Here is a 118,748-nt window from a genome sequence, read left to right on the forward strand (position 1 = left end):
TTAACTAAACAATAGCCAAGCCATCCGGGGTAGTTTTCAAAGGAAAAAAGAATTCCTCACATATGTTAAGCATTTATTATTTTCAAAATGCATTGCTCTGTATTATTTTGCTAAATTGGATAACGTATACGAAAGCACTGTGTAAATTACATCACATAACAAAAAAGTGAAATGTTATAACAATGATCAATTTGATTTCCATGTGGGAAACTGAGGCTTCACGGGGGTAAGTTACAATCCCAAATCACAGCAGTTAAGCAGAGCCCAGACAGTGGTCTGTCTTCTACCTCCGGATGTGCTCTCTCCTCTGCAGAGGATGCTTCACCTCTTGGGGCCTTCCCCAGCAGAGGCCCAGGATCACCTGCAAAATGCTTTCCCAAGGGTGGGGCCGGAAGCAGGGCTGCAGATATGTGTCCTGAACCTCCCATGGACCCTGCTGGCTCCCTTCAAAGGCTTCGGGCATAGCAACTTGCCTTTCCGTCTTGTTCAGTCTTCACCAGTCAGCCGTCTGCAGACTTCTCTCCCTCACGTTGTGGCAGAGGAGTTGTATATTCTCTAGATTTTAAAAATATGTAAGTTACTTTTTCTTTAAAAAAAATTGTCTCTGAAATAAGCTCCCAATACATTTGCATATTTTTAAAACGTGTTAGCAAATTCTCATAATAGGATTTGCGTTTGTTAGAAGAGGACTGGGGCAGAAATCACAGAGGGATGAAGCACCTGCCACTCCCCCACCCCTCAGTGGGTGCAGGCCACCCAGGGAGGCAGCAGGATGCAAGGTGGAGGAGTACCCCCAATACCCAAGAACCCCATGCAAAGGGCAGAGCAGCCTGAGAGCAGGGGCAGGATACCAGAGGGAAGGGCTCAGGAGGGTTTCAAATGCATCAAAGGACACAATCAACAGAGTGAAGGGGCAACCCAAGGAGAATCAAAGAAAATATTTGCAAATCATACATCTGATAAGGGATTGATATCCAGAATATATAAAGAACTCCTGGCCAAGCACAGTGGCTCATGCTTGTAATTCCAACACTTTGGAAGGCAGAGATGAGAGAATTGCTTGAAGCAAGGAGTTCAAGACCAGCCTGGGAAACAAAGTAGGACTCCATCTCTACAAAAAGAAAAAAAAAATTAGCTGGATGTGGTAGTGCACACCTGTAGTCCCCGCTACTTGGGAGGCTGAGGCAGGAGGATTGCTTGAGACCAGGAGTTTGGAGGCTGCGGTGAGCTCTGATCTCACCACTGCACTCCAGCTGAGCTGATACAGTGAGACCTCCTGTCTTTAAAAAAAAAAATTAAACATTTAAAAATAAGAACTCCTGTAACTCAACAACAACAAAGTCAGTCCAAATAAAAAATGGGCAAAGGACTTGAATAGACATTTATCCAAAGATGGTATGTATACAAATGGTCAATAAGCATATGAAAAGATGCTCAGCATCACTAATCAATCATTAGGAAAATGCAAATCAAAACCACAATGAGATACCACTTCACACTTATTAGGAAGGCTATTAATGAAAAAAAAAAAATAGAAAATAGCAAGTGTTGGATATTGAGAAACTGGAAGCTGGATGCATTGGGAATGGGCCGGAATGTAAAATGGTGCAGCCACTATGGAAAACAGTATGGTGGTGCCTCAACAAATTGAACATAGAATTACCATATGTTTCAGCAATTCCAAAGAAATATCATTCTCTGGGGTAAATACCTGAGGTTTGCTGTCTCATGCCAAGGATATCAAGTATGCAGACACACAGGAAGTGGGTTTAGGAGCAGAGGTTTAATAGGCAAAAGAAAGAGAAAAGAAAACAGCTCTCTCTTCTGCGAGAGAGAGGGGCACCTAAGTGGGAGTTCCAGCCGGTCTTGGAGTGCACAGGGTTTTATAGAAAGGCTTGAGGAGGCGGTGTCTGATTTACATAGGGCCCAAAGATTGGTTGGACCTAGTGTGATGTTTACATAGCTTGAGGGAAGCTGGCTGCCCCACCCTAATCTTATGCAAATGGGCTGTTTGCCTGACTGGCTCCATGTTGTCTGCCCCCTGCTGCACATGTGGTTGGCAAGGAAAAGGGAAGATGAAGCTGCCATTTTGAACATGGCTATTTCCCAGGTAACCCCTTTCCTATTGGCACAACTGCCAGCATTCACCTGTGCAAACTTCTAGCCTGCCTTTCTATGTCTGCAGCTTGATTTTACTGGCTGCTCTTTGTTAGAAAAGAAAATGATTTGGGGGCTGCTTTTCATTAAAAGGAAAACCTTACTGAGGACTTCCTTACCCTCACTATCTGCCTAAATAATGTCTTTTTAACTCCTATATCATGTCCACTTCTGGGTATATACCCAGAAAAGTGAAAGCAATGACTCAGACAGATAGTTGTACACCCATGTTCATAGCAACATTACTCACAGTAGTCAAAGGGTGGAAGCAACCCAAGTGTCCATTAGCAGATAAATAGATAAGTAAAATGGGGTCCATATAATGGAAAATACTCAGCCTTAAAAAGGAAGGAAGTTCTGACACATGCTATCACATGGATTAACCTTGAAGACATTATTCTAAGTGAAATAAGCCAGACACAAAGGAACAAATATTGTATTGTAGACCAAAAATAAAATTATAAGGCCCCCCCTGTCATCTGAAAGAACCCCTCCCCTCAGCCAAGGGCACTCCAAAGTTAACCTGAAGAACTTGTTCAGGTCATCACGGGAAGGTGGGGTGGGACATGCCTCATTATACCCTCCTCCCTTTTGGAATTCAGAAACAGCCAGCCAGCATTAACATCAACACAGACCTTAAGTCTGATAAGAAACATTTACAACCTATTCTCTATGGAGCCTGCTACTTGGAGGCTTCATCTGTATGATAAAACCCTGGTCTCCACAAGGACATTTACCCAGACATTCCTTTTTTTTTTTTTGGTGATGAAGTCTTGCTCTATCACCCAGGCTGGAGTGCAGTGGCATTATCTTGGCCCACTGCAGCTTCTGCCTCCTGTGTTCAAGTGATCCTCCCACTTCAGCCTCCCAGGTAGCTGGGATTACAAGCATACGCCACCATGCCTGGCTAATTTTTGAATTTTTAGTAGAGATGGGGTTTTACCATTTGTCCAGGCTGGTCTCAAACTCCTGGTCTCAAGTGATCCACCCCCCTCTGCTTCCCAAAGTGCTGGGTTTACAGGCGCGAGCCACCGCACCCCACCAGACATTCCTTTTTATGATAATAACTCTTTCAACCAATTGCCAATCGAAAAATCTTTAAATCTACCCATGACTTAGAAGCTCCCCCACCCCCTCAACCTTCCACCCCCACCTTGCTGCGACTTGTCCTGCCCTTCTAGATGGAACCAAAGTGAATTTTACATATACTGATTGATGTATTATGTCTCCCAAAAATGTATAAAAACAAGCTGTATCTCGACCACCTAGGGTGCAAGCCATCAGGACCTCCTGAGGCTGTGTCATGGGCATGTCTTCAAATACTTTTTTTTTTTTTTTTTTTTTTGAGACAGAGTCTTGCTTGCTCTGTCACTCAGGCTGGATGCAGTGATGTGATCTCGGCTCACTGCAACCTCCACCTCCCGGGTTCAAGCGATTCTTCTGCCTCAGCTTCCTGAGTAGCTGGAATTACAGGCACGCATGACCACACTTGGCTAGTTTTTTGTATTTTTTGTAGAGATGGGGTTTCACCATGTTGGCCAGGCTGGTCTTGAACTCCTGGTCTCAGGTGATCTGCCCACCTCGGCCTTCCAAACTGCTGGGATTACAGGCATGAGAGAACTTCCCAGAAAAATGTGAAGGTCTGAGGAGAGAGGGAGGCATTGAAGTCCATTGAAGCCCTCTCCAGGGAGGACACCTTCTGGAGGCTGCTCCACTGAGGCCGATGCTACTTAGAAGAGGAACCCACACCCCTCCTCACCTCTGCAGTGGGTGATGATCCCTCAAAGGCCCTTTCCCAGTGGGTACATGGCCTGGGAAGGATGAAGGATGAGGTGTCCAGCTCCTCCCCTAGGGTCATCTATCTGAGAGTTCATCTCTCCTGTCCCGTCCAGGTGGCAGAGAGGACAGACTGTGCCCATCAGGGACCATAAAGGAAACTCCCCTGATTCATTTGGCTCCTCCAGAGGATAAGAGAAGAAACACTCTGTGTATATAGAATTAATACAGAGGGTGATACAAGACAGAAGTTTGACCTCATCCTTTTCTCCATTGGTTTTTAAGCTTTTATTTAAGCCAAAACAAGTGGTTCCAAATCGTCACACTCACACACACACACATATATGTTTTATACTCAATAGTTATTAAGACCAACTATAAATTTTGCTAATTTCTTTGCTTCTTCCTGGACTACACCTTCCAGCAATTCTTTCAGGATAATTGATGGGTGGGACACTTTCTCAGGTCTTACGTGTCCGAAAACATCAAATTTTACCCCTCACACTTGAATGATAATTTGATTGGGTAGAGAATTCTATAACGAGGTCACTTTTCTTCAGCATTTCACAAAGTGACTACTCCACTGTCTTCTTCCACTGGGTGCTGCTAGTGAAGTGTGATGTTAGACTGATTCACATGCCATAGTGGGTGACCTGCTTTTTCTGTCTCAAAGATTTTAGTTTTTCTTTATCCTTGATATTCTGACAGCTTACTCTAATCTATAGGGGGTGGTTTGTTTCATTTAAAAAAAAATGTATCTTGCTTTGTCCTCCAGGGAACTTTCAATTTGAGGACTACAGTTTTAGGAAATTCTTCTCCGTAATTACTTTGTTAGCTCTGCTCCCTCTTCTCAATTTTTTTCCTACTGGAACCCTTAAAAGAGGGCTTTTTAACCTACTGTGTCTGGAGTCCATATTTCTTACTTTTCGTTCTTCCATTCTATTTCTTTATCCCTGCATCCTGTTGGGAGATTCCCTCATGCACTTGGACTTATTTGGATATTTGGCCATCCTGCTTAGGTGTCTTTCTTTCTTTCTTTGAGACAGAGACTTGCTCTTGTCACCCAGGCTGGAGCACAGTGGCACAATCTTGGCTCACGCAACCTCTGCCTCCCGGATTCAAGGGATTCTCCTGCCTCAGCCTCCCAAATAGCTGGGATTATAGGTGCTCATCACCACACTCAGCTAATTTTTTTGGATTTTTAGTAGAGGCGGGGTTTCACCATGTTGGCCAGGCTGGTCTTGAACTCCTGATCTCAGGTGATCCACCTGCCTCAGCCTCCCATAGTGCTGGGATTACAGGCATGAGCCACCACGCCCAGCCAGGTTTCTTTATTAACAGTGACATAGACTAATTGAATTTGCACTGACTGCTGATAGGAGAGGTGAATGCAGCCGCCTCCTGTGCTCCACTCGATTCACAGTGACACCAGGGGGAATGAGTCCACCAGGGTAGCTCTGTTCTTCCCTTCCCAAATAAGCACCCTGCCTCTTGTACCTCAGCCACCCAGCTCCTCGATTCCAGCCACCAGGTGGGACAAATGTTTGGTGGCACCTGTCCCTTCTGCAGCAGGACTCTCTTGCACACACCTTAGGCTATTTTTTTTTCCTTCCTCTGATCCTTTTGGTCTTTTAGGGATTTTCAGTTTCTGAAAACCCCCTTCCCTAAAAATCTCCCTTCTAGTTTTCTGAGTATTGTTACTTTTTAAAATTTCTTCTTCTTATTATTATTTTTTGACTCACTCTGTTGCCCAGGCTGGAGTACAGTGCTGCAGTCTCGGCTCACAGCAACCTCTGTCTCCTGGGTTCAGCAATTCTCCTGTCTCAGCCTCTCCAGTAGCTGGGATTACAAATGAGTGCCAACATGCCTGGCTAACTTTTGTATTTTCAGTAGTGATGGGGTTTCACCATGTTAGCCAGGCTGGTCTCCAACTCCTAACCTCAAATGATCCCCCCATCTCGACCACCCAAAGTGCTTGGATTACAGGCATGAGCCACCACGCCCAGCCTGTTACGTATTTTTTCTATTGTGTCTGAAAACCTAGTGCTGAAGGGAAGGCAGCAGTATGTGTTTGGGCCACCATTTTGAAAATGGAAATTTTCAAATAAAATCTTAGAAGTTCGAGATGTAAGAGATACAGTGCAGCACTTTAGTTGAAGCAGAGGTGGAGGCCCTAGAGGTCTGCTTCCCTTCTCCCTCGCAATAGCCCGTGAGGAGGCTGCAAGGAACACCCAAGGCTCTGTGGAGCCTGGCGTGAAAACCACCCACCCATGTTATTATCGTGGCTTCATGTCAGCATCACAATGGATTTGATAGTTGGCACCAGGATCCTGGTTGTCTGATCCCTCCAATAGTGACAGACTACTTTTTTAAATTTAGAAACTTGGGACCCTTTTAGGACTTTCCTTGAAATTTCCATTTTTTGGTCTGACAGTTCACTTGCAAAGAACTGTAATAATTAGGAGGCCATTGGCTTGAGGCTGTGCAGGTACTCTGAGTTCCTACACAATGAACTGCAACTTAACTTGGTATATAAACAAACGAGAACCTAACTTAGGAGTGTATTTTTTTGTAATAGCCAGTGTCAGCCAATCACAAGCAGCCAAGCTTCAGCCATTCACAGGTAGTCAGCTAATCAGACCATGTCCAAATAAGGCAAATTCCTAGCTGTAACCAGTCAAGTTATGTCTGCACTTTACCTCTGCATTCAGCCTGTAAAAGCCACAGCTCATGCTGCTAACTTGGAGCTCTATGAACCTCTTGCGGTTCTGAGTGCTGCCTGATTCATGAATCATGTTTTGTTCAAGTCAATTCTGTTGAATTTACTTTCTATAAAGTTTTTCTTTTAACAGAACTACATTCTTTGAACTCCATAAATTATCAAGCCATTGCTGTCTCTACTTCCTCAAGTGTTCTCTGATGACTTAGTAAGGTGGATCTTCATACCACCCCAAACCATAATCTTTCAATATGTAGTGAATATACTGGCTATGAGTTCCACCTATGTAAGAGGTGTTTTTAAATTACTTATATGGAACTCTCTAGCTGTGGATATGAGGTGACAAACCCATTTATCTCATGCATACAGTGGGGGATGTTTGAGTGCAAAGATTGTTGATGTTTTGCTGTGTGTTCCTCTGTGTAAGGCCTTCCTCGGGGCCATTGAGATAACTTCAGTGATTTATATCACCTCAAAACTTTTAAGGATTTAGACTTTCTTCTGTCTTGGTTGTATTCCTGTCTAAGGCTGGCCTATGTATGACCCAACATTATTCAGGTAACTTATTCAGAGGTAGAAGACATTTTATTTATTTAGAGAAATAAGAAATCATCATACCAGTCTAGTGATTTGAGTAAGAGATTTAAACAGAAATTTTTTTTTCATTCTTGAAAATATCTGTTATTGGACAGGCAAAATTTTAATGTGTCAAAAATTTATTTAAATGATGTGGTCATTATCTGGAGTAGAATAGTGAATTATGTCAATTATTTTGTTAATTATCTTACTTTTCAGAGTCCTGTTTATATATATAATTTCCATATACACCATAGAAAGTCTACTCAAGCCTCCATTTTTTCCAAATATTTAGTTGTTCTTAGTTACCTGTGATCATAAAATGGATTTTAGGCAGTATTATTTGGTTGACTTTTGCTGCAACTCCAGCAAATCAAGCAGTTTGTTGGTTTGTCACATATTCATCATCTATTGTCTTATCTGTGTTCTTTTCTAAGCAGCCCACCACCTTCCACTGGGGGGGATCCATGAGATTCCAGGGAAGCTGACTTTATCAATGGGAGTGAGGCATGAGGTCTAAGCTAAGCCAATCCGTGCCTTCCATTTCTTGGAGCACAGATATTGGCTGCAGAGGGGGCATGTGTCTTAAGGGGGTCCAATCAGAATGAATTTTCAGATTTTCCTTGGAAACATTATGCAGGAATGCTCTCCTGCTTCCCTTCTGGATTAGAATGAGGAAGTAACAGCCCTGAGAGCTCCTGGAAGCCATAGGGGATCTCAAAGAGAGTCAGCCTTAGAATTTGGCCCCAAAAAGGGCAATATGAAGAGCTAGGAACAAATAAGGTTCTTGGTGACATTGTTGAGCTCCTGGATCAAGCCTTATCTGGAGCCAATATTACCTCTGGCATTTTCAGTTGCTTGAGCCAACAAATTCCCTTAATTGTTTAAGCTATTTTGAATGAAGCTGTTTGTTGGTTGCATTCTAAATTGTATACTTTGTAGATGACATATTAGTATACAACTTCACAGTTTAGAAATTGTATTATCTTACTTCATTGTCACAACATCTCCATAGAGGTATTTAGAAAAGCTGTTACTCCTCTTGTTTTATATGAAGAAAGGGACTGTGAAAGCATTGCCCTAGGTTAAACAGATGGTTAAGTAGAAGAGGAAAGTTATATGAGGACAGGAAGAATGTATTTATTTTAAAGTTGTATTCTCAGCATCTTTTATGGTGTTTGCCAATTCAATGTAATAAAAATTTGTTGAACAAATAAATAAATCAAATAATAGAGCTGTAATAGTAAAAAGAATAATGGGCTTAGCTGTAATTGATCATTCATTTTTTCCAACAAATATTTACCTAATGCCTATGTAGAGGTATGAGGCTCAGTTGTGCCAGTATGTCTAGTGAAAAAGACAAAGAAAATTGATATTTCTAATGTTCTGATACTCTTTTTAAAGTTTCACAGAGTTAAACGATTATAGTATTTACATATCAAGTCCTGCCATGACTTGTTAGGGAGGATCCTTGTATTTCAAATCTCTCTCTCTCTCTCTTTTTTTTTTTTTTTTTTTGAGATGGAGTCTCACTCTTGTCATCCAGGCTGGAGAGCAGTGGCGCAATCTTGGCTCACTGCAACCTCCGCCTCCCAGGTTCAAGCAATTCTCCTGCCTCAGCCTCCCAAGTAGCTGGGATTACAGGCGCCCACCACCACACCTGGCTAATTTTTGTATTTTTAGTAGAGACGGGGTTTCACCATGTTGGCCAGGCTGGTCTCGAACTCCTGGACCTCAGGTGATCCACTTGCCTCAGCCTCCCAAAGTGCTGGGATTACAGGCGTGAGCCACTGCACCTAGCTGTTTCAAATCCCTTTTCTATTGTATATATCCACAGTTTCCACCATATTTACCTTGAGAATGGGGACCTCTGAGGTAGAAAGTCATGCCAATTGTTTCATGTTGTGATAAGTACTCAGTACCATCTGAATACCTCACAAATATTGAATTATATTCTTCGCAATGTCTAAGTCTCTCTCTGGCAGTATGTTAGAATGTCCTTTCATTCAAATCTTTTGGGGACCAGTAAGAGTTGAATTTTACTATTTACCATGTATTATAGTAGATCAAAAATCCACACTTCATGAGTGAGGCAATATATAGATTGGAGATTCTATGAGATTGCAAAGTAACAAGAAAGTAGAAGGAGGATCACCCTGTGCGAATGAGGCACCAGCTAACCAAGCAGTCAGAGAAATAGCCTGAATTGTAGTTCCCCAGGGATGGAATGAAAGAAGACACAACCAAGAAATTTAGCTCTTTAGATCTAATAGAAACCTCAAAGAATTAGATTCCAAGAATTGATAGATGAAAATTGTTCCAGGATTTTAAAAACTCAGCAAGGTTCCATTTCCTCTTTTCAGCCCTGAGTATTGGAAAGAGCAAAAGCTTTTGAGTGAGACAGAGCAGGGTCCAAATCCTAACTCCAACAATTTAGGCAAGTAACCTGCTCTCTCTGAGAGTCATTTTTCTTATCTAGAAAATGGATAGTATTTACCTTAATAGGGCCAGGCATATAGGAAATGATAGCTGTTATTCTGTACTTTTTATATAAGTAGGACAAACTTAGAGTCATGAAAAAAGTGTTGTCACACTTATTTTTTGCTTTTCTTAGAAGAAAAAAAGGCTATATCTTCAAAGTGTTCAATAGCACAGAAAGAAAAAAGAAAATGAAGGGCACATTTTGTAGAATCAAGATTTTTTCCTCAAATTCAATCACAGCCCCATAATGAGCTAATGCGGGTGGGACATTGCTCTCTTGTATCTATCATTGCTACATTTACTAGCTTTCATCTGAGAGAATGAGGGAAGCTTTAGTTCACATACTTGAATACTGTTCCAAATGTCTCACGTTTCTGATAATGTCCTTCAGGACCCTGAGCAAACTAACTATAAAAGAGATGAATGACTGTGGATTATTCAGCAGATTCTTGGTATCCTTTCAGAAACGTTAAGAACAGCTCCTTAACTCTTCACTCATAAACTTGGTGGTGTTTCCCCTTGGGTAATTTCTCTCATCTTTGAAGTTGAGTCCCATCAGGTGTCAATGGCATGATTTATTCACGTCCAGGGCCAATGGCAGAAGCACAAGGGTGGGAGGCTGTTAGCTCTCGCCAGCGCCCCCTCTGGCCACTCCGGCAAAGGCCGCCAAGTGACAGCACGCTGAATTCCCGTGCAAGGCTCTGGTGTGGGTGGAGGCGGCTCTGAGCAGAGCCCAGAATGTTGGAATAAGAGTGGGGTGGCCTGGCTTGCTGCTTCTGAACCTATCTCATCTTCACTACTCCGATAAGAGAAAAAAAAATGGGAGAAGGCTTGCAAATACTGTGCAATAGAGGTGGTAGTTTTACATAAATCTAAAAAATTTGGCATGAGGTTTATGGAGACTCAAAACAACTTAAGGAATGCATTTTTTTCATATAAAATACCTGATAATTAACCTCTTCTTACTTTTTAAGTTATTAAACTTGAATCTTGGTGGGTCTTTTTTTTGACAGTATTAAGTCAAATCTGTGATATGTATAAAGTATCACTGACATGCTCAGAAAATACCTTTATCCTACACCAACCCCAATGGCTCCCAAGTGTGTGACTTAGTGAGTTCATCAGTTCAAATCAAGGAAACTTATTGCCGAGTATTCTCCCTTCTTGGGAGAACTCAAATGTTGCACTCCTGTGTCTCACTTCTTTCTCATCCTGAAGTTGAATTTAGTCATAATTGTTATACTGCTATAGCATTTGACACTTTTCGAAACATGTTTATTCACAATATTACAAGCAGAGGAGATTTCACTGTTTTTGCTTTTTAGAGGAGAACATTGGTATTCAAAGAAATAGACAAATTTTGGGGGCTGGGCGTGGTGGCTCACGCCTGTAATCCCAGCACTTTGGGAGGCCAAGACAGGCAGATCACGAGGTCAGGAGATCGAGACCATTGTGGCTAACACAGTGAAACCCCGTCTCTACTAAAAATACAAAAAATTAGCTGGGCCTGGTGGCAGGTGCCTGTAATCCCAGCTACTTGGGAGGCTGAGGCAGGAGAATGACCTGAACCCAGTAGGCGGAGTTTACATTGAGCTGAGATCGCACCACTGCACTCTAGCCTGGGCAACAGAGCAAGACTCTGTCTCAAAAAAACAACAAAAAAAAGAAATAGACAAATTTTTTTAATCTATCTATTACAGTCTTGGATACTGATCAATTTATAGAATCACTGAGTCTAGAGAAGAAACCACACATATCAGCTTTTAGTTGCAAGTTAAGTTTGAGGTAAGCTCAATTTTAAAAAATCAAATTATAAATGCATTGGAAGAAAATTTTTAAAAATATTGTTATGATTTGGGGGAAAGTAGAGAAAAACTTTATAACTGGGGATCCCAGGACAAAAGTCATAGTGAAAAATATTGCTAGACTTAAGGGCTTAAAACACACACACACATACACATTCAAAATTTCTGAATGGTAAAAAATATATTCTGATATATTTTGGAATTTATCAAGCAAAAAGACAAATGATAAAAATTTTAAAAGGTAACATGTTTGATATATAAAGAGTTCTTGCAAACAAATAAGGAAAAGATGTCTCCGTATGCTAACAATGGATCTAAGTTGCAAATTCACAGTAGAAAAAATAAAAATGGCCGATAAACATAAAAAGTTTTAACTTTCCTTGTAACAAATTTAAAAAATTAAAACAATAAAATTCTCCAACATGGTGGGGAAAAATAAAATAGAATAATAATACACAGTTTTGGCTAGGACTTTGGGAAATAGGTAACTTCATGCTATGGTTTTGGGAATTTCAGTTTGGAGAGCAGTTTGACATTATGTATCAAAATCCTTGAAAAAGAGCATAATATCTGATCCAGATTAGGGATGAATTATCAGCCAGTAATTGGACAAGTTGCCAAAGATACGAGTGCAAAAATGCAAATGGCAGTATTTTTATTTTAATCATGAAAAATGAGAAATAAATTATTGGTAATATGGGATCATAGATGTCATAATTAAGCCATAAAAAGAAAGGCTACTAAATACAGTACCATGAATAGTTTGATGTAATTTTATTTAGGAAAAATGCACACGTATTAATAAATACACACATATATAAATATATGTCATAGTGTACATACAAATTATATATATTTCTATGTGTGTATGCATATGTGTGTGTATATATGGAGAGAGAGAGACAGTGCCAGTCCTGGTTCTCAGTGCTTTACATATAACAATTCGTTTAATCCTCCCCACAACCCCAAGAAGTGAGTGCTGTAATAAACTCCATTTCACAAATGAGGAAACTGAGGCAGAAAGAGGGAAGCATTTGCCTAAAGTCACACAGCTAATGAATGGCAAAGCCAGGATTCAAATCCAGATATTGAGGCTCCTAAGTCTTCTGTCCTAAGCACCAACCCAGCTGCCCTGAGTGATATAGGGAGCTCTATGCCCTCTGCTCTAAACAGATAGACAAAGGCTTGGGGGACGCACAGTAACTGGCATTCAGTGCTTACCTCTGGGTGGTGGGATGATAGAGGGGACTTCTGTTTATTATTTGAAAAAATTAAATCAATACTTTCTGATTTTTCTGCACTTACAAATCACTTAGTGGTGAAGCAAAACAAGTGTTTTTGTTTTGTTTACTTTTTGAACTACAAAGTTTAGAAAACATGGATTTCTGCCCTTGTCCCAGTAACTTACAGGCCAAAATAGGATTAAGAGAGGGCTGGCCTAGCTTTCCCCACTCCATCTCTCTGCTAAGCCCTTGATTGTGAAGCCTCACAAAGACACAAAATGTGTGTGGGGGGTTTGCTTTTTTGTTTTCATTTTATTTCTTTCTGAACATTCTATGCCAGTCAATTTTTTTTGGTAAAGGAACTATTGCATTAGGCCCAGCATTCCAAAGACCTGACATGCAGGCCAGGAGTTCAGGCTGCTCGTGTGAGGGGGCCTCTCCCTCTGGCTGTTGTCAGCCAGGCATTGCCAGGTTTCTTGTTATTTCTGCTCAGTGTTTTTTTTTTTTTTTTTTTCAAAATCACAGAGGATTTTAATGTGAGGAAAATTCTCTCTATTTTTTTTGTGTGTGACTCAAAAAGTTTTGGCTTTTATGATTGTGACAAATACCCAGGGGACTAGAAATAGTACAGTGTTTCCTGGTATTAAATAAATAGAAGTTTTTAAAAGAGAACACAGATTTCTGAAATCTGTGTCACCTTAATCGACTCTGAGGTGGATGTGTTTAGACTCTTCAGGACAATGGTGGTGGTGACGGTCGTAATGACGGTCACAATTTTCTGGGGGCTGGCCCTGTGCTCTGCCTTGTGCAAAGTGCTTTCCGCACATTGTTTTTATTGACTGCTCCTAGCATACATGGGAAGGAGTTAAGGGTATCCCCACTTTTTGCAGGGCCCAGTGGTTTCCTGGCTGCCATGGAGTCACAGAGCTCCGAAGTGGAAGTGCTGGGATCTTAACTCAGGTCTGTCGAAGTTCGAAGTGTGTGCCTGACCATGCAGTTCAGGTCTAAGACCAGAGGTGACTACTGACTTTGTAGAGAGTGAGTGCCCACTTCCCATTCCCTCATCCACCCTGGAAAGCACCGGGGCAAAGGGGCTCAATCAATGTTTATGGAATGAATGAATGACTGGGTGAATGAATGCATGAACACAGCCCACACCAACATGCCAAAGGATGTGAACAATAGAAAAAAGGCCATTGTGTAAAGTTCCTTTTAAAGATTTAAGACAAGGACTTGAGGGATGAGGAGTCTGGGTTTTGGGTGGCTTTATTCTCTTTTGGTCTGGATTCTTTTAAATGTGGAGGGGGAATACTCTAAGTTCTGGAGACAGAGAAGGGTGCTGAGGGTTGCCTAAAGAAGACAGAATAACTTACTCTAAATTCCAGTTTGGTCTCTAGAGCAGGGAGTGGCAAACTTTCTTTGGAAAAGGGTAAGCAGTAAACATTTTAGGCTTTAAGGACCAGAGAGTCTCTGTTGCAACTGTTTAGCTCTGCTTTTGTAGCATGGAAGCAGCCATATGTAAACAAATGGATGTGGCTGTGTTTCAATAAAACTTTATTTAAAGACTTTGAAATGTGAGCTTACTTTGTATTATTTTTGCATGTCACAAAATTATTACTCTTCTTTTGTTTTTTTTTCAACTATTTAACAATACTACCCAAAATGATCTACAGATTCAGTGCATTCTCTATACAAATGAAAAAACATTCTTAATCATGGTCATACAAAAATAGGCAGCAGGCTGGACTTGGCTGGTGGACCATACTTTTCCCACCCCTGTTCTATAGTCCAGACAGATGTGAAGAGTGAAGCTTTTCATCTTTTCCATCTTGTCAGCTCAGCTGCCTTGGGTAGGAAGGGGTTTATAAAAAGTGCTTCTTCACTGCGTCAGCTGTATGGCTGGGCAAGTTACAAGTTACTGGCACTCTGTGTGCCTCTATTTCCCCTTCTATAAAATGGGAATATAAATAGTTCATAGTTCGGAGGAGTAGATAAAATCATCCATTGAAGGTACTTAGAACAGTGTCTGACATGGGGAAATCTTCACTAAATATCAGCCATTCTCATTATGGTTGTTGTGGTTGATGCTGTTTGTCAATGGGGTGGAGAAAGACATGAAATCCCAGGAACAGTTTGGCCCTTTGTTCCAGGAGCAGCAATAATTTTGACAATATTATGGGATTCCCTGGGTTCATCCCTTGACTTTCCCAATCTGCCCATTTTAGGGTACAAATCTTTAGAGTTGGAAGGGTCTTCTAGTGAAACACCCTTTCTAAAGCCAATCTTATCTGTAGACACCATTACTAAGAGCCATCCCTCTGTTTTTGATTCTTTTATAAGATAGCCAGGTGCAACCACAGGAGGAGATGCAGGAGAGGCTCAGGAAAAAACGAAGCTGATTATACTCACAGGTCCTAGGGACAAGGGGCACACACGTCATGTTGGTCCATATGAGAAAGACAACAGTGTGGAGCACGCAGAAGATAGGATGAGGGGAAGATTTAAGCCATAACCTTTGTTGGGTTTTCCGGGGAAAGGCAAGGCAGGGCAGGGTGAATGGTTTTGGATGGGCTAGACTGAATAATTCTGGCAGGCTTTGGGCTACAAAGAGGGGCCTCTGTTGCTGGCACCTTGTCCTGGGATGATGTAGGCAGAGGAATACTGCCTCCTGGGATGCACTGGCCAGATACAGGAAGTCTGGCACTGCACTGGTTAGTTTGCATATCAAAGGCATACTTCAGTCTGAGTCCTCTCTCTAAGAATTAGCCAGATCCAGGAGGGGCTGTCTCTACCCAACCAGAAAGGTTTTTTAAGATGCCAAAACATCACAGTATACAGAAAATTTTAAAGTCTTTGCAACATACCCTCTCAAATGTGATTTCAACTGCATCCAACCCCATTAAAAGTTCTAGATGAGCCCTCAGTTGTGTCCTGTACCTAACCAACACTCCTGTTCTTAGGCTTAGAGACCCTCCATCCTGACTTTCTCCTACATAACTGGCTGTGCTCATGTCCCCCTCCTAGGTCCTCCGTCTCCTCCTCCAACAGTTATTGGCCACTAGTAGCTGGCTTGACTTGAGGCCTCTGGAGACAGGGAACAGGTCTTAGGCATCTTGGAGTCCCACATTCCTAGATGGGACTCCAAGGAATGACAGCATTCCATCAGTGTTTGTAGAATTGAGTGGTACCCTGGTTCCCACGCGTAGTTCACATCAACAGACTCACTCTTCTCCAAAGTCACTTTCGCCTCCTCCAGATGCTCCACGTACTGGATGGTCCCAGCTACTGCAATGTCCTAACCTACATTTGCCCCAGTGCCCCAGAGCACTGAGCACCCCACCAGCAATTAAAGAGGTTTAACCAAAGTGCCAAAGCACATACATAACCAGGATCAACTGACTGGCCTGGGAAAGCTTCTGTGTGAACTCTGCCACCAGAAGTGAGTGTCTGTTTGGGCAGACAGGAAGCAGTGAACTCAGAGAATAACACAGGCAGAGCCCAATGAGGTAAGCAGAGGGGAGGAAGTAAAATTTTCCATTCTAGTTTAGCTATGACTAAAGTTGTCAGGAATCAATGCAATAACTTCGAATTTGAACGTATTTGCATGAGTGGATCTCTGCAAATCTGGGCTTTTATTTTCCCATATGTTCCTACTTTAGCTTTCACAAGACTTTTTACAGTTACAATTGCAGAAGAAATGATCTGAAACATGTTCAGATATATTTTGTTCATGTATTTAACAAACACTCAATAGTGCTTATTTATGCCAGGCACTGTTCTCAGAACTTTATATATAACCATGACTCAATGCTGCTTTCATTCATTTATTCATTCATTCAATAAAAATAAATCTGATATCTTCTGTGAAACCACATTGTACCAGGAATAAAAAGGCATAAGATGCTGTTTTCTTTTCTCTTGGGCTTAGAGGGTGAGACAGACAAGTAAATCAATAACACAACGCTTATAGTACAGGATGTGGTAAGGGGACACACAACATGTATCATTTGTCCTGTGGGACAAGGAGGAAGGACACCAAAATTAGCCTTGAGTAGGTGATGTTGAAACTGGGTCTTAAAAGATGAGTGAGGGGCTGTGAAGACAGTAGGAAGCTGTGTGGCCGGAACAGCTTGTCCACAGCATTAAGGGAAAGCCAGCTGCACCCTCAGGGAGCCGCAAGCCGTCTTCCACAGCCTTAAGCAAAGTCTGTGTATCTGAGCATGAGGAAGGGGATTAGACAGCTTGGGCGGCCATCACAAAGTGCCACCAACTTTGTGTCTTAGTCTGTTTATGCTGCGATAACAGAATACCACCAACTGGGTAACTTATAAAGAACAGAAATGTATTTGCCTCACAATTCCAGAGGCTGCGGAAGTCCAAGATCAAGGTGCCAGCATCTGGGAGAGGCTTCTTGCTGTGTCCTCCCATGGCAAAAGGTGAAATGATCAGAGACAACCAGACTCACTTTTATAACAAACCCACTCTCTGTAACAAACCGGCTCCTGAGATAACGACATTAATCCATGCATGAAGCAGTGCCCTCAGGACCTAATCACCTCTTATTAAACCTCACCTCCCAACACTGTTGCCTTGGGGATTAAGTCTCCAATCCATGGACTTTGCTTTGAATTGGTTTGACACATTCAAACCAGGGCAAGATGCAAGTTCAGTTTCTGATGAGGGCTCTCTCCCTGGTTTGTAGATGGCTACCGCCTGCTGTATCCTCATGTGGTCTTTCCTCTGTACGCCCACAAACTCTGGAGCCGTTCTCTTCTTATATGGACGCCAGTCCTATGGGATTAGAGTCCCACCCTTATGACCTCATTTGACCTGAATGACTTCTCTAAACTATCTCCAAATACAGTCACATCCTATGGTGCTGGGTGTTAGGACTTCACTATATGAATTACTAGGGGGACGTGGGGAGGAGGGATTCGGAGACAGGAGACTGGTATGAAGGCTACTGAGATAGTCCTGAGAAAAAGTGGCAGAAGGCTAAGCAAAATCAATGGCAGTGGTGGGGGGAAAGAACCAAGAGATTCCTGAGATTTGTAGAAGGCAGAGTCAGTGGGTGGAGGCACCCAGTTGGCTAGGAAGACTGGGGTGGAGGAACAGCAGAAGAGCGTAGGGGTGGAGGGAGGAAGTGAGAGGGTGCAGTCTAGGATGCCGTCACAGAGCTGGATGGAGGGATGGTGATGCCTCCCTGGGATGAGAAACATAGGAGAAACAGCACATCGGGCAGAAGGAAGACGATGAGTTGCAGGTGCCAGGGGGAAATCACGTGGAGAGGTTAGCAGGAAGTTGTGTAGATTGGTCAGAGAGCCTGACAAGAAATCTGGCCTGGAGCTAGAGATTCAGACATCATCAGCTTGTAAGTGGTCATCAGAGCCAAAGATTTGGACAAAGTCATCCAGGAAAGGTGGACAAGGACAAAACTCTGCAGTTCAGGAAAATGAGTGACCTAAAATGAGGGACAAAGAGTAGGAGAAGACAGGGAGCTGACACTATTACTCGAGAACTAGGCACTGAGCTAGATGTTGTGCATAGGCGGTCACCTCACTGTACTCTTACAGAAGTCCCCTGATGTAGGCATCAAGCAAACACTTACATTGCACTTACTATTTGCCAGACAATTCTTTGCCATAACACATCAAATCCTTACAAACCTCACTCTTCACATATGAGGAAACTGAAGCACATAGGAGTAATGTGTTCAAGACTGCAGGCTAGACTCGATTCCAACCCAGGTGACAAGGTACCAAAGTCAGAGCTCTTAACTGTGTTGCTATCCTGCCTCACCCTCTATTACCCTAATTGTAGAGATGAGAAAATGAAGGACAAGAGAGTTTAGGAAACTTGCTCAAGATGACATGGCTAGCAAATGTTAGAGTTAGATTTTTCAACTCTAAACCCTTTGCACCTTTCACTACATTGTGCAAGTTCTTCACAAGCTAAGGGAAGAGAGAACTGCAGGGACAAGTGTAGTCTAGTGAGATCAAAACAGAAAGTGTTTATGAGGTTTAGTAACAAGGAGGTCATTGGACACTTGGTCAGTTTCAGGAGGTGTGATGGGCAGAAGTCAAGGTATAAAGTCTTGAGGAGTAAATGTCAGGCCAGGAATTTAGAGGATTTTTTTCAGAGAGTTTGACCATAGAGAGAAGAAGAGAAATGGAAATGTACTAAAAGGGAAAGTGAGACGTTGAAATGTTTAAAAAGTTATTTTTTTTAAGACAAAAGAAACCTGTAGATGTTTGTGTGCTGACAGAAAATCCAAAAATGGTGGTAGTGGTGGTGCCTAATTGGTTTTTAATCTTTTGTGAATTTGGTAAGGTTGAATCAAAGTTTCTGAACATGAACTTTGGACCTCCAAAGTTGAGAAACTGAGCCTGCAAGCTGCTGATGTCACCAAAGCACAGTTACCTTAATGGGGACACATAAGGATGGCAAAATCTTTATCTTGTCTTTTACCTGTGAGCATAGCCACAGACTCACCAATGGGTGATTGCCTTGCTATAAAGTCTCTAAATTTGAGTGGTAACACTATAGCTAAACTGTTAATGTCACTTGTAGCGTAAACAGCTATAAGATACCCTACCCCAACTGCAAAGATTTAAAACCATGAGAAATCACTGCTGGTGAGAAGACAAATTGGTGCAAGCCTTTAGAAGAATAATGACACACGTTTCCAGAGCAATACACATTCTCATATCATTTGTCCTAGTAATTCCATCTCTGAGAGCTTGGATACAGAAAAACAAAATCTAAGTCTGAAGATGTTTATAAGGAAAAACAAGAAACAATCTGAGTGTTCAAGAGTAAAGAAATGTCCAGACAAACAATAGAATATACACTTGATGGAAAATAGCATATTGATTTAAAATACTATTCACAAAGAAAATGCAATTTTCACAACATAATATACATATAATGTTAAATGTGCAAAGCCAAATAAAAATTCTACGATAGGAACACAACTACGTAAGCAAACCGAAAAAAGACTGAAAAGGTCTTCACCAGGAGTGATTGTTTGCCTGGCTGGTACTTGGGTAATGAAAAAGACATTAAACATGAAAAGATCTCTCTAGCTCTCTACTGATTAGCAATGGCTTACATTACATTGAATACTAATTTTTTTCTGTTCACTTTTTCATATCTTTCTCTGGCATTTTGGTAATGCATAAATTACCCATAAAGAAATGCAGGTGTTTTGCTGAAAATGCATCAAATGAAACCTCTAAACAACATACCAAGAAAGCATCTTTAACATATTTTTATTATGCTCAACATCATTTTTCTGTGTAAAACAATACACATTTATTTGGAAAATACAGGAAAAAATTGTAAAATCACATAACTGTGGTGAGGTAAAGAAAAATTTCGTTTAATTCTACTCAGATCTAAGTGTTGATATCTTACTATGAAGGAAACTGTTTTTTTTTGTTTTTGTTTTTGTTTTTTTGAGATGGAGTTTGACTTTTGTCATCCAGGCTGGAGTGCAATGGCGCGATCTCGGCTCATTGCAACCTCTGCCTCCCAGATTCAAGCGATTCTCCTGCCTCAGCCTCCCAAGTAGCTAGGACTACAGGCATTCAACACCATATCCAGCTAATTTCTGTGTTTTTAGTAGAGATGGGATTTCACCATGTTGGCCAGGCTGGCCTGGAACTCCTGACCTCAGGCAATCCACATGCCTCGGCCTCCCAAAATACTGGAATTATAGGTGTGAGCCACCGCGCCTGGCCAGAAAATGGTTTTTGATGGGAGGGACTGGTATGTCTATCGTAAACAAATGCATATAATTCTGGTATAAAACTCCGATGTAACATTTTGCCCTTCAAGAAAGCCAAATCATTCATAGACAGTGTGGTGTAGGTTTAAGGGCAATCAAGAGTTGTTGAGCTTGATCTATGTGAAGCTCATAGGGTGAGTTGTTGAGTTTGATCTATGTGGAACGGGGACGGTAGGGGCTGGTGAGGGCTCTGTAGTGGACCTGCCCTCATTGACTTACTAACTGAAAGCAACTTTTGCAGCTGTTATTGTTGTTGAGGTTGTATTCCACCAGCAGGTTGGAGACACAGGCAAAATATAACTAGATTTCAGCCACATGTTTGGACATGGTGCCAGAAGACTAGTTCATGCTGATTCCTGCATTTCTCCCTGTTATTTGAGGACAGGGGCCATCCTCTATTCAACTCTGTATCTCCAGCAAAGCACTGAACATAGCAGATGTTCAATTAACATAAGTTGAAGTAAACTAAAGGCCTGGGTTCAAATTCCTACCCTATCACGTATTAGCTAGATGCTCCCATCCACTTCTTTGGCTTCAACCCCATCTTTGATCTAGAGACTTTCAAATCTCAATCATTGACCTTGTCTCTCCAAAACGCCAGACCCAACTAACTCCTTGCCTCCTGGACTTTTCTACCTTGATGTTCCATAAGTAGCTCAAAATCAGTATGTCCCCCTTGAACTCATCACTATCTCTCCTCAAACTCCTACTCTTCCTCCTGTGAACCCTAGCTTCATTAATGGTGTCACCATCTCTCTGGGTACCCAAGCAAGAGACTAAGTGTGTCTCTCTGCTCTTTTTCATTTATTTACTCATGAGATCCTTCCTGCTGACTCTGACTCAAAGATGTTGAAACCTCATCTCCATTCCCACAGCTGCTTTTGTTCAGACCCTCATCATATGTTATCTGGACTATTACATCAATCTCCTAACTAGTTTCTCTGCCTCTGATCTTCCTGTTTCAAAACGTCTTCTACATGGTCATAACCAAAGGTGTCTATCTGAACTCAGGCATAATTATATCACTTCCTTTCTTTAAAACATCCCAAAGTTCCTCATTGCCTTAAGAATCCAAATTCCTAGACAACTCAGAGGGTCTGTCACAATCTGGCTCCAACAGCCCTTTCTGGTCTCATCTCATATAAAACTGACCCCTCTTATCCCAAATAGGATGGTCTGCTCTAGCTGTTTAAAAATTTCCCCCCTGCCCCAGATGGAACCATAGCATCTCTCTTTGCACAGAATTGTACAGAATCTTCTCTCCCATCTCCTTATTGCTGCTGCTCCTTCCCCTGGGAGCTTCCCCTCTCTATTGGAAGTCTAGCCATGTGTCACCTCCTTTGAGCACCCTTCTTGGGGCAGAACCACTTATTTCTCATAGTGTTTAGTCTATACATCTATGGTAGCACTTATTGGATCCTTGTGTGTGTGTGTGTGACCTCAGAGCTTAAGATGGTCCCTGGTGCATAGTGATGACTCTGTCAATGTTTGGGACAAGAGTGAAGCTCTAAATAGGGCACAATGGATTTAACTGCTGGCACCAAATCCCTCCCCTGTGAAAAGAGCCCCAGCCTCTGAGTCTTGTCTACAGTCTCAGCCCACTCCAGACCCATTCTCTATGCAGGGATCCTCAAAACTCCCTTTGCAAGAAGATCTGGATGCTTTTTTCACAGGTAGAGCATCCTTCCTGAACTACAAAAGATTGAGTCAGTAGTGATCAATTCATGCTCAGTGAATTAGTTTTGTTCAGAGAGGCCCAGAGATGGGATAATGATCCCATGGGTAAAAGATCCACGTCTGGAAAAAGGATAGATGTGCACCTAGAAGAGAAGAGAGTGGGGCTCATTTATATTCTGAGATTTAAATGAGATATGGCGGGAGGACTCTTCATCCCATCTGATTAAACCTACACAGGAGTTCATGTGGGGGCACACAAAGACTAACTAAGGATATTTTCTAAGTTCTACTCAACTTTTGGGATGTAGCTTAGAATCCTAAATCACTGCTACAGAAAGCCTCGAAACTAGGCTAGATTCTCCTCACATCCCATCCAGGCTTCTCCGCAGCAGAAATAGGTGTTTAATTAAATGGAATAATATAGTTCTCCTTTCATACCTCAGGACATCAATGAGCCCATAGCACTCACATATTTATAGACTGAACAAATGAACATATTCTGGGGCTCAAGGAGATCACCACCTACTGGGGAGGCAGGGGAGAAGGGAGGATGCTAGGACCCTGCTATCCCCACTACACGGCACACTGCAGTCTAGGGTTCACCGTGCAGTAGAAAGGAGAAGCAAAGCGATGAAACCCTTGTGGGATTCGTGAAGGCTTTATGGAAAAGGGATGTGATGATCAGTGGGATTTCTAGGGGGAAGGGATCCAGGGCCAGAAACCAGCTGAAGGGAAGGCTGAAAGGAGGGAAATGCAGGGTACGATCTGGATGGAGTTAAAATGGCAGAAAACTGAGGCTGAGTGAGAGGTCTGGTACTGAGGTGGGGATCGGAGTTCCAGCACTGGCCTTTGACAGCCTCTGGGTCCCAGGTGGAATGGGTGGGGCGAGAGCCCTTGCCTTCTTCTCCAATCAACACCAGGGGTGTGGTGTCTTAGGCAAGGGTGGGTGCTGTGCGCCCTGCCGCCCACCATAGGCAGGGCCTGGGAACCCGGGGAGAGGACTCTCCCCACCTCCAGCCTCCGGCAGTGTCCGCCAGGCAGGGCGGGGGCCAGCCCTGGTGTTGAGTAGCGGACCCCAGGGGGATGACTAAGCCTTGGCTGCGAGCAGACTCGAGCATGCCAAGTTATAAGACGATGATAACTCGGCCCGAGCCTCTGGGGTCGTGGCCGTGGGCAGGCAGGGGCGAGGCGGGCGTCCGGAGGGCGGATAAAAGGGGCCGCGCTGCGCCGGGGCCGCTTTCTCCGCGCGGTGCCTGCAGGGCTCCCAGAGAGTGGCAGCTCGGGAGGGGCCGACCGGGCGGTCAGACTGGCACCAGAGCGGCCACCGCGTCCAGGCCAGGCGGGCAGACCGACCCCCTCCGCACCTCGCGCGCGGCTGACGCAGGCAGGGCGCCCGGCCCCTCCTGGGGACCATCCACCATCAGGTGCCGGCTGGGGGCTGTAGGGACTGGACGGAAGCAGGCGGTGAGGACCGACGACGCGGGCATGGCGGGGGCGGCCTGCGAGCCGGTGGCCAGGCCAAGCCTGACCTCCATCTCGTCTGGGGAGCTGCGCAGCCTGTGGACCTGCGACTGCGAGCTGGCCCTGCTGCCGCTGGCGCAGCTGCTGCGCCTGCAGCCCGGTGCCTTCCAGCTACGCGGCGACCAGTTCGTGGTGGCCGGGCCCGGGGAGCCGGCGGCGGCGCGGCGGGGCTTCAACGTCTTCGGTGACGGCCTCGTGCGCCTCGACGGGCAGCTCTACCGCCTCAGCAGCTACATCAAGAGGTGAGTGGCCTAGCCGTGCGCCCCGGCCCGTCGCCTGGTACCCGCAGACGCCTCCACCCGGCTGCGGTCTCTGGGAGCCTGGGCTGTCCTGGCTGCCTGCGACACCGCGTGGCCCTTTGCTCCGTGCGCTTCTAGACTTTCCTTCTGCTTCTATCACCAGGAGCCTGCTCGCTCGCCCTGGTTCTTCTGCCTCTTGCACTGACATTTTGCAGCTGCTGCTTGAAGCCGCCCAGAAGGGCATCAGGACTGGGCGCGAGGGGGAGGGCAGGGGCCCCCAGCCAGAGCTCATGACTGGCGGATGCTTCTCCCATTCTGGCTCCTTAACTGGGTCAGATGAGCTCAAATTGGGAGCACACCCTTTAGAGGCTGTCTGCAGCTCTGCAAGACTCACATCCTGGCTTTGGAGCATGGTTGGCCAGTGCGGAGCGGGGGGCATGCACCATTCTGAGCACTGCCAGCCCTCTCCAGTGAGGAGACCGAGTGGAGAAGCATGCAGAAGCTCAAAGTTTCCCATCTCCGGCCTCCCTTCGTGTTTCAAAAGTAAACAAATAAACCGCAGCTGAGAAGGAAACAAAGCCCCTGGAAGTCCAGCCCGGGGCCATGTGGGCTGTGGAAGGCACAGATAAGTTCTGGGGAAATAAGTGTGAAACCTGAGGGCCTTAATGGGAAGGAGGCCCCCAGGATTCTTGACTGTTGTGGCCAAAGTGCCCCCAAGTTCTTCTTGGCAGACCGGCAGGATGTGGCCCATCCATCTGAAGCAGGCTTTGGTGCCACAGGGTAAACGAGGGCACTTCAGGCCTGATTCCACATGACCTCAGGCCTCCAGAGGTCACTCTTGGCAAGGGCCTGGAGTGCAAAGCCCTGTTACATTTGTGCTGAGAGGGCCAAGTGCCTGAAGAGGCAAGCATGGTCTAGAGTTTGACTCAGAAATGAATAAGATAGCCGGCTTTTGAGACACAGCTCCTTTGCTACTGGGAAAGACAGAGTGCTGTGGCACCCTGTGGGTAGGAGGGAGCCGAGAGGCAAGCAAACAAAATGAGATATTGAATGTGCAGTCTTCAAAACCCCTGGAGAAAAAACCTTGCTTTTCCAAAGACAGTGAGGGCTCTGAATGCCTGAAGAACCATTCCCCAGCAAGAATTTCTCCCTTTCTTAGTGAAATGAAAATTCCAATTCCAAACCATAAGCGGAGGACTGTGGGAGGAACTGAGTCAGAAATCAGATGTGCGCAGATTTAAAAAGAAGATACCCATTGTGTTTGAGAACAGGGTATGAAAAATAAAAATGTCCAAAATGAACTGAAGCCATAAGTTAGGCTTTTGACAGAACCAGTTCTCCTAATTGTAGCAAACAGTGCTGCAGAATCTGAAATGATTTTGAGGTCTGTCATCTAACTCTTGCTTTGAACACCTCCTACACAAAAGAAAATTAAACAACAGTGATTCCCTTGACAGCTTTGAATGTAGTATAAACAACTGGGCCACAATGACCAGGTAACACAGACCAGGGTGCAAATACAAACCAACAAATAATAGGCTATCATCGTATAGGCAATACTGTGAGGGCTTTTGTACCTGGGAAATAGCAAGGAGCCTCCGAAAATAATTTGGGTGATGGAAGGAGCTATCTATTGTCCTCAGGCAGGGAAGGAGGCTTTTATAACTGAGTGTGCAGTCCTGAAGGATGGCCAGGAGGGAATCTGGTCTAAATGGAGACAGCCTTCCAGGCAGAGGGGGAGGACTGGATTGTGGGCAGCAGTGAGGTTCTGCCCTCGTGAATCAGGAGGTGGGAGGCATGCCAAAGCCAGAACTCAGATATCTAAAGCTTCGCTCCTCTGAGCTGCCAAATTTGCCCAGTTGTTTTTGGCTTTAGAGATAGCATACAACCTCCCTCCCTCCCCACTTCCATCCCTCTCTCCCTCCCTCCCTCCCTCCCTCCCTCTCTCCCTCCCTTCCTTCCTTCTTTTTGAAAAATAAGCTCTGGCCAGTTTTATTAAAGATTTGCATGATTTTCTTTCACCAGTCTGTTCTGGCATGCTTCCAAAGATCTCAGGGCTAGGTGCAGTGCCTCATGCCTATAATCCCAGCACTTTGGGAGGCTAAGGTGGGCAGATTGCTTGAGTCCAGGACTTCGAGTCCAGCTTGGGCAACATAGTGAGACCTCGTCTCTACAAAAATTAGCTGGGCATAGTGACATGCACCTGTGGTCCCAGCTGCTCAGGAGGCCGAGGTGGGAGGTGGATGGCTTGAATCTCGGAGGTGGACCTCGCAGTGAGCCAAGATGGTGCCACTGCACTCCAGCCTAGGCAGCAGAGTGAGACCCTGTCTCAAAAAAAAAAAAAAAAAAAAAATCTCAGAATCCCCTGGATCAGTGATACCAGGGTGCACTTCCTATGGTATTTTCCACATGCTGTGCCCAATTTAATGTTATTACTGCTGGAGAGGTAGATGGCAGTTTTGAGAGTATGTGGCTTAGTTCTGTATTTCAGATTTCCTCGAGGCCAGGCAGTTGGTGGGGATGACCAGTTTCACTTTGCCTTGTCTATCATCCTCAGAGCCGACTTGCCCCAGCTTGTATTTTCCACCCTTCTTAATGGGTTGGAGCCTAGAGTGGATGGACTCCAGTGACTTTTCATCTTCTTTGTGGCCACCATATTCCGGCCCTGGATGTGGGATGGCCTCTAACCAAAAGCAGCCACTAAGATGGCCAGGGAAACCAAAAGGCAAAATGGTTCTTAATCATTTTGGACCATAGAACTTTTGAGAATTGTATGTAGATTCCCCAGAAATGTAGATATATGCCCAATTTTTGCTGACCATCCAGGATGTTCATGAGATACTTGGACCCAGGTTAAGAATCCTTGCTCTATTAATTAATTCTTTTTAACTCAACAAATATTTTTGGCATATGGGATAAGCCCCTGGTGTAATTAGAATTTCTTTCTGGGACCTCATAAGTATGTACTGTGGCTTTCATGAGGTCCTTTTCCAAGGAACCCTGAAAGGCTAAGAGCCACCGACCTTGACTTTCAGGTTATTCACTCGTTAAGAGAGCAAGAGGATGATTTTAGCAGCCCTACTTAGGTTCATTTTCTAATACTTTAACATTTTTTCTAAGTACATACCTACTAAGTAAACTAAGGAAATCTAGCGTAGTGGGAAGACTTAGTGATGACCACCAACCCTAAAGCTCCTTCAAAAACCTACTTTAAAAATATTTGTCCTGTTTTGTAGGATTTATGGCAAGATCTTTATTTTTATTTTTTTCTTTCAAGATCAGGATTTTCGCCCATGTTGTAAACACAATGTTCTCAGGACACAAGATGTGGGTAATGGTCATTCAGGGAGCCATTCATTCAATACTTAAAAGTCAAAATTACCATTAACTATGACACACACACACACCCCCACACCTTTTTTCTTATAAAGCAGCCTCTTGGTAAAGTATAATGGCAAACGTTTGGCAAAGAAGACCTGGAGTCCCTTCTTTTTGGTGCTCCCCTAGCATGAAAGAGGCTGCTTGGGGAATAAAAATAAATACAATAGTAATGGTGGCTACTAACATTTACTCGAATGGTGCAAAGTATTTCACAGCTATTATCTCATAAAAGTTTACAAAGTTTGCATTACTGCTGTTCCTCCTTTTTACAGATGTAAGCATTAGGACTCAGAGCTTAAGTAATTTACCTAGGTAAGATGCTGCTAAGTGGGAGAACCAGTAGAACCAGGAGAACCTATGCTTTCAGCAAATTACTTCGAACCTGAAATAATCTTGCTTTCTCCCTCATTTCCTGAATCTACAAATAAATAACTGGAATTATGTCAGCTAGTGCACATCTTGTACAATCAGCCTACAAAAGGAAGTAAGTGCAGTGATTTTAAGGAAGCCACTAAAAGCAGAGCTGTGACCTGCTCCTGGATGGGTGACAGTCACACCTACTCAGGGCAGAGAATGCAGGTGAGGTGGAGCAGCACTCATGGGGGTAAAATGAGGACAGTCGGGCTGGAACACACTTGGAAGTTTACTGGGGGAAGCCTCACCTCCATCCCACAGTGGGAAGTGCTGGGCTCTGTCTGCTGGCGCAGGCCCAGTTCTCAGAAGAGATCCAACTTGAGGCTGGGAGGTTGGAAGATGTGGTCTTAGATGTAGCAACCTGCTTAGGACAGCAGCCCCTTAGCAGGACACATAGTGTGATGTTGGTGGAATAATAACCATCCATGCACTGAGCTGTGAGATTTTTAAGAGAGTCAGTCTAGAGGAAGGGCTCTGCTCTTTGCGAGCTGAATGACCTTGGGAAATTTACTCACTGTCCATGGGACTCCATTTCCTCAACTATAAAGTGGGAATAGTAATAATACCATTAAGCAGCACCAGAAGCCGAGAGCTTTACACACATTATTTAATCTCTTAGCCACTCATGGGGTACCTTTTTTTAGCCAGATTCTACAGGTGAGGAAAATGAATGTTTGCGAGGTGAAAACACTAGCTGAGGTCACATAGACAGAAATCACACTCAGATCTGATGAGTCTACAGCAATGTGCCACCTGGCCATCTTTCCTGCCTGCCTTCTTCAGAGCCAGGCTCTGGACTTGCAGCCACACTTGGGTCTCCTTTCTACTCTCAGCCCCCCTGGTCCTTGCCACCTACCTGCCTGCCTGCCTGCGTGCAGCCACCCCATAGTCCCCATGGATGGGCTAGGCTGTGACTCTTCCTGGGGTGCCCCCTGCCCCTGCTCTTGTCCAACCCTTGTGGGCTGTTTGGCTTGACAGGACAATCTCTCTCCTACTACCCATCTCGCCCCAATACATGGCTCTAACCCCAGGCCCCTCCTGACTTGCTCCCTTTGACTTAACTGACTAGGAGAGAACCCAGTGGAGCCTGGACACATGAATACAGAGAACTATGCATTTCTCTGGCATTAGTATGTTTGAATGATTTACCAGTTTGCAAGCCTGTGAATAGCAGGGACCATGTCTTAGACCAGTGCTTCTCAAACTTTAAATAAGCATGCAAGTCTCCTGGAGACCTTGTTAAAACACAGATTCTGATTTATTATGGGGGGGAGCCCCGGATTTTTCATCATGCCAGGTGATTCCAGTGCTGTTAGTCCAAGGATCACACTTTGAGCAAGAAGGTTATACACTCATCATTTCATACCAAAATGGTGTATTTTCTCATCTGTCTCCCTAAGAGACTGTATGCTCCTTAGAAGCAACGCTGTTTCCTTTCTCATCTCTGTGTCCCCAGTGCCCAGCACACAGTAGGTACTCAGTAATCATTCCTCGCATGCATAAATGAATGAATCATTCTCTGCCCCATCAGAGTTTCACACACACTAAGTGTCAATAATTCCTTAAGGAATGAATGCATGAACATGCGTACCCTTGAATAATGTCTATGTAAGCCACACACATTAGAGTGAGAAGTCTAAAAATTTTGCTTTATTTCAGTAGAACTAGGGCAGAAGGCAGAGGGAAGAAGGGAAAAGAGATTAGGGCGAGACTCTTTGTAGGGTGATCAAGCTAACACTGGAAAGTCATGGCAGGCGTAGACTGCTTCCCCCAAGAGTAAAATGGCTCTGCAAGCTTTTGCTTAGTGTCACAGCAAAGAATTATGATGGAGGCAAGCAGTTCATGGGCCTCCTACACAGACCATTGCAGTGTGTGTTCCTCTTTTTCTCTGCTCAACTGTCCATATTTTTTTTCATGAACACACACACACACACATACACACACACACACACACCCCACCCTTTGATGGAGGCCATGGAGGATTTGAATTCCTATTTGTCATTGAGCAGAAATTGTTAGAGCCAAGGGAAATTTGGGGCAGCTTTGAAAGTTGGGTGTCTTAGAGGTGGGCCATCTTTCAGTGGCTCCTGATTTGCTAGAAGCAAAACACAATGCTCTTTTTTGGTCCTCCTTTTCAGATGTTGCTGTCATTAAGCTGTTCCCTTTAGCCTCCTAAACTGAAAAAATGAGGAAAGAAATTGGAACAAGGAAGGGGCAACTATTGCTCATTTATCAGATGCCAATATTTTCCTCATTTCCTGGGAACTCAAATGAACACAGCCCTGGTTGGGAGTCAGAAGTTTACAGAACTTCATCCTATGGGTTTGTCAAGTTGGCCAGGATTAGAGATACTCATGATGTTTATCAAGCATCTACTATGGGTTCAAATTCATATGTCTACATTGCATGTACTGCATTTACTCATCATGAGGGAAAAAATACTGTTATGCCCTTTCCACAGATGAGTGAACAGGTGCAGACAGGTTAAAGACGTCCCTCAAGGTCACAGTGAGTTGTGGCTCTGGAATTGAGTTCACATAGCCAGCAAATCAGGACATGAATTAGATCTTATTTTGAAATACTGTGCTTCCCATTACATTGTCCTGCTGGGGTTTTTTTGTTTGGTTGGTTGCTTTGGGTTGTTTGCTTGTTTGTTTGTTGAGATAGGGTCTTGCTCTGTAACCCAGGCTGGAGTGCAGCGGTGCAGTCATAGCTCACTGCAGCCTGGAATTCCTGGACTCCAGCAATCCTCCCGCCTCAGCCTCCTGAGTTGCTAGGAGTATAGGCATGCGCCACCACACCTGGCTAATTTTAAAAATTTATTGTAGAGGCAAGGTTTTCCTAGGCTGGTCTAGAACTGTGTTGCCCAGGCTGGTCTATAACTCCTTGCCTCAAGCAGTTCTCCTGTCTTGACCTCCCAAAGTGCTGGGATTACAGATGTGAGCCACCATGCCCGGCCTTGTCCTGCCTTTTAATCTTTGGATTGAAGCCAAGCTTAGACACTTTCACCCCAGAAGCGTTTTGGGGCCAGGGTAAAGCAATGAAGAAATGAGAGTTTAAAGAAACTGTCTATCTTAAAGTGTTTGCTTTTCATTCCTAATGATAATAATTTCAGCTACTATGATAAATATTCAATATGTATAAGCAATATTTGCATTAGTAATTCTGAAATATCTATGATTAAAGGACGGGTGTGATGGCTCACACCTGTAATCCCAGCACTTTGGGAGGCTGAGGCAGGCAGATCATTTGAGGTCAGGATTTCGAGACCAGCCTGGCCAATGTGGTGAAACCCTGTCTCTACTGAAAATACAAAAATTAGCTGGGCATGGTGGTGCACGCCTGTAATCCCAGCTACTTGGGAGGCTGAGGCAGGAGAATTGCTTGAACATGGGAGACAGAGGTTGCAGTGAGCCAAGACTGTGCCAGTGCACTACAGCCTGGATGAAAGAGTGAGACTCCATCTCAAAAAACAAACAAATGAACACACAAACAAAGAAGATCAAATAACTAGTCCCTAATATAATCTAGTAAGGTTAGTCTTAAACTAAAACCAGTGATTACATGTCAGAAACTTAAATATCTGTGCACCTTAACAACTAAATTCTCCGATCGTATCGTGTTTTAGTGAATGCTCACATTTATTTATTTCAATGGAATTTCAAGGTGTTTAACAATTGGACCATAACTGAGAGGCTGGGGATGGAGGAATTAATGAGGTATTTCTTATCTGTGGCCTGGTTAGAGATAGGGAGCTTATTAAGTAGGGATCTTGCCACAATCTCTTGTCTGTAAGTTCTGGCATCAGAGGTCTTCTATAAGCAGTGTTTTTACACATCTGTGGTACAGTGATAACTGGCATCCACTGTGATGAGGTTTACAGCCTATTAAGGAGCTGAAATTCAAGTATCCCTGAATCATCCAAGGCAGATTAAATTACGTTGCATGTAGTTTTATTATCCAAGGTGTTTTGTGAAATTCAGGCTCGAAAATGGATAGCTCATGTGTAGGTCATACATTACACTCAACACGTGGCTATCCAGCAGGCTTCCTTCTGTGACCATGCCAAATACCTGCTCTTTGAGCCCAGTAGCATTCGAAAAAGCCTTCCACCAAATTCCAGGGAAAACTGATTATTCTCTGAACCAGAGATCATTTGTAAGTTGAGATTTTTATCTGTGGGATCACTGACCCATCGGATGTCAATCAATTTTGTACGCAGAGGGAAATACTGCACTAGCATTTGTGTCATCAGAAAAGGCATCAAAACTGCAGATTTCTGGGTACATTGTACACAAATGCCATGCGCTTTCCATTAAGAATGACAATCAGACTCCAGATATTGAAAGAATAGAGGAATCTCCCTGAGGAATATAGTAAAGGAGCTGAAATGACCATGACTGAACTCCCTGTAAACAGGGTGGTAGGATAACGGGAAACCTGCCTCGAATGGGTCATAGGTGGAGCCTGCACCCCCGCTCCCCCCACATCACCCATCTATTTTTTTACGTTTATGTCAACTAGACTTGCCCTTTCCTTCCTCTTTTGCTACAGGGGTTTTCTTTCTCTTTTCTCCGTCTGTATGCTCACACCCCATGTAACCACAGACTTCACTTTCTCTTCACCCCCTTCCCAAGCCACTCTTGCCTGTCTGCCTAATGATGATTTCAGCAACTATGATAAATATTCAATATGTAGAAGCAATATTTGCATAGTAATTCTGAAATATCTATGATACTTGTGCTGGGTGTTTGGCCGCTGAATAGATGGATGGCAAGAGGGATGGGCAAGCACAGGGGCACCCTGCACTGCCTCCGTCCACTGTCACCTTTCTAGGCTCTGAGCCCCTCCAGCACAAGAAGGCAATGAGACACATGTAAATGCTCACCTGGTGCCCGGCTCATCAGCAGGACTCAATGAAGTTACTGAGTGAATGAATGAATGAGCCCAGCAAATGGTGGTTTTCTTTTTCCTGCCATCTCCTTTGCTTTCTTTCTCTAGTAATTTTTGGCAGTTGGTCAACTGGGATAAAAAAGGGCAGGAAAATTCTCTCCCAGCTGATGTGCAACACCAGCACCACTCCCCTCAGTCTCCTGAGGTTCCCCCATCTCACCCCCTTTCTCCTATTCTGCCCAGATGAGGATGAGGGCAGGGGAGGGGTGAAGGAAGAACCATACCAAAGCCCCTTGTGGGTCTGCATTCTCTTACCTGGCCTTCCATTCCCTTGTAACACCCCAGTGCCCCACCCCAGCTCCCCTCCTCCATTCCCATCGTCCTCTCTTCTATTCCTGCCATCCTCACCCACTCCGTGAGCATCAACATCCACACCCACCTTTTTCTTCTCTGGAACACTGCAGCCCCATGTTCCCCTCCCTACCCCAGGAACAGCTCCCAAGCAGCCACCATTACAGCTGCGGTGGGAGGTGGAGACTGCTTTAAAAGCTTGGTGAAATAGAAGGCAGGAAGCATTTTAGAGGCTCCATCAGGGGTCAGGTTTTAAATGCTCTCAAAATCAGGTCTGACAATCCCAGCAGAAAGATAATGACATAGATTTCTAAGAAACCAAGCTGGGAAACAGCCGAGCGGAAGCCGTGTTTTCATGCCTCAGGGTAGATATTCTCTCACACGCTCTTGCCACATGCCCCGGTCACTGTCGTGTGTGCTGGTCCCTCCGAGGGGTGGTGGGAAGTGGACGCAGGGGAGGGATACCGAGAGTACTGTGGCCACCACTCCCTGCAGCGGCTGTTTTCTCGCCAAGGCTGTGATTCTCATGTCAGGCACTGGAAGGACAACCAGCCAGAAAAAATTGCTTGGAGCTGTCTCTGCGGATGACTAGATATAAGAAACAAGCATGCTGTGGTGTAGCAAAAGGCAGCCCGTACGCTCAGCCCAGCCAGCCCTTCACTCCGTGCAGATGCTCACAGCTGTGTCAATGGGGAACCAGCTCCATGTTTCAGAGAGACTGCGGCAGACGCATCCTTCAGCCTGCTGGGGGGCCATTCAGCCTCCCTACATCCACATGGCATCTGAGCTTGGGTTTAGCTAGAAAATTAACTAGCTTCTTGAAGGAAGCTAATCTGCACTTGGACCTTTTTATGAACAATGCGGACAGGGACATAGCTAGGCTGCTTGGAAGATGTGAAGGGTAGGGAAGAAAGCTAACATGCTGGATGACAGAGTCAGGATTCAGAAAGATCTTCCTAAATGAGAATAATGAAAACCAAAAAGGCTAAATTTAACAAGGATGTAGCGAAAAGTCCAACATCAGTTGTTTTAGTTTTTTAATTACACAAGCTCAGCGTAGGGGAGATATGAACTAGTAATAGTTCATATGAATATTGGTTGATTCTGTAATCTATAGAGGGGACTGGTTTATCTAGGGATTAGTGGGGAAGTGGGGAGAAGGAAAGGAAAATTCCAGACCCACAAGTTAAACAGGATGACTCCACTGGAGAAAATTCAGCTAATTCTACTTATTATGTCGAATTCATTATCAATTCAGAGAGACTTAGAGCTCTTATAGCTTCAAATGAATGCTTTTAGCCTAAATGACAGATGATACTGATGATCTTCTGGTAAAGTCTGAGAGCCAAGCGTTGATGCCAGGACACCCCCAGGACCATGGCTGCCTGTGGGCTGCACACTGATCCTTCAGCCAATCAGCCATGACCAGAAAGATTCATTTATATGGTGACCTCTGTAAGGATGCATTTCAAGGAACTTCCCTGCAAGGTCTGTGGCTGTGGCGGATACCTCTCCAGTACATCCCCTTCCTAATTTAGATGAAAGGGTACGTTACATTTGCAATGATCTCTGCTTTTTCATAGGTATGTGGAACTGACCAACTACTGTGATTATAAGGACTACAGGGAAACTATATTGAGCAGACCAATGTTGTTCTTCATTAATGTACAGACCAAAAAAGACACCTCAAAAGGTAAGTATCTATATTAGTCCATTCTCACACTGCTATAAAGAAATACCTAAAACTGGGTAATTTATAAAGAAAAGAGGTTTAATTGGCTCACGTTTCTGCAGGCTATACAGGCTTCTGCTTCTGGGGAGGCCTCAGGAAACTTACAATCATGGTGGAAGGCGAAGGGAAAGCAGGCACGTCTTACATGGAGCACGAGGAAGAGAGCGGAAGGGGAGGTGCTACACACTCTTAAACAACCAGATCTAGCAAGAACTCACCCACTATCATGAGAACAGCAAGGGGAAAATTCACCCCCATGACCCAGTCATCTCTCACCAGGCCCCTCCTCCAACATTAGGAATTACAGTTTGACATGAGATTTGGGCAGGGACACAAATCCAAACCATATCAGTATCTAAATAGTTTTGGTTTGGTCCTTGCTGGGACCAAACTGGGCTGGGGTGTGGACTGATGAGCAGGGCAGAAATCAGCTTGTGACGAGGTAGACAGCAAGGAGCCTGGTGTGTGAGGCCACCTGAAGCACAGCACAGGCCTGCAGAACAAAACCCTCAATGATCCTAGGGCAGAAGCCACCTGTCTGGGAGCTTCTTTTCTACTTCCTGCCTAGGCAGGAAGTGATCTGACATTCTGAGCCTTTGGAGGTTGCAGAAATGACTAGAGTGATGAGGATGATATATGACATGCTCTACCATGTATCAAACACCTACTATGTCTAAGAAGTGCTCTAATGTAATGGATCACCACAACAACTTTGTAGGGCTTATCAATTGAGGACGTTATGAACATGAACATCATTACTATCAATAATTATTCTGGGATAAAGGTATAAACTGACCCGGGCAAACTAGGATGCGTAATTATCCCACTTAGGAGGTGCTTACACTATTCCCATTTTATAGATGAGGAAACTAAGAAAATAAATAGCCATTGTGGATGCTTTTCTGTTTCATGCCATGATGTTGGAATGTCATGTTTAGACACATCTCTTTATCGTTTCTTCCAAGAAATCAGATTAGCTGGTAGCGACTATTAAACCAAATTTCAGTATGAAAATGTCTCCATTTTGCCTTCCTCATCCTGCTCAGAATGATATGTGGGGGAAGTCATGGGCATAACGTTCTGTAATAGAAGTAGAATTTCTTAAACTTGCTTCTAACTAACATTCTTAAAATGAGTCCAAGGAAATAAGAAATGAGCTACAAATTTCAAATAGATTTCCCCAAACATTCACTCTCATTCAGATTTGTGGAGCTCTCTCTGCTCATTTGACAATAAAAAGTCACGATGTTCTTTCTGCAGGAGAGGCCAGGAACAGAATGCCCAGTAACAAGAAGTGCTCGTTAGAACATCTGAAGCCCACGTGTTCTTTGGCTTGATTATAACCAGAAAGCCAGATAGTTCTTTAGGAATGTAATTCACAGCTGTATCAAGTACACCTCCTGCATCGATCACTCAGGAGGAATCTAAAAAAAGAGTAAGAGCCCTCTTCATTTTAACTTTTTAATGAAAGTATAGGTAGTGGTACAAGGAGGAATTTGTAGGTAGCCTACAGAATGTACGAAGTTGTCGAACAACTATTATGGAAAGAGGCACGTGTCTGAGGCATACTATAATGTGATAAATCGCCACAACAGAAATCCGGAAACCCAGTACTAGTTAATTGTGATAAAAGCCATAAAATGAAGAGGCTCTATGACACAAAGCTTAAGATGGTCAATTTTAAATTGCAAAATTATGATTAAGGCAATGTGTCTAGTCTTGCTGTTATTCTAAACCGCACTTTTGTGCAAATCAGAAAAAGCCACCATTTCCTCAAGACGATTACTAATGCTTCCCACAAGTTTGTCATAATATAAAAATAATGTCTGTAAATGTGAATGACAGCCTCTAGAGTTAGGCAGTGTACAACCTGCCCCATCAGCACAATTGTGGAGTGTGGTGGCCATGAGTATATAATGAGCCCAGAGGTGTTGGTTTGGTTTACGTGAGATTTAATTGAAGGTATCAAGGAGTTTGCTTGCTTTGTTTGTTTATCTATTGTCTTAAAGAGGATATAAGGCAGCTTATATCTAAAGTGCCCAAAAAATAATTTTGGAGAAAGAAAAACATGGGTAAGAAAAACAAGATGAATAAGGTTAGTTTAAAATGCCTTCCTCGAGGACATAAACACTTGCTGTTCGTGGACCGAAGGTTTGTCTCTGAGATATCTCAAAGTCAGTGTAAAACACTGAGTTCTAAAAATCACACAGTGTCTGGTCCCTGGCTGTTAAATGGAGGAGAACACAGGTATCTATGTGTCTCCTTAGACCAACGACTGAGTAATTAAGGCCATGGAGCTTGATGCTGGGGACTGGAAAAGTTAAGAGGTTGCTGGTTAATACCATTTTATATTTCCTAATGAGTGAACAACCTTCTTTTGGCTTAAATCATGCAGAATTGGACATGAGGGGTTACCAAACCAAACTAATCAATCAACAACAAAAAAATCTGTCTGCCAGGACAGACACGTGGTATTATTTAAACAATGAGAGAGAGATGTTTTCCCACTTGGGATTGTGTTAGAGGTAGCGGCAGGGAGAAGAATCAACCTCTGGTTGCCTTGGTCCATAGAACCCTAGACTAGCCATTTGTCAGAAGCATGTCTGGTCCCTGGAGAAGCTGGGGAGAGCTGGGCGTGGGGTGGGGGTAGGGGTGGAGGTGGAAAGCATGGAGCAGCCCTGTTTCCTGACCTTTGCAGATTTTCTTTTGCAAATAAGAAAGTTTCTGTAAGAGCCAAGTTGTGATTTGAATACCCAGCAAGTCATGGTGGCTTATGCCTATAATCCCAGCACTTTGGGAGGCCATGCCTGGCAGATTGCGTGAGTTCAGGAGTTCAAGACCACCCTGGGCAACATGATGAAACCCTGTCTCTGCAAAAAAATACAAAAATTAGCCAGGCATGGTGGCAAATGCCTGTGGTCCCAGCAACTTGGAAGGCTGAGGTAGGAGGATCACTTGAGCCCAGGAGGTTGAGGCTGCAGTGAGCCTTGATTATACCACTGTACTCCAGCCTGGGTGACAGAAACTCTGTCTTAAAAAAATAAAAAAAAAAAAAGAAGAAGAAAAAATCCAGCACGGCAGGAACATGAAAACCGGCTATCTCGATCTTCCACTTTCCTTCCCCACACTGGATACATGCTGTGGAGGCACAGTTCTCATCTGTGATAATTATAGAGCGGAATTTTTGATTTCTGAGACTCCAGTTACAAACTGCAGCCTTGTGGGAGCTGATTGTCTAGCCTGCCTTTACAGCGGCCCAGAACCTCCTTCATATCTGCAACATTCTCAGAAACACTTCTAGAAATCTGGCGAGGCTTTGTAGTAAGGGTGTGAGGGAGCAGAGCGGAAGGTTATAAATGAATAAAATCTCCAAAGGAGGTGGGAACCACTGCTATAGCAAATTATAAGAAGCATGCTTATGTCACATGGACACACTTGTTTCTGAATTCTGCTTGCTAATTTCTAGAAAGGACATACGCGTTTCTTGTAAACACAAGGCACCCCAAGATAAGAAGACAGATAGAGCAAGGGATGGACATGGTCATCTCCTCAGTGATTGGAGAAAGTTACCGGCTTCAGGTAAGCCTAGCCTGTCTGAATCCAGGGCTGTCAACCACATGGAAGGAGCTTGTGCATTTCATGCAGGAACTGAGGCCGTATTGCCCTGGCTTAAGCCAAGAGAATGGCCCTTAGAAAACAAAGTGCATTCAGACACTTTGTTCTCAAAGGTGGCATTATTGCTACCAATAAAATGAGTTTAGTTCTTAGCAACCTATTAGAAATGGGTAAGAATAAATGTAATTTTGGCCAAGCAGTTCAGAATTTTTAGATGGAATATGATGCAAATGCAAAGTTTTGTTAGAAAAAATAAAGACAACAGTTTAAAAATATCTGTGAGAGTGAAAGGGGAATAAGAGGTGTGATGTTTTGGATATTTGGGTGGTTGTTAGTTCTACAATGTCAACAGGATACTTATGTCCAGGAAGTCAATGCAATGTTCCTCTCTCTTTCAGTTTAATTTTCAAGAGGCAGTGAAGAATTTCTTCCCCCCAGGAAATGAAATGGTTAATGGAGAAAATTTAAGCTTTGCATATGAATTCAAAGCTGACGCATTATTTGATTTCTTCTATTGGTTTGGGCTCAGTAATTCCGTTGTAAAAGTAAATGGAAAAGTTCTGAATTTGTCAAGTACAAGTCCAGAAAAGAAGGAGACGATTAAGTTATTTCTGGAAAAAATGAGTGAGCCTTTAATCCGAAGGAGCAGTTTCTCTGACCGAAAGTTCAGTGTAACTTCCAGAGGTATGTTAAAAATTCCCAAGGATATGTGGAAGGTAGTTAAATAAAAGGGTAGAATAAAATAATGGAAGATAGTCAATTGATTCGAAAGGCAAGACCTATTAATGAAAGGGAAATAGATCACAAAATTCAGAAAGTAAGAAGTGGGGCTTGTTTATTACCAAAAACAAATGTAGTGACTTTTCCTTTTGGGCCCCTTTAAGTTTTCTGACAACACGATTACATTATGCAGTATACCCCAAAATAACTTTAAAGATTATTATTAATTTAAATGAGTATTAATGATCATTTAAATATTTTTGGCAATCATTTAAATATTAGGAAAGAATGCTGCCTTCCAAATATTCATATTCTGTACAACAGAATGTGAACAAAAATGATCAGTTGGGAGAAGTCTCTATATGGTCAAGATATCAATCTTTTTTTTTTTGAAACAGAGTTTCACTCTTGTTGCCCAGGCTGGAGTTCAGTGGTGTGATCTTGGCTCACTGCAACCTCAGCCTTCCGGGTTCAAGCGATTCTCTTGCCTCAGCCTCTCGAGTAGCTGGAATTCCAGGCGCCCGCCACCACACCTGGCTAATTTTTGTATTTTTAGTAGAGATGGGGTTTCGCCATGTTGGCCAGGCTGGTCTGGAACTCCTGACCCTGTGATCTGCCCACCTCAGCTTCCCAAAGTGCTGGGATTACAGGTGTGAGCCACCAGGCCCGGCCAAGATATCAATCTTTATAGTACTTGGAAGGGTTCTCCAGATTTGGACAGAGCACAAAAGAATAACTCGAGAAGGTTTCATTTAACACACTCTTGATGACATATGGCAGGTTCTTGGTATTGACACCCATGTGGCTGCAGGTGGCATGAATCATGCATGGCTTGTCTGGATCTGTCTTCTGCAGAGCCCATTCTCTCTGTCTTTTGCTAGTCTGGACTGGAGAGCAACTTCCCTGAGTCAAGACTCTTGCTGCTAATTGCAGAAAACCAGCAGTCTCTGTGAAGTTGTGGTGTTCTCAGAGTTCAGCTGTAAAATATAGAGTCCTCATTAATTGTATTTACAGCCTGTGTTTTTTGCTTTGTTTTTTGTGTTTTTCATTTTTTGAGATGGACTCTCGCTCTGTCACTCAGGCTGGAGTGCATTGGCACCATCTTGGCTCACTGCAACCTCCTCCTCCTGGGCATAAACAATTCTCGTGTCTCAGCCTCCCAAGTAGCTGGGACTACAGGTGTGTGCCACCATACCCAGCTAATTTTTGTGTTTTTAGAAGAGATGGGTTTTCACCCTTTTGGCCAGACTGGTCTCGAACTCCTGACCTCAAGTGATCCAACTGCCTCAGCCTCCCAAAGTGCTAGAATTACAGGTGTGAGCCACCACTCCTAGCCACAGCCTGTGTTTCTTTCTTCAAATGTTTACAACAAAAATGCTTGCTACTAGCTATTTCTTATCCTAGAAGTGGTCTCTCTCTTTCTCTTTTCCTCTTTCCTTCCCTCCTTCCTCCTCTCTCTCTCCATCTCTTTCTCTTTCTCTCTGTGTGTTTTTCTCTCCTGCTCTTTCTTCATCTCTGTCTTCATTTCAGTCTCCATCTCTTCCATCTCCATTTCTGTCTTTGTTTCTCTCTCTTTCCCCTCTCTTTCTCTGTCTCTCTGTCTTTCTATTTATCTCTTCCCGTATTGTTTCAGCTTTCTCTGCCTGGGAGTTCCTCACAAAGATGCATTTGTGCTCTGCTCTGTTGCAATCACGTGGAGGATTATACTTTGATCCTTTTGGAGGGGATGATTAACTGGCCCCTTTGCTGCAGTGCCATATGTGCCTGGGCCTTTCTCAGACACCCCTGAGTTCACCTATCTGCCTCAGCAGCCTGGGCAGGATTTTCCGGTTTCACCATGGCTCACCCTCTGTCCTGTGGGCTGCCCAGAATGTCCACCCCATCTTTGGGACACTGAGGAACATTTGAAGTTAGGCAGTGCTTCCTTGAAAGTTTACTCTAAGCCGGCTCGGGGGCCACTTCAACTTCAGAGGAGTGTGGCAGGGTCCTTCCTGGAAGCTGTCATCATGCACTGCAGGACAGCACAGCCAAGATGCACCTCCTTCTTGTCATGCAGTCCAAACCTGGCACCCACGACAGGCAGAGCACAGGGCCACTAGGGTGCTAACCTGGCCCCATTCCCTGCAAAAACTGTTCTCTGTCCTCAGTAACTATTCCCAAAATGTAAGCCTTTTGCCCTCAAGTGTGAAAGAGTATATTAAGCTCATTGCAAGTTTACTCCAGCCCGCAAAAAAGCAAGTGACAATCTTGTCCCACTAATAAAGAAAAAGCAACACGTTTCTGTTTAGCCTTTTGAATTTTTCTGAGGAAGCCAGGATTCTCTATTAATTATTAAAATAGTTATGTTGCATGAATTTGAAAGGCACTGTTGGTTTTTTTCTTTCTTTCAGTGATGGTAATAACGCATGCTTTGTTTACTGTTTTTTAGGTTCAATAGATGACGTTTTTAACTGCAATCTGTCACCCAGATCATCTCTGACAGAGCCTCTTTTGGCAGAATTACCATTTCCAAGTGTTCTGGAATCTGAAGAGACACCCAACCAATTTATCTGATTGGACTGAACATTCTAGCAGTTGCTCCCAAACTCCAGGCCTGTGCTAGACTATAGGCTGGGGGGAGGGTAGGAGGTGGGAGGCAGATACTTTCACCTGCGTGTCAATCTCCGGCTCCTCCATGGCTTCTATGGAGGACTCCTCTCTTCTGCTTCTGTGGATGTGATGCCCTGGCAGGCCCAGGGCAGCTGATTCCCCTAAAGGTTATGATTACCAGGATGGAAAGGCCTTGGTGCCATGGCACTGGGTGGGGCTGGGGGATATTCTCTACTTTGAACACTTCTCCAAAGAGGCAGAAGGGCCACAGAGTTCTGCCACCCTGAACATTTTTCTCAGTTCCCTGGGAGTTTTCGTGGCAGCCTTTGTGGGAGTGGTCTGACTGGCTGTTGACCCGGCATGCTTCATAAATCAGGGTTTGGACCTCTGCTTGGAGCATCCAACCCCTTGAACTCAAACCTATCGAGCAAGGGGTTAGGAGTTCTGTTCTCTTGCCAACCTGGCTGGGCAAAAGCCTGTGCCATCTTTCACTGGAAGGCAAATATGTTTTTCATCCTGCCACATGACACCTATGAGAAATGTTCACGGTGAGGTTCACTGGAGGAGTAGCCAGGTTGCTAGGACAGTAACCCTGCCACACACTGCCTGAAATTGGAACTCCATTGGCCTCCCTCTTAACTAAGTGACCCATGTAGAAGGAAGCCAGGAGATACGCTACCGAACAATGACAGGGGAAGGATATTGGACATGGCAGCGTCCTCCTTATTGAAAACACATTATGTCACTTGGGAATTTTAAATAAGCTTTTAGCAATCCTAACACAAAAAGCAAAATAGAAGAAAGCTATACCATTACCATAACACATTTTTCATCTCATAGCTACAATGGAATTCTTGAAAAGGAAAAAAAAATCCTATCTACATATAAAAACCTGCATGAATGAATCACTACATATGCTTATAATGAGGAAGAGTTATGGGTCCTGAGTGTAATTTTTTATCTTTTCTTAAAAAGTTTCTGTATTATGCATTTTGATAACACTACTGATGATCCTTCCACTTATATTTGAAATGTTATGTACCACATTTGCACAATTAAAACTTTTCATAGCATTCAACCTAGAATTGATTAAATTTATGACTGAGGCTTCATGTGAGCTTTCCATTGTGGTTTGTGGGTGGTGTATTTGCCTTGTAACTTACTGAATTACAATAAGAATTGTGGGTTTTCATAGCCACTTTCTCAAGAAGAGCCTTTTGAAGAACAAATACTATGAAGTATTTGAAGAAAGGAAATAAAATTTGATATTGATCTTTCAGAAAAGAGAAGGGGAATGCTACTTAATAACAGAAGATGTTAAACATTTATTATTACACTCAGTAAAAAATGAAGAGTATTAACAATAAACTAAGTTTTACACCAGTGCAAACAAACCTTAGGTGGATATCAAATATGAAATGCTTCCCAAAGGAAACAGAAACTCTATTCACAAAACTGACAAAGAAGATTTTTTTTTAAGTAGCGGAATTGAGAAAAACCATCAGTATCACCCCAGGAATGGACTGAAGATCTGGAAGGGTTCTTTCACCATTGAAACTTCTTTTCAGTCAACTCTGAATCAAACGCATTCACCCATTCCATATTTACTCAGCAAAGTTTTATTGATTGCCTATTAGAAATATACACTGTGCTAGTGTATTTTATTAGTAAATATCACAAAGAAGTTATATTGGACAATCTTTAAAATTGATGAAAAGCCTAGGAACAGATCTTCCTGGGTAAAAGAGGCCTCACACCGAGTATAAATGTGGCCCAATGCTGATATTTTAACAGTTTAAGATCAATACAATCTGTAGGACAACAATGACCTAAGCAAGTCATTCATTTATTCATTCATTCAGTTTGTCTTCATTCATTCAACACACATGCTTGAGTGCCTACTAGTTGCCATAGGCACATACCAGGTAGATGCTGGCATAGAAAGGTGCCTAAACATGGCCCTTGCCTTCAAGGAGCTTCCACTCTTGTAAAAGAAGACCCTTGTATAAGCTAACAAGACTAATAAAACAAGTGCTCTGAGAGAAATTCAAAAAGGAAAACATCTAAGATGCTTGTAATCCAGTTCTGGAGATAAAAACCAATGACGTAATGTAAAATTTAGTTTTTATTTTATTTTATTTTATTTTTGAGACAGAGTTTTGCTTTTGTTGCCCAGGTTGGAGTGCAGTGGCATGATCTCAGCTCACTGCAACCTCCGCCTCCTGGGTTCAAGCGACTCTCCTGCCTCAGCCTCCCAAGAAGCTGGGATTACAGGCGTGTACCACTACGCTCAGCTAATTTTTGTATTTTTAGTAGAAACGGGGTTTCACTATGTTGGCCAGGCTGGTCTCAAACTCCTGACCTCAGGTGATTCACCCACCTTGGCCTCCCAAAGTGCTGGGATTACAGGTGTGAGCCACTATGCCTGGCAAAATTTAGTTTTAAAACAAATATTTAAGGATTGATTGATCCAAGTGATTGATTTACCCAAGCTCTCAGTGATCTTGGAGGCTAGTCACTTATTCCAACAAGAATGCAAGTCCAGAAATGATTTACAGAATGAGGGAGTTTTTTTGTTTGTTTGTTTTTGTTTTTTGTTTTTCTCATTACCTGATGGTACTAGCTTGATTTTTGGCTAAAAGATAACATTGCTCAACTTGATCACCTACCTTAATTATCAGCTTGAATGCCATTTTACTGTTTCAAATATCCAATATATCCTCAAAAAGCAAAATTATGCCCTCATTGAAGAAATTCAAAAGAATGTGTGTGTCAGTTTTCAAAGGGAGTTTCTAAAGAATTTCAAAAATGCTTCAAGTGATAGCAGCAGTAATATGGTTTGGCTATGTCCCCACCCAAATCTCATCTTGAATTGTAGTTCCAATAATCTCCACCTATCATGGGAAGGACCAGGTGGAGATAACTGAATCATGAGGGTGGTTCCCTCATCCTGTTCTCGTGATTGAGTCAGTTCTCACGAGATCTGATGGTTTTATAAGGGGCTTCCCCATTCACTGGGCACTCACTCTCTCTCCTGCTGCCCTGTGGAAAAGGTGCTTTTCTCCATGATTGTAAGTTTCCTGAGGCCTCCCCAGCCATGCAGAACTGAGTCAATTAAACCTCTTTTCTTTATAAATTACCCAGTCTCGGGTATTTCTTCATAGCAGTGTGAGAACAAACTAATACAAGCAGCATTCAAATAAGTGATTACTTTGAAAAAGAGAACATTCATTTGGATGGATAAGTGCTGGTATAACAGATTTAAAATGACTGTTCACTTTTGCTGTTTGCTATTTGCATAAACCTGAGAGAAGAACTAACAATGGAAGGCATTGATAATTACCCAATGGCCGCCACAGCCTGTGTGTTTCTTAAGTGTTCTGAGAAGAGGCTGGGCGCGGTGACTCACACCTATAATCCCAACACTTTGGTAGGCTGAGGTGGGTGGATTGATTGAGCCCAGAAGTTTGCGACAAGCCTGGGCAAAATGGTGAAACCCCATCTCTACAAAAAATACAAAAAAAAAAAAAAAAAGAGTTTAGAGAAGAATTAGGGAGAGAAGGGCTGGCCGAAGAGGGAGGCCACATATAAAAGGGATTGATGAGGTTTTGATAGAATCAGTAGTCTAAACTTGCTGTTATGGTTTTATTTAGATGAAATGTAAGTAAATTTGGTTAAGTAGCAAGTTAGAAGCAGAGCTTAGAATTTACCCCATTAAATTAGACTATCCTAATAGAAAGTAACTATATAATTTTTTTCTGGAATTTCCAATAAAAGGACCAAAATCATTCTTGGACTACTCACCTACAACCCCTCTTAGTGGCAACTATGACCTAGATGACTCAACAAGATCTGAGTCTGTGATGGCTAATTTTACGTGTCAACTTGACTGGCCCACAGTGCCCAGATCTTTGGTCAACAGTCATTCTGAATATTTCTGTGAGGGTGCTTTTGGATGGGGTTAACATTTAGATCATGGACTTTGAATAAAGCAGATTGCCCTGTCTGATGTGGGTGGGCCTCATGTAATCAGTTGAAGGATGAACTAGAACAACACATTGGCTCCCCCCAGCAAGAGTGAATTCTGCCAACAGTCAGTCTTCAGACTCAAGCTGCAACATCAACTCTTCCCTGTGTCTCCAGCCTGCTGTCCTACCCCACAGATTTTGGACTTGTCACAACTGTGTGAGACAATTCCTTAAAAGAAATCTCTATTTTATTTTTTAAATAAGGATGCTCGAATCAAAGCATTGCATACTGCATAGTAATAGAAAGTCTTTTGTCCAAATATAAGAGCGAAGGCAGAGAAGCTTCACTTCGTTATCTTTGTATCCAAAGTAATTGGCAAGGTGGCAGATTGTCTGTGACCTCTTCTGGGCTTTTGGCAGTGGCCACCTGTCAATTCTTTTACTGCTCCAAGAATGATTTTGGTCCTTTTATTGGAAATTCCAGAAAAAAATTATATAGTTACTTTCTATTAGGATAGTCTAATTTAAAGCTAATTCTTCATTAGCTTGCTCTTTGAATTTTTGCCTTCAACTCTTTCCTCTCTCCCTCTCATTCGGGAGATGACCTTGCCTCTCGTATGACCTGGAGCAGTGCTTCTCAAACTGGAATGTTCCTAGGAATCCTCCGGAGATCTTGTTAGAGTGCAGATCCTGATTTAGCAGCTTTGGGCGGGGCCTGAACTTCTGCATTTCTAACAAGGTGCTGCTGAGGTTACCGGAGCACAGCAAGGTTCTAGAGCTGTCCATCTCAAACTCTGTGAATCACCTGAGCTCTTGTTAGAAATGCAGCAGCTCAGGCTCCGCCTGACTTCCGGAATCTGAATCCATGTGCTCACACATGCCCAGGGGCAGATATGCACACTCAGATTGGGGAGTGGCTCTCCAGCACACCCATCTTCTCCAGGCTTGGGGCGCATCTGCTCTCTCCTGTAGCTTCAAGCTCTATCTTTCTGCTCCTGACCCTTGGCCTATGAATTTGGTTACTCCTCCCCTGTTTTAAGTAATAACTCTCTCTACCTGAGCCTCTCCTCCTCCCCTGGCTAGAGATTTTCTTCTCTGTTATAGTTCAAACTTGAGTGTTCTATATTTGCTGTCTCTTCACCCTTACCACCCATCCCAGTCTTTACTACTTCACATCATGTTCTGTGTGTGTTTGTGTGTGTGTGCGCGCAGGTGCACGTGTGCATGCAGAGAGAAATTGTCACAAATGTTTTTGTTTTTTTGTTTTTGGAGATGGGGTTTTTGTCTTGTCACCCAGGCTTGAGTGCAGTGCCACCACTACAGCTCACTGCAGCCTCAAACTCATGGGCTTAATCGATCCTCCCACCTCAGCTTCCCAAGTAGCTGGGACTACACGTATGCATCACCATGCCTGGCTAATTTTTTCATTTTTTGTAGAAACGGGGTCTCCCTATATTGTCCAGGCTTGTCTCGAACTTCTAGGCTCAAAGGATCCTCTTGCCTTGGACTCCCAAAGTATTGGGATTACAAGCATGAGCCACCACGCCCCACTGTAATCACTTCAACTGAAAACCAATTAACATTTAACCCATTCAATACAACTATTCTCAATTGTTTTGGATCAATTTGAACCTCTGCTAAAGACATATCAGTAAGCTAAATTAGTAACCTAGATGCTTTAATTTCTGAATGATTAACTTACTCTGGCAGAATGATGTGGAATTTTGCCTCTCCTCCTTCTGGAATGAGAGGCCAGGATTTACTTAAACTTCCAACCTGGGCCCTTCACTGCATTGTTTAACCCAAGCATGCTCAGGTGAAGTCCAAGCTTCTCAGGATGGCCTGCAGGGCCTTCCACCTCAGCCGGCTCTCAGTTTCCCCTGACACACTTTACAATATGGCAATATTAAACTACTAAAGGTCTTGGGACTGCACACACTGTTCCATGCCTCTGGGCCCTTGTGCTACTTTGTGTCACCTGTCACCTCCCCCTGTTCACCTGGCTGACTCCAAGCATCCTTGAGGACCCAGCTCAGGCACCTCCTCTTCTAGGAAGTTGTTCACTATAATAATCATGGTGTTGCCCCGATGCCATCATACAGCTCATATTCAGTGCATGGTCAGTATTTGTAGAGGGAGAGAAGAAAGAAGGGGAGAAATACTCTACTTAATCATTTAGAAGGGTTGCCTCAGGCAACCAGAATTCAAAGGCAGGAATAGTGCTACACCGCCCTCCATAAAATGGACCCACGCAAAAATACACTTTGAACACGCAAAAATACACTTTGAAGTAGAAAGACTATAAAAGGAATGAAGATCAGAATAGCAACAAGAGCAATACCTTAGATTTGTGTGATTTTACAATTTGTAAATTATTGTTGGAACTCATCATGTTTACAGCACAGTGAGGTGGGTGCTGGTATTCTCATTTACAGATAAGGAGACCAGGGATCAGGGAAGGATTTGCTTACCCTAAGGGCCTGCAGTGACAGAGAGATCCTTTGGCTCTCTATTTGGTTCCTACTGCACCATTTCACAGCTTGCCTAAAATGAGACAAATTGTAAGATATTAATAAGAATTCACTTTCAAAATTCTATATACTTGCTGCTCTATTTTAAAAATATATTTCTCTTAAATTATGCTATGCTAATTAGCTCTACCATTTCCAGACAGTAATCTGTTATTGGGTGCTACTTTTTAAATTTAGATGCCACTACTAAATCCTAATTTAGACTCATTCCTTTTAATAACATCTATGCCTCCTAATGTGTTCCACCCTCCATTGCTTCAAAACATGAGCGTTTATAATGTGTTATATTCATTCCATTATATGGATAGAACTCTACCTTCAGAAAATTCTAGTTTAGCTCTTCATTTTAAAGACATTCCTTGCACATATATTTGGGATCCTTACCTTGATGCTTTTTCTGTCTCCTTTGATAAATTCCTCCTTTGTCACACTGCACTGTTTCTCTGAGGTCTTACATTAGAATAACCCCTTAAGAATAAGGAACTGTTGTAAATTGCTTTGTAAACAGGTTGCCAGCCGACTCCAATATTTATTTCCTGTCTTCTCTTTTCACCCAAGTGGGTAATAATTGTGTTGCAACCTGGAGGCAGTCAGTAGTTACTAACCACCTGGTATGTCAAATTACCAGGTAGTGTTATGCAGCAAAAGGGGCTCACTGCACTAGAAGCCAACACTATGACACCAGGTTTTTGAGAAAAGAAAAGCTTCACATTGCAAGTTAACTTCTGAGGAAACAGGAGTCCAGTTCAAACCTGTCTTCTTGTACTGGCTTTAAGGCAGTAATTTTATTACAGAAGGTTTAGGGTTGGATCCTGGGGTTAGCAGGTAATTGGTGGAAGCAAAGGGAACATCTGGGAAGTCTTCTGGCATGGATGGCTCTCTCTTCATGCTTCCTCATAGGTCCTATGCGCAAATTTGGAGGGAGTTCATACGAAACATGCGGTAGAAATTCAGGCTGTGACATCAGCAAGCTTGCTGTGTGCAAACTGCATTTGGCCATATTGATTCCAGCTGATTTCAGTCAGTTTTGTTATAAGCAGAGGGAGTTTCAGCAAATTGTTTCTTTTCTTATCTGCCCCTGAAAACAAGAATTTCTGTTAGTTATTGGTGTCTTTGACTCTTTGAAACAGTTTCAGTAGTTCCCAAGATATGAAGATAAAAGACCACCTTCATCAGTGAAAACTCTTACAAGGGGATGAAAGACACAGCTTCCTCTATGAGAGTACAAGAACAATTAAATTGACACAAACACTATGGTTGGTGCCAGGAACGTGGCCTGGTGAGGAGGACAGTGTCACATCCTCCCTGCCCAGTCCTGTTTCCACGCGTGCATTTCCCCTTCTGCCCCTCTCCTAAGCCAGGATGACCCTTCTGACAGCGTGGAACCATAACAGAAACTGCTTCCATTTATACCAGATGACTTGGGATTCAGTCTTCTTGCTTGGTTTTTATTGACCGCAAAGATCCATGACAACTTTGCGCACATTTGCTTAAGCTGAAAGCTAATGGATGAAAGTTTGTAGCTGAAAATCTACTTTCTCTTCAATCTCTTCCCTTTTTGCTTTTCTTAGGAAACATACAAGACAGTGGTCCGGAAATCTCACTGCAAGAACTGTACAAATAATGTAAAAGTAAGGCATTCATAAGATCAAAGCCACATTTCTTTGCTCTCTGCACCCCATTCCCGCGCCGGCCAGGTTAAGCCTTCTGCGTGGCCAGCACCCCTTGGAAGGGGCAGAACTCCCCGGAACCCGACCCTTGTCTCCATGGCGACGCGTCACAAAGCAGCCCGCCGCTCCCGCAAGCGCTGAGATAGCTGGAGCCGGGGCCCCGCGGCCGCCTCCTCGGGCAGAATGGAACAGCCTGGGCCCAGGGCTCCGGATCCCTCTCTCTGCCACCACAACCTCCAGCCAAGTAAGACAGCAGACTCTGCCGGTCTGCGGGGCGGGGCTGGGGTCTTTCCCGGGGAAAGGGTCCTGTTGAGGAAAAGGGGCCTTAGTCTTTAAGGGTGTGGCATCGCTCTTAGGAGTATGCTCAACTGAGGAAAAGACAGGGAGTCAGGGAGAATGACAGGGAATTCATAACGCTGCTCCTTTTCAGTCCTTCGCATACCCTTTGCCAAGTCCCCCGCTCCCTAAAACGCGCAGGGTTAAGTTTTAAACACTCAAGGAAATGCCTGGCTAAGAGGGCACAGGAAAAAAGGAAGAACTGGTGATTTTCCAAGGAAAACAGGGCCAAAGGCAAAGAAGAAGGAGAAGTCTGGGAAGCTCTGAAGAGAACAGGTCCTGCATGAGTCCCGATCCCCATACAGGGTCTTGGAAACAGCAAGGAAAGTGGGGGAGGGGTGGGCTGCTGAATGCAGTCCCAGCGGTGTCTGCAGAGGCAGGGGCCCTTCCTGGGCTGTCGCACAGGCTGGGAGCCATGGCCTTCAGCTGCCGCCTCTAACCCGAATTGATTTTTCTTCCACAGAGATTTTGTATTTCACAGAGGTAGTGCTTTTCATCCTAATTCTGCCCACAGATGCAGCAGGTTCACCAGTTCAGCCTTTTGGGTCTGTGGAGGGAGAGCCACTCTAGCTGTGATGCTAGTGGCATGATTACAGTGTAGTCAGCTCCATCATGGTCTCTTGTGGCAATAATTGCCCATTGCTGCTGTAGAGCTGGGTAATTGTGATTCCACAGTGGCTATGGAGCAGTGAAGGATTGTTCAGGTACAAATTCCCTAGAATTGTGCTCCCAAAAGAGTGAATGAAATGCATATTTTCATTCCAATTCATTCTGTTGTAAATTAAGAATGGAAAATGAAAATACTTAATTAGTGCAGAAAATATCTAATATACTCAGTTTCTATATGATGGCAAGGCAAACAGGAGAGACAGAGGAGGGAGGATCCCCTCCTAGCATCCCGACAGCACCCCTTTGGATGCTTCTCTTCGCTTTCCAACCACACTGTTTTCCCACTGTCTCCCCATTTCATCCCCTTCTTGTCTGGGAACTGTTGGAGTCCCCCAAGATTGATCCTTCTAGGCTTACCTTCTCTTTGTGACCATATCCTGCCACAGGGCTTCAGGTGCTGCATAAAGGTGCCAACAACTCTCTAACCTTTATCTCTGACTTGGACTTTCTTCCTACTTTTTCAGACCAGAATATCTAACTGTCTACCAGACAGTTCCATGTGGGTGTCACAGCAGGGCCTCCAAATTGATATGTGCAAAATCACACTCCTTGTCCTCCTCAAACCTTCCAGACTTTGAGAGTTCAGTTAAGAGGGTCCTAGCTGCTCAATTTAGAAGGGAAGGCAGCTTCCTTGAGACTGCAGTTTGATCACCAGGTCTCTTTGATTCTGCCTCCAAAGCTCTTTTTCGCCTGGGTGAATTCACCCCTTTACCTCCAGGCTTGGGCCTCTAATGGCTACTCTGTGCCACTTCATCCCCCACTGCTGGGAGAGTCACCCTCCAAAAGGTAGGCTTGATATGTCACCACTGCCCAGCTTTCATCCGAAATAGGATGAGGTTGATGGTGACTGATGACTAACTGCTATTGAATAATTACTACAGATGGGGCTTTCAGGTGCTGTATTAGCTTCTTGTGGCTGCTATATGTTCCCACAGACTGGTGGATTCAAACAACAAAAATTTATTTGCTCACAGCTCTGAAGGTCGAGAGCCTGAAATCAAGGTCTGGACAAGTCTGCACTCCCTCTACAGGCCCTAGGGGAGAAGTGGTCCTTGCGTCTTCCAGCTTCAGGTAGCCATCGGCACTGCTAGTGATGGCAGTGGCTGCTGCCATCATGCTGGCTGCAGCAGGGAAGCACAGCTGGGGCTACAACACTCCATGGAGCCCGTGGAAGCTGCCCCTTCTGAGTTGGGATGTGAGCTCCCTGTGCCGGTACAGCCACCCAAACCACAGCTGCAGACCCAGGCCTCCTGCTCTGTGGAGCAGGCAGGAGCCCTGCAGTCCTGGACGAGGCTACAGCCACCCAAACTGCGGCTGTGGGTCTGAGCCTCCCTGTGCCTCTGAGCCTCCCTGTGGAACCCACGGCTGCAGACCTGGGCCTTTCACTCCATGAAGCAGGCAGGAGCCAGGGAAAAGAGGGAGCTTTGCCTCTTCCAAGTTGGTGGGGCGGGAGCTCCCTGGTGCAGCTGCAGCTGCCCTCCCAGGCACAGGACCTGGGCATCTCTGCAGCCTGCACCCTTGGACCCCCCAGGAAGGACACCCTTCACCCATCCATTCCTGCAGGCTCAAGGGTATCTGCTCCCACTGCCTGGCCTCTCTCCACTGGCTCTGATCTCAGAGTGGGGTTGGGACCAAGCCCCAGGTCTGTGAATGGCAGCAGGAGGCAGACAGAGTCCTGGGTGGAAGGGGCTGGGGTCCCCAGTAAGGCCCCACCCTCCGACCAGGGAGGGCCTGAAGTCTGGAGACCAGGCTGCCAGTCAGGAACCTGAGTGGGGACTCATGCTGCCTCCTCCAGCCTGCCCATGGCCACCCATGGACCAATCAGCATGCACTTCCTTCCCTCTGAAGTCCATAAAAACCCTGGGCTCAGCCAGAGCAGGGAAGAGGACAGCCAGAGAATGAAGAGGGCAGGGAGAGACAAGGGAACCCCCAGCTGTAGAGGAGTATGCTGTCTGCTGATAGCTGGAGATGATGGGGCAACTAGCTGCAGAAAGGAAGGAGTACCCTCTCGACTGCCGACAGACAGGAGCTACGTTCTCTGCTGAGAGCTTCAGAGACCTGCAGAGATCTCTGAATGACTTGCCTATGGAGAGGAGCTATGCTCTCTAGGGCCTCCTCTCTACTGACAGCTGAACACTTGACCGGATGACCTGCCTACAGAGAGAAGCTACCCACTCCTCCGAGCTGTTCTAACACTAAAACTCTTCTTCACTCTTCACTTGTCTGTGTGCCTCAACGCGGGACAAAAACTCTGGCAAAGGCACTGCAGGCACAGAGCTTTCCAGCCAGAAAAATCAGCACCCCAGAGATCCTGTAACACTAGCTTGTGGCCTCATTACTCCAGGTCTCTGTCTCTGTCTTATAAGCACACTTGTAATTGCATTTAGGGTACACGAGGATAATCCAGGATGATTTCCTAATCTCGAGATCTTTAATTGCATGCGCAAAGACCCCTTTTCCCAATAAGGTAAGATTCACAGGTTTTGGGGATTAGGACATGGACATATCTTTTTTGTAGTGTCACCATATGACACACTACAAGCAACTTATATTTATCAATACCTTGAATCCTCAAAACAAAGTGAGGGAATAAAATAATATGTGTGAAAATATTTTGTAAAGTATAATAGAATATACATGTTACTATTTTATAATATTTTTAAAGCTTTATATTTTCCTAATGGTGAACACATCCAGTGGGTGGTCAAGGTTAGCAGAATGAGGCTGTAGGATGCTTTGCTGACCTGTCATTAGCCACCTTTCCCTTTGCTCCATTCACATAGGGCTATTTGTTGTGTCTCATCTCAGACTCTCATACCTCCTGCTACTTCCTCTGTAAATTGTTTTACTTCATGTTCTGTGTTTCTCTTTCAAACATCTACTAAATTAAATCGCAGCTCAGATGCCACCTATGTTATGATGACCCCTGGGCCTGCCCTTGCTGCCCCATCTTCTCATCCAAGCAAAAAGAATTGCGCCCTCTTCATGTTCCCTGTGACACATAGGACATCAGCACCACATTAAACTTGTGCTCGTAGGATACATAGCTCATCTCTTGGCCTGTGAGTTCTCCAAGGCCAGGTCAAGACTCTGTGTCCCAGTGCTCCACAGGGCTTGGTCCACGGGGAGGGCTTGGGGACTTGTTTGAAGGAGGAACAGAAAATGAGAGAAGAAAGAATTAGGAAGACATAATCACAGGAAAGATGGATATGAGCTACAGAAAAGGACATTGAGACACTGAGAAGAAAGTAGTGACATGCAGAGAACATACTAGGAACAGATTTTCAGAATATTGTGATTACAGATTTCTCAATGAACATTTCTGTTAATGAAGAAAATTAATTCCAATAGCATACTGTACTTTCAGAACCTTTGTCAATGGAGGTAAAAAGCATGGAAATACAGCCCTTACAAAAAGAGTTGTAGTAAGGGAAATCATTAACATGAAATTAAAAGAAGATATACCAAAGATCAAGTGTGCATCCAAGCAGGTTAGGATTAGGGAGTGGAGGGAGTGCTTGATCTGTACAAAGGTAACAATGGAAGAGGGAGGCTCTCATGGCCTCGGTTCCTGGAAGCAGTAAGGCATGCTACTCTTGTCCATCAGACTCCTGATCTAGGCACCTGGCAATTGGTGACCCCAGCTGCCAAACTATCTTTAGAAGGGATAGGACCCTAGATGGGTGGGAACACAGAGGGGCGTGTCGTGCTTGCCCACATGATTGATTGGGAGGTGCTGCCTGAAGTGCTGTTTTGCCAGGCTTTTTGAGGCATATCTGAGCCTAATAGAAATGTGATCTGGACTGTTAGAGTTGTTTGCCTTAGAAAAAAGAGGGAAAAGTCATGTGTGGCTTTTGTGCAGAATATCCTTCCTGACCCTTCCAAAAGTCCAATGCTGAAGTTCAAATCAGGTTAGAGAAGGCTTCTTTTATGAGTGGCATGCCTCACAATTTCTTCCCTTTTACTTGTTCATACTTGTAATTCTTTTAACAAAGAACATTGAATTCTGCTATTGGGATAAAATGCTTTCAAGCGTAAAGTGATGCCCACTAAAGAAGGAGTATTGGAGAATGATGTCATTTTTTGTAGAGCAGGATTAGAGAGCAGACACTAGGAGTGCATAGAAGCACAGTTACAGAGTGGGGAATACAAGGGGCTGAGGCTTCAATTATCTGACTAAGGGGCTTTTAAGTGGAGGTAGAACTTCAGCCAGGGTTAAGGGCACAGGTAATAGTTGCAGATGATCAGATCCTGATTGGAAATGAGAGTCTGTTAAATTATAAACAAGACTTGATTGGGATAGATGAGGAGATGAACATTAAAAGGTTCAAAGATAACAGGAACCATAAATATTTGGCCAGAGCTCCCTATGCTAAGAAGTAGCATATAGCTTTTTAAAATATTGGGAAATTGAAGAAAAATACTTAATAGCAATTGTAATAGGACACATGAAGGGGAACAAATACAGGCAATGAGGTGGCTACAGTATTCTAGGGAGGAAGGGATACATCCTAGAGAACATTTGTATTCAAAAAGTAGAGATGTTCAACCCAGGTTCTCATGACATATATAAAGCAGCAGGTAACCACCCAGGTATGAAGAGTGAGAGAATGACTGAATTTTAAATTTAAAATGTATATTCCTGAGAAATTTGGTGGTACTTTGTTGACAATGGGAGGTTGGGGCAAATAAACAGTGTTGTTGCTGGTATCTACCTGTCTTAGTCCATTTTCTGTTGCTGTAACAGAATACTACATACTGGGTAATTCATAAGGAAAAGAAAACTACTTTAGCTAATGGTTCTAGAGGATGGAAAGTCCAAGAGCATGGCACTGGCATCGGGTGAGGGCCTATTAGCTGCATTGTAACATGGTGGAGGGCATTGCATGGTGATAGGGCAAGAATGTGCTAGCCCAGGTCTCTCATCCTCTTTTTATAAAGCCACCAGTCCCATCATGGGGACCCCTCTCTGATTACCTTATCTAATCTTAATTACCTCTCAAAGGCCCCACCTGCAAATGCTATCAACATACACATTTGGGGATTAAGTTCCCAATACACAACATTTGGGGGACACATTCAAACAATAGCACTACCAATGGTAAATGCTCAGCTGGCATCCTCCTGGAACCATCAGCAGTATTTGACTCCCTTCTCTGGGACACTTTTTTTGACTTTCAGGATGCCACTGGCTCCTGGTTTCTTCATCACCTCTCTAACAGTTCTTTTCAGCCCCTTCACTGGCTCCTCCTTCTCTCTCCAAATTCTTGACATTGGAGTGTTCCAGGTCTCAGCCTTGGAACTTCTGCTCCAAGTCTACTCCCTCCTTCATTGATCTCCCCACTCTCATAGCTTTAAATAGCATCTACACCATAGAATTTTGCACAACTTTACAAGACATGAATTAGAACTACGCCAGATGACTTGGAGGAGTTTTCTATCAGACACTGTTAGTGACAGATATAAGAAAAAGACACTTTGTGTCATATGAGCCCACTTTTGTGAAACAAAATGTTGATAACTGAAACCCAATATGTCTATGTATAAATCAGTATGTGATTACCTCCACATGTGTGCAAAGAAACAGGCAAAATTGTTAACATGTGCTGCCTGGGAGGAGGGATAGGAAGGAGAGTGGCAATGGCAGGGAAACGAAGAAGTAAGGAGGTGTCCATTATAAAACTTGATGTGTGTGATATGATCCCATGTGTGTAAAGTCATTCCTTGTGTCTATAGGTACATCTAATATGATGCATGTAAAGTTGGTGACTAAAACATAATAGTAGGTCTCTTAAAATGATAGAATTTCAGATGAATTACTTTCCTCTTTATATTTTTATGTCTGTCTTTAATTCTTTAAAATAGCATGCATGAATGCTCAGGAGAAACAATAGAACTATCTTTTATTTTGGGGTGAAACACAGATAAGTTGAACTTTCCTCATTCCTATTAAAGGCTGTACTTTGGCCTTTATTCCTTAGACTCTAAAGATAAATTATCCAAAATGTTTTTTTCTCTTGCAAAATTATCTTAATTGTTAAAACAACATTTCATCAAAATATTCTGGTTTGCCATATTTAAAACTGCTTTATTGTACTTTTAGCAGGTGACCCCAACTGGGATTCCTATGCTACCACTATGAGGACTGCATTCACGCCTAAAACAGGAGCAGTGCCTGCCTTAATTCGGTAGATCATTATTTGAGTTGGATTGATATACATGTTTTAATTTGTTGACTTGTCTTTTATGACTCAGAATCCAAACACATAGACAGTAATTAGAGAAGCTTCGTAAAAACGCCCTTGGGTACAGGCTACTGTGTGCATCCCTCTGCTCCAAGCATCCGTGATACCCCTTCCCCTCAAACAGTATCCAAACCTCCTATAGGGAAACCGAGAAAATGGCTACCAATTTTTCATAAAGTTCCTATGTGTTGTGGTTTACAGCAGACCCAATATATAGGTTAATAAGGTTGTGCTACCTAAACATTCACGTGACTTGAATCCATTCCCTAATATAGAGTAGGCAGGCAATGACAATTGAGTGAATAGATGAATGGATGAATAAATACTTGTTATCACAGCATCACCAAGACTAGTCTTGGAAGCTGGAAGAAGGCCACTGTCTCCCTCTTCTTACCTCCACTCCTCCAGATACTGCAATATTCAGCTTCTCCTCCAATTCAACCTGAGCTGAGGGTAGTGGGAGTTTCCAAACATCAGCTGCCTTTTCTTTCTTTCTTTTTTTTTTTTTGAGAGAGAGTCTCGCTCTGTCACCCAGGCTGGAGTGCAGTGGTGCGATCTCGGCTCACTGCAAGCTCCGCCCCCTGGGTTCACGCCATTCTCCTGCCTCAGCCTCCCGAGTAGCTGGGACTACAGGCGCCCGCCACCACGCCTGGCTAATTTTTTGTGTATTTAGTAGAGACAGAGTTTCACCGTGTTAGCCAGGATGGTCTCGATCTCCTGACCTCGTGATCCACCCACCTCGGCTCCCCAAAGTGCTGGGATTACAGGCGTCAGCTGCCTTTCTAAGCTTCTAAGCTCATCAGTAGGTGCGTGAGAGCAGGATTAGGGGAGCTCCATCATCTTTTTTTTTTTGAGACGGAGTCTTGCTCTGTCACCCAGGCTGGAGTGCAGTGGCGCCATCTCGGCTCATTGCAAGCCCTGCCTTCTGGGTTCACGCCGTTCTCTTGCCTCTGCCTCCCGAGTAGCTGGGACTACAGGCGCCCGCCACCATGCCTGGCTAATTTTTTGTATTTTTAGTAGAGAGGGGGTTTCACTGTGTTAGCCAGGATGGTCTTGATCTCCTGACCTCGTGATCCACCTGCCTCGGCCTCCCCAAGTGTTGGGATTACAGGCGTGAGCCAACTCGCCGGGCTGCCCCATCATCTTTTACTGTGTCACTGGTAGGTATGAAATCAGCATAGAGAGCCTTCAATTATCATCTTCATTCTGTGAATTGTGTCCAGTGAGAATCTTTTCACCTTAAGCCTGGCCAATATGGTGAAACCCCGTCTCTATCTAAAATACAAACATTAGCCAGGTGTGGTGGCAGGCACTTGTAATCCCAGCTACTCGGGAGGCGGAGGCACGAGAACTGCTTGAACTCCGGAGGTGGAGGTTGCAGTGAGCCGAGATCACACCACTGCACTCCAGCCTGTGTGACACAGCGAGACTCTGTCTCAAAAAAAAAAAAAAAAAAAAGTCACCTTAAAAGTTCAAGATATTGAAAAGTGGAGTGGAGTATTGGTAAGACCATGGCTATGGAGTTAGGCAGAAATAGAAGAAATAGAATAATAGGCTTCTATTCTTAGCCCCCTGCTCTTACCCGTATTATCTCTGCTACCTTGCACAAGTAACAAGCCCCATCTGGGGCTCAGTTTTGTCATTAGTGAAATGGGGAAAATGATACCTGCCTAAAGTGGCTGTTCTGAGGACACAAAGCACTAGGACAGTGACTAACACAATGAAGTTAGTCATTTTCCTTCATTTTTCCTACCATAGTATGTAACGGATTTCCAAAAAGTACAAGGCTACAAGATTCCAGATTTCTGAGTTACTAGCTATCCCAGTGAGTCCCATAACTGGGAAATTTTATCATCTGACTGTAATGAAAGTGCCAGCTGTATAACTGTAACAGTAGCCTGAAGAAGAAATGTTTAGTATGAAAGCCAAAAAAACAAACAGATAACTTAGGGAGTCTAGGTCAGTGATGTTTGAATTTATATATTTATAAACTTCTCACAAAAGTTTTCAGTATAAAAATTTTAACTTTTTTATTTCAATAGCTTTTGCGGTACAAGTGGTTTTTGGTTACATAGACGCATTGCGTAATGGTGAGGTCTGAGATTTTAGGGTACTCATAACTAAAGTAGTGTACATTGTACCCAATATGTAATTTTTTATTCCTCACCCACTGCCACCTCCCTCTCTGCTTCTGAGTCTCCATAGTCCATTATGTCATTCTGTATGCCTTTGGGTACCCATAGCTTAGTTCCCACTTATCAGTGAGAATGTATGGTATTTGGTTTTCCATTCCTGAGTTACTTCATTTAGAATAATGGCCTCCAGCTCCATCCAAGTTGCGCAAAAGACATTATTTCATTATTTTTTATGGCTGTGTAATATTCCATGGTGTGTGTATGTGTATATATATATATATATATATACCAATTTTTTTAATCCACTCGCTAATCAATGGGCACTTAGGTTGGTTTTATATCTTTAAAATTGTGAATTGTGCTGTGATAAACATACACGTACAGTTGTCTTTTTAATAAAATGACTCCTTTTCCTTTGGGTAGATACCTAGTAGTGGCATTGCTGGATCAAACGATAGATCTACTGTTAGTTCCTTAAGAAATATTCATACTGTTTTCTATAGAGGTTGTACTAATTTACATTCCCACCATCAGTGTATAAGTGTTCTCTTTTCACCACATCGTTGCCAGCATCTATTGGTTTTTTGACTTTTTAATAATTAAATTCAATAATACTTTTTGCAGGAGTAGGGTGGTATCTCATTGCAGTTTTCATTTGTATTTCCTTGATGATTAGCAATGTTGAGAATTGTTTTTCGTATGTTTTTGGCCATTTGTATACCTTCTTTTGAGACATGGCTGTTCATGTCATTTACCAACATTTTGACAGGATTTTTTTCTTGGTGATTTCTTTGAGCTCCTTGTAGATTTGGGATGTTAGTCCTTTGTTAGCTGCACAGTTTGCAAATATTTTTCTCCCATTCTGTGGGTTGTCTGGTTATTCTAATTACTCTTTTTGCTGTACAAAAGCATTTTAGTTAAATTAGTCCCATTTATTTATTTATTTTTGTTGCATTTGCTTTTGGGGTCTTAATCATGAATTATTTGCCTAGGCCAATGTCCAGAAGAGTTTTTCCTAGGTTATCTCCCAGAATTTTTATAGTTTCCAGTCTTATATTTAAGTCTTTTATCTGTCTTGAGTTGATTTTTATACGGTGAGAGACGCTAGCCAATTTTCCCAGCACCATTTATTAAATATGGTGTCCTTTCCCAAATTTATGTTTTTGTATGCTTTGTCAAAGATCACTTCATTGTAAGTATTTGGCTTTATTTCTGGGTTCTCTATTCTGTTCCATTGGTCAATATGCCTACTTTATTTTTTAAACCAGTACCATGCTCTTTTGGTAACTATAGCCTTGTAGTATAATTTGAAGTCTAGTAATGTGATGCCTTCAGATTTATTCTTTTTACTTAGGATTGTTTTGGCTATTTGGGCTCTCTTTTTGTTCCGTATGAATTTTAGAATTGTTTTTTCTAATTCTGTGAAAAATGATGGTATTTTGATAAGAACTGCATTGACTCTGTAGATTGCTTTGAGCAGTATAGTCATTTTCATGATATTGAGTCTTCTGATCCATGAAACACATCCATGGGATGTGTTTCCATTTGTTTGTGTCACCTATGATTTCCTTCAGTAGTGTTTTGTAGTTCTCCTTGTAGAGATATTTCACCTCCTCCTTGGTTAAGTATATTCCTGGGTATTTTATTTTTTGCAGCTGTTGTACAACGGATTGAGTTATTGATTTGATTCTCAGCTTGGTCATTGTTGTATATAGCAGTGCTACTGATTTGTGTACATTGATTTTGTAACTTGAGACTTTACAGAATTCATTTATCCAAACTCTAGGTATATGATCATATCATCAGCAAACAGCAATATTTTGACTTTCTCTTTTCAAATGTGGATACACTTTATTTCTTTCTCTTGCTTGATTGGTCTGGCTAGGACTTCCAGTACTATGTTGAATAGAAGTGGTGAAAGTGGGCATCCTTTTCTTGTTCCAGGCCTCAGAGGAAATGCTTTCAACTTTTCCCCATTTGGTGTAATGAAAACTGTGGTTTTGTCATAGATGGCTCTAATTTTTTTAAGGTATATTCCTTAGATGCCTAGTTTGTTGAAGGTTTTTATCATAATGGGATGCTGGATTTTATTGAATGCTTTTTCTGCATCTATTGAAATGATCATATGATTTTTGTTTTTTGATTCTGTTTATGTGATATATCATATTTATTGACATGCATATGTTAAAGCATTCCTGCGTCCCTGGGATGAAACCCACTTGATTATTGCATATTATCTTTTTGATGTGCTATTGAATTCAGTTAGTATTTTGTTGAGGATTTTTGCATCAATGTTCATCAGGGATATTGGTCTGTAGTTTTCTACAGACCAGTATTCCTGGTTTTGGGTATCAAAGTGATACTGGCTTCATAAAATGAGTCGGAGAGGATTCCCTCTTTCTCAATCTTTTGGAATAGTTTCAGTAGAATTGGCACCAATTCTTCTTTGAATGTCTGGTAGAATTCAGCTGTGAATCCATCTGGCCCTGGCTTTTTTTGAAGTCGACAGTTTTTTTTATTACTGACTCAATCTTACTGCGTGTTATTGGTCTGCTCAGGGTTTCTATTTCTTCCTGATTTAATCTAGGAGGCTTGTATGTTTCCAAGAATGTATTCATTTCCTCTGGATTTTCTAGTTTGAGTGCATTGAGGTGCTCATAGTAGTCTTGAATGATCTTTCATAATTCTGTGGTGTCAGTTGAAATGTGTCTAGTTCCATTTCAAATTGAGTTTATTTGAATATTCTCTCTCCTTTTCTTGGCTAATCTAGTTTATGGTCTATCAATTTTACCTTTTCAAAGAACAAGCTTTTTGTTTCATTGATTTTTTTTTGCTGTTTAATTTCATTGTGTTCTGCTGTGATCTTATTTCTTTTCTTGTACTAGCTTTGGGTTTAGTTTGCTTTTGTTTCTCTAGTTCCTTGAAGTATGAAATTAGGTTGTCAATTTGTGATCTTTCAGACTTTTTGCTGTAGGAATTTAGTGCTATAAACTTTCCTCTTAGCACTGCTTTTACTGTATCCCAGAAGTTTTGATAACCTGTGTCACTATTATCATTTATTTCAAAGGGTTTTTTAATTTCCATCTTGATTTCACTGTTAACCCAAAAATCATGCAGGAGCAGATTGTTTAATTTTCATGTATTTGGATAGTTTTGAGAGCTCCTTTTGGAGTTGCTTTTTAGTTTCATTCCACTGTGATCTGAGAAGATACCTGATATGACTTTGATTGTCTAAAATTTATTGAGACTTGTTTTGTGGCCTATTGTATGGTCTATATTGAAAAATGTCCCCTGTGCTGATGAGAAAAGGGTATATTTTGCAATTCTTGGGTAGAACTTTTTGTAAATATTTGTTAGGTCCATTTGTTCTAGAGTGTAGTTTAAGTCCATTGTTTCTTTGTTGACTTTCTGTTTCAATGATCTGTCTAGTGCTGTCAATGGAGTGTTGGAGTCCCCCACTGTTATTGTGTTGCTGTCTATCTCATTTCTTGGGTCTAGTAGTAAATATTTTATGAATCTGGGAGCTCCAGTGTTAGATGCATACCAACTTAGGACTGTAATATCTTCTTGTTGGATTAATCCTTTTATCATTATATAACGACTTTCTTTGTCTTTTTTTTTGCTGTTGTTGCTTTAAAGTCTGTTTTATCTGATATAAGAATAGCTACTCCAGCTTGCTTTTGGTTTCCATTTGCATGGAATATCTTTTTCCACCCTTTTTCCTTGGGTTTATGTGAATCCTTATGTTTTAGGTCAGTCTCTTGAAGACAGCAGATATTTTGTGGTTTGTGGATTTTTTTTTAATCCATTCTGCCAATATATTAAGCGGAGTATTTAGGCCATTTATGTTCAATGTTCGTAGTGAGATGTGAGGTACTGTTCTAATCATCATGTTAATTGCTACTTAGATACTTTGTTTTTTTCATTGTGTTATTGTTTTATAGGCCCTTTCAAGAGGTTCTATTCTAGAGTATATTGACCTTTTGTTTCAGGATTTAGAACTCGTTTTAGCATTTCTTGTAGGGCTGGTCTGGTAGTGACAAATTCCCTCAGCATTTGTTTGTCTGAAAACGACTTTATTTCTTCTTTGTTTATAAAACTTAGTTTTTCTGGATAAAAAATTCTAGGTTGAGAGTTATTCTCTTTAAGGAGGCTAAAGATAGGACCCTAATCCCTTCTGGTTTGTAAGGTTTCTGCTGAAAAGTCTGCTGTTAGTCTGATAGGTTTTTTTGTTTTGTTTTTTAATAGGTTACCTGATGCTTTTGTCTCACTTCTCTCAGAATCATTTCCTTCACATTGACTTTAGATAGCCTGATGACTATAGGTGTTGGTGAAGTCCTTTTTGTGATGAATCTCCCAGGAGTTCTTTGAGCTTCTTGTATTTGGATATCTAAATTTCTAGCAAGCTCAGGAAAGTTATCCTCAATTATTCCCTCAAATAATTTTTCCAAACTTTTTACTTACTCTTCTCACTCAGAACACCAATTATTCTTAGATTTGGCCATTCTACATAATCCCATATTTCTTGGAGACTTTACTCATTTCTTTTTATTCTTTTTTTCTTTATTTTTGTCTGGGTTAATTCAAAAGCCTTGTCTTCCAGCTCTAAAATTCTTTCTTCTACTTGTTCTAGTCTGTTAAAACTTTCCACGGCATTTCATCATTCCCTAAATGTGTCTTTCATTTCTAGAAGTTCTGATTTTTTTTTTAAATCTATTTCTTCAGAAAATTTTTTATTCATATCCTGAGTTGTTTCTTAATTTCTTTATGTTGGTTTTCACCGTCTTCCGGTATCTCTGAGTAGCTTAATAATCAACCTTTTGAATTCTTTATCTGATACTTCAAAGATTTCATTTTAGTTTAGATCCATTGCTGGAGAGCTACTGTGATCTTTTGGGGATGTTATAGAACCTTGTTTTGTCATATTGCCAGAATTATTTTTCTGGTTCCTTCTCATTAGGGTAGACTTTTTATTCTAATTATTCTTGAATTTATTTTTTATTTGATTTTTTAAAATTTCTTTTTTCCCCCTTAAGGATGTGACCTTAATGTTTACAGTTTATTACAGCCTAATTTGGCTCTTGGTGCTTTCAGGGGTGAAAACTGTATAAGTTCCTTGGTTATAGAGAGTCTTTGTATGGTGGCTTTGTCAAATGTCAGCATAAATTTAAATAGCTGCAAAAGATTAAACTTCCTCCCCATCCTGCATATTGACATTTTAAAATAAAACTTTTCAATAAAACCAATGAATACTCTGAATGCTTTAGCAAATTAATACCTGCCATGATCTTTTAAATAAACACACAAATAAGCTCTTCTTTGATCTTTTATTTCATTTCTTTCTCTTCTTGAACTCTCATTCCCACTCCACTACCTCCATAGAATTTTTCCCTGCTGTAATATATTTTATGTTTGGAAGCAATTTATTGATCACGCTATTATACTTCTTTGCAACTGTTTTAGTATATTAATTGAAATTAATTTTTAAACATGTTATATGACTCTAAGTATTGAGTTATCACAATTATTTTAGTACACAATCGCTCAAAGCAATAAATACATTACAAATGTTCATAATTATGAAATACAAAAAGAAAATTTTTTTGCAACTGCATCTTAATGAGATAAATGTGGCTGTTTAGTTTTCAATTAGTTCATATGTTTAGTTTTGAGTGTTGTTATTTTTAGAATGAAACTGCAGTCAGCATCAATTTTTTCTGCTTCTCTCTTTTTTCAATTTATAGATTCTAATGTTAAGAAACTTTGTTCATATATATGTATAAATAAGTAGGTGCAAATGAAAGGAGTTTTAGTATAGCAGTGTCACTCAGTACTCTGAACTCTTTCTGAATCATGTCCCAGAAATCACAATGTGATTTTTAATGACTGATCAGCTGACAACTTGGTTCGGTATTCCTTAAATTTTATTGAAAGCTATTAATAAGATGATTTGTCATCCAGTCATTGAGTTATTCCCTGTTTCAGTTTCTGAGAAGATACTGAAAAGGCATGTCTTAACAAACGACTGTTAAATTGCACCTGGTACTCTTTCACTTGGAAGCAACTTGTTTAATTTTCTATATTCGAAAAGGATTTGGAAAATGGAAACACTAATTTTAATAAATTTCTATAATACAAACTTTTTTTATTATTATACTTTAAGTTTTAGGGTACATGTGCACAACATGCAGGTTTGCTACATATGTATGCATGTGCCATGTTGGTGTGCTGCACCCATTAAGTCGTCATTTAGCATTAGGTATATCTCCTAACGCTATCCCTCCCCTCTCCCCCCACCCCACAACAGTCCCCGGTGTGTGATGTTCCTCTTCCTGTGTCCATGTGTTCTCATTGTTCAATTCCCACCTATGAGTGAGAACATGCAGTGTTTGGTTTTTTGTCCCTGTGATAGTTTGCTGAGAATGATGGTTTCCAGCTTCATCCATGTCCCTACAAATGACATGAACTCATCATCTTTTATGGCTGCATAGTATTCCACGGTGTATATGTGCCACATTTTCTTAATCCAGTCTATCATTGTGGGACATTTGGGTTGGTTCCTAGTCTTTGCTATTGTGAATAGTGCCGCAATAAACATACATGTGCATGTGTCTTTATAGCAGCATGATTTATAATCCTTTTTATATAGCAGCATGGTATATACCCAGTAATGGGATGGCTGGGTCAAATGGTATTTCTAGTTCTAAATCCCTGAGGAATCGCCACACCGACTTCCACAATGGTTGAACTAGTTTATAGTCCCACCAACAGTGTAAAAGTGTTCCTATTTCTCCACATCCTCTCCAGAACCTGTTGTTTCCTGACTTTTTAATGATTGCCATTCTAACTGGTGTCAGATGGTATCTCATTGTGGTTTTGATCTGCATTTCTCTGATGGCCAGTGATGATGAGCATTTTTTCATGTGTTTTTTGGCTGCATAAATGTCTTCTTTTGAGAAGAGTCTGTTCATATCCTTTGCCCACTTTTTGATGGGGTTGTTTGTTTTTTTCTTGTAAATTTGTTTGAGTTCATTGTAGATTCTTGATATTAGCCCTTTGTCAGATGAGTAGGTTGCAAAAATTTTCTCCCATTCTGTAGGTTGCCTGTTCACTCTGATGGTGGTTTCTTTTGCTGTACAGAAGCTCTTTAGTTTAATTAGATCCCATTTGTCAATTTTGGCTTTTGTTGCCATTGCTTTTGGTGTTTTAGACATGAAGTCCTTGCCCATGCCTATGTCCTGAATGGTATTGCCTAGGTTTTCTTCTAGGGTTTTTATGGTTTTAGGTCTAACATGTAAGTCTTTAATCCATCTTGAATTAATTTTTGTGTAAGGTGTAAGGAATGGATCGTTTCAGCTTTCTCCATATGGCTAGCCAGTTTTCCCAGCACCATTTATTAAATAGGGAATCCTTTCCCCATTGCTTGTTTTTGTCAGGTTTGTCAAAGATCAGATAGCTGTAGATATGCAGCATTATTTCTGATGGCTCTGTTCTGTTCCATTGGTCTATATCTCTGTTTTGGTACCAGTACCATGCTGTTTTGGTTACTGTAGCCTTGTAATATAGTTTGAAGTCAGGTAGCATGATGCCTCCAGCTTTGACTTTCTTCACAGAATTGGAAAAAACTACTTTAAAGTTCATATGGAACCAAAAAAGAGCCCACATTGCCAAGTCAATCCTAAGCCAAAATATAAACTTTTTTGATAAAAGGCTTTTATCATATTTTGAATATATTTTTATCAAAATCTTGGAGCTGAACATTTAGCTTATATGGTTTATACCATCTTTACCTAGTTGGTAAAATCAGTCCTTGTTGTTCAAATCAATAAGTAAAATCAGGTTTATTTCATGTTAAAGTAAAATCTAGCTATACTTTCAATTCAAATAAATGTAAATATGTATTTTGAGAATATTATAAAAACCACTGAAAAATAAATTATGGAATGCATATTGCAGAGAAGACTATTAAAAGTAGACAAGGAAGTGTTAAAAGATTTGGGTCTGATATGATTAATTATATCCAAGTAACTTACACATTTAGCTACACATTTTATTGCATTATATCCAAAAATAATGCAATAAAATGCGTAGCTAAATGTATAAGTTGTTTGTGAAGTGAAGAGTATAATAAAAAGCATGATGTTTCCTAAATATATTCTTATGTATATAGAATTCTGCTGCTTTCGTTTTGGGAATGATTAAATACCAATCATGTATAAAAACAGAAACAATTTTATTAATTTCATCAGACATCAAATCAAATATTTACTAGTATTCAATGAAAGAAAGTTACATATAGTGAAAATTAATATTGATCTGGCAGGTCAGCATATTCATTTATTGTTAAATATTTTTCAACATAAAATAAAATGAAAATTGGCTGTATTGGAGTAAATATTTTGTAACACGATTGGATTCAGAATAAAATTTAAATACTTTATTGAATGATTAATACAAAACCTGAAAAAAATACAAGATTCCTATTTATCAGTTTTATCCAGTGAATCTTTAAAAATTTGCTGTCTCGGAAAAGATTCTGGGCATGTTGGCTCATGCCTGTAATCCCAACACTTTGGGAGGCCAAGGCGGGTGGGTCACCTGAGGTCAGGAGTTCAAGACCAGCCTGACCAATATGGTGAAACCCTGTCTCTACTAAAAATACAAAAATTAGACCAGTGTGGTGGCAGGCGCCTGTTGTCCCAGCTACCTGGGAGGCTGAGACAGGAGAGTTGCTTGAACCTGGGAAGTGGAGGTTGCTCCACCCTGGGTGACAGAGTGAGACTCTGACAAAAAAAAAAAAAAAAAAAAAAAGCAAGATTCTGGTTATATTTAAAGTAGTCAGCATGACCAATCTGTGCTGCTTCACCACCTCAGAGCTGCTTTTCTTTCCAGCTAATGGTATGTCCTAAAGATGATAAATGCCTATCTGTAAATGTGGGAGGAAAGGAGTCACTTTAAGCATTCTACATCCTCTCTTCTCTCAGAGGCCTCTCCCTAAAAAGAGGTGAACATTTTGTAATTGTTAGGAGATAGAAAACCAGACATTACTCTCAGCCATGCTCTATGACTTACCTAAATTCAGAGCCTCCCCACACAGACCTAGTACCCTGGGTATAGCACAACCCTTCACTCTACAGAAATACACATGACATTGAGAACCACAAGCCTAGGCAAGTGGTTCCAAGTGGAACTTGGATTACAAGGAGGTGTCTCTGAAATCACTCCGACCATGTTTCCCTTCACTGGGGGCCCCCCTCAGGGTTGGAGGCTTATTCCTCGAGGCAATGCACCATAGAAAAAGCCTGTGGTGAAATGGGGAAGGGAGAATCAGGCAAGAGGTATAGGAAGAAAGAACCCACATACATTTGCAGGTTTGTTCTCAGGCGGATATGTTCTAGGAAAGAGAATATTGAGAAATTGAGATCTGAAAATTGATTCTTTTAAAGCTTTTTGTGGCTAAGTGTGGTGGCTCACGGCTGTAATCCCAGCCTGTAGCATGTGCCTGTAGTCCCAGCTACTTGGGAGGTTGAGGTGGGAGGATCGCTTGAGGCTAGAGGTTCAAGACCAGCCTGGGCAACATAGTGAGACCTCATCTCAAAAAATAAAAATAAAAAATAAATCAGCTGGGCATGGTGGTACATGCCTGTAAGTCCTAACTACTTGGGAGGCTGAGGTGGGAGGATAGATTGAGCCCAGCAGTTTGAGGCTGCAGTGAGCTATGATGGTACCACTGCACTCCAGGCTAGGCAACAGAGCAAGACTCTGTCTCAAAAAAAAAAAAAAAAAAAAAAAAAAAAAAGCTATTTGTGCTGTGCTGTGTCCTTTCCCTTTGGAAACTCTCCAGTTTATATCTGAATGACAATAGAATGATCATCTGGATGTTTGTTTCTAACTTCCTAGATATTTGCTTCTTACAGAGATAATCTGAATTTATTCAGCCCTTCTTAAAAAAATAAGTCAAAATGAAATATTTTAAACATACACAAAGGAACATACAACAAATCCCCCACTATGACCCAGCAACAGCAATCATCACTCGTTAGATACTGTTATCTGTACCCTCCACTAATCCTTCCCACTGGAGTATGTGGAAGCAAATCTCAGGCATTGTACCATTTCAATTCTAAAGATTTTGTTTGTATCTCTAAAAGATAAGGATGTTTTAAAAATATGTAACAATTCTATTATCTCACCTTTAAGAAAACCAATTCCTTAATATCAAATAGCCAATCAGCAATCAAATCTCTCCAATTGTCTCATAACTTTTTTTTTAAAAGGCAGTGGTTTGAAATTGAATCTAAAGAAGGTCCACACATTTCATTTGGTTATTGTCTCTTATCTCATTTAATCTTTAAAAAAAAAGAGAGAAAGAGAACCTTTTTTTTTTTTTTCTGACAAATTCTTTGTTGAAGAAACAGAATCTCTGTTCTGGGATTTTTCTTTTTTTTTTTTTTTTTTGTCTCCATGATGCCATTTAAATGATTTCTCTTTTCATGTATTTCCTGTAATCCAACATTCTAAAGACTTCATCTGATTCAAGTTTTGCATTTTGGCAAAGATATTTAATAAGTGATGCATGTATTCACTCAGAAGCTCGTAGTGTCTGGTGGTCCTCCTTTGGAGCTGTGAGTGGACATTGCTGGCCATTGCCTAGATTCATTATTTCATTACGGGCTTGAAACTAGTGATATTTCAATTCTTATATTTCTTCCCTTTATCAAATGGGAGATTTCTATAGAGGGAAGCTTTTCTTCACCAGCTATTTGGTTACACTGGAGTGCCATTTGTACTGGAGAGTGTTCAGCTCTTTAAAAAAATTAATGAAATAAATTTCATATTGTTATGTTTTTAAATTTTATTTTAGGCATCTGTACTTTTGTTAAAAGCCATCCTAAAATACAGCATTGTTTTCCTTCAAGGAAAACCTGAAATTAAATTATTTCTGGCACCAACTCTTATGCCAATCAATCTTTTTTAAAAATGTAATGAGTAAAATGATTTGACATGTGTACTTTTGTGAGATTTGGTATTTAACCTCTAACTCTAATTTCTGCTGGGTTTTTTTATAGCCAAAACGGTATCAGAAGATTAGGATATACATATTCACTTAGTGATCCTATTCTCAATCAGACACAATATAGTGATGAGTACACTTGGAAATCACACTCTAAAGAAGATTTGATCAAAACTGAGACTTCAAGAGGAATCAAGAGCCACAAATCTCATCTCAATGAAGTAAGATAATATCTACATATGTGTTGAATTTAATACTGTACTGTATCAACAACCCGTAAGAATGAGAGTTTAAATATGTCACAAAGATCTTTCAGCTTCTACAGTCACAGGATACATGGTTCTTTTCAGACTATTTCCTGTCTACCTTCTCACGTTTATTTCTAACCACTTATGTTCTATCCCCTGGAGTTTTTTTTATAAAAGGACTTTTTAAAAATTGAAGTGAAATTTACATAATATAAAATTAACCTTTTAAAGTGAACAATTCACGGGCATTTAGTACATACATGTTGTTGGACAGCCATCACCTCTATTTTTGTTCCAAACCATTTTCATCATCCTAGAAGGAGACCTCATACCCATTAAGCAATTACCCCCGACTCCACTCCCCACCGTCTGCTTTCTACCTCTGTGGATTACCTTTTGTGGATATTTTATATGTGGAATCAATAACAGGTGACCTTTTGTGTCTGGCTTCTTTTCACTTAGCATAATGTTTTCAAGATTCATCATCTAAGAAATTATCTGACTAGAAAGATGACAGGAAAAGCACTATTATGAGGACTACCCATGTAGCATCCGTGTAGCAAATACAGTACTTCCAGTTCTTTGTCACAGTTGAATAATATTCTCTCCCACGGATAAACCACAGTTTGTCTGTCCGTGCATCCAGTAATGCATCTTTGGATTGTTTCCACCTTTTGGCTATTATGAATTGTGCAGCTATGAAGAGCCACATACGAGTACTTGTGCTTAGCCTTGTGTTTCATACGCTCTCAAACCTCCATTTTTTAAATCATTCTGTTGCCTCTACCTAGAATGCCCTTATCCTGTGCACTAAAGGAACTCCTGTATTTCTTCAAGACTCACATTAAAGAAAGCCATCTCTAAGTCCCTTCTCCCCTGGATGGAAACAACTGATTCTCCCTGGGTGTTTTCTTGTCTTTCTATTCCCTTCTCCCATCACAAAAGGCAATGCTTGCTTGTAGTGAAGGGTTTCATTTACTTGACTGCCACATGGGATGGGACCACCTGGGAGGGAGCCACCTTGATGCATTCAATAGATGATAAGGTGGTAGAATGAACAGGATTTGATGACTAAAAGGATGCAAAGGATAAGGAAGAGGAAAGTATAATGTTCAACTTCTGACTTGGACAGCTGGCCTATGCAGATTCTGTTTACTCAGCTGGAACATGGTGGAGGACCAGGTTGGGTGGAGAAGGGCATTGGGGGAACATGTAGTTTTAGTTGAAGACATGTTGGTTGAAGATATGTCCAACAGGCAGTTTAATAGACAGGTCTGGAGCTCTTGGGGGAGAGATGAGCTGGACATATGGACTTGGAAGTCATTAGAATATATACATATAGCCGATTCAATTTGGTTCCTTGTGATATCCATTCATTATAACCTATTCAACCCTGAAAAAATATATATATATATTTATAGATCTATACATATACACACACACACACACACATATATATATTATATATCTCTTGGAGATACATACGTAAAACTCCTGTCTCTAAAAATATATATATATCTAAATTATATATTTAATATATAATTTATATATAATATATAAATATGTCTCTAACATATGTATTATTACATATAATTAGATATATTAGAGACAAGATCTTGCTTTGTGGCCCAGGATGAAGTGCAGTGGCACAATCAATTAGAGTTCACTACAGCCTTGAACTCTTGAACTCAAGTGATCCTCCCACCTCAGCCTCCAGAGTAGCTTAAAGTACAGGTGCATGCCACCATGCCTGGCTAGTTTTTTATTTTTTGTGGAGATGGAATCTCACTCTGTTTCCCAGGCTGGTCTCAAACTCCTGGGTTCAAGCAATCCTTTCACCTTGGCCTTCCAAAGCCCTGGGATTACAGCCGTGAGACACTATGCTTGGTCATCCTTTATATTTTAAAATTAATGTAAAAGAGTTTATTACAATATTATACTGTATGTATACAATATTATACTGTATTTATATATTCACAAACACACGACCATATAATTTTCCCTTCCTCTAAGTACTGTGGAAGGCTCTCAACCAATGAGAGCTAGTGTGGCAAACTGTCCTGTGTATTCTCAGCCAATGAGTGTTCACATGCCAGACGGCAGCTCCTATTAATCTAGGCATTGAATATCAACAACTGCTAACGTTACACAAGAAAAACAACCGTGTATTACCTGCCTCCTACAGCCTTGTGAAGCACCATTTATTCAGGGCTGTCTAATCTTTTGGCTTCCCTGGGCCACTGTGGAAGGAGAAGAACTGCTTTGGGCCATACATAAAATACACTAACACTAATGATAGCTGATGAGTTTTTAAAAATGAAATCGCAAAAATAACTCATAATGTTTTAAATAAGTTTATGAATTTGTGTTGGGCCACATTAAAAGCCGTCCTAGTTGGGGCCGCAGGTTGGACAAGCTTGACTTCTAGTTTAGTGAATTTGAGTCTCTGGATACACCTGCCAATTTGCAGGAAATACAGGGGACAGAGGAACTTGTTAAACAACAAATGCATATGCAATCAACAAAATCCAGACTGTGGGGACCTCTGCACATCAAATGGCTTCTTCAATAGATAAATCATAATTTTATGTGTTGGTTTTACCAGTTGATAAATTGTGAGGGAAAGAACGGAATCAACAGAGAACTTGAAAATTAAAAGAGATTTAAAAGGCAAGTTTGGGACAGTGAGTATACCTAACTATTTTGAAGAATTTTGGTGCAAAGGGAAACTGAGGAATAGCTTAGTAACTAGAAGGGGAAGTACAGTGAAGAGAGTGCTTTCTTTTTAAGATAGGGTAAATAAGCGCATGCTTGGATACTGATGGCAATGACCCAGCAGAGAGGAAGAGATTCAAGTTGCAAGAGAGAAGTGAGGACTGTTGGAGCGATTTGCTGGAGTAGACTCAGTAGAGAGGGATCTAGTGCTGCAGGCGGGGCTGGGCCTTGCTGACAGTACCTGCACGGCTCCCCTCCCGTTGCAGCATGTGTGAGTGCAGGTGCGGTGGCTGGGACACTGTTGGTGGGCTGTGGAGGTTATTTTCTGGTGGCTTCAATTTTCTCAGGGAAATAGGAAGCAAGATCATGGGAAAGAGGGACGATGGCAAGAGGGGTGGAGATTTCAAGTTTTATCATCCTAAAATCTCTCTTTCTTTAATTTTATTATTATTATACTTTAAGTTTTAGGGTACATGTGCACAACGTGCAGGTTTTTTACATATGTATACATGTGCCATGTTGGTGTGCTGCACCCAGTAACCTGTCATTTAGCATTAGGTATGTCTCCTAATGCTATCCCTCCCCCCTCCCCCCACCCCACAACAGTCACCAGTGTGTGATGTTCCCCTTCCTGTGTCCATGTGTTCTCATTGTTCAGTTCCCACCTATGAGTGAGAACATGCCATGTCTGGTTTTTTGTCCTTGCGATAGTTTGCTGAGAATGATGGTTTCCAGCCTCATCCATGTCCCTACAAAGGACGTGAACTCATCATTTTTTATGACTGCGTAGTATTCCATGGTGTATATGTGCCACATTTTCTTAATCCACTCTATCATTGTTGGACATTTGGAGGTGAGAAGAGAGTGCTGGCCCTTCCTGACCTTCAGGAAGTTGCTGGGGCCTCTGCATGTGAGGCAGGGTTTTCCTCAGGGGCTCCCAAGGGGAAAGCAGCCACTGCTTGTGCTCCTTGGGAATGGCCAGAACTAGAATTAACATGGGTTATTTCTTCCCTTAGTCTTATCTGTAGGAGACTTCTGGTTGGAAGCACAACTCTTTGAAGTTTTCAATCTCATTTTCTCATTTTCAATGTGAAAAGTCAAAGAAATGTACAGAGCCTGCGTTTCAGCTGGGTCAACCAATGGCTCCTGTTGACGGGCTCCCTGCATCCGTGCACCGGCAGTGGCAGCTGGTTGTAAAGGATTCTGAAGAATATGTGCACACAGACACTCAGATTATTGATCTTATTAGGTGAACCCATATGGATTTTCTTGAAAATTGTGTTTGCTTTGATAGGACATTTTCCTGTGGACACTACCTCACTGTCAACAAACGGGGACACTAAACAACTGCCTCCCTTGGAAAATCCCTGCTTCAATGAAAGAAGTTAACAAGGCACTATCAAATCAGTTTATTTCCCTTACTAAGAGAGACTTTGTGGACAGATCAAAAGGTAAACACATTTGTTTTTCTTTTTTTCCCGGGTCATGTGGTAGGCACTGGAGTTGCAGTGGTCAGCAGCATGCCTGTGTTCTTCTCCTTCAAGGAACTCAAAGTCTAGGCATGGAAACAGGCAACTTTGCAAATAAAAACCATCAAGTATAAAAAGGTGCACCTTGTGGGAAATGCGGGGTTGCTGTGGGCATACAGGAAGACATCTAGCCTAGTGTGGGATGGGGGGTCAGGAAAGGCTTCCCTGCCTGGCCCAAAGGATGAAGAGGAATTAGCCCGGCAAAGAGGTAGGGGAGAGTGTTGTTACAGGAGTGAAGACCTGGAGGAACATTTCAGTAACTAAAAGAACTTCAGCAAGAGTAGAACATCAAGGGCAAAGGGAGGGTTGAGGGAGGAGATCAACGTGGGCAGAGAGCACCCAGTCTGGAAGGGTCTTACAGGGCATACTAAAGAGTTTGGAGTTCATCCCAGAAGCAATTAAGAGGTTTTTGTTAAGGTAGTGACACAATTCAGATGTCGGCTTTTAGAAGACTCACACTGGCTGCAGAGTGAAGAATGGAGATGGCCCTTCAGGAGGAAGGTGGACAGGAGGAGGCTGTTAGAGGAGCTCAGAGAGGAGTGAGGTGGCTTGACACAGGGCTGTGGCAGTGCAGGTGGAGGCAGGATCTGCAAGGTGGTGGCATGGGCACTTCAGTCAGCAATAAGCCCCTTCCAGGGTAGGGGCTGTGGCTTTTGGCTCACATTGTCTCACCAGCACCCACCCCAGTGCCTGGCTTATCACAGGTGATGAAAATAAATATTGGTTGAACAAATAAATGAATGATAGGGATGAGTGACTGACCAGAACCATTGATCCCTGTGAGCTGTGGATCTGTCTCCCTGTCCCCTGAACAAGAATTTTATCTTTCCAGTTCTCTGGCCTTTTCTCCAACATCATCCCTCCATCTCTAAAGTATTAATCCCACCCCACCGGCATGCACGTTGACTGTAGTATATCCCGTCTAGCATGTTCTAGATGAAAACAAAAACAGAGCTTTCCCTCAACCCCATCTCTTCTTTTAGCTACTGTTCATTTCTCTGCTTCCCTTCATAAACAGCCAACGTTTACTAAGCCCTTAGCTTTTCATAAATTAACACAGTTAATTTTCACAACCTGCGAAGTTATTACCTCCAATCAAAGAGGGGGATCTAAAACTCAGTGTGGTTAAGCAACATGCCCAGAGTTGACCAGCTTGGGACTGGTGGAGTCTAGGATTTGAACCCAGGCAGTCTGGCTTCTCTTATTAGAACTACCTCCTTCCCAGCTAAAATTCCTTCAAGAGTCAGTTTATACATGGTGTTCTGAATCCTAACTTCTTGTTTACAGTTTTTAAAAATTAAAATTGACTTTTATTAAACAAATGTATGCATATACTTAAATGATTACTTACAGGCATATAAAGAAAAAACAGTAGTTCCTTAACCTACCCTGCCCCATGCCTACTCCTATTCCTCATTGGAAGTCAATTTCAATCTGGTTAACTATTCCTTCTTATGTGATTTTTAAATAATATGCTTCTACTGCTCTTCTTCATTCAGGAATTTTAGACATTATTGACTTCTGTTTTGGAAGCTGAGGATTTGGCTGTCCTATAACTCTGTCTACTGGCCCTCCATCCATCATGTCAATATAATTATATTACAGATTTCTTGTTAAATTCAATTGCTAGTGTATATATTATGATATGACATACTGTGATTACATGAGTACGTAAATGTTTGCTGCTGAGCCAAGTTGTATTTCATTATTTCCTTTACTTGTTGTTTTCTCTTATTTTTACCAGAATTAATTGTTTTTCTCTATGTGTTTACTTTTCTACATGCCTGTCACTATTTTTTGCCATACTTTGTTGTACACTTACCAAAATTTTTTCCAAACACAATGACAGAATAGAACAGAGAAAAGAGAGGAGAGAAAAATATTAAAGGAGTAATGCAGGAAAAAATTCTCAGAGTTTCTAGATTGAAAGGGCCCCTGAACGCCTGACATAATGAATGACAAAAGACTGTCACTAATGCATGTAAGTGTGGAATTTCAGAATGTCAGGAATAAAGAGATCTTAAGAGTTTCCAGGGTTAAAAGATCAGAAGTTAAAATGGCATCTGTCTTCTACATAGAAATCCTGGATGCTAGAAGACATTTGGAAAAATGTGTTGAAGAGAAGTGATTTCCAACCTAAAATTCTATATCCAGCCAAACTATCAAGCAAGTGTAATGAAGAAAAAAAGACATTTCCAGATTGACAAGAATATACTTTCGAAAGTTCCTCCAACACACCCTTTCTTAGGAAGCTACTGGATAGTTGGATCGAGTCTTAAATTATCTTACCTTTTCTCTCCTAGCTTCTTTCTCTTTGTATTTTTGTTCTGTTTATTTGAAAACTTCTACACCTTTTTTATTTTGTCTGTTTGTTTGTTTTTCATGGAGACAGAGTCTCCACCAGGCTGGAGTGCAGTTGTGTGATCTTGGCTCACTGCAGCCTCTGCCTCCCAGATTCAAGCAATTCTCATGCCTTAGCCTCCTGAGTAGCTAAGACTGCAGGCATGCACCACCACGTCTGGCTAATTTGTTTGTATTTTTAGTAGAGTCGAGATTTCACCATGTTGCCCAGGCTGGTCTTGAACTCCTGAGGTCAGGCAATCCACCCACCTCGGCCTCCCAAAGTGCTAGGATTACAGATATGAGCCACCATGCCCAGCTGAAAACTTCTTTACTTTTTAATCTAGCTCTTCTATTAAATTTTATTACAGGTCTCATATTTTAAATTTCTAAGCTCTCTTTCTTCCTCCCTCCAATTATTTTTTAAAAACAGCATTTTGTTCTTATTTTATGGATGCAGTAATTCTCATGAATTTTAAGATATTTATGATATAATTAACTTTCAGTATTTTCATCTGTTTCTTGCATTGTTTCCATTTTTCTCTGAGTGTCTTAATGGTCTAATGAAAATTTGATTGTCCATATTTGCAAGGGAGCAGAGGCAGATTCATTATAAAGCTAATAAAACTCAAGTTTCACTTTTGTGGACTCTTCTTTTTCTTAAAGTGGATGCACACAAAATATTAAACTCCAAGGCTCAAAAACCTACAAAGGAGGTACTCAAATATAATTAAAAACTATGTACAAAGAAGGGACTTGTTAGCTTGTACTTGACTTAGGTGATTAGAGGATGAGCTATCTTTTTTGGGGGAAATCCCTAAATGCCATTATTTGTGGATCAGTCTCTCCAGAGAGGTAATTCTGACTGCTGGCATTCTGAGAGCAGGATTGGAGAAGCAAGGGGTTGGGATCTTCCTGGCTGGTGTGCAGACTTTCACTGACCCCTCTTTTTTCAATCAAGCATCTCACTCCACTCACCTTTTACCGTGCCTGGTGTCCCTCAGTCCAGAGCTTCTTTGGTTCAGTTTTGCAGAGAATAAACTTCTGGTTAGGAAGGAATAGTCATATGACTATGCGGGGTTATGAAGGTGATCCGGGAAGCCACTTGGTATTCAAGCTTTCAGCCAAGCCTCTGTGTTCAGCCCTGAGCCTCGCTCCCTGCCTTCCACTGTACCTGTTACCTTTGAGCCTGCAAGTGTTCTGTAGTGTGGGTTACCTAGTTCACTTCTTTGCTATTCCCCTCTGCAATCATCTAGGCTTCAGCTTCCTCTACTTTGCTCAATCAGTTGCTGCATCTACATTTGCTTTCCATTTTCTAAAAAATGTGTTAACATTTCTAATCTACGATCATTTTGATGGAGTTTGGGGACAGAGGAGTCCTAACTGCAGGGATACAATCCACTGAGTTTAATGGGAAGCTTACCCTTTGACTTTTCAACCCCTTCCAACCTGGTGTCTGCCCCCACCATTCACTGAACTGCTCCTTTCAAGGTCTGCAATGACCTTCAATGGAGATTTTTCCATTTGCATCTTACCCAACTTTTGAGCATCATTTAACTGTGGATTCTGCTCTCTCTCTCAGACCACTGTTCTTGCATTTCTGTGTTGCCACACACTCCCAGTTTCCCCCTACTTTTTTCACTCCTTCTCTCTGGTCATTTTCCTGTTTGGCCTCTAACTATTAGAGTTTCTGATTCCTTTAAAGAACAACTATTCTGAGAACCTCCACATTTGTATCTCTTCCCAAACCTCTCCTCAGACCCTCAGTTTCCTATATTGGGTGCTGAGTAAAAGCCTCATGAGCATTCCAACTCATCTCCTTCCCCCAGCAGCCGATCTTCCTGCATTATCCATAGGTTCCCTCCAATTCTTTCACCACCTGGCAGCTAGAGAAGCTTTCCCAGTGAGCTTTTCCAGTTTTGTGTCCTCTAACCCGCTGTCCATAAGACAGCCATCATGAGTCTCCACATGTGCAAACTGATGTCACTTTATGGATTAAAACCCTTCAGTGAATTTTCATTGTCCTCAGGATAAAAGCTAAATGCCTTACATGAGTCCTGTACAATCTGGTCCTGGCCGCCATGCTGCCTCCTCCCTTGTCAGCCCCCACCCTCGTGACCTTGCCAGCCGTCCCAACTCACAGCCTCCGCATACCTCCATGCCTTGTGGGCTTGTGCTGGTGGCACACATTGCTTCCTCCCTGTGGAGCAGGTCTCCCTTCCTTCTCAGCTTCTGTCTACCCATAATTTAAGTCTGGTTGTAGGCCTCGTCTCTCTTTTGGAAGACTTCTTTGATCCTCCACCTTTGGGTTGTTGGCCTTCCCATGTGTTTTAACAGCCATGGTTCTTACTTCTTTTGTAGGACTTATGATATTGCAATAATCTAAGCTTCTGAAGCACAAGGGCCATGTCTTAGCTTTTTATCCTCATTATGGAATTAAGGTAAATGACTGAGGAGCACTGAAAGGTGCTGCTTTTCACAGTCAGGCTTAGAGAACGTGGCTTTGATGAATCAGAGCAGCTGATAGACAGCAGAGCTAGTTCCCTCTTGGCTATAGGTTATGTGTCAATGGTCCTAATGGGTTTTTTTGTTTTGTTTTGTTTTGAGACGGAATCTCACTCTGTCACCCAGGCTGGAGTGCAGTGGCCTGATCTTGGCTCACTGCAAGCTCTGCCTCCCGGGTTCATGCCATTCTCCTGCCTGAGCCTCCCGAGTACCTGGGACTACAGGCACCTGCCACCATGCCCAGCTAACTTTTTTTTTTTTTTTGTATTTTTAGTAGAGACAGGGTTTCTCAGTGTTAGCCAGGATGGTCTCGATCTCCCGACCTCGTGATCCACCCGCCTCAGACTCCCAAAGTGCTGGCATTGCAGGCATGAGCCACCGTGCCCGGCTGGTCCTAATAGTTTTGAATGGTCCTTGCTGAAGACTTACTTTTGGTTTGGGCCTTTCTGCAGATGCCATACCTAATCTTAAATGGGTCAGTTTCTTTCTTTGGGCTAAACCATTCCAGTTTTACTCCAGTGGAAAAGAAACCCAGGGGAGCTGAGCTCCTGAGGAACAGGACCCCTGGGGGGAGGAGTCCTTGGGTCAGGTTAGCTCTAACTCATGGTTATTGTTTTTGTCCATAATTCAGCACAAATATGGGGGTTTTAGGTGTTGCTTAGGTCCCTTTTTATCAGGAACCTGTCTTCCAAATAACACGTGAAGCTCGTTAACACAACATTTTATAAAGACAACAAAAGCCTCAGTTTAAAAGAACTAAGCCCATGCTATGGAATGAACAATATATAGTTTACTAGGATTTACCTTAAGCATAGCTTGATCACATAGGCAGTCACCAGAGTGTACTTCAGATATTAATTGCTAATCCATAGCAATTATGTTTCCAGGTTTTTTGGTGTGTGTGTTCACTCATTAACTTAGTAAATAATGAGTTCTATCACTGTGATAAGTACTGAGGATCAATGAAGAGTGAGACTCTTTGTATTCTGCAAAACTCTTCCCAGGTGATTCTGATGTCTTATTTCCATGTGAGATCTACAGTTCCAAGTGTTATGGTTGTAAGGCTCACCACATTCCCTGTTCATTCTATAGATATTTAAGTCTAGGTCCTGGCTTTTGCCTTTTCTGAGTCTTCATCTCCAGTGATTCCACCTCTATGCCAGTCCATCATTGTTCATGTGGAACGAACGTTCCAGACTCTTCACAGCCTGGCCCCAGCTTGCCTCTCCTGTTTCACCCTCAGCTCCCCCTCCCTGCCCTGCATGCCCCACCCTTCTGTGAGCCAGGCCAAGTTTCACAAACACACTATGCACTCTTTGCTTCTGTATTGACCGGTTGTCAAAGCTCCTTACTGTGACTGCCTTTTAGTCTTTGTCATCCTCCTCTTCCTCCAACACAACCCCTCATACTCTCTCTGGGCTCCTGTAGCACCCTATTAAAAGCTCTGAGTCAGTAATTCTTAAGCACATGGGCGGTTTGTTTTCACAATCTAAGTGCCTGGGGCTCACTTCTGGAGGTTCTCAATGTCTGGAATGAGGGTCGGCAGATGTATTTTGAGAGACCCTGCCCAGGTGATTCTGATGTCATATTTCCATGTGAGATCCACAGTTCCAAATGTTATGGTTGCAAGACTTACCACATTCCCTACCTGTTTGTTCTGTAGATATCTTTGTATTCACACTAATTGTCTTAAGGTAGAACGATGACTTAATTATGTATAACCTTGGCAAATAGCACAGAACTGTTATAGGAACTGAAAACATTTACTATCGAATGGTAGCTCTAGGGAAGAGATATAGATAAAAGCATCAAGTATTTCAGTGGAAATTGGTTTTTGCTTATAAAGCTTCTAGTGAAAAAGCCAAGTGTCTTAGTCTGTTTTGTATAGCTTTGATAAAATATGTGAGACTGGGTAATCTATAATGAAATAAATTTATATGTTTCATGGTTCTGGAGGCTGGGAAGCCAAGAGCATAGTGCTGGCACCTTGCAAGAGCCTTCTTGTGTCATCATCCCATGGTAGAAAATGGAAGGACAAGAGCGTGAAAGTGAGAGAGAGAAAGGAAGCCAAACTCACCCTTTTGTCAGGAACTCACTCTTGCAATAATTAGCCCACTCCCACAATAACAGCATTAATCCACTCATGAGGGCAGAGTGCCCATGACCCAAACACCTCCCATTAGGCCCCACCTCCCAACACTGTTGCATCAGGGATTAAGTTTGCTTTTGCAGGGACACATTCAAATCATAGCAGTAAGTTATAGATTGAAGTTACAGGAACAGTACCAGATGGTTTTCCAAAATATCTTAAGGGGTGCCCTGATTTTGAGCCCCACAAGTTCCTCCCCTCTATAACCTGTCTTCTGTATGGGCAGTTTATGAGGTCATTACGAGGGCTATTGAATACCCACGCCCTCTCCTCCTGAGTTATCTAAAGTAAGAGGCAACATGTACTGGAATCCTCTCCTCCTCTGCTGGTCTAGACAGAAATCATTTTTTAAAAATCAATATAAAAATGCTCTCAGGTGCCAGTAGATGCAGTTATGTATCCTTTGATATAAAATGTATACCAGTAGGTACCATTATAAATCATTTGATATACAATATATATTAGGATTTATTTTGAAAAGATCTATTGGAAAACTAATTTGGAAGATAATTGAGTTCAGTGTCAATAGTAATTTGCACTGTTTGGACATTGCTCATGAAACTCATGTTTTTGACATCTTTGTCTTTCTAAATAAAGATGGTGTTACATGATATGCCTCTGAACTAAGGCTTTGTAGCAAGAATCAGGAATGAACTCATTCTAAGTGAGATGGATTGTGACTCTTGCCTCTGTAATCTGATAATGTTTGCAACACTGGCTTCAGTGCTTCATAGATATTGAATGAATATGTTTTAGCAGAGATATTTCAAAGAAATAACAGTGGTGCTATCCACTAATGCAGTGATGCCTAACCCTCCATCAGTAAGGGATAAGCTTCGAGTGTTTTTTTTTCCAGGTAATGGGTGTGATATACACCACCCCATCTAAGACTGCCAGATTAAGCAAATAAAACTATGGGATGCCCAGTTAAATTCAAATAATGATATGCAGTAAATAGCAAGTATTCACACTAAAAAAGTTATTATTTATCTGAAATTCAAATTTAATTGGGCATCCCCTGTTTTATATGGCAACCCTGGCCCTATCCAAAATCTCTCTGACACCCACCTCTGCCGCAGGGACCAGACAGACCCAGTGGAGTGACCAGTGTCTTCTGTGCCCACTGAGCAGACTCGTGACATAAAAATATATTCACTAGAGACCACTTCTGATCATTTGAGCATATACTTCCAGTGACTGATAAAGCAGAAAGTTATTTCTCCATTGAAGTGTTCATACAGAGCACATTGACCGGACCTCTAAATACAACAAGAGTGGGTTTAGCTACTTTGTTCACAAGGAGTAACTTTTCATTCCATTTCCATTCCACCCCAGCTCAGAAGAGTAAGAAAAGTTCTCACTTGTCTCTGGAATGGAAAAAGTTACTTCCCCAACCTCCAGACACTGAATTCCGAAGGAATTACCAAATTCCAGCTAAAATTCCTGAGCTTCAAGATTTCAGTTTCAAATATGGATGCTACTCAAGCTTGCCCATTGCTTCTCAGGGTCTAGGTGAGTACAGCTGCAGTGAGTACAGCTGCAGTTTCTTTTTCTTTTTCTCTTTTTTTTTTGAGACAGAGTTTTGCTCTTGTCGCCCAGGCTGGAGTGCAGTGGCACAATCTCGGCTCACTGCGATCTCCACTTCCTGGGTTCAAGCGATTCTCCTGCCTCAGCCTCCCGAGTAGCTGGGATTACAGGCACGCACCACCACGCCCAGCTAATTTTTTTGTATTTTTAGTAGAGATGGGGTTTTGCCATGTTGGCCAGGCTGGCCTCAAACTCCTGATGTCAGGTGATCCACCTGCCTCGGCCTCCCAAAGTGCTAGGGTTACAGGCTGGGGTTATAGGCGTGAGCCCAGCCCAGCTGCGGTTTCTAAAACAATCTCATAGATCCTAATCCCTGGCTCCAAAACTTCTCAACACAGAGGGCACTGGCAGCCCGTTTTGGTAATAGTCATGGAGAAAGCCAGAGATCCTGGCATGAAATCAGAACCTCGTCGCTGTGGCTCCCAACCTGGAACCCAGTGAGCCAGTATATTTCAGAAGATGACTGACTGCTTAGGCCAAGAAATGAGTATTATCCCTGCTGGGGAGGGGCAGTGGTTGAGATTAGGGGATACTTCCTCCTCCTAAAAAATGAGAGGGAAGGATGTAGTTGCTGTTAAGTGACAGAAAGTGATGAGGCGGGAATCCAATTTAGTCTCAATTTTCTACTGGAAGTGTATCCACATGTGCATCCCTTGAAAGTTTTTAAAAATTCCGTGACCAAGCCACCTCCACCTCCAAGCTACTAGTTAAGCAGAAAACTTGGTGTCAGTCTGAGACATGATTCATTCCTGGCATGGGGTTGGGATCAAGTAGCACTTGAGACAATAATCACAGAATTGACGCTTAGCACCTTGGGGTTAGAAGGTGGCCTAGAAATTACCTCGTCCAGAGCCTCATGTGTGTGAATCTTCCTGACTCCATCCTTGCCAAGAGGTGACAGTGCCCCTGCATATCCACTTCAGGGTAGCCCCATCCGCCTTCGTTGTCCAATGCTCCAACTGTGTAGAAGTTGTAGCAGCTGTAATATTCCTTGCTAAACTTCTAGCCACAGGTTCCACTTCTTCCCATGGATGTTAATTATTATAAATCTATTACTCTACAAAAACCTTGTCATATGCCTTCTAAGTCTTCTCTTTTCTGGTTAAAGCATTTCCAGGCCCTACAAACACTCTTCTCAGGGTGCAGTGTCAAATCCTCTCACCAGTTTGGTTCCTCCATTTGGCCAATGCCCCCTTAAAGGGGATCCCTGGAGCTGGAAGGTGTTCTTAAGGTTTAAGAGGATTGGGCAGGTTACATCGTGATTTTATTATTTTTTTCATGATAGTTTCTGGAATATCAGAACTCACATTAAATGAGCAATATTCATAATCAAATACAAGTGATTTGGGTGTTGCCTGCACCTCAGACCCCCATTAGTCCAAATGGACAATGAGCGATGACTGTAAACACCATCATTCTTCTAAAATGCTCATCCGAAGATGCCTAGGTCCCTGGAGGGAGGTCCCTTACTGTGCCATCCCAAATGTGCACAGGAGATGTTCTGAAAGAAGAAGCTTCTATGAGGACCTTCGTTTATTAAGCAGGCAGTGAATGTCACCATCATAGTGGCCAAGGGCAAACTTCCTCTTTACCCTCTGAAGGTTTGCTGAAAAATCAACTGACAAAAAGCAGATTAAAAGGAGAAAAGGCATATAAATTTGTTAACATACATAGGAGTCCAGCAAAATATAAGAACTCAAAGAAATGACGGGAGGGTTGATGCTTTTATATCATCTTGAGGTTACAGAAAGAGCTGGCTAAACATGTTATGGGAGGGGGAGAAGAGGAGGCCTGGCTAGCAAAGGTGGTCTTGTTCAGTGGTAGCAGCCCCCAGAGAGAATGATGGTAAAGGTTTCTTTTAGACCTATGAAGTCCGATCTTAGTTAATCTTTCTTAGATCCAGACAAGGGAAGGCCTTGGAAAGCCAGGCTTCATCAGCGCAGATTCCCTATGGATGCAGGTCACCCCATTCTCAAAGACAACTTTGCAGGACTACTTCTGTCTGCAGGCCTTCTCAACAGCCATCTCAAAGTATATCAAAGATGTGTAATTTGGGGAGAAATATTTCAGTTTCTTCACCATCATAACACACTGACCTGCATAAGAGTCAAATTCAGGGAAAACTTCTCTTCTGAAAGTGATGGTCAAACTCACCCTTCTGGTCATTGTCTCCCATCACTGCCACTTCCAGCAGCAACAGGATGGAAGTCCCTATAGCTCTGCTCAGCCCTGGTCATTGGAAGAATTGGTTTAATACAGAGCCTTAGTGTCCAGCATCATGAAGGATGCTGCCTAAGCTCAAAGCTGGGCTGGGGGCTGTCAGGGTCATTTTCAAACAATAAGGGCAAGACTGGTGTGCTTGGGTGCCAGCCTCCAGACCTCTCCTCCCCTGTGTATTTCTATAGTGCCTTCTGTACTGCACAGCTACCTGAGGAACCAAAAGCACACGAAGAAACAGACCACATACCAAAGTGACTATGACAAAACCTACCCAGATTTCTTAATGCTTTTAAACTCATTTACTTCCTCTCAAGTCAAAGAGTATCTTCAGAGTCTTTCCTACAAAGGTAAGATGAGGTCTTATTTCACACACTTACAGATCACAATACATTGCTTTTGCCAAATAGAAACTGTTCCAAGTTCTAGCCACTGGAGTTGAATGCCCACAAAAATGAAAACATTGCCTCAAAAAAAAAAAAAAAAAAAGAAAATCTCATAGTGTTGTGCAAACCTCAATCCACTGAAAAGACATTTTCCTTTAAGAAGGCCCCAGTGACTATATCCCCACTTAATAAAAAAGAGACATACAGCTTTTCACTCATTTCTGATCTCATTTTGCCTGTGGAAGAATTGCTCCAGGATGATTCCTCTTTTTCTTAGAGCTAATTGATTTCTCCTTTGGGTGTTTGTACAGTCACGTTGTTTTGCTGTATTTTGTCTAATCTTTATTTTCTGTTTGCTGGTACATTTTTGTGACAAGCTTTTTAAGGTACAGGAAAATCTCTATATATCACTCACTCAAGGAGAGCAAATGCCATTGATGTGGCTTCACTCCATATGACAAAAGACTTATCCTAGTTTGCAGCCAAGTGACTGGAATTGATTTGGGAGCATCTTAGGTGCAACTGATTAGTCTGAGAGTGTGTAAAATGTGAACTCAGAGAATAAGAGAGCTTGAGGAGAGGAAACTGAGCTCTTCCTGCAGCTGCCTCTTAGCATCCTACGTGAGGGATCACACACCCCCTATTCCTCCTCATTTGTGAGTACATCACCCAATGCAGATGTAAAAATTTATATAAAATATATTCATATGCCAACTAAACTAATGTATCACATACATTTATAAAGCATACAAACTGTTACAGAAGGAAGTAAAAATCAAATATCAATAAAAGTCTAATATTTATTCCTATACCCAGCTGATCATTTTCTGTACCCCATTTTGTGCTCTAGGCTATTTGGGGGGTACTAACTTATTGTGTGCCCTGTGATGAGGTTGGGACTTCCACCGGCCATGTGGGATCCCTCCAAGGGCTCTGTGTCTCTTGTCTGACTCTCTTGGGCCTCCAGGTGCTGTCCCCAGCCACAATCAGAAGAACTTGCACCTCTGAAATCCTTGCTGAAACCCTCATTTTTGGGATCTCCTGCCCTAAGAAAGACTGAAAACCTACCGTAGTCAAGGCTGACAGGGAGGGGTGTGTGTGTGTGTTGGGAGAAAGGAAGTATTTTCCACTGTCACACATTGAGGGCTGAGAGCCTAAAGACCCTTCTAAGAACTTGAATGCTGGGTTTCAGGGAGGTACAAGAAGCAGGTGTTTCCCTCCTATTGAGACAGGAGTATATGTTTTCTGTTGAGAGAAAGGAACATGGAGGGAGTATGATGCCTCCCTGCTCTCCACAGATGCCTCTGGGCCAGTCTGGCACCTCAGAAGAAAACCAAGAGGCTCCTAAGGGTCCGCTGGCTCAGTCTTCCCAGAGTTCCCAGCCAAAGCTCTGCAGCAAGCTCAAGTCAGCCTGACTGTTCTTGCTCTCAATTTTGTATATAAAATTATTCTCTGCATTTTACAAGGAGCTCTTTTTACCTCTAGGATCCACATCTGTTGGACCCTGTAGAAAGAGGATTTTTGTCTTCCCTAAGCAGATTCTCCCCTCTGCCCAGGGACTTGCAATGCAGATGCAGCTGTCATTTCTCTGCCCCCATGGAAACCATGGTGGCTGCAGGCACCGCTGTCTCTTACTGTGTGTCAGGTGCAATCCAAGCCTTAGTGGCGCCCCTGAGGGTGAACTAGGGACTCCTCAAAGTGCTCTGGCAGTCTCAGATCTACATTCTCCAAGATACCGGAGTAAGCTGATCTTTCAGGTAAACACTCTGTCCACCTAATGGGGCTTTCCTCCCCAGACAGGTGAGGTAGACCTGTTAGCTAACAAGGTAACTTAGAATAAGCTAGGGTTTTGTTTCTTCTTAGCTCTTCTGCTTTCCTGGTTCCCTCAGGGCGGCACCAGGGGCAGGTGCCTGAAGGGTCATGCCCCAGAGCTTTGCTCTTTGGGGCTGCCTTGGGCTGATGCAGGATCTGCTTCCCATGGATTTTCGCTCCTCTTTCCAAGCTCTGCTGTAGAATGGCCCACTCATCAATGCCAGCTTTATTAGAAGCTGAAAAACAAATGGAAGGTTCCCTCTGAATTCTTGTGCCCAAAACCTCTTGTCATTTTCTAGTGTCAGGGATGGCACTGATGCTTTTCAGCTGGTGAATATCACAGCAGAGCTTTTGTAGCTGAGTACATATGCAGATAATTTAAGAACCTGGCAGATATGTTAGGCAGAATTATTATCAACTCAGCTTAAATTATTTTACAGGATTGTCTCTCATAGGTTGTAGGCTCTGATGGAATAGAAGCCTAGAACAGATACATTTTAAAAGAGAGAGAGAAAGAGATAGAGAGAGAAAGGGAAAAGGCCAGGCTTGTTCTTAAGTAATGGACCAAGTTGGGTGGGAGGTGGGGGTGTGGGAGAGAGATGGTGTGTGTTGGAGGGTGAAACACAGAGAAGAGAAAACTCCAATATGACAAAAACTAAAGCTGTGAAAGCATAAAGGAGAGAGAGCTGAAGGCAAACTTTTCATTTCCACTAACTCTGTGTGTCACCACTATTTGGTATTCAGTTTATTTATAACTTGAGGAGGTTGAACTAGTTATTTTTAGTGACTATTCTACTTTCAAAATTGTTTTAATCTCTGATTCTGCTTCAGACCACTCAAAAGCTTACTCATTGGGCAACTGTTTCCAATTGGTAAAGACTGTGTCATCAGTCCACTTGTCCCCCAGTTGAAAGGTAAAATGATCTGATACCCAGTTTTCTGTGAATTTGCTCAGCTATGGCTCCCTCCCCATCTCTTCCCCCAACTGAAACTCCCACAAATGGCCATGTAAAAGGCATTTCTTCCTAGCCTGTGATTCAATATTAAGAATCAATGTATTTACTCAATAAATGCTCAGTTGATACAAAGATAAATAAGGAATCCTTCTTCTAAGGGAACTCATTATCTGGTATGGGAGATAGACACATAGTTAAAATGTCACCAGTTCTGTAATCAAAGTAATCTTCGGGTACGGTAGCAGCCTGTGAGGGGTACTCCCAACCCTGTGGATGGACAGGAGATGAGGAAAGGCTGCCTGGAGGAGGGGTCCTATAAGTCTTAAAGATGAATCTGCATAGTAAGGAGAAGCAGGACCATTCCTGGCAGAAGCAACAGCGTAAACAAAATCACAAGGAAATGAATTTGCATCTATACATAATAAAGATTGGTATCATTTGACTTACAACTGGTAGCCTTTTTGAACAGTTAAATTGACATGAAATTTTACACACTCATCCTTTTTACTAATTCATGCAAAACTTGGTGAACCACGTATGTATACCTCTGGCATCAGAAGAAAGGATTTTTTTCTTATTTTAATATAAATTCTTTGCTATAAATTCTTTGGCAACAAAGACAATGCTTAAAATGCTTAAAATCAGAAAGACTGACAATAGCAAATATCAGTGAGAGGAAGCAGTCAGAACCCCATACAGCATTGGTGGGAATAATAAAGAATAAATAATACAATCACTTTGTTGTTGTTTTGTGTTTTGTTTTTGTTTTTGTTTTTGAGACAGAATCTCCCTCTGTCACCCAGGCTGGAGTGCAGTGGCGCTATCTTGGCTCACTGCAATGTCTGCCTTGAGGATTCAAGCAATTCTCATGCCTCAGCTTCCCAAGCAGCTGGGATTACAGGTGTGCACCACCACGCCCAGCTAATTTTTTTTTATTTTTAGTAGAGGCAGGGTTTTGCCATGTTGGTCAGGCTGGTCTCAAACTTCTGGCCTCAAGTGATCCACCTGCCTTGGCCTTCCAAAGTGCTGGAATTACAGGCATGAGCCACTGTGCCCAGCCATCAAAGAGAACAATCAAAGAGTACATCAAAGAGTACAATCGCTTTGGAAACAGGTCTGGCAGCTTCTGCTGAAGATAAACATATACCTACTCCATGACCCAGAAATTCCACTTCTGGGTATTTGCCTGAGAGAAAGAAAACCATATGTCCACAAAAGGACATGTACAAGAATGTTTATAACCACTTTATTCTTAATAGCCTCAAACTGGATGCAACCCAAATCTCCATCAGTAGGAAAATAGATAAATTGTGATATATTCACATAATGAAATACCACTTAATAAAAAGAAATTAGTTATTGATATATACAACAAAACGTATGAACCTCAAAAACATGCAGAATGAAAGAAGCCAGACACAAAAGAATACCTTCTGTGTGATTTCATTTATTTGAAGGTCTACAACCGGGAAAACCTAGCTTTGATGAAAGAAACCAGAACAGTGGCTGTCTTGAAGTAGGGAGTGTTGACTGGGAAGGCGCATGAAGGGTCTTCTGGGATGGAAGGAATGATCTATATCATCCTGTGGTCTTGGGTTACAGTAATGCATGTGTCACTTCATCAAACTGTACACAAAAGATTAGTGAATTTCACTTTATGAAAAGCATAGCCAACTAAAAAAATACTGGAGACAAGGTATGGAGTAGGGTAGGGATGCTTCAAAATTAAACATGAAATCACAAAAACAAATAAATGAAGACGTAATTGGAGAGAAAACAGGAACAAACACACACACACTCACACACACACACACACGCACACACAGACATCCCTGATCTATGGGCCCCCACTGGCATTTGTGACACTGAGCAGGATAAAATGAACATTGAATATGAGCATGACATCACTTGCATTTTCACTCCTTTTTGGTTTTGGCTGCACAGGTGATAACTGCTGGGAGTGAATAAAGTTTTACAGCTCCACTCTGTACCATTAAAGATATATATGATTAGGGGCTGGGTGCAGTGGCTCCTGCCTGTAATCCCAGCACTTTGGGAGGCCGAGGCGGGTGGATCACTTGAGGTCAGGAGTCTGGGATTATACTAAAAGTACAAAAATTAGCTGGGCATGGTGGTGCATGCCTGTAATCCCAGCTACTTAGGAGGCTGAGGGAGGAGAATTGCTTGAACCTGGGAGGCAGAGGTTGCAGTGAGCCGAGATCGTACCACTGCCCTCCAGCCTGGGCAATAGAGTGAGCCTCCATCTTAAAAAAAAAAATATATATATATATATATATATATATATACATATATAATTAGGAGTAGGGAATCATGGATGTTCAGAACCAGACAAGACTCCTTAATGTTACAGATCATGAAATGGAGGCCAGGGAGGGGGAGTTGAAGGGCCTTCCCAAGGTCAAACAGTTACCATTCAAGGACAGCAAAGCTTACCAGTATCGGTGGGTACAAAAACAGCCTTGGCTTCTATGAAAATTTTGGAACAATAATTTCTATTATCATCACTGTTTATTACTATGCACCCAGTAATAAAGGGATAAGACAACCATTTATTGTTTTTGATGGGCCAGGCACTGTCTGGGTGCTTCACACACAGTGTCCCTAATCTATTCCAACGTCTGTGCGCGACAAGTACGGCTACCTGTATTCAAAGATGAGGAACTGAGGAAGTGAAGAGGTTAAATCATTTGCTAACAACTGCCAGCACAGAACTAAAACTTAAGCCCGTTTCATTCTGAAATTTGTGTTCTGTCCAGTAAGTTTGCTAATCCCTTGAATATTAAGTTTACTCTTCTTAATCAATAATTACACAACTGGGCCTGTTTAGGTATTAGGTATAATAGCCTGCTATTATTTTGGTCTTATGAAATTTGTGTATTTAGTAATATTATCAGATATTTTCTTCCTTCCTAGAATTTCTCAATTTAGCATTTAAATACTTACATGGAAATTTTCATCCTGTTTTTCTTCATATTTTTCAGATAGACAAATTATTGATCGCTTTATTCGTACTCACTGTGACACTAACAAAAAGAAGAAATGAAAAGGGAAAATAGTACAAATGAAGAAAATCTGAAAATCAATGGAAGCACGAGGACATTCCTAGTCATTTTCTCAATTATCAAGGAAAAATAAGATGCAAATAGCTTCAAGTATGTTGTGATAGTCATGAATTTGTGTCTTTTGCTTCCCTTTATTTTTAAACAATAAAATTAAGGCTACAAAATTTCCCCTGAACATAGCTTTAGCTGTATCCAATAGGTTTTGATACAGTGTTTTTTTTCTTTTCCCTTTTGGATACTTAATTTGTAGTTTCAATTTTGATTTCTCTTGTGAACTAGGAATTATGTGGAAGAGATTTCTTAATGTCCCAGTAATTAGAGACTTAAGAAATCATTTTATTGCCTTATCTCTTCTTTGAATGAATGAAAGTTTAAAAATCTGCTTTTGGGAAATCAATTGCAGTTTTATTTAATACCATTAATCAAGTATATGATTAATTTGTGTGTTACATGAATATAAGAGAAATTATAGTTTATTGTATTTTTTAATCCCTGTATCTTTAATTGTCTACTTGAATTGTTCAATTCTGAAAGAATATTGGAACCTCCCACAATAAATATATTTTTATCAATTTTCCCTTGTATTTCTGGGGTTTTTGCTTCATATATGTGGCTGCTATATTTTGTATTCTATTAGGGTTTATGAATTATACAGAGCTTCTTCATTGATTAACATTGTCCATTCTATATTATTCATCTTTGGCTGGTTAATGCTTTTTGGCTTTAAATTGCATTTTAATTGATATTAATGTTGCTATTGGTGCTGATTTGATTTTGGTTTTACCTTTGCATTTGCTCAGTATGTCCTTGCTTTCATTTCCAATCTGTCTTTGTAACTTTGTTTCTAGAAATAAATTATGCCTAGCTGTTATTTCATAACTAATATGTCAGTCTTTGCCTTCAGAGAATTTAGTACAGAGCAACTGTGATGCTTCACATGCTGTGTTTTGTTTTCTATGTCATTTTTTTTGCTTGCTATTTGCTGTTTGTTCTTTTTAGTTTTACTTTTGCTAATTTTCTTCATTTTCCCCTCTAATGTTAGTTTTGGAAATATATTGTTTTTCATCATACTAGTAGTTTTTATCACACATGGTCATTACTAGATTTGGGTTTCTCCTCCAGTATATAAAAATTCCATCATCTCTATGCTCTCAGGACCTTGTACTTCCCCGTTCTTCCCACAGCTACTGACTGAGAAGATATCCTTTATTTCCTCATTTCACACTGTACTTTTCACTACATCCCCCGCATGTGCTCTTACGCGTGTGCATGCACACACATGCACACATACAAACAGCTGCCAGCAGGGCTCATGTGGAGAAGGATCTTGCCCTCTAGGTTTCCCACCAGCAGCAAGAGTTTGTTGTTGTTGCTGCTTTGGGTTTGTTTGTCTTTCTTTCTTTCTTTCTTTCTTTCTTTCTTTCTTTCCTTCCTTCCTTCCTTCCTTCCTTCCTTCCTTCCTTCCTTCCTTCCTTCCTTCCTTCCTTCCTTCCTTCCTTCCTTCCTTCCTTCCTTCCTTCTTTCTTTCTTTCTTTCTTTTTTGAGCCCTTGTTTGGGCCTGTCCTATTTCCTGCTCCAATTTTGTATCAAGGCAGTCATATCCCAACCATCCCTGCTTTAGACAGGGGTAGTTTTCTATTTATCAGCTGAGCTTCTCTCTGCCCCAATGTCCTTTGCAGATCTAGGTCAATACTTGAGCATTAAGCTGCTTTTATGCCTTTCTTAGAGTGCTTAAGACTGTTGCAGTGGCCACCCAGGAGCTTTATGTGGATTCTCTTGGTTTAGTGTGTGCAGTGCGGGACTTCCTGACTGTCCTCACAGCATCCGTTCCAAAGCAGAGGTCCATACTCCATCAGGGGCCTGAGCCAAATATTAATAAATGAGTAGCCCCTTTGGTCCACAAATATTTATTGAGCACCTACTACATGCCAAGCAGGGCTTTAGAGGATGGGGATAATGCACTAGTGAAAGACAGTAATGGAACTTCCATTCTAGAGGGAGGCACCAAGAGGCTCCTATTTGAGATGAAACTTCAAGAGTAGAAGGAGCCAGCCACATGGAGAGATGGGGCAAGACCTTTCCAGGCTTAGAGAACAGCAAGGCAAGGGCCTTAAGATAGGAATGATTTTGGTGTTCTAGGAACTGGAAGAAGGTGGAGTGGTTGACACATACATAGTGAGTTGGCCGGGGACAGGGAAAAGTCATACAAAAAGAGATCAAGGAAGCAAGAGTCGGATCATGGTGTGAGTGCCATTGTATTTCTGTTAGTGTAGACTCTTATACTCTATGTAACTTTATTTCACAACAGTCAATAAATTTATAGAAATTTATTGAAATATAATTTCAATAAATTTCTATTGATTCAAGTTGTGGATCACCCATGAATGTTGTTTTTATACAATTCGTCTTCTTCAAATTTTGGTAGCAAAGTTTTGTGTAGGACTTGAGGTTTTCGCCACTGCAGATATGTCTGTGCATGCATCTTTAAGTTTTTAATATATCTCTACAGCTTGGGTGTCCCAAATGGGATCCCTGACCTCCAAAATGATATTTTAAAAATTCACATACATTGAGGTTCACTGTTTGTGCTATAAAGTTCCATGGGTTATGACAAAAGCATAGTGCCATGTATCCACCATTACAGTATCACACAGGATAGTTTCACTGTCCCAAAAATTCTCTATGCACCACCTGTTCAGTGCTCTCCTCCTCCCCTCAAACCCTGATTACTTCTTTGGAGATCATTTTGGTATTCTGGGGGTAGGGTAGCCAAGAAAAGTCAGCATCACCTACCTTGCCCTCAGGCAGACAGTGTATGGATGAGTATTGCCATCTGTCTGGACACAAAAAGTCATCTTACCTACAGGGTTCTAGAACTTGTCAGTGACATCACTCTAGAGCAAGATGTTCTACTTGTAAATACAGTATTGAGATGTCATCTTCGACAGACTTTTACTTCAGGGACGGTGGTAAAGTGAATTATTGGCCCCAATTCTTCATCTCTCTCTGTATCCACACCCCTGGCCATGTAACCTTGCAGTGCCTCCCACTAAAGATGGAATGTATTTCCCCTGCCCTTGTATGTGAGCACAGCCATGTGGCTTTCTTTGGCTAATGGGTTGTTAGAAGAAATAAACCTGGGTTGCTCACTGGTCCCAGGAGAAAAATGAGTCATCCCAGCTGACCTGCCCCAATGACTCACAAACTGTGAATGAGAAATAAATGCCCTTTGCTGCATGCCAGAGGCTAATGTAGCAATAGCTGACTGGCACAGGCACAGCATTTATTTAGATGCAACATTCCTGGGACCCTCAAAATGAGAAAAAGCTTTGTAGAATCAGTTCTTTCTCAAGAATATTAAATTCTATCACCATTAACAAATCTGTGTTTAAAAAGCAATTGCATTTTAAAGTAAGAGTGTGGTTGAGGTTCTCTTGTATCTTAAAAATGGCAAGGGTGTTTTAAACATTGAACACTTTAAAGGTTCTCATGAGGCCAGTAGCCACTGCTTACTTTAATGTGCTAGAAGCTGTGAGTGCTTTAATCTGGTTCATTCTCAGAGAAGATCGGCAAACCCAGATCAGTCATGGACCTGGCATGAGTTAATTATGTGGCACTAGAGTCTCTATTGTTATATTTGTAAGATAGTAGTTTTTCAACAGTTACTAATCCTGCCTTTTTTTTTTCTTGTGATATCCCCCAATGGCTCTTTAATTCTCTTCTTTCCTTCCTGAAAAACTTAACCTTGTTAGGCGATTTCTGGGGTGTTGATTTTTTTCTGGTGGGGAAACTCTGTGGCCACAGCACCTTTGCCCAAATTCTTGTCCTGCATCCAGGAAGAATAAGCTACAGAAGTGAAGGGTGAAGAAGAGTTTTATTTAGTGTTAGAACAACTCAGAGGAGTGGGTAGCTCCTTTCTGCTGGCAGGTCATCTCTGAAGCTCTCAGTGGAGAGGGTACTCTTCTCTGCAGCTGGTCATCCAGTCCCATCATCTCTCTGCCCTCTTTGTCCTCTGGCCATCCTCTGCCCTGCTCTGGTTGAGCCCAGGGCTTTTATGGACCTCAGAAGGAAGAAAATGCATGCCAATTGGTCCATGGGCGGCCATGGGTGGGCCTGGAAGAGGCACCATGAGTCCCTACTCCAGTCCACAGGACTGGCAGCCCAGTCCCTAGTCTTCAGGCTCTCCCTGGCCTGAGGGTGGGCCCTTACTGGGGACCCTGTTCCTTCCACCCAGGATTCTGTCAGCCTCCCGCTGGGACTTGGCCCCAACCCCGCTGGGAGATTGGAGCGGGCACTGGGAGAAAAGAGAGGCCAGGCACTGGGAGCAGACACCCCTGAGCCTGCAGGGACAGGGGTCCTTCCTGGGGCACTCGAGGGTGTAGGCTACAGAGATGCCCAGGTCCTGTGCCTGGGAGGGCGGTGCAGCAGCACCCAGGAGCTCCCGCCCCACCAACTCAGAAGAGGCAGGGCTCCCACTTGTCCCCAGCTCCTGCCTGCTTCCTGGAGCAGGAAGCCCAGGTCTGCAGCCGCGAATGAGGCAGCTGCAACTGCACCTGGGAAGGCAGATCCTGCCCGTTCCCGTTTCTCCCAAGAGCACAGGAAGGCTCCGATCCACAGCTGCATTTTGGGCGGCTGTAGCCTCACCCAGTAGGGAGGGGCTCCTTCCTGCTGCCTAGAGCAGGAGGCCTGGGTCTGCAGCTGTGGTTTGGATGGCTGTAGCCACATGGCGAGCTCCTGTCCCAACTCAGAATGGACAGGGCTCCGCCCGGCTCCAGGGAGTTTACAGCCCCAGCTGCGCTTCCCTGCTGCAGCTGGCATGATGGCAGCACCCACTGCCATCACCCTTGCACACACCTTATTCAAAATAAAAGTGTATATAGTGGATTTCTATGCTTTCTAGAAATATCTGTTCTTTGTTTTGAACCTCTTGAAGAAACAGCTAAGTAAATGTGTTTAAAATTGTTCCACTTTGTTTTAAAATGCTTTTGTGAATAAGTAGAAAACAACATCCCTTTAGAATGAAGGCTGCAATAATTTGTAAGAAAGTAAGAAATAAAACTCAGGTTATAGGAAGTTGTTTTCACTACGTGCTAGAATTCTCCTTTCTGTACAGGAGGTGTATTTGGCTGCAGCAGGGCTTATCAGCCTTGGCTACCCAATCAAATGACCTGGAGAGATTTTTAAAATCCTGATGCCGAGGTCACTTTCCAGACCAATTACATCAGAACTTCTGGGGACGGATCACAGGTGCTAAGGTGATCCACGTGCACAGCAAAGAGTGAGAACCACTGAACTAGAGGGGGGATCTAATTGGTAAATTGCACCTGCGAAGGTTAAGTTGGTAGTTTAGTCAAGGTCTAAGCAGGAAGCAGAATCCACCCCATTTGTTTCAGATGATGGGGCTTAAGTAAAGGGACTACTTACTGAGGACATTAATGTGGGGTAAGCCTCCCAGAGACTTCAGAGAGAAGAAAGCTGTTACCACCTCTCCCTGTGAGAGCCTGGGCTGTCGGGGAGCTGCTGTCCCCTGGAAGGGACAGAGCCATTTTGGGGGACATGACACAGGGAACAAGAACGGAAAAATTCCTCCAGCCTTGCTTCTCCTTCCCTCTCATATAATCTGATCTCCTGGCAATGGCTCTCACTGACAAGCCCAGTGGATGTTTACCAGCAAGGTATTGAAGGAGATGCAGTCCAAAGGGTTAACCTCCTGTGGCACCAGCCAGGCCAGAAAAGGCGATTGAAGGGAATTTGGAAGCCAAATAAGATATAACCAACACAATTGGCCAGGCTTGCTGAATGAAAACCACAAGCGGAGGGTATGGCCAAGTACTGAATAAATTTTTGAATGTAATTTTATAAGAAGTTTTATAAAATTATTCATTTAAAGAATTATCTTATAAAAAAGATATCATAGACATATCATGAAATTGGGACTATTCCAGAAAATTCAAGGCATATGACTATGACAATTTAAACTTTATCCTTCATTTAACATTTATTTTAAAATATTTTTAAAGTCTTTCATACCAGACACCCTGCTATACTAGATACAGAAATGAAAGACACAGTAATCTATTCTATTCCTAAAGGTCTAAGAGTCTAGCAAAAAATACAAGTTGGCAAATGTAATAAAATTTACAATTTTGCCAGCCGAGAGCAGCATGCCTCACTTTGGGGGATACTCTCCCACCCCAATCCAGCCATGTGATTCTGATGTCAGCTGAAGGCTCTCTGTGCCCTGCCCGGGCCAGGTACCATCTGAATGTGATACCTATCCTCTCTGGCCATGGTTGGGGTTTGGCCCAGGATTTTCTTCCATGGGGGCTGGGCAGAGCACTCTTTCCTCTGTTGCTGTGAGGCTGTAAGAAGATGTGTCCAGAGCTGCCCATGGTCTTCCTCCCAGTCCCACAACAGCAACCAGCCCCAGAGAATGGAGACCTGAGAGAGGATGTATGAGGAACAGAAGAATTCTGATGAGATTGGAGTGTCTATCCTTGAAACCATCTCCATCCATGCCCCATGAACAATTCATTTCTTGATTTGACTACAGCTGGATTGAGCTAGATTTCTGCCACTTGTAATCAACAGGGTTCTAACAAATACAGAAGGAAATCTCGGTAACATCCTAAAAGAGCCATGTGCAGAACGCTATGGGATTTTTAAGAGCTTGCCTAACCCGGCCTGAAGGGTCAGGAAAGGGTTTCTAGATCAAGGTAAAGGCCCAGGTTTTTATGGATGTACAGCCACTATAATTAGGCTATTTTCAAAAGCAAGAGTTTCAAACTGAAATGCCTACAGGTGTGCATAGGCAAGAAAGCAAGATATTTTTCTCTTTCTATACTCTCCTACTACTCTCACACAACACAGAGCACTACTGTGGCCACATGTGTGGGTTTTTTTCCCCCACCGAATAGTTCTCCAGCACCAGGTAGGTGTCCTCCTAGCTCACAGTTCAATTCAACTGTGACACTACCTGGAGCTGGCGTAGACCTGGCAGGATGAGGACTCATGAAACAATCTTTGCAAAAATTATAACAGTGAGAAATCTGTAACAGCGAAAGGGATCTGACCTAACCAACTCCATCTTGTGTCTAACCTTCAAGCTGCCCTTGTTCATTGCTGGGCATAGTCTGAACTAACTTTGGGAGGAACTTAGTTTATAGTTTAACTTTGGAACAAAGATGGTAACAGCCCTTTCTCAAAACAAACCCCTTCTTGCCTGGGGACTTGACTGCCTTTGTAGGACTAACAAATTAGCCACAAGAAATGCAACTTCCCCCATTACTCCTGCAGATAACATCGCTATTGTAGAGCCTAAGATTTGGGATGTCTTTTCAGGTTTTTGGATTTCTGATGACTGATGGCTCTACCCAGACTCACTATCTGGTCCTGTGGCCCCAACCCAGGAACTGACTCATCGCAAGGGGACAGCGTCAATTCCCTATGATTTCCTCTTTGACCCAACCAATCAGCACTACCCGCTCCCTGGCCCCCTGCCCGCCAAACTATCCTTGAAAAAACCTAGTCTTAGAATTTTTGGATAGACTATTCTGTGTAGTAATAAACCTATGGTCTCCCGTTCATCTGATTCTGTGAGAATTAAACTTTCTCTATTGCAGTTTCCTTGTCTTGATAAATTGGGTCTATCTAGGCAGCAGGCAAAATGAACCTGCTGGGTGATTCCACTCAGTCCCACAAGACAGCCCCCCATTGCAGATGCCAACAGGAAGTAGTAAGTCCCCAAGTTACTCACAGCTTCTGCCTGACTTGGCTACAAATTGAAAGTTCCCATGACTGCCTTCTTAAGTTTGATCATTTGCTAGAACAGCTCACAGAACTCAGAGAAACGCTTCACTCACATACGCCGGTTTATTATAAAGGGTATTACAAAAGATGAACACGAAGAGCCAAATGAAGAAATACATAAGGCACAGTATGGGGGAAAGCACAAGTTGCTGCCAGGCCTTCTTCAGGCACATCACCCTCCAGGCATCTCCAATGTTCAGCAAACTGAAAACTCTCCAAAGCAGGTCTTTTTGAGTTTTATGGAAACTTCATTACATGTGCATAATTAATTACATCATTGGCCATTGGTGATTAATTCAAACTTCAGTTCTTCTCCCTGATTGGGGGGTGGAGCTGAAAGTCTCAACTCTCCAATCAAGATTGGTTCCCCTGGCAACCAGTCTGCATGTGGAGTCTATCTTGAAGCCTCCGCCTCTTTCCCCGGCAGTCATCTCAGACATCTCATTCACATACAAAAAGACACATCACTTATCACTTCGAAACAATCTAGGAGTTGCCTGCCAGGAAACTGGACAAAGACCAAAATAGGGATTTCTTATTGTAAGTCACAGTATCACAGGGGGCCTGGCAGGTAACCTAAATGAGGGAAGCGGGCCAGGAGTGAGACCACAGGGAGAGTAACTGGTGAAATGAAGAGTGCCCACTATGTTTAAAAGGGCTGCTGAGTTATCGTAGCAACAACAAAAAAACTACTCTACTCCATTTTTGTTTAAGGGGCTTTTACCCATTCCTGCTCATAGGCTAAGATAATTTTAGAGCACTAATATGCAAAAACAACAATCGTGTAGTTTAAAAAACACTTTAGGATTAAAGGACACATATTTAAACAACTATGTTTTGTTAAAGATTTATAGGACCATTAAGACCTGACCAAAGACAAAGGCATTCCCAACCTCCCCAGACCCTTGCTGTCACCCAATTGTCTGTGGTTACTGGTTAGCTCTTGATCTCAATTCCCTCCTCTTTCCCCTGCCCTTAACATGAAAAGTACCTACAATTTGTATTGGCTTAAGGTGGTGCTTTAGGACAATAGTTCAGCATCTTCTCAGTTTTCTGGCTCTCCAGTAAACCTGCTTTTCCTCCCACCAATTTTTGTCCCTTGTGTTTGGCGAGCTGCTGGATGTGGGTTTGGTTACATTATTGTTGCCCTGTTAGAATGTATTAGTCATATAGGATTTCAGGAAAAGCAAAAAATATGTTTTTCAAATGTATTTACAATTTTTATTGTCACTCCTTCTGGTGTATAGTGTTACAGATTTTGACAAATGCATAGAGCACTGTATCTATCACCCCAATCATTATATGGGAAAGTAAAATTCCCTCTAAAATTCCTTTGGCTGTTCCCCTGTACGCAGCCCCACCTCCCTAGCCACTGGCAATGACAGGTTTGGTTTTCATCTCTATCATTTTGCTTTTTCTAGAATGTCATATAAATGAAATAATATAATATATAACCTTCTGTATCTTCTTTGATTTAGCAAAATGAATTTTGTTGTTGTTGTTGTTGTTGTTGTTGAGCAATCTGTAATAATGTGTTGCTTTTTATAGCTGAGTATGGCTGTACCAGTTTATTTTTCTGTTCACTGGTTGAAGAACATCTGGGTTGTCTCCAGGTTTTGGCATTTGTGTATAAAGCTGCTATAAGCATTCAAGTTTAGTTTTTCTTTTCTTTTTTCTTTTTTTCTTTTCTGTTTTTTTGAAACAGTCTTGCTCTGTCACCCAGGCTAGAGTGCAGTGGTGCAATCTTGGCTCACTGCAACCTTCACCTCCCAGGTTCAAGCGATTCTCCTCTGTCAACTTCCCAAGTAGCTGGGATTACAGGCACCCGCCATCACGCTCAGCTGATCTATTTGTATTTTTAAGGGAAACGAGGTTTTACCATGTTGGCGAGGCTGGTCTCAAACTCCTGACCTCAGGTGATCCACCTGCCTCGGTCTCCTGAAGTGCTGGGATTACAGGATTGAGCCACTGTGCCTGGCTCAGGTTTAGGTTTTCTTGTGAATACAACTTTTCATTTCTCTTCAGTAAATAAATACCTGGGAGTGGGATTGCTGTGTCATATGCATGTTTAACTTTATAAGAAACTGCCAAACCATTTTCAGAATGGCTGTACCAGTTTGCATTTCACCAGCAACGTATGAGAGTTACGATGGCTCCACATCTGTTATTAGCAATTGGAACAGTTAATTTTTATATTCTGTCAACCTGTAATAATCTATAGAATCAAAATCCAGTTTAAGAGAGTTTATTTAAGAACAAAACTGAGGATGGCCACCTTGAAAACACAGACTCCAAAGGAATGGGGTCAAGTGCTCTGAAGCTGAAAAGTTAAGGTCTTACTTATATAGGCAGAAAACAGGGAAGTTTAACAGGATTACAACATTTTCCACACAAAGCTGGTTTATGAGTTATAGAAATTTGATTAGGTATGGATTGTTTTCTTTTCTTTCTCAATTTAAAAGAGTATATTTAACATTCCATTTTAGACCATGACGCCCTTTGTGTAAAAGAAGAAAAAGGAAAGTTAATCTATAACAAAGATCAATAGTTAAGAGGGAAGGAATTCTTCTCTGGTTCCCTTTAGTCTTTACAACATTTTATAAAACAATGCAGGTAAAGAAAAGGGTAATCTATAATCAGAGAAACAAAGGTTACAGATGCCTAGGCTACAGCTGCCTTTTATATGACTCACGTCCCATAATCACGTTCCTTTAAGGCCCCAAATAAAGTTCCAATAGCTTTGATTTTGAATTACCTATTTTCACATTTCTGTTTGTTTGTTACTGTTCTAATATTACATCATAGTTTTACTTTGCATTTCCCTAATGAAAATGATCTTGAGAAATTTTCATGTGCCTATTTACCAGCTGTATATATATTGAGGGGAAGTGTTTATTCAGATCTTTTGCTCATTAAAAAAATGGATTGTTTGTATTCTTATTGTTGAATTTGGGGATAATATATATACATATTTGAATACAAGTTGTTGGACAGAAATATGACTGGTAATTATTTTCTCCAAATCTGTGGCTTTTCTATTTATTATCTTAACAGTGTCTTTTATCCAGTAAAAACTAAGCCAGTGTCACAAAGATTTATCAGGTGAAGGATATTCCTTTCTCTTCCTAGTTCGCCGAGAGTTTTGTTTTGTTTAATCATGAATGGATGTTGAATATTGTTAAATGCTTTTTTTGAACCTATTAAGATGATCATGTGGCTTTTCTTCTTTAGTCCATTAATATGAGGGTTCGTTGGTTGACTTTTAATTCTTGAACCAGCCTTGCATTCCTGGGAAGAATCCCCTTGGTGGGAGAATTGCTTAAGGCCAAAAGCACTGGGATTACAGGCATGAGTCACCATGCTCAGCTCAATTTCTTGATAGATATTATCCAAACTATTCTTGTTACCCACTGCTCGAATGAGCTTGGTAGTTTGTTTCTTCCAAGGAATTTGCCCAGTTTATCTAAATTGTCAAATTTATGGACATAAAATTGTTCATAGCATTCCCTTTTTCTCAGTGTACATGGGTTTCATAGTCATGGCCTCTGTTTCATCTCAAATACAGGTAATTTTTGTCTTCCTTCTTTTTTTCTTCATTAGCTGAGCTAGAGGTTTATCAATTTTGTTGATCTTTTTAAAGAACCAACTTTTGGTTTTGTAGGTTTTTTTCTGTTGTTTTTTGTTTTTCAATATCCTTAACTCCTGTACTTATCTTTATTATTTCTTTCTTTCTTCTTGCTTAGGGTCTAGGTGTTTTTTTTCCCCCAGTTTCTTAATCTAAAAGCTTAAGTGACTGAGAATTTTTGTTTTTCCTACTACTTAATGCTATAGTCTAATACGTTTTCTATGCTTAATGCTATAGTCCAATATATTTCCCCCATGCACTGCTTTAGCTACATTCAATGAATTTTGCTTTATTTGTATTTTTATTTTCATTCAATTTAATATGCTTTTAAATTTTCTTTAGATTTACTCTTTGACCTATGGGCTACTTAGAAATTAAATTTCCAAATATTTGGGATCCTCCCGGACATATTTCTATTATTAAAGCCTAGTTTAATTCTGTTGTGGTCTGAAAACATACTTGGTATGATTTCTATTCTTTTACATTTGTTAAGGTTTGTTTGATGGCCCAGAATATATTCTTCCTTGGTGAATGGTCCATGTGCACTTGAGAACAATGTGTATGTGCTTTTCAGTATTCTATTAATGTCAATTATGTCAAGTTTGTTGATGGTGTAGCTTAAATCTGTATCTTTACTGATTTTCTGTGTATTTGTCAATTACTGAGAGAAGAGTGTTCAAGTCTCCAACTATAATTGTAGATTTATCTTTTTTTTTTCAGTCCTACCAGTTTTCGGTAATGTATTTTGAAGTTCTGTTATTAGCTGCAAACACACCGTTATGTCTTCTTGGTGAATTGATCCCTTTTTCATGATATACTATCCCTGTTTATCTCTGAAAATGTTCTTTGTTCTTTTTTTTTGAGGCAGTCTCATTCTGTCACAGAGGCTGAGTACAAGGGCATGATCTCGGCTCACTGCAGCCTCCACTTCCTGGGTTCAAGTGATTCTCCTGCCTCAGCCTCCTGAGTAGCTGGGATTACAGGCACCTGCCACCACGTCCGGCTAATTTTTGTATTTTTAGTAGAGACGGGGTTTCACCAAGTTGGCCAGGCTGGGCTCAAACTCCTGACCTCAGGTGATCCGCCCACCTCGGCCTCCCAAAGTGCTGGGATTATGGGCGTGAGCCACAGTGCCTGGCCCAGGCCTCTCTCTTATTTCCCTGGGGAACAGTAGAACACTGTGTTCTACCGTTAATGATTCCTCAATGCTTGTTTGCCTTGTGGTGGGGGTGTTCTCTGTTGTTTTGGTTAAGCCTTATTCTTAAGCAGGCACTGTGTCCCTGGGTCTCAGGGCATGGCCTTCTCAGGGCTCCTTCCTTTCCCCCAGCACTTATTCCTGTCCCTCCCCCATGAATAGAGGATGTTTTCTGCTCCCTTCCCCCAGCAGCAGTGAGTTTTCCCCAATCCTCTTGCAGATGAAGTCTTTGTTCCATAGGGGAGTTAAGGGAGAGGCCTGGTTAAGATTTCATGCTTCTCCTGAATTAGCTGCTGTCCTCAAGCCTTGCACCAAGAAGGATGTTTTCTCTCAAGGTTCACCAGGCCCTTTTGTGAGTCCTTGGTGGGGTACATGGAGAAAAGTCTACAAGAGGGTGTGAACTCCCCTACTTTTGCAGCCCCATCAAGCACCACACTCCCTTGCCAGCCCATCCTCTCAGCCTATATCAAATTAGTAAATATTCTCACAGAATTCTTCTTTCTGGTGTCCAGCCACTTCTTGCTCCGGTAAGTAAATGATAGTGTCCCATCTCTCCCTGCAGATACCTGTGTCTCCTTAGTTTTGGTTGCCCTGTGTCGTCAGCTCTCTGATGGGCATAAGAAAAGTTATGAACTTGCAGTTTGTCCGATTTTCTATTGCTGTTATTTCATTAGGATGGGAAATACACCGTTTCTGACTTTCTAGATTCCTGAACAGAAGTCAAAAGTCAGGAATAGGGTTTTTATTTGAAATTTTCTGTCTTTTAACGGTTTCCAACTAATTCAAATTTTTTAAATATGCAAGTCAAAACACATCTTGGATAGGATCCCTATGTGATCTCTGCTCCCAGGGTCTTGCCATGTACCAATTTGTGCAAGTTTGGGGTTCAGGGGATTTTCTAGACTTGTTTAGCCAAATTCAAGGTGTAAATCTTACATGACAAGTCTTTTCTTATTTGCTGTTTATAATTAGTTTATGGATACAACTGGTCAATGAGTAATCAGCTACTAACTAATCTTTTATAATTAGTCTAATTTTTATTATTTCATAGTAACTATAAACCCCCATAAAATACTTTGGATAACATGTAATTGGAATTGTATTGGAGTCATATGATGAAAACCCATGAAACTTACTGAAGGACATAAAGTAAGGCTTGGGTAAATGAAGAGCCAGTGCAGTCTTATAAAAGAAGATTCAGGCCGGGCACGATGGCTCACGCCTGTAATCCCAGCACTTTGGGAGGCCAAGGCAGGCGGATTACGAAGTCAGCAGATTGAGACCATCCTGGCTAACACGGTGAAACCCGGTCTCTACTAAAAATACAAAAAATTAGCCGGGCGTGGTGGCAGGCGCCTGTAGTCCCAACTACTCGGGAGGCTGAGGCAGGAGAATGGCGTGAACCCAGGAGGTGGAGCTGGTAGTGAGCCAAGATTGCACCACTGCACTCCAACCTGGGCAACAGAGCGAGACTCCATCTTAAAAAAAATAAATAAATAAATAAATAAATAATAAAAGAGGATTCAATATTGTAAAAATGCCACTTCTTCCTAAATTGACATAAAGTTAACACCAGTAGAATTTCAAACAGTATTTTTTTATGAGTGTTGTGTGTGCGTGCATGTAACTTGATAAAAAATTCTAAAGCTCATTTGGGAAAGAACAATATCAAGAATAACCAGGAAATTTTTGATAAGTAAGATGAGTAATTAGGAGAAAACTTCCCTCACAAATATTAAAATGTATCATAAAATTGCCATACTGTACTATGTTATGGGTACCAGGAAAGATGAGCAGATTAATAGGACAAAAATAGGATCAAGAAAAAGGCTAAAATGTATATGAGAACTTAGTATGTGATAAAGGTGCCAGTGCAAAACCATGAGAAAAAAATGGCTTATTGAATACACATTATTTAAAAAAAAATCCTTTGGAGAAAAAAAAAAGATGCACCTTCAAATTGCTACTCAACAAAAATAAATTACAGATGGAAGAAATAAACAAATGTAAACTCTAAGCTACAACATAAAATTGTCCAACTACTAGAAGAATTTTTATTTAATTTAATTTATTTATTTATTTTAAGTTCTGGGATACATGTGCAGAATATGCAGGTTGTTACATAGGTATACGTGTGCCATGGTGGTTTGCTGCACCCATCAACCTGTCATCTAGGTTTTATGTCCCTCATGCATTAGGTATTTGTCCTAATACTATCTCTTCCGTTGCCCCCCACACCCCGACAGGCCCCAGTGTGTGTTGTTCCCCTCCCTGCGTCCACGTGCTATCCTGTTCGACTCCCCCTTATGAGTGAGAACATGCAGTGTTTAGTTTTCTGTTCCTGTGTTAGCTTGCTGAGAATGATGGCTTCCAGCTTCATCCATGTCCCTGCAAAGGACATGAACTCATCCTTTTTTGTGGCTGTATAGTATTCCATGGTGTATACGTGTCACATTTTCTTTATCCAGTCTGTCACTGATAGTCATTTGGGTTGGTTCCAAGTCTTTGTTATTGTAAATAGTGCTGCAATAAACATACATGTTCAACCATTGTGGAAGACAGTGTGGTGATTCCGCAAGCATCTAGAACCAGAGATACAATTTGACCCAGCAATCCCATTACTGGGTATATACCAAAGGATTATAAAGCATTCTACTATAAAGAAAAATTTTTAAAAGAAAATCTGTGGCTAAGGAAAGCCCTTTCTAAGCATGCTGCAAAAACCAGAAACTTAAATAAACAGACTACTAAATTTGTCTACATAAAGTATGGCTAAAACAAACTAAAAAGACCTCCTCCCCCTCCCCACCAAAAAAATCATAACCATAAAAATGTTTAGGAGACAAATAACTGAAAAAGTATTTGCATTATATATTAAAAAGTAGCAATAGTAGTATTATCTATGCAAATATTAATCGTAGTTCATGTAAATCAATAAGAAAATAACAAACGCCTCAATGGAAAAATGGACAATGGTTTGCCACATTGGCAAAGATGACCCAGCATCAGCAAGGGTGGTAAAGGGCACGCTCGTGCATTCATGGGATGTGTATGAATCTCCCAGAGTTGCTGTATCAAAGCACCACAAACTAGGTGGCTTAAAATAACAGAAATTTATTATCTCATAGTTCTAGGGGCTAGAAGTCAGAAACCAAGCTGTTTGGCAGGGCCATGCCCCTCTGAAGCTTGTAAGGAAATATCCTTCCCTGCTTTTTCCAGCTTCTGGTAGCCTAGGCATTGCTCGGTTTGTAGATTTATCACTCTAATCTCTGCCTCTGTTGTCACATAGCATTCTCTACCTTCCTTCTGTGTCTGTCTGTGTCCAAAGTCTTCTCTTCCTATAATAACTCCACTCATATTGGATTATGGCCCACTCTAATCCCTGATAACGTTATCTTGATTACATCTGCAAAGACCCTACTTCCAAATAAAATGGCATTCACAGGTTCTGGAGGTTGGAAATGCAACATATCTTTTTGAGGGACACAATTCAACGCATAACAGAGTGTAAGTTGGGTACAATCTTTCCAAGGAACAGTTTGGCAATATGTTTCAGAGTTCCATTTTCATAAATATACACTAATGACGTCTTTGCACAAATGGGAAACTTACATACCGGTTTTTGTTGTGATTGTTCATCAAAATGTCGTGGTCAGTGATTGTCTGGGACTGGTGCGTGGGAGTAAAATAATTTACCGACAGGAATGAGTTTAGAAAGGCAGGTTTATTGCAGAAAGGGGAGGTATGTTGCAAGGATACAACGGGCAAGACAGCAGAAGGAATGCTGTCTGCCAAGAGGCAGGGCCTGGAGGGGAGTTGTATAAGGAGGCTAAATTCTTGTGGACAGGATGCTGGGGCATAGATGGGCTGTGAGCTGAGTGCGTGTCACAGGGTGCCTGAGTGCCAGCGCGCGTTTTGCAGTTGACCCCATTTCTAGGAATATTTGTTCCTTTTTACCCCAGCTAAGCCCATTCTTTAACTTTTTCTCTTAACTTTTTAGGGCCCCACGCAAAGCAGTATATAAAACTCCAGATAAATGACAACAACCGTTATGCTCATTAATACGGAACCGTTAAGGAAATTCAGAATGAAACATTATGCACACATTTAGGTCTATTTTTATTGATATGGAAACACACTCTAGATATCTTGCTAAGTGAAAAAAGCAGGTTACAAAATGGTATGATCTCATTTATATAAAATTGTACATCTTTACATAAATGTAGAGCCTGAAAAATGTTCAGCAAATTGGCCACGCATTGTGGCTAACGCCTGTAATCCCAGTACTTTGGGAGGCCGAGGCGGGTGGATCACAAGGTCAGGAAATTGAGACCACGGTGAAACCCCGTCTCTACTAAAAAGAAAAATACAAAAAATTAGCCGGGCACGGTGGCGGGCGCCTGTAGTCCCAGCTACTCGGGAGGCTGAGGCAGGAGAATGTCGTGAACCTGGGAGGCGGAGCTTCCAGTGAGCCGAGATTGCGCCACTGCACTCCAGCCTGGGCAACAGAGCGAGACTGTCTCAAAAAAAAAAAAAAAAATGTTCAGCAAATTAACCAATTAATAGTGGTGATAGTAACTTGGCAAAGGAGCGAGGCAGAGAGAAGTCAGCTCCACCTAACTGAATGGAACGGGCTTTTGATAGGAGAGAGTTCCTGTGAGCCGAACAGAGGTAATAAAGCTATTGGGGCAGAACAAACAAACAAACCCAGACAAAACTACACAGATGTCCACCCCAGGGAACTTCATCCAGAGGAACTGATATCAAAGTTCTGTACTGGATAATATCTTACATGTAGTATTTAAAATTAGAGCATCTCCACACTTTTTTTTTTTTTTTTAAAGGCTGGGAGAGGTCACTTTTGTGAAGTTTAAAGAACCTTGCACTTGAGGACAGAGAGCTGGGCTGGCCCATCTCCAAACAGAAATGGCTGTATTGCTTACTGATTTTGAAATCTCACATGCATCACATCTTATCTGGACTTTTTTCTTCCTATGTAGGTGAGGATTACAACCCTGCAGCAGTTATTTCAAGGATTAAGTAGATGAACTATTTGGGGGCCACTGGCAAACTGGGAAGTGCCAATTCGTTCTTCAACTGTGTTAGGCAGAGTTCTAGGCTCTGTGGATTCCTCAGGAAAGGGGATAAATGTACATTCATGGAGCTAATATGCTGAAAGGAGAAAATTGATAAACTAATAAACAAATATTTGCTGTAATAACAAGTATGGAAGTATGAGGAAAAACATAAAACGCATGTAACACAAACATGTATTTCATATAAATCTGCCATGTAAATATGTCGAGTTCAGAAGTATCAAGAAAAATACAATAGGTTAAGGGCATAAAGAGGCCTGAGAGTTTGCTATTTTAAGTAGGGTGGTGGGAGAAGCCCTCCCCATAAGATGGCACTGACCTCATTCCTGGTGGAAGTGTGGGAGGAGGGGAGAATCTTGGGACCATCTCGGGGAAGAGCCTTCCAGGCAGAGGGAACAAGCATAGGAGCTCTGCATGTCCTAAGAGCAGGTCAACGTGGCTCCAGAGAAATGAGGGAGACTGGTGGTAGGTGAGGGCCAACAGCTAGAAGTACAGACCAGGGTGTGCCTCTGAGTTCAGACTTTACTTTGAATGAGAAAAGAAATATGGCAGGGTTTTAAGTAGAGACTTGACACTATCCGACTTCTATTTTAAAAAGATCACTCCCTACATAGAATATGTTGTTGGGAGGCAGAAATGGAAAGAGGGAGACCAATTAGGAGACTATTGCAAAGCCCAGATGAGAGTCATGGGTGGCTTGTGCTGGGAGGTATTGGGAAAGAAAGTGAGGAGTGGTGGATTCGGATGGAATCCACCTCTATGGAGATAGAGCCAAAGGGACTTGCTGGTGGACTCACTGCGTGTTTGGGAGAGAAAGGGGAGGGAGATGACTCCAAACTCCATTGGAAAAATGGAGTTAGCATCTGAGATAAGGAAGGTTGGGGAGGAGTGGAACTGGATAATAAGGGTTCAGTCTTGGATGGCAGGTGGCACCCAAATGTAAGTTAGAATTATTATTGATTTCACCCTGGCTGGGCAAGATGATAAGAGAGTATGTTCAATACCAAAGTTATTTTCCTCTTTGTTGACTCCCTGACATTTCCTCCCCTAACCTGAACTTCACAGGAGCACCAATTACCTTCACATGTGATGGGATTCACTTACCTGGGGAGGAGTGAAGAGAGGAGGAATCTACCCTGGTACATCAGTAACAAACCCTGGCGTGGACAGCGGAAGCTGAACCTCCACTGTGAGTAGATCTCATTAGCATCAGCTGCTCCCAGCATAAAAACAGCACAATGTTCTTCCCAAGGCATCTCTCTGATCACTAGTGATTGCTCTGTGGGACTGAGTGGACATGATTCTAACCAGTACAGGAAAACTTGGGAAGTGTTGCTATCTGATACCATGAACTGGAGAGGAAGAAGTTCTGCTTTGGGAATGTTAGAAACCTCTCCTATTAACAGGTTAGAAATATGAACACTTTTACACTGTTGGTGGGACTGTAAACTAGTTCAACCATTGTGGAAGTCAGTGTAGTGATTCCTCAGGGATCTAGAACTAGAAATATCGTTTGACCCAGCCATCCCATTACTGGGTATATACCCAAAGGATTATAAAACATCTGCTATAAAGACACACGCACACGTATGTTTATTGTGGCACTATTCACAATAGCAAAGACTTGGAACAAACCCAAATGTCCAACAACAATAGACTGAATTAAGAAAATGTGGCACATATACACCATGGAATACTATGCAGCCATAAAAAATGATGAGTTCATGTCCTTTGTAGGGACATGGATGAAGCTGGAAACCATCATTCTCAGCAAACTATCACAAGGACAAAAAACCAGACATGGCATGTTCTCACTCATAGGTGGGAATTGAACAATGAGAACACATGGACACAGGAAGGGGAACATCACTCACCAGGGCCTGTTGTGGGGGTGGGGGGAGGGGGGAGGGATAGCATTAGGAGATATACCTAATGTTAAATGACGAGTTAATGGGTGCAGCACACCAGCATGGCACATGTATACATATGTAACAAACCTGCACGTTGTGCACATGTACCCTAAAACTTAAAGTATAATAATAAAAAAAAAAAAAGCTATTTTCACCAGGCACAGTGGCTCACGCCTGTAATCCCAGCACTTCGGGAGGCTGAGGTGGGTGGATCACCTGAGGTCAGGAGTTCCAGACCAGCGTGACTAACATGGAGAAACCCTGTCTCTACTAAAAATACAAAAAAATTAGCCGGGCATGGTGGCGCATGCCTGTAATCTCAGCTACTCAGGAGGCTGAGGCAGGAGAATCACTGGAACCCGGGAGGCGGAGTTTGCAGTGAGCCAAGATCGTGCCATTGCACTCCAGCCTGGGCAATAAGAGCGAAACTCGGTCTCAAAAAAAAAAAAAAAAAGAAATAAAAAGAAAAAGCTATTTTCAGTCCTTGCTTTTTAAAACTCTCATAGAATTTTTTAAAATTCCATTAGCTTGGATTACAGGTAGAGAGTCGTTTGCTGTAAAAATGGGTAGTATAAGGTAACTGTTTATGTTGTCAAAGAAGCAGTATTTTGCTCGTCAGGAGGAAGGTAGAGGGAGGTCGGTCCCTTTCACTGGGAAGCCTGACCACTTCACCCACAGCCTGGCATGAATCATGGTGTACAGCAATGTGTCAGGCTCAGTGTGTTTAATGGGCTGTTGCTATGAAATTTTTGTCCCTGTAATCAGAGCCTCTGCCTTGATTTGCACTTTAAAAAAACTCTTGAATTTGAGTACATCCTGAGAATATCATGAGGGCTTTTGATTAATGTAAAATTAAAGCTCTTTCAGAAGCATTAATTGAATAAAGAGAACACTATTCAAAGAGCTGTAAGGACATCCCAAACCATTTGAAGATACAGACTGTACAGTCATTATCTTAAAATCTGGCTAATTAAGGTGCTAAGTGTCATTTCAAACATTTTGACTTCCGGGTACTTTAAGTTTCTATCTAATTTTCTTGTTCTCTTGACCATTAGGAATCTATTTTTTCTTCTCACATTGAATCTTTTTGTTTCCATGTTAGCAGGAAAATAACTCTAGAATATTTCCGATGCAATCTTTCAACCCATCTTTCTTACTTGCCAAGTGTTGATGAAATGTCATAATTAAAAGTGATCTGTTTCTTCTGTGGTGACTAAGCTAAAACATGCTCCTTGCTTGGCAGAATAATTTGTTTTTTGACTGTTGAAAGAAACAAATTGTAAACATAATATTAAGTTAGTGTTAAGATTGACAAACCATATACTTAACAGATTGGGTAATTGCTATTTCCCCAAATAAGGTAAAATAATCCATTAAGTTATGGGTTAACGGTCAAGTTAACAGGTTGACTTGAAACCACAAGTACCATTTAGATACTTTTGGCTGAAAGTCATAGAAGACCCATAATGCCTAAACATTTACAAAATTAATTACCTTACAACATAAACTAGGTGGCAGAGAATTCTCCAAAGTTGGCTAATTCAACATGTACTTTAAATAGAATATTCCTCACTGTGTGAGCTTTAGCCCTCACATTCGTCCCGGTTGCAAGATTCTGCAGCACCTCCACGCAGAAGCTCCCTCTGAGGCAGGACTGGAACTCTGCTTTCTCCTTTTTTTCACTTTTTGAGAGCAGAGAAACCTTTCCCCAAAAGCCACCCAGTAGACTTCCACCTACATCTGATTGGCCGAAGTTGTGTCAAACGCTTATGACTAAATCCAAATCAGAGAGGAGAGTGTGTTGCCATGTTTGTCTCAGGCCGCTTGATTCACCCACTGATATGAGGGAGAAACCCCTCCTTTTATGAAGGGCATGACCCGCAACACCTACTCGAAGGCAGATTTCTGTCAGCCAGGGAAAGATGGGCAGAATGGCTGCTGGGTGGAAAAGCATGTGCTATGGTTTGAATGTGTGTCCCCTCCAAACTCATGTTGAAATGTGATCCCCAGTGTTGGTGGTTGGGCCTGGTGGGAGTGTCTGGGTCATGGGGGTGGATCCCTCATGAATGGCGTGGTACAGTTGTCATGGTGATGAGTGAGTTCTCACTCTGCTAGTTCCTATGGGAGCTGGTTGTTTAAAGGAGCCTTGGCACCTCTTCTTCCTCTCTCTCTTGCTCCCTTTTTCACCATGTGACATGCCTGCTCCCCCTTTGCCTTCTGCTATGATTGCAAGCTTCCTGAGGCCTCACCAGAAGCAGATGCCAGCACCACACTTCTCTTACAGGCTGCAGAACTGTGAGCCAAATAAACCTCTTTTCTCTATAAATTACCCAGTCTTAGGTATTTCTTTATAGCAACACAAAGTGAACTAACACAGCATGGCAAGCACCAGTGTCTGCCTGCACAGTCTTCTGGTGTTCCTCCTCTCTCTCCAGCTGCTCCCCTGTCAGCCCCTTTGCTTAGTCCTCCTCTGCCTCTCCTCTAAATATTCTCCTGGGCCCTCTTCTCTATGAGTGCTCTCTGCTTAGAAAATCTCACCCGGGCTCTAGTCCTGTGGTTTTAAATGGCATCCACATGCTGGCAACCCTCCAAATTGATAGCCTCAGCCCTGACCTCTCCTCTGAGCTCCATATCTGGACACCTAACTATCCATTTGACATCTCTACTTTCATGTCTCAGAAGCATCTCAAACATGATATATTCCAAACAGAAATTTTTATATTTCCCAAATCAGCAACTCCCCAAGTGTTTCCAGCTTAGAAAATGGCATCTCCATCTGCCCAGTTGTTCAGGACAGATGCTCAGGAGTCAGTCTTGACTCTTACCTTCCCTAATGACACAACTCAAGCACTTTTTTTCTGTTCAACCTGTTATCTAGCATGGTGCTCCAAGGGCCCAGCCAACATCAGGTGCTCAATAAATATTTGTTGAAAATTGATTGAACGTACTTGTATAATATGAACCTTGACTGAAGGGTGGAAATGTGGAAGTTAGAAGGAGCATGAGGTTGGCATTCTGATAAAGGTGTTCATTCTAAGATGAATTGAAGGCAATGTTTACAAGGCATTCTGGGAGGTGTAATGCCATTATTCCTCCTCGATTCAAATGTAATCCCACCCATCTTTGAACAAGACTTTCATGGGCACCAAAGCAGTGGTGGAGATAGAGTCTTATAATTTACTTGGAGCTTCTCAGATGCATTGGCCTCCAGAATGCTCCTGGTGGCAACACCATGTTTGATGACACAGTGCACAGTGAGGACCTAACGTGAGTTGAAATTGTAATGCATGACCTGGACTTTCTCTCAATAAGGCCTGTGATCAGTGACTGCCAAAATGGAGAGCTGAGGGATGTTGTTCTTTTCTTTCCCATTGTCAATGATACTGATTGCCATGATGTTGAAAAAATGGAAGATTCTATCAGTCAGCTACTGCTGTAAGGCAAGCACCTACAAAATCCTGGTGGCATACAGCAATGAACATTTATTTCACATGCATCTGCTGCTTGGCTGGAGTGGCTTGTCTAGGCTGGGGTTGGTCTTAGAGCTGTTGATCTGGCTGGATTTGCAGGTGGTGACTCCTCCCCATGTGTATTCATTTGGGTCCCAGCTAAAGTGACAGCAGCTACCAGAGGCAAACTCTTCTCACAGTGATGACAGGAGGGCAAGTGGAAACTCCTGAAACCTTTTAAAGCCTAGACTCGTAACTGGCACCCTGCCACTTCTGCCAGTTAGTCAAAGCGAGCTGCAAGACCAAGCCCGGAGTCAAGGGCAGTGCATGATGCCTTTTGTAGGAGGATTCACAGGGTTATAGGGCAAAGAGTATGGATATAAGGAGCAGGAGGAATTGGGGCAATAACTGAGTCCACCTTAGTATATACCGCACATGGGAGAAGACAAAAGAGAAAGCCTGGGCTCAGGTTGAAGTGATGGAGTCCAGGGTGGAGCTGCCTGTCTCTCTATTCCTGGCTGCATCTCACTGTAATTCAGACTACACCGTATGTTCCCTTTGGAATAGACTACCCAATAGAGGCTCCATCTCTCCCAAATCCATTTGTTATTTATTCAGTAATGCCTGGACTACTTTCCAGGCTGGTGCCCTGGATGTTGATTCCTCTAGTACGGTTGTTATGGGAAACATTTCATTTCACATCTGCTGACACAATTTGCTGTCTCTCTAAAAAAAAAGAAGAAGAAGAAGAAGAAGAAAAGGAGAAAGAGAGAGAGGTTTATACTCCAATGGCTGTAAAGGATAAGGAGTAATTTATTCAGAGCTATATACAAATCAGACTGTCGTCTTCCAGACAGAATCAATAATATAATTTTAAGCCCACACACATTTACAAACGCTAGCACTCCCGTGCAGCTGGGTTGCCATGGGCAACCAGGGCATGCCAGCTCCTGATCTGAAGCAGGCCGATGTCTCCCAGCCTTGTAAGCACATTCTGCAGACAGAATTCACAGAATTCAAGGGAGCTGAGGATGTTAATGTTGGCTCTGATCTGACCGCCACACGAATGCACCCCTGTGATGGTTTGGATTAGCTCTTGTCTGAACTGCTTAGCTTTATTTAAACTTCTGTTTGCACAGGACTTCTTCAGTCTCCCTTCTGTGTCTGTGTTTCAGCAGGCTGGAGATGGAGGGGGAGGTGTGTGAAGGACCTGTGGGCAGGGAGGAGAGCAGGTAATGAGAGTTCCACCCACAGCCACTGGTGGTCACAGCAGCCAAGGGTGGGGCTCAGGTCCACTGAGGGCAGGCTGGGTGCTAAACCAGTGGATTTTCCCAATAAGAACTGGGCCCAATGGATCTTCCCAATAAGAGAGACTGATGGGGTGTTGGGAGTGGATGCGTGTTGGATGTGAAAACAAGAGCCAGAAACAGGAAGGCAGGAAGGAGAGAAGAGGGTGGTCTGGCAAACGCAAACATTGGGAGCAGGTAGGGACAGGCAGGTCCCGGTAAAAGGGCTGGGGATGGGGAGAGTGCGCAGGAATGACCCATGATAGTTGCATTTGGATATGTCAGTATAAACCTAAATACACTGTCAAAGGAAGCCTGAATTAGAGATTTCCTGGTGAGGAAGCCACTGACCTTCACAAAAACCATGAAAACACTTATTGAAGAATGCAGAAACTTTTTTTAAATTAAGTAGTATGATAAAATCATGTGACCTGTCCCTACCCAGCTGGACCTAGTCTTGGTCAGACACAAAGAGGAACAGATGGATAGAGAGGCCTGGGCTGTACCCACCACTGAACCAGCATAGCCTCGACCTGTAACAGAGGCTTCAACCTCCATGTACACATCTGCTGCAATGGAGAGGTGCCTTGGGTGGGAACAACTGAGCAAAAGACCTTAGGGGAGACTGGGCTGGTGAGGGGACCTGGAAGCCTGGGGTTTGTGTGAGTTGGGATCGGGGGGAGACTCATCAGAAAAGTCTTTAAAGTGCAGCAGAAAAATTGTAGGAAGCACTTGGAGATCACCTGGTCCAACCACCTCATTTTACAGACAAGAAAGTTCAGATCACAGAAGTTAAATAATTTGCCCAAGGTCAGAAAACCTGAGAGAGGCAGGTGGAAGGCAGTGGGGGCTGTACTGACCATGGGGCAGGGGGAAGCCCCAGGCTCCAAGCAGGGGGTGGCACAAGGAAAGGAAGGGTCAGGAAAGTAGATCTGGGATTCAGAAGGATCATGGAGAATGGCAAAAGTTAGGGGGCCCCAGAAACCACTGCTGTTGGGGGTCACAGTGACAACAGACAACAGGAGGACACTGGCTAATGACATGGCCCTGGGCAGATAAAGGGGATGAGGGTGAGAAAGAGTAAAATCATGGCTGGACTTCTGAGTGTCACCGGCGGGTCAGATGGTGCTTCTGTTTCCAGGAGAGTGAGGAGTGGGAGAGTAAAAGATGACTCCGGTTGGGAGGCTGGGCAGCTGGTTGGATGGTGGGATCATTCCTAGGGAATGAGGCTGCAGCAGCTTCCAGCATGCTGAAGATGGAGAAGCCAGTCAGACAACTGGGGGAGAAATCCTGTCTCCAGGGAAGGCTGCCCTGCACCTTTAGGATCAGTGGGACCCCCACCCACCATGCCTTACTCATGTTAGGGCAAGCTCCACTGTCTCTGGCTCCAGGGCTTGTCTCAGACTCTTATCTCCTTTGTTCCTAAATCCTCTGGCTTCATATTTTCCAGTATAGACCCCCAAGTTCTGATCTTCTTCTATTAATCTGTGAGCACAATCGCCTCTGAAGTACTAATCTCGACCATTGCCATCAGATGCCTGATTCCTTGTGCACACAGACATCAATGACACCAACATTTCTGCATGAGGACAAGACACACTTTCTCGCTGTCTGTCCTGAGGGACCCCTTTTCTGAGTAACCTCACCCCGCTGTGATGGTGCCTCCCATAGCTCTCCTGAGCTCCAGACCTTTATTGCTAATTTCCTGGTAAGCCTCTTTACCCAGATATCTCAAAAGGGGCTTTGATGACTCCAGTGGAATCAATTATCTTAAACTGCACTTCTTTTCTCCTTTTCTCATAGCCTCTTCCCACTGTGTCAGTCAGAACCCTGGAGCCATCCTTCCTCTCCCCAAGCCCTGCAGTCACTGCTGCTGCTTGTCTCCATCCCCACTGCCCTGCCTTGCTGCAGGTCCACTGCACTTCCATCCTGGGCTGCTGCAAAGGATCTCCTTCACTTCAGGTCTCTCCATGCTACAGGGAAAATGGTCTTTCTCTGAAGCCTTGCTGAGATGACTCTTCATTTTCTTAGGAATGATGAAATCCAGCCTCCTTATATGACCTGCACTTTCCTTCAGGATCTCACCCCTACACATTTTTTGGCCTTATCTATTTCCCTTTCCTGGCTGGTGCCAGAATTTCCTCATGCTTAATCACTAGCAGCACCATGACTACATCCAGCATCCAGCTCACTGTTGCTTCTGCACTGTTGTACTTGTTCTGTCTGTTCCTGGAAGAACAGCCCCTCTTGTCTGCCTGAAAAACTAATACTTACCCTTCCAATGGCTTCTCCTTTGGGAAGCACCTCCCCATCTGACCTTGGCAGCCAGAGTTAAGGGTTTCCTCTCCATGTTGTTGAAGAGCCTCAAGGACACCCTCTGACACGGCACTTACTGTGGTGTAAAATTGTTGGCTCACTTCTCTGTCCTTGGTTTTGTCTTCACTGTCTCAGCAGCTAGCACATTGTCTGGTGTAGGGTACGTTTTTAATAAATGCTGGTCAAAGTAAGATGATGGAGGAAGAAATGAGTGAAGAGTTCCAGCAGTGCTCCCTCACTGTGCCTGCTCCCATTCTGAAGGAGCTGCTTTCAGTGTTGAACAGAGGCTGACTCCGAGGTAAACCACCC

At 42.3% G+C, this 118,748-nt stretch overlaps 2 protein-coding genes and 2 long non-coding RNA genes across 10 annotated transcripts in view; 3 read left to right on the forward strand and 1 right to left on the reverse strand.

Moving 5' to 3' along the window:
- LOC134738048 (uncharacterized) overlaps positions 1-613 on the forward strand; it is a 2,178-nt gene extending 1,565 nt beyond the window's left edge. The window contains exon 4 of the long non-coding RNA XR_010123536.1: positions 314-613. This is a non-coding gene — a long non-coding RNA (uncharacterized LOC134738048). The remainder of the gene's footprint in view (positions 1-313) is intronic.
- Positions 614-23,115: 22,502 nt separating this feature from the next.
- MEDAG (mesenteric estrogen dependent adipogenesis) lies at positions 23,116-42,770 on the forward strand. Its single transcript, XM_054446588.2, has 5 exons — positions 23,116-23,966; positions 34,586-34,695; positions 38,201-38,313; positions 38,748-39,033; positions 41,498-42,770. Exons 1-5 carry the CDS (start codon positions 23,287-23,289, stop codon positions 41,620-41,622), a joined length of 1,314 nt encoding a protein of 437 aa, XP_054302563.2. The 5' UTR covers positions 23,116-23,286; the 3' UTR covers positions 41,623-42,770.
- Positions 33,231-49,909, reverse strand: LOC129011535 (uncharacterized). The gene is made up of 3 exons (XR_008493351.2): positions 48,542-49,909; positions 47,626-48,170; positions 33,231-33,538 (listed from the first exon to the last, which is right to left on the reverse strand). It is a non-coding gene; the product is annotated as an uncharacterized LOC129011535 (long non-coding RNA).
- Positions 49,910-49,943: 34 nt separating this feature from the next.
- Positions 49,944-91,843, forward strand: TEX26 (testis expressed 26). Of its 7 annotated transcripts, none has more exons than XM_054446591.2 (7): positions 49,948-50,071; positions 56,939-57,020; positions 70,282-70,447; positions 74,484-74,640; positions 83,048-83,224; positions 85,705-85,866; positions 91,673-91,843. In XM_054446591.2, exons 1-7 carry the CDS (start codon positions 50,011-50,013, stop codon positions 91,732-91,734), a joined length of 867 nt encoding a protein of 288 aa, XP_054302566.1. In that variant the 5' UTR covers positions 49,948-50,010; the 3' UTR covers positions 91,735-91,843. The 7 variants fall into 7 exon arrangements, with proteins under 7 accessions (XP_054302568.1, XP_054302569.1, XP_054302566.1 ...); XM_054446590.2 differs by having other exon boundaries at positions 49,952-50,071; positions 56,936-57,020; XM_054446592.2 differs by lacking the exon at positions 49,948-50,071 and adding an exon at positions 51,821-51,903 and having other exon boundaries at positions 56,936-57,020.
- Positions 91,844-118,748: the final 26,905 nt, after the last annotated feature.

This window comes from Pongo pygmaeus, chromosome 14, assembly GCF_028885625.2.
Source record: "Pongo pygmaeus isolate AG05252 chromosome 14, NHGRI_mPonPyg2-v2.0_pri, whole genome shotgun sequence".
Classification (NCBI taxonomy): domain Eukaryota; kingdom Metazoa; phylum Chordata; class Mammalia; order Primates; family Hominidae; genus Pongo; species Pongo pygmaeus.

Excerpts from the sequence above, each read along its gene's own strand:
- MEDAG (XM_054446588.2), top strand. The coding sequence starts at position 23,287 with ATGACTAAGCCTTGGCTGCGAGCAGACTCGAGCATGCCAAGTTATAAG. Across the intron at positions 38,314-38,747 it reads GAGAAAGTTACCGGCTTCAG|TTTAATTTTCAAGAGGCAGT; the intron begins GTAAGCCTAGCC and ends TCTCTCTTTCAG. Across the intron at positions 39,034-41,497 it reads GTTCAGTGTAACTTCCAGAG|GTTCAATAGATGACGTTTTT; the intron begins GTATGTTAAAAA and ends ACTGTTTTTTAG.
- TEX26 (XM_054446590.2), top strand. The coding sequence starts at position 50,011 with ATGGAACAGCCTGGGCCCAGGGCTCCGGATCCCTCTCTCTGCCACCAC. Across the intron at positions 57,021-70,281 it reads GCAGTGCCTGCCTTAATTCG|CCAAAACGGTATCAGAAGAT; the intron begins GTAGATCATTAT and ends GTTTTTTTATAG. Across the intron at positions 74,641-83,047 it reads CTTTGTGGACAGATCAAAAG|CTCAGAAGAGTAAGAAAAGT; the intron begins GTAAACACATTT and ends ATTCCACCCCAG.